Raw genomic sequence first — 144,179 nt, forward strand, 5'->3', positions numbered from 1 at the left:
ATTAAAAGATGAGACTGAGAAGGCTACTGCACAGCTAAAGGCAGTCATATGTCACATGCTGGGCTGGAAGGAAGAAACCTATTTTTATCAACTTGCGTGGGATTCACTTGCACGGGCCTAAGTGCTATCTCTGTGGATTACTTCCCCTCACGTTTAAATGTTTTTTGTTTTGTTTTGTTTTTTGTTTTTTCTAGCAGTAGTCAGTTCAGTGAACACTAGGGTAAAAATTGCTTTGGGGTTCCTTCTCCTATCTGACTTAAACACCTAAGTTCTTTTACTTGTTTTAGATATAATGCTAGTGAATATGAAGAATATTATTCATAGAAGAAAATGGCTCAAGGGTTTAAAAAGTACATAAGTACATTTATAAACATTAACTTAATCTTCAGAGAAATAAACATCTATTGACCACAAAATAGGTTGAGATGTCAGGATGAAGGCTCAGAGAGGTTAAAAAACTTGTTTTTTGGTTAAGAAATTTCATCAAGTCAAATGGAATATTCAACTAAAATTTGATCCTAGTTCATCTGTTTCCAAAGCCTACACTTTCGGACTAAATCACATTACCTCATACTTTAGCTAAGAAAGATTAAGTCACTTTGTCAAAACTTGACTGTAGTAGAGTAAGAAGAGTCAATTCATTTCTGAGTTAAAACATATGATAATAATAACAGCATTTTTGAGCATCTGAAATGTATCAAATACTTTTCAGCAAGATTTACATGTATTTTTAAAAGCGTAACACTCATGAAAATCCTGTGAGATAAATAATACTGTCTCCATTTTACAACTTGGGAAACTGAAGGATAGTATTTTAGTAGTTTGTCCAAGGGTGCACATATTCATTTATTTTTACACTTGCTATAGACTAGGGAAGGTCACACATTTAGATAGTGGCAGAGCCTGAATTCAAATATTAAAGTCTCATTACAGAATCCACGTTCCTAACCAGACTTCTCATGAGGCAAGGTCTAAGTAAATGAAGATTAAACCAATGAAGAGAAATTTGCCAAGGAGCTCTACAGCTACGAGTGAGCTCTCCACAGAAACAGATGCATTGGTACACAGCACCTTTGTGGTATAGAATATATCTTTTCTCTTCACAGTGCCGCTGGCAATCTTCTTTCGGATGGCCTGCCTGATGGCTTCTTCATTCAGGTACGAATAAGCTGAGTCAATATGGCAGTAGCCTACATCAGTTGCTACCAGGACCGCTTCTTCTACATTACTCATAGCAACCTGGAAGAGCATAAAGGGATAAAGATTTGTTTGACTCAGGAACAGATGATCAATTCTCTTAGCAGAGATATTCAAAAGAACCTTTTTTTCCCCTACTAAGGGCTAAGAGCTACAGGTGGCAAAGCTAAATGTTGAGTAAAAATCAATGGTAAATGTTTAACAACTAGCTCTGAGGAAGTATTTGCCAGTTTCTATAATGTAAATACTCCCCCCATGGATAAGTTCAAGCTTGCCAAATTGGGCAAAGATGCTCACAATACACTCTTTTGAGTCCTCATGAGCACATCACAGTCTTTAAACCTCTATCTATGTATTTATACTATGTATATGATCTATAGATTTGCACAATCTATAGATTTACATTCCTAACTGAATTTGCTCTATAAGAGATTATAAAATTGGTTTGATCCAATAATTTAATGCTAATAATTATCTATCCACGTAAAGATATAACTTTAGACACAATAAATTATTAATTTACCTATCTAAACTTGGAGAAACAAAGAACATTTGAGGAAGAACAAAAATAGGAATAGTTTTAAAGATTATTTTAAAAGAAAATTTTAAAAGAAATACCTTTTAAAAGAAAATAAGCTATTTTCTCAATAGTTTTAAAAAATTATTTTAAAAGAAAATTTTAAAAGAAGTAGCTTTTAAAAGAAAATAAGCTATTTTCTCAATAGTTTTAAAAAATTATTTTAAAAGAAAATTTTAAAAGAAATAGCTTTTAAAAGAAAATAAGCTATTTCTTTTAAAATATTTTAAAATAAATTATTTTGAAAGAAAAACTTTTTTCACTTAAAAAAAACTCATAATTAATTCTTTTGGTTGCTTTGCTGGTTGTTAGGCAACACTTTCTCCTTCACATCTTTCTTACATTTTTTTATTCTCCTGGCCCACCAGCCTGGACTCTTGAAGTCATCCATAATTTTTCTGTTTATATTAGCACCCCCTGCACCTCACTGAGTAATTATAATGCCTTTTGGGTATATTTGTTTCATTTCCAACTACCGTTGAGTCAACTGAGTCCGTAAAGATAAACTATCCCCAGGTTAAAGAGCCAAGGCATGGCAAAAGCAATACTTCATGAGAGTCTTCTTTGCAGTCCTCAAGGGTACACACTATGTTTCTCTCATGTTGGGAAACAATCCTACAACTTTTATAACATTCTTCACTAAGAACCACTGAGATGTGCCCTTGTAAGTTTGGAGTGTTTGATCCAGAAACATGCATGGAGCCAAAGAGAAGAGAATTTTCCAAGTACCACATAACTCTTTCATGGCATCATCTTACCAACCTGGCTTCTCAGAGACTGTGGCCACCTCAGACCACACAGCTACCTCCAAGCCTGTCTCTCTTTCCCCAAGTTCCATCGCCACAGAACTTTCTCTGGATACTCTTATTAGTGGTGAACAGGGAGGACTTGGGTACTAAAAATTACAGCACAACTTTAAAGTTTGCTGTGAAGTTTCTGGCACATGGTAATCATGTCAATAGGGTTTTATTTCCTCTAATATATTGTGAAAATGGCTATAACTGTACAACAAGAGAGAGTAACAGCAGCAGACTTACCCACCCCTGAATTCTGAACAATCGCATTCACACTTCCATCTCTCTTGATGGACTGCCACTCCAAGCGTGGTTTTGGACAAGCAGCATCAAAATCCCTTGGGAGCTTATTATAAATGTGAATTTTAGAGCCTCATCCAAAATCTACTCAATCAGAACCTTCAGGGATAGGGCCTCCAAATCTGCATTTTTAACAAGATCCTGAAGTGTTTATATCACTACTAAAACGTGAAAAGCCCTTACTTAATCCACAAAGTAACCTAACTTGGTGAGAAGTGTCTTACAAATGAGAAAAGTGAGGCCCACCTGAATTTCCCAAACTCACGTAGTGACTAATTCTGGTCAGGAACCACCTGCTACTCCTCCATCCGCAGTGCCATTATGGTTACCTTCCTAGCAGCGGAAGTGCCAAACCCCAGAATAGGCATGAAGTTTCCATCATTCAGTTTTACAGAAAGGAGTCTGTTAAAACTCATCTTCTTTTACTTTTCCTGTGAAGCAGAGGTTTTTTTTTCCCTTTATTAAGAGAAATCTGTAGAGAAAAGAAAATACAATGACTATTTTTATAACAACCTTTTTTTTTTCTTTTGAGACGGAGTCTCTCCCTGTTGCATTGACCTCTATATTGATCTTGTATCTTGTATTTATATTGATCTTATATCCCACAACTTGACTGAACTTCTTTATCACCTCTAATAGTATTCTAGTAGATTCTTTAAGATTTTTTCTTTTTTATTAAATAGAAATGGGGCCTCACTATGTTGACAAGGCTGGTCTCAAACACTTGGTCTCAAGCAGTCCTCCTACCTCAGCCTCCCAAAATATTAAGATCACAGATTTGAGCCACTGTGCCTAGCCCATCAGATTTTCTGCAGGCATGATTATGTAATCTGCAGGTAAAAATAGTTTTACTTCTTTTTTATAATGGCTTGACTGGTGTCCCTCTAAAATTCATGTTTACCTAGAACTTCAGAATATGATCTTTTATGGAAATAAAGTTTTTACAGATATAATTAGTTAACATGAGGTCATACTGGATTAAGGTGGGTTCTAAATCAATGACTAAAGTCTTTAGAATAAGAACAGAGAATACAAACACACATAGAAAAGAAGGCCATGTAACCATGAAGGCAGAGATTGAAGTGATTCAACTATAAGCCAAGGCATGCCAACTACTACTGGGAGCCACCAAAAGTTAGTCAAAGGCAAGGGGAGCATCTCCCCGAGAGCTTTCAGGGGGAGTGTGGCCCTATAAACAACTGGATTTTTGACTCAAGTCTCCAGAACTGGAAGAGAATACAATCCTCTTTTGTTGTTCTAAACCATCCAATTTGTGAATAATAGGTTATGGCAGCTCTAAATCTAAAACATTTTCCAATCTGGATGCTTTTCTTCCCTTGCCTAATTTTCCTAGCTAGAACCTCCAGTACAATGTTTAATAGCAGTGGCAAGAGTAGACATTCTTATGTTGTTCCTGATCTTAGCAGGAAAGCATTCAGTCTTTTACCAATAAGTATGAAGTTTGGGGTTTTTTTTTAATAGTTGCTCTTTATAAAATAAAATCTCTTTTATTCCTAGTTTTTTGAGTTTTTTTTTTTTTTAAATCATGAAAGGATGTTGGAGTTTTTAAAATGCTTTTTCTGAGTTTGTTGAGATGATCATGTAGTTTTGTTCTTCATTCTATTAGTACAATGTATTATATCGATTGATTTTTGTATGTTCAAACAATATTGCATTCCTGGAATAAGCTTCACTTGGTCATGGTATATAATGCTTTGATGTGCTACTGGGTTCAATTTGCTGGCATTTTATTTGTATTTTTATAGCTGTATTCATCAGGGATTTTGTTCTATAATTTTTTTTCTTGTGGTGTCTGTCTGGCTTTGGTATCGGGTAATACTGGTCTCTAAAAGTGAGTCCTTAAAAGTGTTCTTTCCTCCTCTATTTTTGGAAGAGTTTGAGAAAGGTTAGTGTTAATTTTTAAATGTTTGGTAGAATTCATCCATGATGCCAACTGTATCTGGGCTTTTCTTTGTGAATTTATAAAAATATATATTAGTATTTACATCGCTTTACTTGTTATGGGAGTATTTATATTATCCATTTTTTCAGTGTTAGTATTTTATATTTTTCTAAGAATTTGTCATTTCATCTGAGTTATCTTTAAAAGAGATTGCAATGTCTCCTCTTTCACTTTTGATTTTAATAATTTGCATCTTTTCTATTGTTTGCTTGATCAGTCTAACTAAAGGCTTATTGTACCAGACAAATCTCTAAGTGACCTTAAATTGACATTAATACAAATAGTAAGTTTTATCTCAACACCAGTAGCTAAATAACAGCAGATACAAAGCAGGCAGGAAAGGAAATAAAGGATAAATAGTTATAGAAGACTCTCATTAACTCTGTAGTTATGTGTTAACCATTTAAGCTCTGAATTTTTATTTTCAATTTGCCCATCAGTTTTAAAATATGCACAGGAATAGACCATACTATGTAATCAGCTGGATTCCTAGCAAACCTGGCATTCCTCTGAACTTCTGCGGGTGTTGCTACCCTTTCTTCCTTTCCTGCTCTAATGATCCCTCAGTAACCAGCCTTTTTGCAGAAACAGCACGTTTGCTCTCCTTATCACACTTTTAATATATTAGCTTCTTGCAATATGTGCTCAGGCTTTGTTTATGTTTTCTGAGCATCCTGGTACTCATGTGATGGCCCATAAAGCTTGAGCACTTGGGCAGCTCCACCCCACATACATGTTACCGGCCATCCCAGTATTTCCCCTGCAGATGCCCCTCCCTCACACATCATTTGGTATCTAGGATCCTGTTCATGACTCCAGTTGTGATGAGAAAAACTCAAAATTAGGTAGAAAAACCTTCCCCCAAACTGGGAGGGAGCTAAGAGGCCAAAGAATGACTGTAACAAGTCTAGCTTGGTGAGTAGATGAGTTTATTAAGACTTTACATGGGGCACTCCTGGATAGTGGCAGAACAGCTCCAGAGATCTGCGCCTCCTCCTGTCTCTAAGCTGCTTTTAAGCTAATTTTCTGGCACTTTGCCTGCTGTGTGCCTGTGATGGGGCTTTTTCTCTTGGTAGGTTCTCAGATCCGTTTGGGGATGTTTGTGTTCTCAGCAACACCTGCTCCTCAGCTGGACACCATGACCTTGGCTCACCACGTGGCCTTCAAGGTTTAAGCAGCAGACATTCACCCTTAAGTAACCTGGTGGGAGACCCATCACACATAGACACACACACACACACACACACACACATACACACACACGCATGCATTTGGTTTGCTGGAAGAACTGGGCCAGCTGTCTTGGCTGTCTGGAGAGGATATTCTAATATTGTGCATTCTGGATCTGTCTTATCGGTTCTTTTGTGGTGTTAGTTTCTCTATCTCTTTCTGTAAATAGATATTGGATTTCAAGACTTGATTCGATTCCACTTTTTAATTTTTTAAAAATTTTTGTGGGTACATAGTAGGTATATATATTTATGTTGTACATGAGATGTTTTGATACAGGCATGCAACATGTAATAATCACATAATGTAGAATGGGGTATCCATTCCCTCAAGCATTTATCGTTTGTGTTAAAACAATCCAATTATACTCTTTTAATTATTTAAAAATGTACAATGAAGTTATTATTGACTATAGTCACCCTGTTATGCTATCAAATATTTAGGTCTTATTTATTCTTTCTACTTTTTTTGTACCCATTAACAATCTCCACTTCCCTCCCCTCCAACCCCCCTCCCCAGCTACACTTCCCAGCCTCTGGTAACCATCCTTCCACTCTCTATGTCCATGAGTTCACTTGTTTAGATTTTTAGATTCCAAAAATAAGTGAGAATATGTGATGTTTGTCTTTATGTCCCTGGCTTACTTCACTTAACATAATGATCTCCAATTCCATCCATGTTCTTGCAAATGACAGGATCTCACTCTTTTTTACGGTTGAATAATACTCCATTGTGTATATGTACCATATTTTCTTTATCAGTTCATCTGTTGATGGACACTTAGGTTGCTTCCAAATCTTAGCTATTGTCAACGGTGCTGCAAGAAACACAGGAGGGCAGATATTTCTTCTATATACTGATTTCCTTTCTTTTGGGTACATACCCAGCAGTGGGGTTGATGAATTATATGGTAACTCTCTTTTCCGTTTTTTGATGAACCTCCAAACTGTTTTCCATAATGGTTGTACTAATTTACATTTTCACCACAGTGTACGAGGCTTCCCTTTTTCTCCACATCCTCTCCAGCATTTGCTCTTGCTTGTCTTTTGGATATAAGCCATTTTAACTAGGTTGAGATAATATCTCATTGCAGTTTTGATTTGCATTTCTCTGATGATCAGTGATGCTGAGCATCTTTTCATATATCTGTTTGGCATGGGTATGTCTTGTTTTAAGAAATATCTATTGGCTTAGAATTGACTTGGCAATGCAGGCTCTTTTTTGGTTCCATATGAACTTTAAAATAGTTTTTTTCCAATTCTGTGAAGAAAGTCATTGGTAGCTTGATGGGGATGGCATTGAATCTATAAATTACCTTGGGCAGTATGGACATTTTCACAATATTGATTCTTCCTACCCATGTGCGTGGAATGTTCTTCCATTTGTTTGTACCCTCTTTTATTTCATTGAGCAGTGGTTTGTAGTTCTCCTTGAAAAGGTCCTTCACATCCCTTGTAAGTTGGATTCCTAGGTATTTTATTCTCTTTGAAGCAATTGTGAATGGGAGTTCACTCATGATTTGGCTCTCTGTTTGTCTGTTATTGGTGTATAAGAATGCTTGTGATTTTTGCACATAGATTTTGTATCCTGAGACTTTGCTACAGTTGCCTATCAGCTTAAGGAGATTTTGGGCTGAGACGATGGGGTTTTCTGGATATACAATCATGTCATCTGCACACAGGGACAATTTGACTTCCTCTGTTCCTAATTGAATACCCTTTATTTCCTTCTCCTGCCTAACTGCCCTGGCCAGAACTTCCAACACTATGTTGAATAGGAGTGGTGAGAGAGGGCATCCCTGTCTTGTGCCAGTTTTCAAAGGGAATGCTTCCAGTTTTTGCCCATTCAGTATGATATTGGCTGTGGGTTTGTCATAGATAGCTCTTATTATTTTGAGATATGTCCCATCAATACCTAATTTATTGAGAGTTTTTAGCATGAAGGGCTGTTGAATTTTGTCAAAGGCCTTTTCTGCATCTATTGAGATAATCATGTGGTTTTTGTCATTGGTTCTGTTTAAATGCTGGATTATGTTTATTGATTTGCATATGTTGAACCAGCCTTGCATCCCAGGGATGAAGTCCACTTGATTATGGTGGATAAGTTTTTTGATGTGCTGCTAGATTTGGTTTTGCCCATATTTTATTGAGGATTTTTGCATCGATGTTCATCAGAGATATTGGCATCATGCTACCTGACTTCAAACTATACTACAAGGCTACAGTCACCAAAACAGCATGGTACTGGTACTAAAACAGAGATATAGACCAATGGAACAGAACAGAGCCCTCAGAAATAATGCCACATATCTGCAACTATCTGATCTTTGACACACCTGACAAAAACAAGAAATGGGGAAAGGATTCCCTATTTAATAAATGGTGCTGGGAAAACTGGCTAGCCATATGTAGAAAGCTGAAACTGGATCCTTTCCTTATACCTTATACAAAAATTAATTCAAGATGTATTAAAGACTTAAATGTTAGCCCTAAAACCATAAAAACCCTAGAAGAAAACCTAGGCAATACCATTCAGGACATAGGCATGGGCGAGGACTTCATGACCAAAACACCATAAGCAATGGCGACAAAAGCCAAAATAGACAAATGGGATCTAATTACACTAAAGAGCTTCTGCACAGCAAAAGAAACTATCATCAGAGTGAACAGGCAACCTACAGAATGGGAGAAAATTTTTGCAATCTACCCATCTGACAAAGGGCTAATATCCAGAATCTACAAAGAACTGAAACAAATTTACAAGAGAAAAACAACCCGATCAAAAAGTGGACAAAGGATACGAATGGACAATTCTCAAAAGAAGACATCTATGCAGCCAACAGACACATGAAAATATGCTCATCATTACTGGTCATTATAGAAATGCAAATCAAAACCACAGTGAGATACCATCTCATCCAGTTAGAATGTCAATCATTAAAAAGTCTGGAAGCAACAGATGCTGGAGAGGATGTGGAAAAATAGGAATGCTTTTACACTGTTGGTGGGAGTGTAAATTAGTTCAACCATTGTGGAAGACAGTGTGGCAGTTCCTCAAGGATCCAGAACTAGAATTACCATTTGACCCAGCAATCCCATTACTGGGTATATACCCAAAGGATTATAAATCATGCCACTGTAAAGACACATGCACACATATGTTTATTGCGGCACTATTCACAATAGCAAAGACTTGGAACCAACCCAAATGTCCATCAATGAGAGACTGGATTAAGAAAATGTGGCACATATACACCATGGAATACTATGTAGCCATAAAAAGGATGAATTCACATCCTTTGCAGGGACATGGATGAAGCTAGAAACCATCATTCTCAGCAAACTATCACAAGTACAGAAAACCAAACACCGCATGTTCTCACTCATAGGTGGGAATTGAACAATGAGAACACTTGGACACAGGGTGGGGAACATCACACACCTGGGCCTGTTGGTGGGTGGGTGGGGGGCTGGCGGAGGGATAGCATTAGGAGAAATACCTAATGTAAATGATGAGTTGATGGGTGCAGGAAACCAAGCTGGCACACGTATACCTATGTATCAAACCTGAAAGTATAATTTAAAAAAAAATTTGAGGTCAGATAATGTGATTCCTCCAGTTTTGTATTTTTTGCTTAGGATAGCTTGGGTTATTTTGGTTATATTAGGCTGATAACAACAGTGTTTGTATAAACAAACAAACTGGCAAAAATAAAACTAATAAAAACTTTACACCTTAAGTTCGTACTCGTACCCCAGCTTTTAAACTTTTTGTTGTTTCTATTTATATTATATTGTACTGTGTATGTCTTGAAAAGTTGTTATTATTTTGATTGGTTCATCATTTAGTTTATCTACTTAGGAGTAGAGTAGTTTAGACGCCACTGTACAGTCTTATAATATTCTGTGTTTTCCTGTGTACTTACTGTTACCAGTGAGTTCTGTACATTCAGATGATTTCTTATCTCTCATTAATGTCCTTTCCTTTCTGATTGAACTGCTCCCTTTAGCATTTCTTGTAGGACAGGCCTGGCATTGATGAAATCCCTCAGCTTTTGTTTATCTGGGAAAGTCTTTATTTTTCCTTCATGTTTGAAGGATATTTTCACTAGATGTGCTATTCCAGGCTAAAAGAGATTTTTCTTCAGCACTTTAAATACGTCATGCTACTCTCTCCTGGCCTGTAAAGTTTCTGTTGAAAAGTCTGCTGCCAGATGTATTGGAGCTCTATTCTATGTGTTTTTTTTTCTCTGTCTCTCTTTTGCTGCTTTTAGGATCCTTTCTTTATCTTCGATCTTTGAAAGTTTGGTTATTAAATGGCCTGAAGTACTCTTATTCGGGTTAAATCTCCTTGGTGTTCTATCACCTTCTTGTATTTGGATATTGATATCTTTCTCTGGGTTTGGGAAGTCCTCTGCCATCCCTTTGAATAAACTTTTTATCTCTTTCTTTCTCTACCTCATCTTTAAGCCCAGTAACTCTTAGATTTGCCTGCTGATTCCTTCCATTGATTTTACTTTTTTTTAGACAACTGTCTTAATCAAGTAACTATCAACATAGTAGAAAGTATTAGTGGCACATAACACCTCACATTCTAAAAAACAGCATATGTTAAATTCAAAAAATGATGTGAACTCATATCTTTAAAATAACATCTTCCAGGCTGGGTGTAGTGGCTCACGCCTGTAATCCCAGCACTTTGGCAGGCCAAGACAGGTGGATCATTTGAGGTCAGGAGTTCAAGACCAGCCTGGCCAATAACGTGAAACCTCATCTCCACTAAAAATAGAAATTAGCAAAGTGTGGTGACATGTGCCTGTAACCCCAGCTACTTGGGAGGCTAAGGCAGAAGGATCGCTTGAACCCAGGAGGCAGAGGTTGCACTGAGTCGAGATCTTGCCACTGTACTCCAGCCTGCTGACAGAGGGAGACTCTGTCCCAAAAACATAATAATAATAATAATAATAATAATAATAAACACATCTTCCAGCCCAGTAGTACTTTTACCCCACCAGTTTTTTTTTGTGTGTTGAGATGGAGTCTTGCCCTGTCACCCTGGCTAGAGTGCAGTGGCGTGATCTTGGCTCACCGCAACCTCCGCTTCCCAGGTTCAAGTGATTCTCCTGCCTCAGCCTCCGGAGTAGCTGGGATTACAGGCACGTGCCATCATGCCCAGCTAATTTTTGTGTTTTCAGTAGAGACGGGGTTTCACCATCTTGGCCAGGCTGGTCTCGAACTCCTGACCTCAGGATCCACCCGCCTCAGCCTCCCAAAGTGCTGGGATTACGGGCGTGAGCCACCACACCTGCCCCCCCACCAGTTATTTTCATGTGCAACACTAATGACCAAAATTTGTTTCATCTATTTCCCTCTAAAAGAATTCTGTCTTCTTGTAGTATAACTGTTTTTTGTCTTACAACAGACAAAATAAGGACAAATCAGAATCTTGTGTTATGTCCAGAAAGCAAGCTTGGTTTTGAAGGCTGCTAGCAATGATTCTGAAAGGGCAAAGCTGCTCACTGAAGGAATCCTATTAGACTCACTGTGACATTTAAAAATGAAAATAATGTTAACATTGTTATTTGGAAAAGTGGAGTCTATAAAAAGCCATGAATTAATAATTATGCTGAAAAAAGCAAATTCATATAAAGTTTGGAGAAGGTAGCTAGAATATAAAAAGAGGTGAACAAAATGTTTAATTTCTTACTGATTTTAATAAGTTAGGGAAGATTATATGTACGAGCACTTTTTTTTCTTTCATATGAGTTTCAGATTAGAGAATGAACAACATGTACTTCTTTCTGGTTTTGGAAGCAGAAACTTGAAAGCAAGCCAAGCAGTGTTGAAAGTGTGACAAGTACAAGAATAATCAGTTCAATCAGTCATCATACAAAATAATGGTTAAGCACTCCAGTGGAAAGTACCGGTTTTCAAACACCAATAAATGGAAACTCTAAAATGCGTATCAACTCAGGACACACAAGTCTGAGAAACTACTAAAGCTTATGAGAAAGTCAAAAGGCACAGACATTTCTTTAACTGTGTAGAAAGAAGTGCTTTTGTGTGAAAGAGAGCTCACTCGGCCTGATGATTGTGGCCTTGGGTTTGACTCATCCTGGGAGAGGGACTCACGCTTAGGACTGAAGGGGGGCCAGCCCCTCCACACCTGTGGGTATTTCGCTTCAGGTGGGAGGAGAGACTGAGAAAAGAAATAAGACACAGAGACAAAGTACAGAGAAAGAACTGTGGGCCCAGGGAACCGGCGCTCAGCATACGAAGGACCCGCACCGGCACCAGTCTCTGAGTTCCCTCAGTATGTACTGATCATTATTTTTACTATCTTAGCGAGGGGAGTGTAACAGGGCAACAGGTGGGGAGAAGGTCAGCAGGGCAACATGTGAGCAAAGGAATCTGTATCATGAATAAGTTCAAGGAAAGGTACTGTGCCCGGATGTGCACGTAGGCTAGATTTATGTTTCCCTTTACCCAAGCATCTCAGTGTAGCAAAGAGTAACAGAGCAGTTTTGCTGCCAGCATATCTCGACTCCTAGCCACAGGGCGGTTTTCTCCTATCTCAGAATAGAACGAATGGGAATGTTAGGCTTTACACCGAGACATTCCATTCCCAGGGATGAGCAGGAGACAGAAGCCTTCCTCTTATCTCAACTGCAAAGAGGCCTCCTCTTTCACTACTCCTCCTCAGCACAGACCCTTTATGGGTGTCGGGCTGGGGGACTGTCAGGTCTTTCCTTTCCCGTGAGGCCATGTCTCAGTCTGTCTCAGTGCGAGGAAACCTTGGACAATACCCAGGCTTTCTTGGGCAGAGGTCCCTGAGGCTTTCTGCAGTGCATGGTGTCCCTGGTTAATCGAGAATGGAGAATGGCGATGACTTTTACCAAGCATACTGCCTGCAAACATATTGTTAACAAGGCACATCCTGCACAGCCCTAAACCCGTTAAACTTTGATTCAATACAGCACATGTTTCTGTGAATACAGGGTTGGGGCTAAAGTTACAGGTTAACAGCATTTCAAAGCAGAATCAATTTTTCTTAGAACAGATCAAAATGGAGTTTCTTATGTCTTCCTTTTCTACATAAACACAGTAACAATCTGATCTCTCTTTCTTTTCCCCACATAGGACCTGCTGAGAAACAATATCAATTAATCAATTATCCAAGTTCAGCAATTTCAGCTGATCTTTTTGGGGATATTTCAATAAAGCTTTATTCATGAACACTGAAAGTTTTAATTCATATAATTTTACATGGCATGAAATAATATAAATCTCTTACATTTTCAATCACTAAAAAATATACAAACCATTTTTGGCTCATGGGCTATACAAAACTGGGCAGCACGTTAGACTTGTGGGCCATAGTTCTGTATAGTTAGTGGGTATTATTATATCTGTAGTTATTTTTCTATAAATTATTATTTTAAAATTATGATCACATACAAACAATGTAATGTTTATCATTGTAACTATTCATAAACATATAATCCAGTGGCATTAAATGCATTCACAATGTTGTGTGACCATCACCATTTCTATACCCAAAACATTTTTGTCATTCTTAGCAAAAACTCTGTACCTATTAAAAAATTTCCTTTTGAGTTGTTCGTTGTTGGTGTATGGAAACACAACTGATTTTTTTGTGTGTTGATCTTATACTCTGCAACTCTGCAGAATTTATTTATTAACTCTAGAAGATTTCTTATGAATTATTTGAGATTTTCTACATGTAGGGTCATATCGTCTGTGAATAGAGGATTCCTTTTACTTCTCTTTCTTGTCTGATAGCTCCAGCCAGAATATCCATTACAATGTTAAATAGTAGTGATGAAGGCAGGCATCCTTGTCTTGTTCCTCACCTTAAGGGGAACACTTCCAGTCTTTCACCTTTGAATTTTTGACATATGGCTTTTATGTGTGTTTTTTCCCTTTATTATATTAATTGGTTTATTACATTAATTGATTTTCTTCTTTGAACCATCCTTGTGTTCCTAAAGTCCCATTGGATCATGATGTGTAATCCTTTTAATATGTGATGGGATTGGATTTTCTAATATTTTACTGCACATTTTTGAATAAATATTCACAGGGAATAAAGGTCTACAGTTCTCTTGCAATAACTTTATCTGAGTTTTGTATCAGAGTAATGATAGCCTCATAGAATGAGTTTGGAAGTGTTCTTTTCAAGTTTTTGGAAGCATTTCAGGATAGGTGTTATTTCTCTTTAAATGTATGGTAGAATTCACCAGTGAAGCCATCTGGTCCAGAACTTTTCCCCATTGGGAGGTTCTGATTACTGATTAAATCTCTTTACTTGTTACAGTTCTGTTGAGATTTTCTATTTATTCTTCAATTAGTTTAAATAATTTGTGTATTTTAGGGAATTTGTCCATTTCTTCTAGGTTACCTTATTAATTGACATGCAATTGTGATAGCATTTTCCTATAATTCTTTTTATTTTATAAGGTAGCATTCTCACTTTCATTTATGATTTTAATTATTTGCATTCACTCTCTTTATATTTTTTGTCAGTCTAGCTAAAGCTTTGTCAATTTGCTGGTTTTTTCAAGTACAAACTTTTCTTTTCATGAATTTTCTGTATTGTTTCTCAAGTATCTATTTTATTGTTTTCCCTCTAATCTTTATTATTTCCTGCCATCTCCTAGCTTTGAATTTAGCTTGTTCTTTTTTTTTAGCTTCTTATGATGTAAAATTAAGTTATTGATATGAGATCTTTCTTCTTTTGAATGTACGTATTTACAACTATAAGTTTCCCTCTGAGCATTACTTTTACTGCATCTAATAGGTTTTGGAATGTTGTGATTTCATTTGTATTCCAAGTACTTTGTAATTTCCCTTGTAATTTCTTCTTTGACCTATTGATTGTTCAAGACTATTTCATCTAATTTCCATATAAGAGTGAATTTTCCAGTTTTCCTTCTGTTATTGACATCTACCTTATCTCATTGTGGTTAGAGAAGGTAGTTAATATAATAGCTATCTCTTAAAATCTATTGAGATGTGTTTTGTGACCCAGCATAGGGTTTATCCTAGAGAATGTTCCATGTGCAGTTGAGAAGAATGTGTATTCTGTGCTTGTTGGGCGGAGTGTTCTTTATATATTAATTAGGTGTAATTGGTTGGTTTATTGTATTGTTCAAGTTCTCTATTTCTTCATTTCTGTCTGGTTGCTCGATCATCTATTGATGGTGGGGTATTGAAGTCTCCAGTTATTATTGTAGAACTGTATATTTTTCCCTTCTATTTTGTCACTTTCTTGCTATATATATTTTGAGGGTTTATTATTAGATCTATAAATGTTTAGAATTATATATTCTTGCTGTAATCTTTTATTAAAATATAATTTATTCTTTGTTTCTTGTAAATTTGATTTAAAAGCAATTCTATCTGATATTAATATAGCCAGTCCATCTCTTTTGTGGTTATTATTTCTATGGAATATCTTTATGTTTTCACCTTCAAGCTATTTGTGTCTTTAGATCTAAAATGAGTCTCTTTTTTGGTATAATATAGTTGGGGTGGTTTCAATTTTTTATCCATCCTGCCAATCTCTGTCTTTTGATTGGAGTGTGTAGTCTATTTAAAGTTAATTATTAATAAGAAAGGGCTTACATCTGCCACTTTTCTCTGTTTCTTATATATCTTATGCTCTCTTCTTCCTCATTTCTTTTGTCCCTATGTTCCTTTGTGTGTAGTTAATTTTTTAATGAAACATTATGATTCCCTTCTCAATTCCTTTTGTGTAGCTTCTGTAGATACATTCTTTGTTACCATGGAAATTACATTTAGTCTCCTAAAGTTATAACAATCTAATATAAACTTATGCCAACAACTTCAAAAGCTTACAGAAGTTCTGCTCGTAACAGCTCCGTCCACTATTTTGTTAAAATATAATAGATTACATCTTTATACATTGTGTGCCCAATAACATACAAGTTATTTTAACAAATTTGTATTTTAAATCTAGTAGAAAATAAAAAGAAGATGCGCAAACCAAAATGAAAATAATAGTAGCTTTTATAATTGCCCATGTATTTATGTTTACTGGAGATTTGATTTCTTCAAGTGGCTTTAAGTTACTGTGTAGCTTCTCTTATTTCAACCTGAAGGACCCTTTTTTGTATTTCTTGCAGAGCAGGTTTAGAGGTAATGAGCTCCCTCAGCTTTTGTTTATCTGGAAATATCTTAATTTCTCCCTCATTTTTGAATGGCAGTTTTGTCAGATACAGAATCCTCAGTTGACTTTTTTTTTTCTTCTTCTCTACTTCTTTCAGTATTTTGAATATATCAAAATACTGCCTTCTGGCCTCCAAGGTTTCTGGTTGCTTCTGTCTTACTGCCTTTAAAGTTCTCTCTCTCTTTTTATTATTTTTAAATAATTTGATTATAATGTGTTTTGGTGTAAGTTTCTTTGAGTTTATCATAGTTGGAGTTCTTTATAATAGCCATACCCCTAGAAGGTTACAAAACTAATCTAGAAATAATCTTAAAAATTACGGTCTTTTAAAAAAGGATTAAGTGTCAATATAGTAACATATTTTACAATCACTGCATTTGTATGTTTTATCTGCAACCAGTTTTATCAGCTATGAACCCGCCTTTGCAAAAATTATAGCAGGAAACTATGACAGTGAAAGAGATCAGACCTAATTGATTCCATCTTGCTTCTAACCTTTAAGCTATCCTTGCTCATTTCTGGGCAAACTAACTTTGGGAAGGAATTCAGTTCATGGTTTGACTCTGAAACAAAATTGATAACAGTCCTTTCCTGAAAAGACCCCCTTTTTGCCTGGGGACCAGTCTGCCTTTCCAGGACTAACAAATTAGTTACAATATTAGAAGTTATGGTTTAGGGGTCATCCAGCCTCTGGCTCCAAGAGTCTGAACCTACCCAAATTGCTCCTGGGGATAACATCACTATTGTAAAACCGAAGATCAGCGCTTGAGATATTTTGCAGACTCTGTACTCCGTGGATCAGCTGACACCACCCAGACCAATAATCCAGCTGCTCAGCCAGTCTGCCATCCCACCCAGGGACAAAAGATATCAAGAAGACCACCCTTCAACCCCCTATGATTCCATCTCCAACCTGACCAATCAGCAGCACTCCCCACTTCCCCAGCCTCTATCTGCTAGATTATCTTTACAAACTCTGATCTAATAATAAACAATAAAACTCCAGTCCCCCACACAGTGGGCTCTGCGGGAATTACTCTTTCTCCATTGCAATTCTCCCGTCTTGATAAATAGGCTCTGTCTAGGGAGTGGGCAAGGTTAACCCACTGGGCAATTACAGGTATATAAAATTCTTGATTTCACCACAAACTGTTTAAGAAAACTTGATTTTTCAAAATTTTAATCAATGTGTAAATATTCAGGAAAAACTACTTTCTGTGTTTTAATTGGTAGGATACAGTCAATCAACTTGGTGTAAAACTAAGCAAAATTAATTGTAGATATTATTTCTCTCCAGGCACAAAAATGTGTTTTGAACCTACTCTAACCAACTGTCAAAAGGTTGTGTTAAGTGATTCTCTGACAAGGTAAGATCTAATGCTTGGTGTCTTTTTGAAGTTTTTCAAAATTGCCTCCAATATCAACCTTCCCTTCCCTTTCAGCATTCTGTTCCCTATCTTTCAGCTCATCTTTCTAGTTTTCCTATAGCAAGAAAACGTGTTCAGAGAGCAAGATAATTATATGTATTGATTCTATATGAGAAATATCACCTGTTCTGTCATTAGGGGCTTTAAATATGCCTACCTTATTAAAGAGCTACTTCTCTAGACACAACTGTGACTGAAGAATTAATTCACTCAAGATCCAGTATTACCCACAGCGACTCCTTCAATCTCAACCTCATACTGTGTCAAAACCAGGCTTCCTTCATGAACACTTACCTATACCAAGAGTGCAGACTTTCTTTTCCCTACAGTAATTCAAATTGGGTATTGTGTTGCTTTTCCCTACCATTTTTCTCTTCTGGGACTACTTATATTCACTGTAGTACATCTGTCTAATTTCAAATATTAAAGAGGCAGGTTCTCTAGTGACAAAGGACTATAGGGATTTAGTTTTATCTAAAGTTTAAAGCAGTGGTTTTCAAAGTTTGGTACCAGAACCTATGGGGTCCCTAGAATCATTTTGGGGGCATGATGTAAAAATTATTTTTATGGTAATACTAAGAACCTATTTTCTTTTTTACTCTCATTCTTTTGTGAACGTACAGTGGAGTTTCCCAGAGGCTTATGTGGTATTGATAGATGCAGAACACAGATAAGGTGGGGGTTGAGGGGGTCCCCAGAGAATCTCCAACCTACTCCACAAGTGTTTACATCAGATGCTTTCGTGCAGATGAGGGAACCTGCCCAGGGTATTGTCTGCACATGCTCACAATGGACTGGGGACCCGCCTGTGCACTGGGAGAATGAGGTGGAGCCACAGGAAGTTCATGGCCTGTGCAGCCAGGAGGAGCCTGGCCTCTTCTGGTGCTGTGTGTTGGCCTGGTACTCGATCTGTGAGGTGGTAGCATGTTAGCAGGAGTCCCTCTCAATTTACTGACAGTTTTTTTTTTCTCCTTTTTCCTTTTTGCCCATACATTCTGCTCTTTTCACCCTTCAATGTGTCCACATGCCTAATTTATCCTGGTCATGACACAAGAACCGGGATTTAGCTGAACTAAGAAGCAAAAATTCTGCATCATTTTGGTGGCCTATACGGCGACATAAGGAAGGGTGGGTAAGATGTGAACCAAAAAAATCATTTTCCCTTTTGTTTATAAGCCTTTTTGTACTGGAAACTGCGTACCACCCCACCCCCCACTCCAATGGCCGCAGGTGCTCCCTGCCCCACTTCACTCCTGACTTGGACGCATGGCCATAACTGCCACAGGTGTGTGTGGTGTCTAATGGCCATGCGGGGCAGAAATGAGCCACAGCCACTGCCTGGGCCCCAAAGTGGCCTCGGGGACCCAGGCCCCATGTGGCAAGCTGGCCAGTGTTCCCTGCCATGCATCTATGGAGTCTTCCCCACCCCTGGCCAAGGGGTCCAGCTCCATCAGACAGTAATTAACTTTCTCTCTCTGTTGTAGGAACCCATTTGCATAAGAATAAAACATCTTCCCACCCCTGCACTTTAAGCTTTTTTTTCTTTTCTCCACCAGGTCAGGAGTTAACTTTTAAGTGAGAGCTTTTTTCCCCCTTTTAGAAAACGTTTTACTAGGCCAGGACCCCAGCTGTCACTGTTTATGTTCTCTGTAAAGTTTTAATTATAAAAAAGGATTTGTGAGGTTGGTCGTAAGCTGCAGCCAGTCTGGTGTGCTCTGCATGTCTTTCTGTATGGTCAGTAGCAAACTTTGCTGCAGGCCTCATCTTGTTTTACATCCTTGGAAGTGTGACCAGTAACCACATGGTGGTGCTTTGTTTTAGCTTCTGCCATTTTGCAATGGCAGCCTACGTTCAGTCCTGGCTTAGGGAATGAGTCTTTTCTGGTTTGATATCTGTGTGACTTTTGCCATTTGTTGATTGTCTTCCATTCCACAAACTGCCTTGGATTTTCCTTTTCCTGAGCCTTTAGTAAAGTTTGAAAGCCAGAAATATTGGCTTCTTGGCACAGCTAAAGTGGGGTAACAGGGATATAAAGGGTTTTCTTAAAGAGCGCTCAGCTTAATTAAAAGTAAGTATCCAAGTCATAGGTATATTTAAAAGGCCTTTATGTTTTCTCTTCTTGGCTCTTGCTTTCCTGGAAAAAGGTTTTTTTCTCATTTGACTGAATTATTTTTCTCCATTTTGCCTTGCCACTCATAATATACTCATGAGTGGGCAGAGACCTCGGATTTCCTCATGCAGCCCCAGGAATTAGAGGTGGATGGAGCCCTCTCAAAATCTGTTTAGTCTTCCAGCCATACCTGTTTATTAGGCCCTAGAAAGTGCATGTTTTCCTAGCTTTGCTCTTAAGGCTTCCACTTACAGTGCAAACCAGTAAAAGGCCTCAGGATTTTTGAGCTCTTCTTATCCCACCCTGTTTTCTTTTGATACATGTTTTCTAATAACCCAGTTTGTCTCTTCTCACCTTCAGGCCAACAAACTCCAACCAGTCATGCAACCAGAGCCCTGGACAATGCCCTCTTCTACTGGGAACCCTTAGATCAACCTCTGAGGGAGATCTGACTGCTGTTTTCCCAAAACAGTGCCTCTTGTCAGCAGGACACACTTCAGATTTGTCTTCGCCTTATCCTTATCCTTACTCTAACAGCTCTGTTAGATGTATTTCTTTAGGTGGGGAATGATAGATGCAGGAGGCAGATGAGGGAGGGTCCCCAGAGAATCTCCAAGCCACCCCACGAGTGTTTACATCAGATGCTTTTGTGTAGATGAGGGAACTTGCCGAGGGTCTTGTCTGCACATGCCTACAACGGACTGGGGACTTGCCTGCCTGCTGGGAGAGTGGAGTGGACCCATGGAAGTTCATGCCATGTGCAAGGGGGAGAGGCCTGGCCTCTTCAGCTCCTGTGTGGTGGCCTGGTACTCGATCTGTGAGATACTAGCCTGTTAGCAGGACCCCCTCTCACTTTTTTTCTCTTTTTTCCTTTTTGTCCAAAAAATTCTGCTCTCTTCAGCCTTCAATTTGTCCATGTGCCTAAATTTTTCTGATCATAATACAAGAACCTGGATTTATCTGAGCTAAGGAGCAGAAATTCTGCATCCGTGTATGACATTGCAACAGATTAAGGCAGAAGCAGATTTGAGATTCTGGCTGTCCTCTATGAAGCTACTCATGAGATTTTCAAAAATATAAAACCACATCATTTTTCTCTCAATGATTTTTGTTTGGTGAAATATTGTATTTTGTTATAAAATGTATTATTTATGCTAATATGTAATAGGTTTATTTCTTAAATAAATATTTAAATTTTTTTTTAGTTTAAATTTCTAATTTGGTGCCTATCAATGGATGTAGCACATATAAACTAAAGCTTTGGGGGTCCTCAATAATTTTTAAGAGTATAAAGTGTTCCTAAGACCAAAATTTTCAAAAATATAGTTTCAAATTTATTTAAGGCACTTCAGGTTGTGGGAAAAGATATGGAAAACTCTATTTTATGAGGCTAGCATAACTTATAATAAACCTAAAAAATAACAAATGAAAAAATATAAGTATAGCTCAATTACACTGATGAGCCTAAATGCATAATTCTAAATAAAAATATTACTTAATAGAATCCAAGACTGTATAAAATAAAATAATATGCCAATTTGTAAGTTTTAATGTCAGTGTTATAATTATTTTTTATATCTGGAGATCTAGTAACATAATTTATTACATCAATAAATTTTAAAAGAATAAAAACAAATTTGTATCTATAGATGCTTAATGATATTTTAGGCAAATAAAACTATAACTAAAATATAAATTGAGTAATTATTTAAATGGAAATAAAAATAATTTACCAAAACACCCAGTAAATTTTCCTATTGCAAGATATTTAATTAAAATTTAAAAATAAAGAGATCACATCACCATTTTAATTTTTATTTAGTTTTTTTTTTTGAGAAAAGGTCTCATCTATCACCCAGACTGGAATGCAGTGGCGTGATCATGGCTTACTGCAGCCTCAATCTCCAGGACTCAAGTGATTCTCCAGCCTCAGCCTCCTCAGTAGCTGAGGCTACAGCTGCACACCAGCACACCCAGCTAATTTTTGTATTTTTTGTAGAGACAGTGTTTCACTATGTTTTCTAGGCTGGTCTTGAATTCCTGAGCTCAAGCAATCTGCCCACCTCAGCCTCCCAAAGTGCTGAGATTGCAGGTGTAAGCCATCGTGTCCAGCTTTAAAATTTTTATTGCCATTTTTATCAAGAACCAGACACTATTAATTACAGAGCATTATTTTGTGTACCTCTAAGAAAGAAAAATGCTAATTATTATTTTAAGGTGCCATGAATTAGACATGTTAAACTGTGAAAATATATATACTTTAGAATTGGCTAACTATAGTAAAATTGTCTTGGATGCTGCAAATACAGTATCAAAAGAGAACAACTGGTGAAATATTGGGTATTATTATAATACAACTAGAAAAGTTGAGAGATCCTAGTAAAAAACACTCAGTAGAATAAACTGGAAACTTTTGTAGTGACTGTATACAAAACTAATGCACAAAACTTGAGCCAAAGCATCTAGAATTGGAAATGAAAAAAAAGTTGCATTCACTCAGATAACAACTTCAAAATACTTAGGAATAAAGTTGACAGGACTACTAGAGCTTCCACAGAATAAAACTATATGATATCATTGAAGGCATATAATAAGTTCTGAACAAACAAAATGTAACATTTTTGGATGAGAAGACAATCTATTAAAATGTAAATCTCATAAAATTATATATATATATATATATATATATCTCTCTCCAAGAAATTCTATTTCAAATTCTAGCTGACTTGTTTTTAATTGGATACAATTTTCTTTAAGTGTATATAAAAATTAATGTGAGAGAGAAAATTTGTGAAAAGTAGAACAGTGAGGGAAACTTGCTTTAATGGAATTCACATCGTATTGCAAAGCCAATATATTCTAAGCAATAACAATCACATTGGTATAAGTTTACACAGAAATATCGGTTAGCTAGACTAGGAAATTCAGAATTAGTTTTTATTTATATAAGAATTTAAGATATGATTCAAAAGATAGTGCAATTCAGGGGAGATAATAAGTTATTTAATAAATAATGCCTGAAAAATGTTATTGACCTTACAAATAGAATTGTATACCTTCTGACATCATATATATCCAAAAAATTCCAGATATATGACACAAAGTATAAAAAAGGAGGAGAAAAAACTTACAAGGAATGTCCAACGTGCCATCTTGTGTGAGAGAAGACCTTGTTTGATAAACAACAACAGCAAAATCCTTGCAAGAGACAGAGATATTTCGTTATATAAAAAAATTAAACTTTTGCATGGCAAAATTTACTATTAACACAGTTAATAAGTAAATGGTAGATTTGGAAAACTTTTATAAATCAGGCGAACTGAGGGTGATATTAATAACCTGAGAGAGCTGTTAAAAATTGTCAAGAAAAGGACACATAATTTATAAAAGAGTGACTAAACTCTGAGATGTTTCAAGGAAAAGAGGTCCAAATGGTCACAAGCATAGTCAAAGATGTATAGTTTCACTAGTTATTTGAGAAAAGCAAATTAAAACAATAAGGAGATTTTTTTCACTATACAGCCATTTAATTGGCAAACATTTAAATGACTCATATTACCTATTGTGGGCAGAAGTGTGGATAAGAAAGTAATAATTTTTTTTAAAATGTACTCTCCTATGTTGCTGATAGAAATGTAAAACTGAATTTTAAAAGCAATCTGGTAACAGCTACTGAAAGTAAAATTTTACAGACCTTTTAAGCCATAAATCCTGATTGCACAGAAATGAAAGCTCCCATGTAGTGGCATGCATGCCAGCATATTTTACACAAACGTGTTTAGTGCTATCACTGTACCCACATGAACACTCACCCATGGGCAATCACTGAGTAACTGTGGTGCACCGACTCCAGTAACACTGGAGGCTAATTAATATAGCCTCCTATTTATTTTCCTAAAGAGAGTCTTGCAAGGTCTAGAGGAGTCCAAAAATGTGTCATCCCAGCCTTCCACACCCATTGCCATATTTATGGAGGGAGGGAAGAAAGAGAAAAAGAGAGTCAAGACTCTTCAGAGGATTCACTTCTCTCAGAGATCAGGAATGAAAAATTAACCAATAAAATAACACTGGTGCACTTAGAGGAATTTCTATGTGCTAGACCTCACAGGACGGTGTATTAGGATCCAGTTTTGTTAAGCCATGACCAAATACTTTCTGTATGTTGTATTTATACATACATATATATAATACATATTTTATATATGAAATATTTATATATTATAAAATTATATGTGAAATATGTAAATACTTCATATATAAATATATAATATGTAATTATATATTTGAGAAAAAATATATATAAATAATATATAAAATATATAAATATATAATATATAAATATGTAAAGTATATAATATCTAATATATATTATAAATTCACACAGGGACAGAAAACCAAATACCACATGTCTGCACTTATAAGTGGGAGCCATTTATAGATATAAAATATATAAATATTTTAGATATAAAATATGTTATATATATTTCATATATTTTTATATAAAATATGTATATATTATACATATAACTATTATATCATTATATTTATATACTAATATTACATAATTAAATATGTATAATTATATAGTATATAATTATATGTATACGTATATATATATACTATATAATTATACGTATACATATAATATACATATAATTATATATAAAAAATATATATATATATTTTTTGAGGTGGAAGTTCGCTCTTTTTTCCCAGGAGTGCAATGGTGTGATCTTGGCTCACTGCAACCTCCGCCTTTCAGGTTCAAGCAATTCTCCTACCTCAGCCTCCCGAGTAGCTGGGATCACAGGCATGCCCTGCCACCATGCCCGGCTAATTTTTTGTATTTTTAGTAGCGATGGGGTTTCTCCATGTTGGTCAGGCTGGTCTCGAACTCCTGGCCTCAGGTGATCTGCCTGCCTCAGCCTCCTAATGTGCTGGGATTACAGGTGTGAGCCACTGCACCCAGCCTACACATATATATTTTTTTTTTAAAGAAATAGTTCTGTATTATATAAGCATGGAGAAAATATGGAAGTACATATTAAGCTGTTAATAAATTATTGTGAGGAGCTGCTGAAAAGAGTGACATGGAAAGGAAAGGGCATAAGGAGATCTGAACAAAAAGAAAAAAGTTCAGCTACACAGCATGTATATATCCATGTGACTGAGGACAAATAATTGAAAGAAAAAGTAAAAAGCAGAACATGGTTGTATTTATGCATTTATTTAAAATTACATAATTATAATTTATATCCTTTATATACAAATAATTAAACAAGTTTAGCAAGTAATTTCAAATTACAAAGAAAGCCCTAAGAAAGCGCTCAATATAATCACTTAAAAGACCAAAAAGTATGCATGATAATTTACAGCTTAGTAACTGGGAATGGTCCCATATTGAGACAGGAATATTTCCTGACATCCAGAGAATTGCTTTCTATAAATAAAGATTTTGGTGCTTACCCCTAAGTGATGTCTAGGGCATGTCCAATCATGAATAGAAAAACACTAAACTTCACAGCGGGTGTAAAGGGAGAAACCATTGCCCTTTAGACATTGGAAAAGTTCTTATATTCTTGCTTGCCTTGTGATCTTTTATTGCGAAACTTGCAAAATAAATTGATCTTGGCTGTTACTTGCTCTTTTATATTTAACCCTCCCTCCGATGCTACAGTTAAAGTCACAGACCAAATTATTTATCATAATCAAAGCAGAAGTGGGTCAAGCACAGATTTAATAACTATTTAATAGAATTTAATATTGATTTAATAGATATTAAATTTAAATTTAATATCAATTTAATAGACTATTTAATAGAAAAATAATAACAATAACATATCCCTAAGGACCCTCAGGCAAACAGTAGCCCTTCCAGAAATGTGAGAACCTGGCCATGTGCTTGTCTTTCAGAAAAAGGTCTGAATCTGATATGAAAATTCAGAAGTTATTCATACAATATATTCACGTTGGAAAACTTGAACCATTTGGCCCAACAATCCCATTACTGGCTATACACCCAAAAGAATATAAATCATTCTGTTATAAAGATGTATGCATGTGTATGTTTATTGCAGCACATTCACAATAGCAAAGCCATAGAATCCACCTAAATGCCCGTGCATGACAGACTGGATAAAGAAAATCTGGTCCATGTACACCAAGAAATGCTGTGCAGCCATAAAAAAGAACAAGATCATGTCCTCTGCAGGGACATGGATGGAACTGGAGGCCGTTATCTTTAGAAAATTAACACAGGGACAGAAAACCAAGTACCGCATGTCCGCACTTATAAGTGGGAGCTAAATGATGAGAACACATGGACCCACAGAGGGGAGTAACACACACTGGGGCCTTTCGGAGGGTGGAGGATGGGAGGAGGGAGGGAATCAGGAAAAATAACTAATGAGTACTAGGCTTAATACCTGGGTGATGGAATAATCTGTACAACAAACCTCCATGACACAAGTTTACCTATGTAGCAAACCTGCACTTGTACCCGTGAACTTAAAATGAAAGTTAAAAAAAGAATTATCTTAATATAGATACAATAGGTTGTCATTTCTAGAATTAAAAACGTGTATCTTAATATGAATCAAGTGCATAAATGGTGGGAAAATGTTATTTTATTGGCTAATTTTTCATCCCTGACCTCTAAGAGGAGCGAGTCCTCTGAAGAGTGTTGACTCTCTTTTTCTCTTTCTTCCCTCCCTCCATAAATATGGCAATGGGTGTGGAAGGCTGGGATGAAGCATTGTCGGACTCCTCAGGCCTTGCAAGGCTGTCTTTAGGGAAATAGGTAGAGGACTTAGACTATTTTAGACTCCAGTGTTACTGGAGTTGGTGAACCACAGTTACTCAGTGATTGCCCATCAAGATTGTTCCATCAGTCTTGGATTCTATTAGGTAATATTTTTATTTAGAATTATGCATTTAGGTTCATCAGTGTAATTGAGCTATAGTTATAGTTTTCCTTTTTTATTTTTTAGGTTTATTATCAGTTATGCTAGCCTCATAAATTGAGAGTTTTCTGTATTTTTCCCACAGCCTGAAGTACCTTACATAAATTTGAAACTCTATTTTCTCAAAATGTTTAGTCTTAGGAACACTTTACACTCTTAAAAATTATTGAGGACCTCCAAAGCTTGAGTTTATATGTGCTACATCCATTGATATGCACCAAATTAGAAATTTAAACTAAAAAAATTTAAAATATTTATTCATCAATTTATTTAAAAATAAACCTATCACATATTAGCATAAATAATATATTTTATAACAAAATACAATATTTCACCAGACAAAAATCATTCAGAAAGAAAAATGATGTGGTTTTGTGTTTTTGAAAATCTCGTGAGTAGTGTCATAGAGGACAGTCAGAATTTCATTTCTGCTTCTGCATTCATCCGTTGCAATGTCATACACTGATGCTGAATTTTTGCCCCTTAGTTCAGCTAAATCCAGGTTGTTGTGTCGTGACCAGGAAAAACTAGGCACGTGGACGCATTGAAGGGTGGACAGGGCAGAATTTTTGGGACAAAAAGGAAAAAAGAGAAAAAAAGTGAGAGGGGGGCCCTGCTAACAGGCTACCACCTCACAGATTGAGTACCAGGCCACCACACAGGAGCTCAAGAGGCCAGGCCCCTCCCTCTTGCACATGGCATGAACTTCCATGGCTCCACTCCACTCTTCCAGCAGGTAGGCATGTCCCCAGTACGTTGTGGGCATGTGCAGACAGGACCCTGGGCAGGTTCCCTCATTTACACAAAAGCATCTGATGTAAACACTTGTGGGGTGGGTTGGAGATTCTCTGGGGCCCTCCCTCATCTGCTTCCTGCATCTATCATTCCCCCACTAAAGAAGTACATCTAACTGCCATTAAGAGTAAGGATAAGGATAAGGATGAAGACAACTTAAACAGTTTCTTGTTGATTCTGGATATTAGACCTTCATCAGATGCAGAGCGTGTAGGCATTTTCTTCCATTCTTTAGGTTGTCTGTTTATTCTGTTGATAGTGTCTTTTGTTATGTAGAAGCTGTTTAGTTTATTACGTCCCACTTGTCTTTCTGTTTTTGTTGCAATTGCTTTTGGTGCCTTCATCATGAAATCTTTACCAGGGTCTATTTCAGAATGGTATTTCCTAGGTTATCTTTAAGGGTTTTTCATAGTTTTAGGTTTAAAACTTAAGGTTTTAATATATTTTGAGTTGATTTTGTAATACGGTGTAAGGAAGGCTTTCCAGTTTCAATCTTCCGTACATGGCCAGCTAGTTATCACAGCATCACTCATTGAATGATTGCAGGTGTGCAGCATTATTTCTGGGACTTCTCTACTGTTCCCTTGGTCCATGGGCCTGCTTTTGTACTAGTACCCTCATGGATGACTTTGAGGAATTCAGGACTTCAGTGGAGAAAATAATTGCAGATGTAGTGGAAATAGTAAAAGAACTATAGTTAAAATTGGAGCTTGAATATTACTGAATGGTTGCAATCTCATAATTTTACCAAATGAGAAGCTACTTTTATGGATGAGCAAAGAATGTGGTTTGGTGAAATAGATTCCACTTCTGATGAAGATGCTGTAAACCTTCCTGAAATGACAGCAAAGGATTTAGAATATGACATAAACGTAGTTGGCGAGGCAATGACATTGAGAGAATTTTCTCTTCATGCTTTCATGTCCCCACAGTGACAGAGCTGCCTCACAGAGCCTTTCTCAGAAGATAGCCCAGGCATTACACGACACATGACTGTCATTAATGACAGGGAGTTACTTGTGCCATTTTCTTTTCCTTTATTATTATTTTTTTTTCCTGAGACAGAGACTCCCTCTGTTTTCCAGGCTGGATTGCAGTGGCGCAATCTTGGCTCGCTGCAACCTCTGCCTCCACGGCTTCTGCATAGTTGGGGTTACAGGCTTGTACCACCACACCTTGCTTAATTTTGTGTTTTTAGTAGAGATGGGATTTCACCAGGCTGGCCTTAAACTCCTGGCCTCAAGTGATCTGCCTGCCTCAGCCTCTCAAAGTGCTGGGATAACAGGTATGAGCCACTGCTCCTGGCTACTTGTGCCGTTTTCAATGTTTTACCACTCTCTATAGCTTTTTGTCCCTCATATTCACCATTACTATCATTTTGTAAGGTTGTGTGATTTTTTTTTAAATGACATTTGGATTCCCTTCTCATTTCCTGTTGAGTATATTCTCTGTGATTGCTGTGGGTATGACATATGATTTTATAAAATTATAACAATTTATTTTGAATCAATACCAATTTAACTTTAATTTTGTATTAAAACTCTCCCTTTCCCCAGGTTTTTACTCCACTTCACATTGTTTTGTCACTAATTACAGCTTTCTACATTCTGTACATATTAACTTAGAATTATATTTATTTCTATACATTTATATTTTAAATCTTGAAGAAAAATAGAGTACAATTCCAAAATTTCAAAAATACATGTTTTCATATTTTGCCACCTATTCACATTGACTAGACGTCTTTATAGGTCTAAATGGCTGTAAGTTACTATTTATTTCCTTTTATTCAACCTGAACAATTCCCTTCAGCATTTCTTGTAGAGAAAAAATAATGAAATCAGGGATTGGAGGTCCCTATACAATTTTCTTACATCCCAAGTGTTCCTGAAACCAAGTGTTGAGCTTTAAGAATTCTGAGTAAGTTTTTGTTTGTTTGTTTTTAACTAAAAATTTTGTGGAAATAGAGGGTGAAGAACTGGAATAAGCCTGTAGCAGATTTAGTATTTACAAATGACTGCCCTAATGATTATTTCACATCTGGAAAAACATGTTGTGCATGCTAAAGAAATTTGAAATTTAAAATATTTCTTAGGAACTACACACTTGACCTGTAAGTTTTAAGAAAATGTCACTCTTTTTTTAGTAATTACATCAATCAACCTTATGAGATGTGAAATAATTATTACTTAAAATAAGAAAGTTGAGGTGGAACAGGAGGCAGTTGTTTACATGGTTTGTTTGAGACATGCTAAGGGTGAATGTCCATTAGACACTAACACGGAGATGTAGAGCACACATTGTTATGTTCCGTCCTGGAGTTTGGAGGGAAAAGCTCAGTTAGAAATATTTTGGGAGTGTTTCTCAACCTAGAGGTGGTATGTAAAGCCAGAGATCATCAAGGGAATGACAGTAGACAGAAAACAGTCCAAGAAATAGGCCTAGGGCACTCCGAAGTTTATAGCCTCCCTCAATTTTAAGGAATAAATAGTTTAAGGAAAGATCGTGGGCTGCAAAATGTGCTGGGAGACCTGGCTTGAGAAAGCCTCTTTGATGGGGTTAAGGTGGCCGCCAGAGTAAGAACAATTGAGAGTGAAAGTGTTAGTGTGCCCAGGTCAAAAACCACTGTCGTCAAAATGCTTTCACCAGGGTATCCCAAGTTTTCAAAAGAGTTGCCTGAAATGAAAATTTATGTCCTCATGATTAACTGATTTACTTCATACCCCTAAAAACTGTGTAAAAGAATTACATGTCTTTGTAAGAGTTGTTCCTAACATTTACTAAAGTTTGAAAACATTGTGCAGTTTTGCAGATACTGTTTCCAAAAGATTTTTGGGATTTTGGAAAATTTGCTTTATTAGATGTATTATTTACCATTTTGATCTTACTTTGAGAGTAGTATGTAATGGCTTTAGAACATTTTGTCTTTTATACTTGTAAGCATGCCTTACAGCTCTCTTCCCACCGTAACCGCATGCCAAGAGCAAGGAAATTAACATGAGTGACCTAAACAGACCTTTTGCAGTAAAACACATGTTGATGAGATTACAATCCTGACCCCTAAAACCATCACTTATTTTATGTATGAAACATTTAAAAAGATCAAGTATCATAAATTAATAGTATATTTTGGAATCTAAGAACATTCTCTAAAGATGGGGTTGGTATTTAGGGGAATCTGATCAGTCAATGGTGTCCTCGATGTCCTTTCCCACCACAGCCCAGTAGGGTCAGTGCTGTAACTGGGCACACATCAGAGGTCCAGGCCTGACTCTCAGCTCTAGGGTTTCTTAAAACCTTGTGGAGAGAATTTCCTTTTGTGCACAACATATAATTATCCAAAAAATGGTGCCAGTGTGTTTTTCCCAGCATACATGTACTCAACCCCCTTCTTCTAAACCTCTTCAATATCTGACTGCTAATCATTTCTCCTGGGTGGGTGCCCTCCGTCTTCACTGAACACCCCTCCCACAGGGATGCCTCATTCCTAGGCTCTGGGAAGGAGCCTAGGAATCTGATCCCCGCACTGCTGGAGGAAGTCCATGGATTCCTGGTCATCCTGTCAATAGCCCTCACCCTCCAGACTCCATGCTGTGTGTGTTCTTGTTCCTCAAACAGCTAAAGATGCACTGATATATACCTGTCACCAGCTCCTTCTTCAGAAGCTGGAAATCACCCATGCCCACCTAAAAATGTCTATAAAATGGTTGTCATCATCTCCCACCCCCTGATCCTAACTTATAAGCAAATCACCATTTTTGAGCTAATGAGCCAGAAAGAAAGAAAACATACAAGTAATGGAGACCAAAGTAGGTAAAGAATCTTTGGAAGAGAGCACTCAATTTTTTCAAAGAGAAAGAAAAAAAAAATATCGTCTTTCCCTTCTGGCCTGTGCACTTACATTTGGCTGACTGAAGTCGCTAAGCAGGGTAGATTTAGCCAAAGGAGATGTGTCCAATCACCAGCATAAAGATGTCCTCTGTGTCACCATCCACACACAGGGCCTCTGATAGAACTCATACAAAGTCCTCCATGTTAATATTCATCTGAAAGTGGATAATCAGGGTGGCCAGCAAGACTGAAGAAGAAAGGATAATGCATGATAAGAACTGCAATGATTCCATTATTGGGCGGGGATAGCACAGTGATTTCTAGGAAGCTGCCATTAGTGTGGATGTTAAGAAGTTCATTTTCTGATTGCTGGAGTGTCTGCATTTTTTACTTTTATGAACACGACTTTATAGTATCTGTATTATCAAAATAATAAATTACTCAATTCTACTCCCCTGCCCGGAACTTAATACATAAAACACAAATTCCACCGGGCCCAGTGGCTCATGCCTGTAATCCCAGCACTTTGGGAGGTTGAGGTAGGTGGTTGTATCACCTGAAGTCAGGAGTTTGAGACCAGCCTGACCAACATGGTGAAACCTCGTCTCTACTAAAAAATACAAAAATTAGCCGGGTATGGTGGTGGGCACCTGTAATCGCAGCTATTTGGGAGGCCGAGGCAGGAGAATCATTTGAACGCAGGAGGAGGAGGTTGAAGTTAGCTGACACCATGCCATTGCACCCCAGCCTGGGCAACAAGAGTGAAACTCTGTCTCAAAACAAACAAACAAAACACACACAAAGTCAAATGTTCAAACATATTCCTGTACATCTGCCTACAGAGCAAAGAGTCATTCTATTTCAAATTCTCAATGGAAGTAGGAACTCTTTCTGCCCTACTTTGAAGAAGAAACAAGTTATACGCTCATCACTAATAAATAATTTTGAGTGTGAAAGGCTACTGGTAGCAGTTAGGCTTCTTTTATCACTTTATTTATTATTTACTGCTTGTCTACCATATACAACATATTTGGTTAGTTTCAGAAATGTAAATTGTTGTATATGATCCAGGGTCCAATATCCAAGAAAATACAATGCACTAAAAATGTCTGTGTAGACATAACACAAAAAATAAAGGGAAAATAAATGCCTGCTTATCATTAGATAAGCATTTATTTGTGGTAAATACTACCAATTCATTGGTGGTAAGAATTACAGATGCTTACTATTCTTCCTTTTATTTAATAATTTCCTTTTTTATTTTTTATTTTCCTCTATATTAATAAAATATCAACAATGGTAGCTACCAGTTTTTGAGTTCTTATGATATGCCATTGTGGTTATGTTTTTCACACATTATCGCATCATCTCTATTACTTCTTAAAATCTCCACTGCCAGCAGTTACATAACTTCTCTTTTCCCTCATTACATCAGTGACCATCCATGACTCCTAAAACCTTAAAGCATTTGAAAGGCAGTCTCCCGATAGATAGAAACACTTGGAATCGGTAAAGACAGTAGTTACATTGCCTCACTGTCCATCAATGCTGGATTGCAGTCTTTTTTTTATCTTTTGTTTTAGGTTCAGGGTACATGTGCAGGTTTGTAAATTGCATGTCATGGGGGTTTGGTGTAGAGATTATTTTGTCACCCAGGTACCAATCAGTTGAATAGAGAGTCCCTTCCCCAGTGCTTGTTTTTATTAATTGACAGAAATCAGATGATTGTAGTTGTGCAGCATTACTTCTGGGCTCTCTATTTTGTTCCATTGATCCATGTGTCTGTTTCTGTACAAGTCTCATGCTGTTTTGGTTACTGTCTCATGCTGTTTTGGTATACTGTTTCAATATAGTTTGAAGTTGGGTAATGTAATGCCTCCATATTTGTTCTGCCTTGACTGTTAGAGTCTTTTTGGTTCCTTGTAAATTTTAACAGAGTGTTTTTTTCTAGTTCTGTGAAGAATGTCATTGATAGTTTGATGGGAATAGCATTGAATCTGTAAATTGCTTTGGGCAGTATGGCCATTTTAACAATATTAATTCTTCTTATCCATGAGCATGGAATGTTTTTCCATTTGTTTTTCTCATCTCTGATTTCCTTTGAGCAGTGTTTTGTAATTGTAATTCTCATGGAAGTGATATTTCCCCTCTGTGGTTATCTTATTCCTAGATATGATGCTCATTTACCATTCCAGCAATCCTAGGGCATACACACGCACACACACACACACAGGTACACACACTTATATGGAGTCATGCACACAGGCACACACACGTGCACACACTTGCATACACATACAAACTAGCACACAAACACATATACACACAGGCACACACACATACACACAGGCACACATACACACAGGTGCACACACATACACACAGGCACACACACACAGACACTCTCATCTTCTCCAACTCTTCTTATTCTGTGTATTGATGTTATCTTCAGGGTGGGTGGAGGCTGCTGAAGCAATTTTTGAACTCACACTGCAGCAGGACAATAGCTACTTGCAGAAGAAAGGCCACCTTATTTTAAAAATTTCTTCCTAGAAGTGAGGAATCCTTCCTAGAAGCCCCTAGCATGGTCCCTCTTATGTGGCATTGGCTAGGACTGGATCACAGCAGCTCTCTTCCCACTGCAACCACATGCCAAGGGCAAGGAAGTTAACATGAGTGACCTAAACAGACCTTTTGCAGTAAATCACATGTTGATGAGATTACAATCCTGACCCCTAAAACCATAATATGAAATTGATGTTTTTCAAAAAAGTTAGACATTTCCAATATTGCCTTTATTTCCAAATTGCTTTGCAAGGTTTTAAAACAACTCAAAATAAAGTTTTAAATGTAAGAACTGAAACTATAAAGTGCTATAAGAAAATGTAAGAAAAATTCTAAATTCTTTGGGGAAAAAAATAATAACTAAATTTAGGGAAATAATTCAAGAGTATGACCTCAAGAACACAAACAAGAGAATAAAAACAGACGTATATGGCTTAATTAAACAAATAAGCTTCTGTAAATCAAAAGAAATAATCAAAATGGTGAACAGACAACCTACAAAATGGAAGAAAATATTTACAAACTGTAAATCCGAAAGAAAACTCATATCAAAAATTTATGGCCAGGCGTGGTGGCTCATGCCTGTAATCCCAACACTTTGGGAGGCTGATGTTTGTGGATCACCTGAGGTCAGGAGTTCAAGACCAACCTGGTCAACATGGCGAGATCCCATCGCTACTAAACATACAAAAATTAGCCAGGGGGGTGGCTCATGGCTATAATCCCAGGTACTTGGCAGCCTGAGGCAAGAGAATCGCTTGTACCTGGGACGTGGAGCCTGCAATGAGCTGAGATTGTGCCACTGCACTCCAGCCTGGGCGACAGAGCAAGACTCTGTCTCAAAAGGAAAAAAAAAATTCTAAAAAACTCAACAACAACAATAACCCAAATAACCTCTGTTAAACTGGGTGAAGAGCAGAGGTCTCCCAGCTTCATGCTTCGGCATATCTCTAGGAACTTGATATCTGCCCACTGAAACTTCTTCCTCCTGCTGGTGCTTGTGTCTGCCATTGTGTAACCTGTAGGTGGGCCTTCTACTTGGCTAAGCAGGAAGATTAGAGGGCTGTGCCTTCCACAGGTCAGATCAGTGTCTTACACAGATAGCTTCTCTCAGTTAACAAGGATCCCATATATACACCTCTGTATCAGCCATAGCCAGTTCTTTCCCATAGAACCACCTACTGGCCTGGAACTTGAATCACTCAACACAAAAAGACATCTGCTGATGCAAGCCCACTGCACTGGGGAATAAGATAAGCTCCCTGATAAGCTCGTCATCCAAACAAAAGCAAATGCAAAACATAACAGGGTAAAATAGTTTATGCAATTGAGAAAAAAACAGGAAATAACTCTGAAACTATGAAAAAACAGACGGTTTAACACCCTCAAAGGATCACACATTAACTCTCCAGCAATAGATCCTAACTTAAATGAAATTTTGAAATACCAGATAAATAATTCAAAATACTGAGTTATAGAAACTCAATGAGACCAAACAGAAAGCTTAAAACTAACACATGGAAATCAGAAAAAAAACAATTCAGAATATGAAAGAATATATTAACATCATTTAAAAAAGAATCAGAACTTCTGGAAATAAAAATATTCATTGAAGGAATTGTGAAATACAGTTGAAAGCTTTAACAATAGGCTAGACCAAGAGGAAGAAAGAATTTTAGAGCTGGAAGACAAGTCTTTGAAATTAACTCAGTCAGACATTAATATAGAAAAGTTAATTTTAAAAAATCCACAAAGTCTTTGAGAAATAGGGAATTTTATAAAGTGACCATCCCTCAGAAATGTAAGTATTCCAGAGTGAGAAGAAAAAGAAGTAAAAAGTATGGAAAATGTTTTGGAGGATATACTTCAGAAAACCTTCCCTGGTATCAGGAAACATTTAGACATTCAGATGCAAGAAGATCAGAGAATTCTTGGAAAATACATTTCAAGATGAACCTCACCACAGCATGTAGTCATCAGACTATTTGAAGTCAACATAAAGAAAAAAATTCTAAGAGTTGCAAGAGAGAAACACCTAATCACCTATAAAGGAAATCCCATCAGACTAAAATTGAATTCTCAGCAGAAACCCTACGGGCCAGAATATACTGCAGGCCTATATTCATCCTCCTTAAAGAACAAAAGGCAGCCCAGTATTTTATATGCTGCTAAGCTAAACTTCCAAAATGATACAGGAATAGTCTTTTCCAGACAAACAATTACTAAGGGAATTCATTACCATTAGCTCAGTCCTAGAAGAAATGCTGAAAGAAATTCTAAACATGGAAATTAGGGGACAATATATATCATCATAAAAGGGCACATTAGTACAAATCTCACAGATCCTACAAAGTAATTACATAATTGAAACTCAAAGACAACTAGGAAACAATACTATGACAGAAACGGAACCTCACATACCATGTTAACCTTAAATGTAAATGACCAAAATGCTCCACTGAAAGACGCAGAGTGCCAAACTGGATACAAAAAGCAAGATTCAACCATACACAGCCTAGGAGAAACCCACCGAGTGACTAAAGGCATCTACAGACTCAAAGCAGAGGGGTGCAAATGCATATATCACACAAATAGAAAAAAAATACCAAAAAGCAAGAACGAGCAGGAGTAGCCATTCCTGTATTAGATAAAACAGACCTTAAAAGAACAACAGTGAAAACAGACAAATAAAATGCATTTTATAATGATAAAAAGTTCAACACACAAAAAAGACCTAATTATTTAAAGTTGTATGTACCTAACACTGGAGCACCCAGATACATAAAACAAATACTACTAGACCAAAGAAAACAGATTTATAGCAGTACAATCCTAGTATAGCACTTCAACACCCACTGAGATTACCCAACAGAACATCAAGGCAGAAAATCAGCTAAGAAACTCTGGAAATAAACTAGACCACAGACCAAATGGACCTAATATTTGCAGAACATTCTATCTAACAACCACAGAGTAGAAATTCTTCTCATCTGCACTTGGAATATTCTCCAAAATTAAGTATATGCTTCACTGTAAAGCAAGTCTCAACAAATTGTAAAAAATCAAAATGATATCAATTATATTCTCAGACCATAGTGGAATAAAATCAATACCAAGAGGAACTTGGAAAATCAAACAAGTACATGGAGACAACACAACATGCCCCTCAATAACTTTTGAGCAAACAATCAAATCAATTGAATCAAACTAAGTGCCTATCAATGGATGATTGGATAAAGAAAATGTGTTCTGTGTAAAAACTGGAATACACTTCAGCAAAGAAGAGGGAAATCATGTTTTTTGCAGCAACAAGGATGAACTTCAGAAACAGAGCTCAAAAAGAGAATAATTGGTGACAAAAAATTGATCCCTTAAATTAGTCCCCTAAATTGTATTTTTAGAAAAAGTTTTGCAGAACTACCGTTTGACCTGGCAAGTCCATTACTGGGTATGTACCCAAAGGAATATAAATCATTCTATCATAAGGACACGTGCACACCTGTGTTCATTGCAGCACCATTCACAATAGCAAAGACATGGAATCAAAGTGCCCATCAATGGCAGACTGGATAAAGAAAACATCGTACATATAAACCATGGAATACTATGTAGCTGTGAGAAAGAATGATATCATAACCTTGTCAGGAACATGGATGGAGCTAGAGGGTAGAAAATCTTACCTTATGGTCAAAATGAATAAGATTAAGTAGATTTGTCTATAAGGTGTTACTAAGGATTGGGTTTAATGTTAGAAGTATACTAAGGAAAGTATATTAACGCAAAGGAAAATTTTTGCTTTCTTTGGACATATTTGTATAAATGTCCTATTGGTGTGTGTTCAAAAATTATGTGAAATTCCTATAATTCTGTTATGACTTAGTTTATATTACCAGTTATAATTATAATTGTTATGTAAAATTATTGTGTGCCACAGAGGTAACTAAATTTCCTTGCCAATTGTGTCTTTGACTGTGGCTGCCCTAAGACTTTTTGTCATCCACAAACAATTGTTGTCTTGTTTTGATCCTCTTTAAATGTGGTTTTATAATCAGCTCTAGGATTCTGTGCTCTTGAATGCAGGTTTGTGATGACTTTTAAGAAGGTGATGTTGAGATGGAGAGGAAAGAAATTCCAATACCCTCTTGGAAAACTAATGTGATAAATATTGAGCAAAACAGGAATTAATTGCATAAATTGAACAAATAAAAAACAAAATATATATTTTTTTACTTTTTGCTTAAAATGTTGCTGATCCTTTTTTTTCTTTTTCAGAATCAAGAAAACTTTTCTTTCAAGCTTATTTACAGCTTTTAACAATAGAGTAATGTACACTCCTGTAAAGAAATTTAGAGCATATTTGTTTCTCTCTACCTGATGTATTCAGAATTTGGAGACTATTTTTGAGTGTTCCTAACATAGGGGAATATGGTTATTTGCATAAGTGTGATAAGAATTCATTGTTTTTTCAACAGGACGCAATTGGAGAAACTGCTTATTTTACCAAGGTTTTGACTGGAATGATGTGCTTTCTTTTAAGGAATCAAACTTGACTTATAGAGCCAAAAATATCTTCTTTGGAAAACTGGCCTCATGCCTTGTCTACACAGTCCCTTTACACAGTTTGCGACCCAAGGAAAATAAAGAATGTCACTTTCTCACAGGCCCAGGAGCTTCAAATTGTCTTGGGACCTCAAGAGGAGAGGAATTTAGCCAAATCATGCAGGTATTTGATAGCACACACCCATGGCTGGGCTTACGGCTTGAAAAAGTCTTATCTGAGATTCCTTATGGAACAAAGTTTCATCAAAACCAATTTAAAAAGAGCCTAAATGGCAAATAATTATTCTTGCTGTGTATTATGCAGATAATCAAGCCAAGTATAATAAGACTAAAGCTTATTTTACAAAGAAATGAGTCCTATCATGATTTATTTGTAATAAAAATGAGGACTGTAGAGAGAAAAATGATGTTTCAGGAACTGTGGTACACCTGTTATTAGATTCTAGTCTCAACAGTAGTTTTTGTATTTTCATCTGCAATTTAGACTAACCCTGCCTATTCCATGAACCAACCAGTGATCTCTGGCTGCAGCTCAGAAGAAACTAGAGAGATGGACCTTCAAGCTCCAAATTATCCTCAATGAGGATACCATCTTCTAAATACTCAGGAGTCACCCTTCTATAGGAGACCACTAGGCTGCCCATCAGTGGAACACAAAAAAGGCAACATCCTATTCATGTTTCCCTTGGACCTAACTGGATAGCAATTTCACTAACCCACAGAGCCACTCTGCCCTGACAGTTATCAAGAGGCCAAAGCCCACAGAACAACTTTCACCACCCCTCTGTCAGTAGGAAGCAGTTATGGACGCCTGATCTTTGTCCATTTTCCCCAAGAACTGGGTCTTGGACTGTTGAGGGGGAATGTTAGAGTAGGTAGTTAGTCACACATGAGCAGGGCATGAGAGTGGCTCTCCCCAGGAATATCAGGTGACCATCAGGTGATGGTCAAGCAGTTGTTAACCTGTCTCTCTAAAATAATAATTGGTTGCAACGGGTGCCAGAGAAAGGCCGTCTCCCAGTACAAACATGTGAAATCGGTAAAGACAGGCTTACTGTCCATCAATACTGGATTGCAGTCTTTTTTAATCTTTTGTCTTAGGTTCAGGGTACATGTGCAGGTTTGTAAATTGCATGTCATGGGGGTTTGGTGTAGAGATTATTTTGTCACCCAGGTAGCAATCACTTGAATAGAGAGTCCCTTCCCCAGTGCTTGTTTTTATTAATTGTGAGAAATCAGATTATTGTAGTTGTGCAGCATTACTTCTGGGCTCTCTGTTCTGTTCCTTTGATCCATGTGTCTGTTTTTGTACAAGTGTCAGGCTGTTTTTGTTACTGTAGCTTTTCAATATAGTTTGAAGTTGGGTAATGTAATGCCTCCATATTTGTTCTGCCTTGGCTATTAGAGTCTTTTTTGGTTCCTTGTAAATTTTAACAGAGTGTTTTTTTCTAGTTCTGTGAAGAATGTCATTGATAGTTTGGTGGGAATAGCATTAAGTCTGTAAATTGCTTTGGGCAGTATGGCCATTTTAACAATGTTAATTCTTCTTATCCATGAGCATGGAATGGTTTTCCATTTGTTTTTCTTGTCTCTGATTTCCTTTGAGCAGTGTTTGTGATTCTCGTGGTAGAGATATTTCCCCTTCGTGGGTATCTGTATTCCTAGGTATGATGCTCATTTACCATTCCAACAATCCTAGGGCACACACACATGTACACACAGGTACACACATATACATGGAGGCATGCAGACACACACACAGGCACACACTTGCATACACATACACAGTAGCGCACACACACACATATACACACAGGCACACACACATACACATTACAGCATCTATTTTTGGCTAACAGTAATAAATGAGTCCATAACACCCAACCTTTCCAGTTTCCAACCAGCTGAGGCCTTCAGATCATTTACAATTATTTTTTCCTTCATTCCCAAGTACTTTTTCCACATTGATGCCACAGGCATTTATTGAGTGCCCCCCGTGTGCCTGACTTCTCAGCCTAGAAGTGACTAAAGTCAATGCGCTGGTGTCTCATGCAGGGGGTTATGCAAGGCTGTGCCCTGCTCAGCAGCAGCAGAACCTCTGTGGGAGGTCTGAGAGGGAGGAACACTGCAGCCAGATCCAAGACATATATCAGCGAGAGCAGCCGGGTGCAGAAGCAGAAGGCTGAGAGCCACTCCCACGCATGTGACCGGCTGGTTTCACCCACAGCACAGACCTTATCTCACCAAGCTGGCATTGCCTGTGGGCAAAGTTAGGACCACAGCAAGTGCACATTGTCCCTCAAATTTCAAAGAGGGAGTGGATTAATGACTCAATCTGAGAGTCTGTGCTTGTGAGCTTCCCAGAAAACAAACTTGCAGGACAAAAGAACCCACAGGGCACACTGGACCTGCCTGTTGCTGCAATGCCCCAGGTGGAAACACAGAGTGTTGAGGAGGTTTTTATTTCACTTCCCACCTTTTTTACTGTATGAACTTTAAGCACACATGTATTAATTTTATTTGTGTCAGCCAGGAAATTATGGGTCATTCTGTTCTGTTCTCTTTAGCTCTGTTCTGTAGTTAACAACAGTAATAAAAGGTGGACATAACATATGTGAGACTTATGCTTAACTTTTGCTTAAGTTTTCACAATGGATGAGATGGACAGTTATGTCATTGAAAAGAAGCTGGTTCTGTCTGACAGCTGTTATCTGGTGATCTGTCATGTCATAGTTCTACCAAGACTGAGCACACTGGTCTCTGTCATTTTTGGGGCAATCCCTCCCAAGCAATCCCAAAGCTGCTTTTACTTTACCGTCACCACAGTGCGCCACTTCAGGTTCCCTGCTGTGAACTGCAAATGGGCTGTAATGCATTTGGTGAGAAGCATGAAATAAATCAAACAATTTTACCCCAAATAGGGCTCCTTAGTATAATGGGTATTTTAATTTTAAAGCCCTCAGAGATCAACAACCAATGGAAGAGTCTATTTCCCCTATCCACATATAGCTAGAACCTGACCCATGAAGGAGAGTAAATGTTCTTGCTCCCCTCTTGTTATCTCATGACTCAGTACAGAAAAGAAGGTTAAGACTATAACTAGGCCTTAACAGAACCTTTCCAAAATAATGACTGGCTCCAAGGATCAGTAAATTCCAAAGAGAACTATTTACCAGTTAATTACCGTTGCCTGAAACAGTCATTCTCCCTAGTAATCATTTATTTTCTCCCCAAATAATTGCTCCTTTCCAACCTAAAACAAGCTGTTTTACCAGAATTCAGGCCCCCATTTTTCTCTGTAACCTCCAGATGGGATACAGGCTTCTGCAGCTCATTGGGAAGCTGACTCTTCATCCTGAAGGCTCCCGTGTATACACAATAAATTTGTGTGCCTGTTTCCCTATTACTCAATCTGCCTTACATCACCTGATTTTCAGTGAAACTTTAGGGGGACAAGAGCCTTGGACCCCACAAGCACAATTCAGTCTCCATTGTGACTTTATGCCTCCTAAGCCATCCTTCCTCATTATCTAATTTTTGGTATCACAGTGGCCTCTTACATGATAAAAGGTTTAGTTGGTTGATATTCTCTGGCAAATACTTCCAGCCCCAGCAATCTCACAGTAGAGGTGCCACCAAGTATTCATGTTGGTTTCCATTTACTTGCAGAACCTTGGCCATTCTCATATTTAACCAAGAGTTGAGCTGAGTGGCTCTGACCAGGGTGGAAGATGAGAGCAGCCTGAACTTATACTGTGGAAATGTAAGAAATACATAATAATAAGAGTACTTATATAGAAGAGTTGTTAAGAAATTAAATATTAAAACTATATAAAATGCTTAAAATACACAGAAAGCACTTGATATCTGTTAGGTAACAATAATAATAACAATAATACTAAATATAGTCTACCCACAAAATTATAGGCTCTGAATCCTCAGAGTCAGGAGCTTGTCATGTCACTTTCATGCAGAAAAAGATCTCTGTGACTTTGAGAGGGGCAAGTTACAGACAGAGAAATGGAAGCTCATATGAGCCCTTCCAGGCACCCACTGTCTACCAGGTGCAGGGCTCCTGCCTGCTGACCACCCTGCAAGGACAGCTGATCTAGGACCCTTCAGACCCCAGGATCCACTTGCATCTTCAGGAGCATAAGTGCCAAATCCCAGCACCCACACGAAGTGTCCACCATTCAGCCTCACGGGATGGCTGTGCTTCAGATCCGTCATCGGCCCCAGCTAATCTGACTGTCTTTCCTCCTTTTCCTCTGCGAGATTCCAGTAGAAGAAAAGGCTCCCGCGTTCTTTATTTCCACCAGCCTCAATATGTGAAGAGCTCATATTACAACTGTCAGTGATTCGGAATGAAGCTGGAATTGATATATTGCCATTTTTTCAGTTCCTTCCTATCTGTGCAGGTGTATCTTAGAGGAACATACAGAAATGGTATGCTGAGAGAGAAGTTTGAATGATCTTCTAGGCATTGTTCACTCTTGACACTTAAGTTGAAGTATTAAATATTCCAACCTGTCTTTGATAAGGATATAGGACTTACTTTACAAGATACAACATGATTATTAGATTGATCATTTCTAGACATTGATTCTATAAGAAGACCTTAGTTAAGTCTCACACCATCCATTTTATCACAAATCCCATCACAAACAGCTTATTGAGAATTCCCTGAACAAAGCTAGATGCCTGGTCCCAGGCACACATGTAATGAGATGCCTTGGGAGCACCCATTTCTACCTTCATTATAATGAAATTCTCCTGTATCAAGGCCTCATTTCATTTTGTGATTGTCTTTGCCTTGATTCTTTGAATCTTCTTGGCACAAAAAGTCTGGTCTGAGATCATGAGTACATCTCTGTGTTCTTGCTTTTTTCCAGCTATTTCCTCTTTCTAGGACAGCCTGCTCGGCTTGCATGTTGTTTCCAGCAGGTTTCTGATGTCTTACTTATCCTAAATACACCCGATCCAGCCTCACATGTTTCAGGAGTCCTTTTATGACCCCCTGGATAATGTTGGCCACCCTTTCCTGTGTGCCCTTCATTTTTATTGCTTCTACTATGCAGGTCAAAGAACAACATTAGTAAAAGTTCAGTCTCAAGTAATAAGGATCTTTGGCTGGATAAAATCACTAAGTGGTGTTTTGTTATCGTTATGCTGTGCTTTGCCCAACCTGTGTTTGGCCAAACATTGATAAGATGAATTGCCTTGTTGAAAATGCCCACATGGAGAGGAACTGAGTGTGGCTTATGGTCATCAGCCAGCTAGAAACTGAGGCCTTCACTCCAGTAACCCAGAAGGCACTCGATCCTGCCAATCACCCATGACCTTAGAAGTAGCTCATTCCCCACCGAGCCTTCAGGGAGATGCTGCTTTTGGATTATGCCTTCATTGCAGCCCATTGAGGATCCCAACAGAGGCACCAGCTGAGTTCTGCTTGGCTACACAAAAATTGCTACAACTTTTGCAGCTTGAAGCCAACACAAGGGGAGACTGCAGATGGCAATTATAATACATCATGGAACCCAAGGAGACAGAAGGCCACATGCAATCCTGGAAGATGGGGTAGAAGGAGTGTCAGAAAAGGTTTTGCAATGGCCTCTGAGTGGAGTATTCAAGAATTATATGAAAGTGTATTTCATTCAATAATAAATATTCTATAGGCACTAGAAACAAGCAGAAAAAAAAATCTAAGCCCTCATGCATCTCACTTTCCAGGAGAGAGAATCAGACAAAAAACTAATAAATACATAGAATGAAGATCATGTTGCATGATGAGAAGTACCGTGAAGGGGAAAAAAGCAAGGACAGGGATAGAGTACAAAAGCAGTGCAGGGACAAATGAAATTATGAATAGCATAAGCAGGGAATCTTCACTGAGACAGAGACAATTGAGAAAAGACCTGAAAGAGCAGAGGAAGTGAGCCTTGCTGACAGCTGAGGGAAGAGGGCTTCAGGCAGAGGGATCCTGAAGGGCACAGTCCCTGTGGCAAAGGCAGGCCAGGCGTGTTCTGGGAACAGAAGGATTAGGAGAGGTCAGAAAGGAACGGAGGGCCACGTTTATAAAGAGCCCTGTAGGCCATCTGCAAAGATTTGGCTTTTACTCTGGGACAGATGAGGAGACACTGGATGATACTGAGCTGCTGTGTAGAGAGTAAAATATAAATTGATGAAAAATAAATATGAAAAACTGGTTAGGAGGCTATTTTAACAACCAAGGCAAGGAATGGCATGACTTGGAACAAGATAGTTGTAGAACAGCTGATGAGAAATTATCAGATTCTGGATATATTTTTAAGGTGGACATGGCAGGGCTTGATCACAGATTTTATATTGGAGAGGAGAGTATTATTTAAAAAAAAAAAGCAAGAATGACTTGGCAAATGTTAGTATTTATGACTGGAAAATGGAGTTTTTGTCTTATTGAAATTGGGGAAATTGATGTGGGGCAGGATTGCAGGGTGGTTAAGGGTATTTTGCCTGGGATATCCTGAGCTTGAGATTCCTATTGGGCCCTGGAGTGGAGATGTTAAGTGGAAAATTTGATATTCCAGTCTGAGTTTCTAGGAAAAGAATTGAGCTGCAGTTATTAATTTGGGATTGTAAGCCTATTGATAATATTTAAAGCTGTTGGAATGTCTAGGATTATCAGAGGAGTCTGACTTCCTGAAGATAGGGAAGAATCTAAGAACTATGGGACACCCCAATAATTAAAAGTGACGAAATGAGCAGTCAGTGAAGAAGTCAGATGCGAAAAAGAAGGAGGAAAACAGAGAGTGTGATGTCATAGAAACCAACTTAAGAAAGTCATTTTAGAATGACAGGCCAGGCACAGTGGCTCACACTTTACTCCCAGCACTTTGAGAGGCCCAGGCAGGCAGATTACCTGATGTCAGGAGTCTGAGACAATCCTGGTCGACATGGTGAAACCCTGTCTCTACTAAAAACATAAAAATTAGCTGGGTGTGGTGGTGCATGCCTATAATCCAAGCTACTTGGATGGCTGAGGCATGAGCATCATTTGAACCTGGGAAGTGGAGGTTGTAGAGAGCTGAGGACGCACCACTGCACTCCAGCTCCAGCCCAGGTGATGAAGTGAAACTCTGTGTCCAAAGAAAAAAAGAAAAGAATGATAAAGGACCAATAGTGATAGATTGTTAGATGCTGCTGATAGATTAAACAAGTCAAGGACTGAGATTAACTCTTATTTTAGCAATGTGGTAGTCATTGGTGACTTTACTAAGAACATTTTTAGCAGGACAATGAGGGCAGAAAAAAAACCTCAGTGACATAAGTTTAAGAGATGGTGGGAAGGAGATGAATGATTAGAGCTTGGGTTGCAATATCTATGAGCGTATTGAAAACACCAGGAAGGACGGCAGAAGTAGGACTGCACAATGTAACTCAAACACGGGAATAAATCTCCAAGGAATCAGAGCAAGCGAGGTAGAAGGCAGGTGACTGCCACAAGGAAAGGTAGTTTGAAAAATGGGTGTTTCTAGGGAGCAGGAGGGGGACTGGATAGATGAGGCAGTGAGGAGAAAGGAGGATGCCTGCCCTCCCTCCATGCTCCCTAAGAGGACAGTGGGAGAGGACCCACACCTCCCCTTAGGAGCACTGCAGGAGAAACAGAATGCTCATGGAAACTAGAAGTTTGGGTTAGAAAAACAGGGGAGGGAACAGAAGCTGATAATATTAACAGAAAGTGAGAATTTTGAATTTTCTAATGGGAAGTTACAGGTTCTAGAAGGACCATCAGAAGGGTTTTAGGATTAAGGAAAGTGTGAGAAACAGTCAGAAAACTGGAGGTAAGAGCTCTAGGGAACAAGAGTTCAGTTCAGAACTGGAGTCCTGGGCTCTTTTGATGACTGAAATGAAAGTGGGAGAGAGCCTAAGGAAATTACCCTGGGGACATCATGGCTCCTTGTGGTGCTGAGGCTGTGAGCTTTGAAGTGGGCAGCTGAGGGCTTGGAGGCTTCTGAGAAACATTCAGACCTCCAGGACCCTCTCTTGAATTCTGACCCTGAAGAAGAGGTGTTCAAAGAGTGATGGACTCACCAAGACAGTGAAACTCCCTCTATTTAAGTCAGAGTCATCTGGAGAATGGATAGAATGGAGGACTTAGGCATCTCTTTCAATAAAGTATGTTTCTTCTAAGTATAACAGACATCATCATGCAAAGTAGGTTTAGGGTGAATGCCATGTCGCCTCTATTTTTCTCTTGCAAGCTGGATATATCAGAATGAAAGTTGACAGAAAGAAGCAAGAAGTCAGGAGCTCACGTTCTGTGTTCTTCCCCATGGAGACGAGGGCTCCTGATGAGTGATCAAATGCTAGAAGGGAGTGAAGGGTACCACATTATTACCAATGCCCAGGACAGACACCAAGCTGAGCAGTGATGGTGTGCAGAAAAGCCTCAGGGGAAAGACACAGGAGAAGGGGACAGAAAGGGGAGCATTTCTGTCTTTGATTCCACACCTGGGAAGGAAGCAGTCAGGATTAGTGAGCAATATTAAGAATTACGCTTAGTTGGATCCCTTTATGAAAGTTCTGAGAAACTGCTGGGTGGTGCTCAGGCTGAAAGATGTGCTGAGATCAGCAGCCTTCCCTTGAGCAAAGTAAAGGATTTTGTTGTTAACAAAACACATTTATTGTGTACACTGAGTGTTTCCCAGAGACTCTCATGACCTAGTGCTTACTATGGAGGAATGTTTTCATTCAGATGAAGGAAAGCTTTCCATCAATGCAAGCATTATGACAACGTTGATAGCCATTGCAACCCAGCTGTCCCTCAGAATGTGTTCACTGGAGGAGGTGACAACATCTTCATCAAATTAATGAAAGCAAATGTCTAGGTTTTTTAGCAAAAGCACAAACTCTGAAAGAAAGCATAGTTACACATTAACCAGCTTGCCCTGTAGCCCACTTCCATGTAACTTCTTACACTTTGGAATCATGTAGCCCGTATCACAAGGTCCTAACCTCATAGGTAACGTCCCCAACAGTAGGAAATCTCTCGTTTTCCACTCGAGATATTTTCTGCCTCATGCATTATAACAGTTCCACAGATGCCATCCAGTCTACAGGCCCCTCTGAGGAACTGACTCAGCCCCACAATGCAGTTACCACATTCTTAGGCCTTCATAGCCCACACCCTGGCCAGTCAGCACCCCGCCCTACTCCTCAGCCCCCTGCCTGCCAAAATTCCCTTGAAACCCCTGTCTAAAACTCCTCAGGGCAGTGAATTCGAAGTTTCCTCCTACCTCCTCATTTGTTTGCCTTCAAGTATTAAACCCCTTCTCTGCTGCAACAGCCACTATTTCTGTGTGTTGATCAGTTACCGCACAATGAGCACAAACACAGGGGTCTTGTACAGAGGCTCGTCCTGTCAGGTTTCCACAGGAAAGCTCCCATAAGCCCAAGGAGAAAGTGAGGCACGGACAGCATCTTCCTCAACTTCCTTCCAGAGGATCACAATACACACACAACAGCAGGCTCTCAGAAGTCTTAACATTTAAATACGTAGTAGATAAGTAAATAGACTTGCAGAAGGATAGGTTTTCCTCCCCTCAATTCTTAACATATTCACACTCACTCATGCACATTCTCACGTACAGTTTCCCAGTTACCTTCCCTAATCAGATGCTCTTACCAAACTGTGTCCTGTGTCCGGCTGTGTGCAGTTGGGGGTGAAGGGAAGGGAGGAAGGAAAGACAAGAGACTTGGCCCTGATGATCCTCAGTCATGGGGAGACCAATCTTAGGCCATGCACTATTCCTTCATTGCCATTGTCAGGGCCATGTTTGCTACTTCTAGGACTGGGTTTTATTACTTTCCTTCACCTTTTCTGGTTTGCATGGGAAATACAGATACCCACGTAGGCACAAAGGGCATTTTTTTCCCTCTCCCTTCTGAAGTTTTGATAATTTGAGTGTATAAAACAAACTGACAAGTGAAAGGTTAATATAAAAAGACATGCAAATTTATATATATGTACATGGACTTCAGATTCCTGCCAATAAGAGACTCCAGGGTGGTCCTGATGACAGAGGGTTTCATCACAACCTGAGGCTATGGAGAGAACAGGGGTTTGGGGTCTCTGGGGGAGGCGGAGTCTCAGGTAATGGGGGAGTGGAAGAGGCGCACATGGTGAGCCAAGGCTGTCCCTACATAGATGTGAGCCTCTCAGGGGCTCCCCAGGCTGCCCTCAGGAAGGTAGGTGGCGGCCTGTGGAGAAGCTTCTCAGTCAGAACTTTAAAGTGTCAGGATCTTAGTGTGTTTTTCCTGGAAGTTAATCGTTCCTTGATCCAATAAGGCACATAAAGGGGTCCTCAGAGAAAGGCTTTTACCCTCTGTTCACTTCACTGATGTGCATTTCCTCATCACTTACAAATCTCTGCGAGAGAAGAAAGCTTTTCAGGTCTATTTGTGTGTCAGCAGCCTCTCTGAATTGTGACCCCTCTGAATAGCCAGATAAAAATATGCCAAAAAAGTACATTTTGAGTGACACATTTTGCTTTCCTTCACCCTGTATAACACATCTTAGAAACGAGTGTACCATGAGGTCCACAGCCGGTGGCTCCACTCCTGCCTCCTGAACAAAAGCTTCAACAAAAGAGATAATTTTAAAATGAGCAGCTCTATTTCATGGGCCACTTTCCAACCACCTGGCACTAAAGTAAAAGACCGGTGCAACTCAGAACAGGTACAATGATACAGGCTTGTGACTGGCAGGTCTAGAATGCCATTGCAGTCCCCTAGTCACTGTGAGTCAGCAATATTTTCCAGAGAAGGAGGTTGGAGATAACACTATTGAATCTCTTTTAGAGGATCACGCCTGGTAGGTGTGAGTGCCTTAATGAGGGGTGGGATAGAGCAGACATGTCCGACACATGAAAGCAAATGGGCCTGCTCCACCCTTCACTGCAAACCGGCCGTCTGAAGCTGCTGTTATTTAATCATGAGGCAAACAGTCACTTGCTTCAATAGAAAACATTTTCAACTTACTATACTATCGCATAAAGCAAAGGTATACGGTTGAAACCACTTGTGCTTTTAACATTTCTGGACCCCTCCTATAACTGTGAATAAATTTAAATGACTTGCTTATTCCAAAATGAAATTCCTATGTTATTTAGAAAACATGTTGAGGAAAATACTGGACTGGAGAGAAAAACAACTCACAAAGAGTCCTGTACTCCTCCGGTGACCTACTTCGCATTTAGAAGTTTGGTTAGTTTTTTTGCCAATCAAAACATCCTGCCGTGTAACTAGGGATCATGTTCAGTAAAATCAAATGTTTTACCCACACAGACAATAAAAATGAACTTCAATGTTTTTTGCCTTGGTCTTCAAAAATGCACCCAAAGGAGAAACACTGCATTTCCCAAACAGGACAAAGTGATTTGGTGCCAATCTCTTAAGAATGAAGAATGAAGTATTTAGCTAGTTTGAGAGTCAAGAAAAATTGAGAAATGCAGAACTCAAGTTTCACACTAGAATATCATTGTAACAAGTAACAACAGGAAAGAAAAACCCATAGTCTTGGCATTACCCATCATTTTTTAGGGAATTTTCTATACCTTCTCTGTGTATTGATTTTTCAACCTTGGATGCCAAGGAGGTATAAAATCCCATGTCCAGGCATCAGTACAGACCCTCTTCTCTCAATGACAGAAAAATACCTAGGACTTGTGGGGATACAAGGAACCCTTTGGCCAAGTGATTAGTCTTTGTTCCTTAACACTCAGCCCCGTACATTTTGGGTTGGGAGACGGGGGTGGAAAAATGGGGAATATTAACCTCATGACTAAACAAACACTAACGTTCCTTAGTGGAAAAAAGGTTATCCTGTTGAACCAGCAAAATGGCTAGAGGTTTCTGCAAACGGCTAGAGGTTTCTGCAAACATTCTAGTTCATCAAAAAATTTTAATTAATTTTAATAATCTTAGCAAGGTGCTAAAAGAGGGACCCTAATGGGATGTGAGACAAACACAAAGAGATTTTAGTTTTATGAAAAGCAAACTCTATGACTTCACAAACTAGATTTTGTATTAAGGTTGCAATGTAGCCAAGTAATTCTGGGCATGACTGTTTAAAACAGGAATGTGAAACCAGAGCAAAGGCAGCCCTTCTTTGGCTGGGCGATGGCATAGCAGACCAGGAACTTTCCCCCACATGGTGCTCTATACAGGACAGGGGTGAATCAGCTCAGCTACACCATGTGCCTTAGGGACTCTGAACATGAGACATGTGGAAAAAGACCCTAAAAAATAATTACAGACCCTAAAAAATAATTACAGAATGCAGGAAAAATAGCCAGATGGCCAGGTGTGGTGGCTCATACCAGTAATTCCAGCACTTTGGGAGGCTGAGCCAGGAGGATCTCTTCAGCTTGGACCAATCTGGAAAACACCTTGAGAACTCGTCTCTGCTAAAAGGAAAATTTAAAAAAAAAATAGCTGGGTGTAGTGGCACCTGTCTGTAGTCTCAGCTACTTGGGAGGCTGAAGTAGGAGGATTGCTTGAACCCAAGAGGTCAAGGCTGCAGGGCACTGTGATCGCACCATTGCACTTAAATCTTGGCAAAATTTTTTACAGTGGCAACACAGGTTATGGGATGGAGAGAAGAGCAAGTCTGGATAGCAAAGGAGGTCTCGTTATTTAGATGAAATCTCCCAGGAAGCAGCCCTCAGAGAGAACAGCTGTGAAATGTTTTTCTTTAGACCTTTAAAGGTATCAGATTCTCAGTTAATCTTTCTTCTATCCAAGGGAGATTCTCAGAGAAAGCCCAGCTGTATCAATGCAAATTTTCTCTACAGATGCAAGTCTTTCCCACTAAAGACAGCTTTTCGTCCCTTCTAATATTTCCTGCTTTTCTGAATAGCTGTCTTGAAATGTGTCAAAGAAATATATTTTAGTGCAAAATGTTTTGGTTCCCTTGAAGCTCAACTTTGACTCCAACTAAGACAAGAGGGGATTTATAGCCATAGAGCATGGTGAGGTCAGAGGAGAAAAATTACTAAGAGAAAGCACCCAGAGATGAGGGTGGCAACAGCAAGGCAGAAATTCTGGAATACCAAATGATATGGTTTGGATCTGTGTCCCCATTGAAATATCATGTCAAATTGTAATTCCCAGTGTTGGAGGAGGGGCCTAGTGGGAGGAGATTGAATCATAGGGGCTGACTTTCCTCTTACTGTTGTCATAATAGAATTCTCATAAGATCTGGTTGTTTGAAAGTGTGTAGCACCTCCACCTTCTTTCTCTCTCTCTCTCTTCCTCTCTCTACCTCTCTCTCTCTCTACCTCCGCCTCTCCTGCCAGCCATGTGAAGACATGCTTGCTTCCCCTTCACCTTCCTCCATGATGGTAAGCTTCCTGAGGCCTCCCCTGCCATGCCTCCTGTACAGCCTGCAGAACTGTGAGTCAATTAAACCTCTTTTCTTTGTAAATTACCCAGTCTCAGGTAGTTCTTTATAGCAGTGGGAGAATAAACTAATACAGAAAATTGGTACTGAGTGGTGAGGCATTGATATAAAGATACCTGAAAATGTCAAAGCAACTTTGGAACTGGGTAGTAGGCAGAGACTGGAAGAGTTTGGAGGGCTCAGAAGAAGATGGAAAGATGCAAGAAGGTTTTAAACTTCCTAGAGAATTGGATACTTCTGAAGAAAATGCTGATAGTGATATGGACAATGAAGTTCAGGCTGAGGATTTCTCAGATGGAGATGAGAAACTTATTGGGAACTGGAGTAAAGGTCACTCTTCCTGTGCTTTAGCAAAAAGATTGGCATCGTCATGTCCCTACCCTAGAGATCTGTGGAACTTTGAACTACCCTAGAGATCTTGTGGAACTTTGGAACTTCCTCAGAAACTCATTTTCTGAGGAAGAATTCAAGCCAGCTGCAGAAATTTGCAAGATAAAGAAGAGCCAAATGTTAATAGCCAAGACAATGGGGAAAATGTCTCCAAGGTATTTCAGAGACCTTCATGGTCGCCCCTTCTATCACAGACCTGGAGGCATAGGAGAGAAAAATAATTTCATGGGCCAAGCCCAGGGCCCTACTGCTCTGTGAAGCCTTGGGATATGGCACCCTGCATACCAGCCACTTCAGCTCCAGCCATGGCTAAAAGGGCCTCAGATACGTCTTGAGCTATTGTTTTAGAGGATGCTAGCCCCAGTGTGTTGTGACTTCCGTGTAGTGTTAAGCCCGCGGGTTCTCAGAGTCCAAGAGTTAAGGCTTGGGAGCCTCTGCCTAGATTTCAAAGAACGTATAAAAATGCATGAACATCCAGGAAGAAGTCTACTGTGAAGGTGGAAACCTTATGAAGCACCTCTGCTAGGGCAATGTGGAAGGGAAATGTGGGGTTTGAGCTCCCACACAGAGTTCCCACTGGGGCACTGCCTAGTGCAGCTATGAGAAGAGGGCCACCATCCTCCAGACCCCAGAATGGTATATCCACTGAAGGCTTGTACTGTGTGCCTGGAAAAGCTGCAGACACTCAATGCCAGCCAGTGAAAGCAGCCATGGGGGCTTTACCCTGTATAGCCACAGGGGTAGAGCTGCCCAAGACCCTGGGAGCCCCCCTCTTGCATTAGTGTGGCCTTGATATGAGACATGGAGTCAAAAGAGATTATTTTGGAGCTTTGAAATTTATTGACTGCCTTTCCGGGTTTTGGGCTTCTATGGGGCCTGTAGCCCCTTTGTTTGGGCCAGTTTCTCCCTTTTGGAACAGAAGACAGAAGCATTTACTCAATACTCGTACCCATATTGTATCTAGGAAGTAACTAACTTAGTTTTGATTTTATGGCTTATAGTTGGAAGGGACCTGCCTTGTCTCAGATGAGACTTTAGAATTGGACTTTTGAGCTAATGTTGTAGTAAGTTAAGACTTTCAGGGACTGTTAGGAAGGCATAATTGTCTTTTGAAATGTGAGAAGAATGTGAGATTTGGAAGGTGCTGGGGCGGAGTGATATGGTTTGGCTCTGTGTCCCCACCCAAATTACATGTGAAATTGTAGTTCCCACTGTTGGAGGAGGGGCCTGGTGGGAGGTAACTGAATCATGGAGGCTGACTTCTCTCTTGCTGTTCTCATCATATGGTTCTCATGAGATCTAGTTGTTTGAAAGTGTGTATCACCTCCCGCTTCTCTATTTCTCTCCCTCCCTCTCTCTCTCTCTCCTGCCAGCAATGTGAATATGTGCTTGCTTCCCCTTTGCCTTCCTCCATGATTGTAAGTTTCCTGAGGCCTCCACAGCTATGCTTTCTGTACAGCCTGTGGAACTGTAAGTCAATTAAGCCTCTTTTCTTTGTAAATTACCCAGTCTCAGGTAATTCTTTATAGCAGTGTGAGAATGGGCTAATGCACAAGAATACAGTCACAGCAAAGTTTCCCTATTCTCATATTTCCTCGGTACTAATCAAATATGCCCATGCTCTGCTCTTGGCCCTCTATGGGAAGGTAGGGTTTTCAATGCCTTACATCATCTGGGGACCCAAGGCTGGAACTGCTCCCTCAGTGAATCACTGGGGGTGGGATTGAGATAGATAGGGGGTCCATATGCTTAGGACAGTGGATGTAATTGGGCTGTACCAGTGAGGAGTCTGTGTAAGGGAGGAAAGTTCTGTGTCTACCGAAAACAGGGGGAAGTTATGTTACTACAGGTAGAAATTATGAGCCCCTGGGGACATCCAATGTCAATCTTCTTTTACCTAATTTGGGACATAACTGTCAAGTATGTTTTCCTTTATACTGGAGAATAATGTTAAAAATGAAATCTCCTGCCAATCTCAAAAACTCCTCTATAAAAATGTAGAAAAGAAAGAAAATAATTTTCTTATTCAAAAGGCATTAAACCACACTGCAATGTGCACCACAGGTAATGTCTAATGAGATTAAAAGGCAGAAATGAATCTGACCTCTTTAAAAAGCCAAGGAGTACAGCCTTTACACACATCTTCTCATGATAAATGATAACTGGTCCTCACATAAGAAGGCCTAACAACACTGTTTTTTGATAACATTCTCTCATAGCTTCATCCCAAATTCACCTGGTAATTGGGTTAGCCATCTGTGCTAGTCAATCACCTGTATCACTAGGAAAAATGACATTTCTCCATGACAAGCAGGCAGTTGTAGCTTGGAGCAAGGGACCCAGGGAGATAGGAATTTTCCTTTTTTAATGTTTACATTTCCAAAGAGCTGGCTGTCTTACCCTTAACAAAACACTCACATGTTGCAATTCCGGTAAGAGGCTTAGTTGGCTTTTAAAAATATTTACATGAATATCAAAGGGACTGAGGTAGGATTTACAAATACAATTTTTTCTCAAGGAAATAATCTAAGAAATGGGCAGAGAAGAAAAGTCTCTATCCTTGTTGGCAATAGAAAAAACTCAGTTTTAACAATTGACCCTTACAGAAGTCTAGAAACTTGAACATCAGGCAAACATGATTTCTAAACAGAAGTCTTTAAGAAACATAATTGCAGTTACATGATCTCCTTTATGAAGTGGATGTTGACCTGATATTTTAATGATCAAATATAACTGTTTATTTTGACTTATGCCAGAGTTTGCTATGAAATTAATCATATTTTTAAACCTCTAATACTTAGCTTGCTGCTCAGTACTAGAAGCCAGAGGTAAGTGTCATATTAGTCAGCCTTCATTCTCACCTGACTGTAGATACTAACTATGAAAGCTAGAAAAAAATTCTGCTATTGCTAAAGTCAAAGATAAACAAAGTTGAACACTGGTTAAAATGCTGAGGATTGATTTTATTAGTAATCCAGTGTTGTAATAGGGAAGAGGTCCAGTATGGACTGAACTGAACTTTGATTCATACAAGGTGACTCAGCCTTTTAAGGGAGAATGGACGACAGGGAAAGGCTGAGCAGGGATTGAATGGAATCAGCAAAGTGGAAAATTTCAAAAAACAGAAGGGGGCTGGTTGGCCAATGTGATTATTCCCTCTGGGTTTGCAAACTAGATCTAATGGAAGTTAGGCTCCTGCCCTGACATGAGGATTTAAAGAATAGTGGCCTGTTTTCAGATCTTTAAACTATTTTACCATCTTTCAGTTAGAACCTTTTTGTCAGTGTTCAGGGAAATGAGAGGAAGTACCCTATTTTCAGACATCTATGTTGATACATAACCAAGAGGTTCAAGGAAATAAACTAATGGTGCAGCACTTGGAAAAAGTTTGTCCTGACTCCCAGGGAGAGAAAGAAAAGGAGCTAGAGAGTCAGCAGTTGTTAAATGTGCTTAACCCACTTGAAACTGGTGCCACATTACTTAGTCAAGAGGTGGAGGAACCACCACCCCTGGAGTATAAAGAGGCTGCAAACATAGTCTCTCCCTCCTGAACTAGGTAAGGCACTGATTTTGGCTGGAGATCTACCAAGCTGGGGCAGGGCAATTTCCCCTCTGACAATATCCCATGGGAATTAATCAGCAAGGGACTTCAGCTCGATATTATTGGGCATACAGGCCTTTTCCTACATCTGATGTACTGAATTGGAAAACTTCCAATCCTTTCTACAGGGAAGATCCTCAGAAGACAACTGAATTGTTTACCACTATTTTTGCCAGCTATCACCCTACTTAGGCTAATTTGCAAGCCCTCCTAAATATTATGCTTACTGCAGACAAGAGAAAGCAAGCATTAGGCAAAGGAAAGGAGGAAGCATGGTGTCTTCATGAAAAAAGCCCAGATGATACCCCAGAGCCTGATGAGATTCTACATGCTGACCAAAACTGGGTCCCAAGTGAGGAGGGTGGAGCTGGGACAAATCATCTGGAGTATTCTAAAGGGTGACAGGTCAGGGGTGCCGAGACCTAAAAGTCTGAAAAAAGTGCAGGAGCTTCAGCAGAAGCCTAACAAGGATTCCCTCAGAGTTCATGGATGTATCTGTCAAACATACAGAAAGCATACAGACTTAGACCTGCAGGACCCTGAGAATGTCAGAATGATAAACATGACTTTTATAGAGCAAAATGTCCCAGACATCACAAAGAAGTTACAAAAGCTGGAGGGGGGCTATTGGAATGAACACGTCTCAATTAATTGACATTATGTTCAAGGCCTTATAATAGCAGAGAAGCCAAGGAAACCAAGGCACTACTGAAGGCAGAGATACTCATAGCTCCCATGGGAGGAAACCTGAAGAGAAAGGAACCCCCAAGGTGGAAAGGGAAAGTAGAAAAAATCAATGGGCTTACTGTAGGGTGACAGTGCATTGGAAGAAAGACTGCCCCAAGCTGAGTCAGGGGGAGCCCAAGTCACTTATGGCTGTTAAGTTTGGAAAAAATCCGAGGAGGACCGAGGGTGCCCAAGGTTCCCAAAAGCTCCAACCCTATCCAGCATTAGGATTTCACCACAGGAGATTCGGGTAAAATTGACAGTAGGGAAACAAAAATTGGACTTCTTAATTGATACAGGTGCTACTGACATCCTAAAGTGTGGACTTTCTGACACCTCTGTCAATATGGTTGGGGTGAATGGAGAGCTAAAACTGGGGGCGGGGGTTGTGACCCTTACCCTGCAAGGTGGGCAATGAGGTATTGATAATAGCTAATCAATTGTTTTATGTGTGGGACTGCCCAACCTCCATGCTTGGTAAAGATCTCTTGTGTAAGTTAGAGGCATTAATTGTCTTTGAACCAGAGAAACATCCAATGTGCCTCCAGGTACCCCCAGAACTAAGATTGCAGCTACAGGCCCTCCTGATGAAATGAAAAACTTCACAGCTTGAAGTAGAGATGATTCCACTGGAAGTCCTCAATAAGGTAAAGCCGGAAGTATGGGCTTCTGACCAACTGGGGAGGACAATTAATGTGAATCCCATAAAAGTCAGGCTAAAGGAAGGTACCCGCCCTGATTAAAATAAACAGTACCCCTAAAGAAAGAAGCTCTAGAAGGCATACAGCCAGTACTCATTCGATTCTTTTGACATGACTTAATAAGACTTTGTCAGACCTTGTATAATACACCCATCCTGCCAGTAAAGAAGCCTCACTCACACAAGTACAGGTTTATGAAAGATCTAAGGGTGACCAATGATATTGTGGAAGACATCCACCCCACTGTGACCAATCCATACACTATGTTTACTTCCTTGCCCAGAGACCATGAATGGTCTCCAGTGTTAGATTTACAGGACACTTTCTTTTCTATACCAGTGGACCCAGAAAGTCAATTATTGTTCACTTCTGAGTGGACAGACCCTGAAACAGCTTGCACGATTTCAATACTGTTGGACAGTGCTTCCTCAAGGGTTTAAAAATTCCCCAACTGTATTTGGGGAGGCAGTGGCTCGGGACATAAGAGACTTACAGTTGGAAAATGGGACACTACTACAATATGTGGATGATCTGCTAATCTTAAGCCCCTCGAGGCAAGAGTGTCAAGATAACACTGTACAGACTCTAAACCATTTGGCAGCCTGTGGGTACAAAGTCTTGAGCAAAAAGGCACAGATATGCAAACAAACTGTAGAATACTTAAGATTTCTATTACAGAGAGGAACCAGAGCCCTGGCAGAGGAGAGGCCAAATGCAATTGCCTCTGCCACGATGCCCAGAACCAGAAAGTAGCGGAGGGCCTTCATGGGAATGGCAGGGTTCTGTGGAATTTGGATTCCCAATTAGGCACTGGCAGTAAAGCCACTATATGAACTGTTAAAAGGGGCCAACCACAACCACTTTGTATGAGAAGTAAAACATCAGACAGCATTTGAACAACTAAAGCATAAGTTAACATCTGCCCCAGCTTTGGGACTGCCAAATTATCGTAAACCCTTCCAACTTTATGTGCATGAGAGACTGGGTCTAGCACTTGGGGTCCTAATGCAAAAATTTGCAACCAGTGGCTTATTTTTCAAAACAGCTTGATTCAGTGACAAAGGTCTGGCCCCCTTGTCTCAGTGCAGTAGCTGCCACCTGCCTGTTGCTCAAGGAAGCTAAGAGGCTGACTTTAGGTCAGCCCATCACGATTTCTGTGCCCCACGAAGTCCTGGAGTTATTAGAGCAGAAGGATGGCTACTGGCTAATGGTGGGCAGATTAGGCAAGTATCAGGCTATCCTCCTTGATGTTCCTGAAGTAAACTACAGGCCACTGGAGCCTTAAACTCTGCCACTTAGTTGACACCTACTGGACAACCAAAGGAACTAGTACACAACTGCCTAGCAGTTGTAGATGAAGAGTCTTCCAGTTGACCAGATCTGAAGGACACAGCCCTCCAGGGTGGAGACTGGATGCTCTTTGTGGACAGAAGCAGCCTAGTCACCAAAAGAAGGAGGAATGCTGTCTAGGCTATAGTGTCTCTCTCAGAGGTAATAGCTGCAAGAGCTCTCCCAACAGGGACTTCTGTGCAAAAGGCTGAGTAAATTGCCCTTATGAGAGCCTTGCAACTGACCAAAGGGAAGAGAACCAATATCTAAACTGATTCCAAATATTCTTTCATGATAGTCCATGCACACAGAGCTATGTGCAAGGAACGGGAACTGCTAAAGGTGCGTAATACTAAAATTAAATATGCAAAGCCACATTGGAGCTATTGGAGGTGGTGACAACCCCAAGGGAAATAGCTGTTAGGCATTTTCCATGCCATCAGCACAGGAATTCCAATCTAGCTAGAGGGAACGCTTTCACTGACTGCACAGCCAGGCACACAATCAACAGCAGTGCTGAGGTCCAGGCACATTTAATTCCCCAAATAGATCTGACAGCTTTCAAATCCCAGTATCCTCTTGAGAATAAAAAGACTACCAAGGACAGAGGATGTATTCAAGATAAGAAAGGTTGAATAATAAATGATGAAGGCCTGGTTTGGGTGCCAACACACCTTGTTCAACCAATGCCAAAATATACTCATGATAGCATGCATTTTGGATGAGATACCTCATTAACTTTCTTGCAAAAATATATAAAAGGAAAAGGCCTGAAGGCTCACTTGGATAGTATAACACAACATTGAGACCTTTGTGCTGAAAATGAGCCCACTAACCATAGCAGAGGACACCCTGGATAATAGGAGAGAGGTTTTGCTTTGGAAAACTAAATTTCTAAATTGACTGGGGCATGTCTCAGATATTTGGGGCTCACAATACCTAAATAAATTAAAAGCAGAAACTAAAACATATTTTTGAAGCAATGTTATTATTCATGATAACCTTATTCATAATAATTCTGTTCACAATAATCAAAAGGTGAAAATGCAAGTGAGCATCAGCAAATGAAAGGATAAACAGAGTTTAGTGTCTACACACAAAGGGACATTATTTAGTTTTGAAAAGGAAGGAAATTCAGATATGTGCAATAATATGGTTGAACCTTGAGGACATTTTACTAAGCTACATAAGCCAGACACAAAAGGACAAATACTGTATGACTCCAACTATGTGAGGTGCCTAGAATAATTAAATGCAAAGACAGGAAGTAGAATGGTGGTTGCCAGAGGATGAAATAAGGGGGAAATGGGAAATTGTTGTTTAATCAGTAGAGTTTCAGGTTGGGCTGATTAAAATTGTAGTATATGTATACTGGTGATGCTTGCTCAATAAGGTGGATGGACTTAATGACAATAAACTATATGTTTCAAAATGGTTAAATGATGAATTGTATATTATATATATTTTACCACACTAAAGAAAAGGTTTAATGACAAATGACAAAGCCAGGATACATTGAAGATCTATACCCATTTCCTTCTTTCCTAGACCCTGGAGAAATGCAGAGATGCAGGTTTAACGAAGTCCATCAGGGTGTCCAGTTTCAATCACTAACTGCTGGAACTGATCCTCAGACAAGCCAGGACTCAAGTACAAGCCCACCTACAACCAGATGAGCCCTTAGGGCCACTGGGACCTTCTCTGACTTTGTGCTCTTCACACACTTCCTTACATTAGAATAATGTAATTGTTCAGTATGTTGTGCTTTAATTTTTAAAGAGAATGTCAAAGGCTAGCCATGACACTGTTATGTGTATTTCTTTTAATTTAACTTTTCCATAAATATTAAATAATGTAATTGTTCAGAATTAGTATCAGAATTGTTTCATAAATATTAAATAAGGTAATTGTTCAGAATTAGAATTAAATAATGTAATTTAGGTCTCCAAAACTTTTTTATTTTCAATATTTTTAACTTTTATTTTGAGTTCAGGGGTGCACGTGCAGGTTTTTTATACACGTAAACTCATGCCATAGGGGTTTGTTCTACAGATTATTTTGTTACCCAGGTATGAAGCCTAGTACTCATTAGTTATTTTTCAACATCCTCTCCCTTGTCCCAATTTTGATAAATTGGTAAAGGCAACAGCCTGAATAGAGGTGCATTCAAAAAAGTGTAGGAAGAGAAGAATTAGATACAGAAGTGTAGAAAGTATTCAAAGAATGGGTTATAAATACACCTGACTATTGAGAAGTCCATGGAGAAAATAATGGAGTCAAATGACAATTTTCTTTGAAATGGCAGAAAAAACAGCATGCCTATATGCTCTTAGGAAGAATCTAATCGAAAGAGAAAAATTGATGATGCAAGAGAGAGAGGATCAGAATTGCTGAATCATGTTTGCATTCATTTCCTATTTCTGCAGTAAAAAATTATCACAAATGTTGTGGCCTGAAGCACCATAATTAAATTTCTCACAGTTCTGGAGATCAGAATTCCAAAATCCGGTTCAACAAGCTAAAGTCAGGGTGTCCACAAGGTTGCATTTCTTCTTGAGGGTCTAGGGGAAAATGCTATTCCTGGCCATTTCCAGGTTCCAGAGAACGTGCTCCTAGGCTCATGGCACTTATCCTATCTTGAAAACCAACTGCATGGCATCTTAGGATCTCTGTCCTATGCGTCTTTCTTTACATGTCTTCTTTGATTGTGGTCCTCCTGGGTGCCACTTGTAAGGATTTTGAGATTACATTGCCTATCCAGATGATTCAGGAAAACCCTTCTATCTTATGATCCTTAACATAATCACATCTGCAAAGTTTGTTTTGCCATGTAAGGTAACATAGTCACAGGTTCCAAAGATAAAGGCATGAGTTATTGGCAGGGCAGGGGGAGGGAGCATTACTGAGCCTATACTAGCTTTGTGGAGAACTTGAAGCAAGTAAGTCTTAATTTTCGAGCCTTGATAATAGAAAGTACTATATCACCAGCCGCTAGTCCTGAAAAATCTAGATTTCATCTCAGACATAAAGAAATAAAAACCTGTTCCTTAGCTCTGATATCATTTATACCCTATCATATGTCCCCTTCTAGATATAGTCCCTTTATTCCCTTAGTTTACAATTTCTCCCAGGATTTGTGGATATCTTTTTTCACTGTACATGCAGAGAACTCCAGCACTGCTGTTCTTTACATTCTCAACAACTGAAAGTTTCTACTCATACCTAGATTATACTTCAGGCAACTACTTCCATGCTATAACTTATACAGACAAAGAAGTACTTATAACTGCTCTATGAACCTTTAACTTTAACACACTTCATACTAATGAAGCCTCTTACTCTTCGATTTTCACTACACATCAGTTCATCAAGTTCTTGATTCATTAAGGGTTGCAGTCATTGGGTCTCTCGTCTTTCCTCTTTCCATTCTTCCAATCTCCACACAAGTTTACATATTCAGATTTGCTTACATAATAAAGTAAACTGAAATCCTCAGACTACACTCATTCTCTCTAAATTTCTCCTTTAGGTTTTCTGCTGGTTGGGGTCTCTTGTCCTTGTACCTATTGATCTGTGCTTATAGCAAACAAACTGGATCAATGTGCGTACAGCCAAATCAAATTGCCCTGCTTGTGTTTTTGTAGACCACCTTGCCAAAAGCTAAAATCCTACACCAGAGATTCTTATTCATTTGATCTGTAGAAAAGTTTAGGTATCACTATGTTTCATTTATTTTATTTTTTGATTTGTATAAAATTAAAGTTTACAAGTACAGTTTGCTACATAGATATATTGCACAGTGGTGAGGTCTGGGCTTCTAGTGTAGCTATCACCTGAATAATGTCCATTGTATTTACCCAACAATTTCCCAGCCTCCCAGCCTTCTAAGTCTCCACCAGTGGAAGACAGAGGATCCAGTGGGCAGATATCAAGTGCCTATAGGTGTGCCTAGGCATGGAGTTGGGAAACCTCTGCGCTTTTGATGAATTTTAAAGAGGTTATTTGGGTTTTCTTGTTGTTATTGTTGTTGGGTTGAGTTCCTTATAAATTTTGGATATCAGTCCCCTGGTAGATTCACAATTTGCAATTATTTTCCCCCATTGAATAGGTCGTCTGTTCTCTGTTGGGTTTTTTTTTTTTTTTTTTTTTTTTTGCTTTAGAGAAGCTTATTGGTTTAATTAAGTCATATGCATCGCTTCCTATTCTCTCATTTGTGTTTTTGAAATCTTAGTCTGAGTTCCTTGCCAGGACCTACTTAAGAATTTTTTGTCCCAATAAGTTTTCCTTAGATTTTCTTCTAGCACTTGATAGTCTCAGGTCTTACATTTAAGACTGATTTATTTCCAGTTGTTTTAAAAGCTTGCAAAGCTATTTTGAGGTATAAGCAAGGTTGCAAATGTCTAACTTTTTGAAAATATCAACTTTTCATTATGGTTTAGGGGTTAGGATTGTATTATCACCAACATGCATTTTATGAGAAAAGCTTTGCTAAGGTCACTCATGTTTATTTCCTTGCCCTTGGCATGAGCTACAGTGGGAAGAGTGCTGCAACCCAGCCCTAGCCAACGCAGCGTGAGAGGGACTGTGCTGCAGGCTTCTGAGAAGGTTTCTCTCACATCTAGAAAGAAGCTTTTAAGATGCGGCAGCCCCTCTTCTTCAAGTGGCTCTTGTCCTGTTGCCCTAGGAGTTCTAAAATTGCTACAGCAGCCTCCACCCAGCCTGAGGATGACATCAATACACAGAGGAAGAAGAGTCAGGAAAAGATGAGAGAAGTTACAGACTCTCCTGGGTGACCCCCAGAGCTTACCATTCCTCGGACTTCTTGATATAGTGCTAACAGATTTGTATGTGAAATGAGACAGTTCCCTGATTCCCCTTGCAGGACTTGCGACAGGGTGTGGCTCACCTGTTCAAACTGCTTGAGGGAGGGGGAGAATGGAGATGGGCAGGTGCACAGGCCAGGGTGAGCGCTTTGGGCTCTGGCTCCATGGTAGTGTCTAGTGGTGGGTGCCTGCAACCACAGTGTTACAAAGCTCTTTCAGCTTTGCCATCTGCAGACGGCTTGAGTCTGCAGCTCCATGGACCCTCTGACTTATCTCAAAGGCAGAGGGCCAGTGTGACAGCTTTCTATATCCCAAGCTCTTGCCAGGCATCCCAGAAGAGTCAGATCACATGTGGGCTCAAAGGATGAGTGCAAGATCTTATTGAGTGGTGGAGGCAGCTCTCAGCAAGATGGATGGGGAGCCGGAATGGGGGAATGGAGTAGGAAGGTGATCTTCCCATGGAGTCAGGCTGCCCAGTGGCCGGACTCTTCTCCAGTCCTCCTAGGCCAAATTCCTTTCAGTGTCCAATGTCCCTCTTCTCTCTTTCTGTGTGTCATTGTTCTGCCGTCCATCTGGTTGCCTCCTTGTCTCCTCACCTGCTGGTCTGCCCAGGAACTTAGGTTTCGGGGGTTTTTATAGTGGCAGAATGGAGGTGTGGTGGGCCAAAAGGCAAATTTTGGGGGTGTGAAAACTGAAATGCCTGTTCTCATTTAGGGGCACAGGTATCCAGGCTTGAAGGTGGGGCCTTTGCTGGGAAACCACCCTCTTCTACCCAGTATTTCTCTGTCTCCTGTCCATATCACATGGAGTTTAAGCCATTCAGAAATAGGCTTTTGTCACCTAGTTTTATGCTAACCAAAACAACTATAAAATTAATAATTTTCTCTTTACAACCTCCCCTGCTTGTTGACCTATCCAGGAGTGGTCCGAAAGTGTGCAAGCTACTGAATCACCCTGACTGCATCAACCCAAGTAGATTGTAGGGGTGAACAATAGTATGGAGAAATAGTAAAATAGCAAACAGTGCAGACAAGGCAGGCATCTCAAAAAGTGCTCGGTGGAATTGTCACTTATCCAGAGTCAACATTGGTGACACAGTTGTTTCTTCAAACAGAGTTCACTCTATGAAAAAACTGAGCAAGGTGGAATTTACTTTAAATTTCATGGGTTGTGAAATTTCAACTAATGTCATAATTAAAACTTCCTACATATTGCTTTAGGCATCTCTGTCTTTTCCCCAAAATTTTCTCCAGGGCATCAGCAGTACCTCAGCCTCCTCCACAGCCTCTTGGCTCTTCCTTTTTCCTCCTGCACGGCTTTTGGCATCCCATCATTTTCCACAGCAATGCAGGCTAACTGTGAGCTTCCACAGCCTCTCACAGACATGACTTCACCCACATACCTCTGTGAGGCTCAAGTGTACCCCTTCTTCTTCACATAGAACCTCTTCACCGCAGAGAATTGAGTCAACCAAACAGGAAATCTCAGGACAAAGAGTGCTGGCAAACATCATTTTGTTTAAAGTATCATATCAATATATATTTGTTGAGAAAATATTCAGAGTTCTTTGCAAACTGTAACACTTGTTCAGAAAAAATAGTGAGAAGAAATTAGGGTCAATTATTTGCTTGAGGCACATGAGTGTTCTTTATGTATGACTCAAGGACATCCCACTTCTGTCCTCCCTGATCTTCCATCTTCCATCTGCTTTCCTCCCTCTTCCCATCTCCCTTTCCTCATGTTCCTCTCCCTCTCCCTCACCTGTAGGACTGAGAATTCCTGTGGTCCCCTGAGATCAGTTTCTTTCCACCAGATTGTATACAAGCTGTGGAAAGTTGTAGTTCTTGTCGACTCCATGACCCACACTAGTCAGGCAGAAGCCCCCGTGTACAAGGTACCCCTTGAACCTTGGCAAGGTGCACGACACACACTTGGTCGCTGGAGGAAATGAGTAGAGAGTGACAAACAGAGGAGGGGAGCTTTGAGCCTGAGTCCTCTGGGGCACAAGAGTGGTTGAGGGTTGGCACTTGCCACCTAGATTTCAGACAATGTGTCAGGAATCCTGGATGCCCAGAGAGAATCCTGTTCCGGGGCTGGAGCCCCAACATAGAGCTTTTATTTAGGCAATGTTGAGCAATAATATGTGTTTGGAGCTCTGCAGAGGATCCCCATGGGTGCACTGTGTAGCAAAGCTGTGGGACAAAGGCCTCACCCCTCAAAATCCCAGAATTATAAATCTATCAGCTGCTTGCAACTTCAGCCTGGAAAAGCCATGGGCATTAAACTCCAAGCTGTGAGAGCAGCCATGTAGGCTGCACCCTGCAAAGCCACAAGTACGGTGCTTCCCAAAGCCCCAGAAGCCTACCCCTGTCACCAGTGTGCCCAGAATGAAGAATATAGAGTCAAGGAAGATGATTTTGCAGCTTTAAGACTTAATTTCTGCCCTGTCAGCATTATGACTTGCATGAAGCCTCTTCCTCTTCTCTTTAAGCTGACATTTCCCTTTTGAAATGAGATTGTTCAACCACTGCCTATAAAACCATTGTAATTTAGAAGGAAATAACTTGTTTTTGATTTTACAGGCTCATAGGTGGTAGAAATTTTTCTTGGATCTCAGATAAATCTTTGCATTTTAGACATTTAATTTGATTCTAAACCTAATAAGGCTTTAGAGACTCTTGAGATAAACTGATTGGATTTTGTATGTAAGAAAGACCTGAAGTTTATGTCTTCAGCTTTTTGTCCTTTATGTTCTCAACTAACAATATTTTGGGGTTTCTATGATTCTTTGCTAAAATTTGGATTCCGGATTCAATTTCTCTTGTGCATAATCTGTAATTATTTTATTTGTATTTACCATTGGAATGACATACTGCATCCTATAGTTATACCATCCACTTTGAAATCAATGTGAATTTAACCTCGATTCCATACAAAAACTTCTTTTCCACAGGTACGTTTCCACTTCACATTATTGACGTCACTAATTACAACTTTACACATGGTGTACATGTTAACAGAAATGTATTCTTATTCGCACACATTTGTAATGTAAATCTTGAAGAAAATAAGAGTAAAAATCAAATTTCACAAGTACATGTTTCCACGTTTTTCATACACCTACCTTTATGAGAGGTCTTTATACCTCTGTATGACTTCATGTTGCTGTCTAAAATTCCTTCATTTCAAAGTGAATTACTCTCTTCAGCATTTCTTGTAGAGCAGTTCTAATGGCAATGAACTCCTGCAGCTTTTACATCACATAGTCTTAATAACTTTCTAATTTTTAAGAAATAATTTGGCTGGGTGCAGTGGCTAATGCCTGTAATCCCAGAACATTGGGAGGCCGAGGTGGGAGGATCACAAGGTCAAGAAATAGAGACTATCCTGGCTACCATGGTGAAACCACGTCTCTACTAAAAATACAAAAATCAGCTGGGCATGGCTGTGCACACCTGTAGTCCAAGCTACTCAGGAGGCTGAGGCAGGAGAATTGCTTGAACCGGGGAGGCAGAGGTTGCAATGAGCCGAGATCGCACCACTGCACTCCAGTCTAGTGACAGAGCAAAACCCTGTCTCAAAAAAAAAGAAAAAAGAAAGAAAGAAAGAATTCTTTTTGCCAAATATGGAATTATGGGCTGTAATTTTTTTTTATTGATCACGTTAAATGTATCACCTACTATATCCTCCAAAGACTCTCATAAGTAATCTGTGGATCACCTTGTCCAGGATCCCTTGTACTCCACGAGTCATGCTTCTCTTCCTACTTTTTGTTTTTTTGTTTTGTTTTGTTATTTATTTATTTATTTTTATTTTATTATTATTATACTTTAAGTTTTAGGGTACATGTGCACAACGTGCAGGTTTGTTACATATGTATACATGTGCCATGTTGGTGTGCTGCGCCCATTAACTCATCATTTAGCATTAGGTATATCTCCTAATGCTATCCCTCCCCCCTCCCCCCACCCAACAGCAGTCCCCGATGTGTGATGTTCCCCTTCCTGTGTCCATGTGTTCTCATTGTTCAATTCCCACCTATGAGTGAGAACATGCGGTTTTTTGGTTTTTTTGTCCTTGTGATAGTTTGCTGAGAATAATGGTTTCCAATTTCATTCATGTCCCTACAAAGGACATGAACTCATCATTTTTTATGGCTGCATAGTATTCCATGGTGTATATGTGCCACATTTCTTAATCCAGTCTATCGTTGTTGCACATTTGGGTTGGTTCCAAGTCTTTGCTATTGTGAATAGTGCTGCAATAAACATACGTGTGCATGTGTCTTTATAGCAGCATGATTTATAATCCTTTGGGTATATACCCAGTAATGGGATGGCTGGGTCAAATGGTATTTCTAGTTCTAGATATCTGAGGAATCGTCACACTGACTTCCACAATGGTTGAACTAGTTTACAGTCCCACCAACAGTGTAAAAGTGTTCCTATTTCTCCACATCCTCTCCAGCACCTGTTGTTTCTTGACTTTTTAATGATCGTCATTCTAACTGGTGTGAGATGGTTTTTTTTTTTTAGGGAATTGAGTTTTGCTCTTGTTGCCCAAGCTGGAGTGCAATGGTGCAATCTCGACTCACTGCAACCTCCACCTCCTGGGTTCAAGCTATTTTCCTGGATTAGCCTCCTGAGTAGCTGGAATTACAGGTGTGTGCCCCCATGCCTGGCTAATTTTTTCTATTTTTAGTAGAAATAGGGTTTCACCATGTTAGCCAGGCTCGTCTCAAACTCCTAACCTCAGGTGATCCACCTGCCTCGGCTTCCCAAAATCTGTTGCTATTTAAAGATTATCTCTTTGTCTGGCTTTTAGAGTTGGATGATAACACATATAGGTCTGGGTCTCTTCGAGTTTATCCTATTTGCAGTTCTTTAAGTTGCCTGAATTTGTAGATTGTTGTCTTTAAACCAATTTGAAAAAGTTTTGATGATTTTATTCTCCAAATAATCTCTCTACCACCATGGGTTTGCACTTCTCCTTCTGGGAATCCAATACTGTCATACTGGTTGGCTTGAAGGTGTCCCATAAGTCCCTTAGGATCTGTTCACATTTCTTTATTCTTGTTTCGTGTCCTTAGACTCAGGAACTTCAAATGCGCTATCCCTATGTGTATTGATTATATCTTCATCATGCTCAAATTTGCTGTTGAAACACCCTCTGGTGAGTTTTTCATTCAGGTATATTTTTTTGCTCCAATTTTTTCCTTTTCTTTTTTATAATTTCTATACTACTACTGTATCATGATTTTCTTATTGTTTTCAGATTTTCTGTAATTCTTAGTCCATATTTTTCATTAGCAATTTTAGCATATTTAAGCAGCTGTTTAAATGCTTCTCTACTAATTTTAATGCCTGTCATTCTTCAGGAAAGATTTCTACTAATTTATTTTCTTTCTCATAATGAACTGTGATTTCTTGTTTCTTTGTAAGCCTTGTCATTTTATTTTATATTTTTGAGCCTGAGTCCTGCTCTGTCACCAGGCTGGAGTACAGTGGTGCCATCTCGGCTCACTGCAACCTCTGCCTCCTGGGTTCAAGTGATTCCCCTGCTTTAGCCTCCCGAATAGCTGGGACTACAGGCGTCTGTCACCACGTCCGACTATTTTTGTTGTTGTTGTTGTTGTTGTTATTTTAGTAGAGACAGGATTTCACCATGTTGACCAGGATGGTCTCCATCTCCTGACCTCGTGTTCTGCCCGCCTCGGCCTCCCAAAGTGCGGGGATTACCACTGCTCCAGGCCTGTATGGCTTTTATTTTATTTAACTGGGCATTTGAAAAAATAAACATCTTTTTTACTGTATACAGATTTGTTCTATGTCATGACAGTCATTCACTTATATGTGTGACAGGTTCTCAGTCAAGGCATCAGCCCTACATAAAACCTCAAGTCCTTCTTAGTTTGTTTCTGAACATGCACCTACGTGGACGGTGTTTGCCCTTTTATTTTTCCCCAAATAACCAATGACTTTTGAATAGCTTACTATTACAAAATTTCACATCCCAGTTTCTCCTCAATGGCTTAGATGGACTATTGCATGTCTCTTCCCCTAGCCTTTTGCCTATAACATCTATATGTGTACAGTCACCCTGAATCTCTACTGAGCCACTCCATAAATAAATAAGTTTATTTCAGTCAATTTTAGATGTTTTCTGATGTTTCCATGAGTCAAATGGGAGTCTTATAATCTACCATCTTGTTGAAATTACTCTCTGTGAAAAATTTCAATATCCTTATAATATTACATTTATGTCAATGTATAACAATTTACCAATTTTTCAATTTGTTTGTTTTATGAAAAAGCCAATAGAAGCAATCAGGGCACTGCAAGTTGTGGCTACTCCAAGATGTGAATCTTGGATCATGCAAATTACAATCATGTTTTAACCTGACCTCCAAAGGGAGAATAAAGTAAAAATTATCCCATGCGAGGATTATTCACCAGTTTATATGTCATTAGTTACCAGTTTTTCTTTATGAATCATGTTTAACAATATTATAAAGTATATCTAAGAGTTATCATGTTTTGGCTTGTTACTTTTTGGTAGTAACTCATAAAACTGGCTGGAAAAGACAAATAAGGCACTGTTTGCATGTTACAAATTATACCCAAAGTCCAAAAGCTGTTAATAAGAAATCCTCCAATAAAGCCACATCATATTTTCTTTTTTATTTACACTGACATCAGGATTACAACTTTATCAGGACTGCACCTTGATCAGGAAGGGATGTTTCTCTTACAAGACTAATAAGAAAGAAACAATAAATTTGCTGATGAAAAAGTAACGCATTTAAAAATTTTAACTTTAGGCCGGGCGTGTGACCTCATGCCTGTAATCCCGGCACTTTGGGAGGCCAAGGCAGGCAGATCACGAGGTGAGGAGATCGAGACCATCCTGGCTAACACGGTGAGACCCTGTCTCTACTAAAAATACAAAAAAATTAGCCAGGCGTGATGGCGGGCGCCTGTAGTGCCAGCTACTCAGGAGGCTGAGGCAGGAGAATGGCATGAACCTGGGAGGCGGAGCTTGCAGTGAGCCGAGATTGCGCCACTGTACTCCAGCCTGGGCTACAGAGCAAGACTCCGTCTCGAAAAAAAAAATTAACTTTAATTTTTAATTGAGGGCAGTATTTTAAAGAAATGTTCATTAGTCATTCCTTTAAATTGTGTGCGTGAGAGAGAGAAAAATGAAAATCAGTCATTTCAAATGCTGCAAGATACAGAAGGAACATCATCATGGCACAAACAAAAAAGAGCTTTGTAGCTAGAGGTTTCTATAGTTTTATGTAAAGTCACAATTTGTTCTACAAATCTCTTTGAATAATTTATGTCTCATATATAGAGATTTGGAATAGCAAAAATACTTCAGAGAGAAATTAATGAGTGTATCATGACTACATAATAAATTACTTATGAATTTTCTTAGATAAGAAATGGTTGAACTGGATTCAATTTTTATCACAGCTTGTGTAAGACTGCCTCTGTCCCTCCTCTCACATGTCATTGGTTAACCAGCAGACAGTGTGTCGTTGCCAGCTCATTGCTCTTATAGCCTGTGAAGGAGGAAGAAAGAAACATTTGCCAGCCAGGCCAGTGACAGAAATGGATTCGAAATATCAGTGTGTGAAGCTGAATGATAGTCACTTCATGCCTGTCCTGGGATTTGGCACCTATGCGCCTCCAGAGGTAACAATAATGTTTTTAGTGTTGAGAGTTGAAAGGAGCAAAGCTAGAGTAAGTGGAAGCTGACCAGGTTGTCAGGCTTGTGTTCCTATGTTACTCTGCGTGACTCCCATTTAAACGTCAGTCTTTGTTCTGCAATGCCGTCTTGTCACAGGGTCATCTGTTGTTTATTTGGGGCACTGTTTTGTCTTCTGTTTATGTTTATTTCACAGCTTGTCAGAATCTATAAAACTCGCAGAAAGAACATGGCCTGCCTGCTCCCTCTCATGAAGATTGATTGCAATGGGAGTGGTTTCTGTTTCTTTGTATAGTTGAACAGATATTTACTTCTTCCAAGAAGATACAATTCAGAGAAATCTTTATGGCAAAAGTTAGTGGAGACAGGGTGCATGAAATCTTTTGGGAGAGTATCACTGTTCTGATTTGTGGCCTTGAGCACCACACTGTAATACTACACCTGGACTAAAGAGAATTCCCCATGTACTATTCTCACCTCTGGGAAAATTACCTGAAATAATAAAATATCCTCATTTTAAGAAAAAAAATACTAGAACCTAACAAGGAAAATTTAAATTCTTTGTCTTTGTTTATATGGGTCAGATTCGTATCAAAATATTGTAACAGAGAAATTTCTTGTTTCTCTGACAAGAAAAGTAATGGAATAGATTTTATTTTCTAGACTTAGCTATTTCTACACTGGAAGAAAACTTGTATCTCAAGACTGTCTTGGGAATACAATGTGTGTGAATAAGCACTAGTTACATAAAATTTGAGTTTCACTTTTCTGATCTATACAATATAAGGATTTACAAAGGGACATTTTGAAGACCATTGACAGGAGTGGTTTACTTTGTAATATAAATTGGCATGGAGAGGAAGTAAAGATGAGGATACCACTGAAGCTCCAGCTTTGGTAAGCCTTTGAGTACTCCTACAGCAAAGAAATGATCAAGGATGGTATGAGGAGAGGGCTGTGAGACCCAGTATCTAGTTCCTTGTAATTCCATGGGAAAAAGAAAGCCTCTGAAATACTTTCAAGATAGGAAAACAGTTTGCTTTGTTTCTGTTTTTGTCATTTAAAAGATATACTTTCAAATCTGTATCCAAATTTGTTACGTAAGTCAATAATTGTAAATTTCACTGCAGTCATATGTTTCCTAAAAGAGTTGCCTTGAATTTATGGAGCTGAACCCCATTTTGCTAATCACTTACTCCTTGAAGTCTATTTCTTATACAAATCAATATCCTTAGAGTATACATCTTTACAACTACTATTTAGTTTAGACAGAATGGCTAATGGCTGTGTAGAAAAGACTTGACTTAATAGACTGCTATCCATAGACAGGCCTGTTTCCCATATAAACCTGCTGGTATCTGATATGGTGGATTTCTCACCATTTCCTAACTGATAAGAATGGTGGCTGTAAGTAACTGCTTGTGCAAACTGCGGGGTTTCTGTGCACCTGCTTTCCTTTTGGAGACTTTTGGAAGTTTTGTGTCTGCGAAGCAGAGTGAGTCAATGTAACCAGTCGCAGACAAAATCTTAGTAATGGAGTACGTAGAGAGCATCTCTTGTAGACAACAGTTCACATACATTGACAAACTATGATTCTGGGTAAAGTCAGTGCGTTCTGTGCAACATGGTGGGAGAGGAATCACAGGAGCTTACACTGCATTCCTTCATAATTCCTTCCATGTGGCTATTTCCTCATGTTAATTTCTTTTTTTGTTTGTTCGTTTTGTTTTGTTTTTCTGAGACGGAGTCTCACTTTGTCATCCAGGCTGGAGTGCAGTGGTGCGATCTCAGCTCACTGCAAGTTCCGCCTCCCGGGTTCACGTCATTCTCCTGCCTCAGCCTCCCGAGTAGCTGGGACTACAGGTGCCTGCCACCACGCCCAGCTAATTTTTTCTATTTTTAGTAGAGATGGGGTTGTTAACCAGGATGGCCTCGATCTCCTGACCTCATGATCCGCCCAGCTCGTCCTCCCAAAGTGCTGGGATTACAGGTGTGAGCCACCGCACCTGGCCACTCCTCGTCGTGTTAATTTTATCATACTGAAAATAATTAAGATTATATCTATAACTATAGGTTGCATCCTGTTAATTTTTCCAAAAAAATGACTGAACGTGAAATTGTTTTGGGGACACTTCCAAACTAGTGGTCAAGCAGTGATTTTTCTGGGACCACAGAAGTTCCTGCTGTGCCCAACATTTATGACTAACTGGGAAAGACCCAGTCAGACTGGGATGGGCTTATTATTCTACATACAGAACTCATCTGGGAAAGGAGGAAAAGCTGATTTTTGTGAACGTCGCTGCTTGTGCCTGAACTAACTCTCAGGCACATTAGTCAGAAAATACTACCTTTGGTTACTCCCCCAGGTTCCTAAAACTAAAGCTTTAGAGGCCACCAAATTGGCAATAGAAGCCGGGTTCCGCCATATTGATTCTGCTCATTTATACAATAATGAGGAGCAGGTTGGACTGGCCATCCGAAGCAAGATTGCAGATGGCAGTGTGAAGAGAGAAGACATATTCTACACTTCAAAGGTACTGTGCCTATGATGAGCTTGTGTGCACATGTATTTATTGTGATTGTGTGGAGGTGGCAATTCTATGACTGGATCCATAGTTGAGGGTGAATTGTGCTTATTTATTTAAATTTATTCACAGTTATTCATGTATTAAAACTAATATCAAAGGCAGGAAGTGAAGATGGCTTTCTCATCTTTGCAGTGTTCCAAATCATGACTTCAAAGTGCCTTTACTTTTTGAGCTCAGCACAGATCAATATGGTTTAACATAGACTATAGAATCAGACAAAATCCTAATCATATTATATTATTTCTTATCTCCTGGGCGAGTTTCTTACATTTGTTATGATTCTCAGTTTCCATCATTATGTTGATCATAGAGAGAGAGAAAGCAATATAAGCAAGCTCTGTAAGTATTAAAGAATAACGCCTATATTATCTCAAATTGTGTCCAGCCCAAGTTGACATATTAAAAACTGTGTTTCCTTCCTCAGTTTCTAAACCACAAAGATACTTAGTCTTGCCCATTGGGATGAATAGATGAAATAATTACACTACTAACATGAGTTGTAAAACATACCAAAGATAATTCAGATAATGGGTATGCTTATGATTTGATAACAACTTTTACCTTTTGAGTAATTTCACTCTTTCATTCAATATATGTACTAACTATATATCCAACATATTACAAAGTTCATCAGTATATGGCAGAACAAAAGGCATCACAAGAAGAGAGAGAATAATTTTGCCTGTGGTCATTAGTTTTAAAGTAGTAGAAAATGTCTAAATATTAGGTGGAGCAAACTAGTAAAATTGGCCCAAGTTTTCATTACACAACTTCCTTTCTCTAACCTCTGCAGCTTTGGTGCAATTCCCATCGACCAGAGTTGGTCCGACCAGCCTTGGAAAGGTCACTGAAAAATCTTCAATTGGATTATGTTGACCTCTATCTTATTCATTTTCCAGTGTCTGTAAAGGTAGGCAGCTTGTGTGATCAAATTAATTTCACTTTGTTGTCAGCATAAATATTGTTTTTATGGATATTTGAACTAAGAATTTTCTTAGGAGGACATAGGGATTATAACATGGAAGAAGAACCCTAAACCTAACTCCTAATTCCTTTCTACGGGATACATTTTGAATCCGTAGTTCCGTGATTGCATGTCTACAAGAAAAGAGAGTGCAGAATCCTCAAAGCCTCTGCCTCAAAAACTTGAGAAATGACAGTCATCTCCTTGAAGGCACAAGGTCTTAGTTATGACTCCTGAGTTCACCTCTTGGGATGTTCACAGACACAGAGTTTCATGAAGCTGTGGTGTCCAGAAAAGCTGCTGCACATAGGGTGCACAATGAGTTTCCATCTTCTTGCCTCTTTTCAAGGGGCGAGAACTCAGTCCAGAAGTGTCTTAAACTACAAACCTTCATGGGAAACCTTGTTCTTCTGCTTCCTCTCTTTTCACACTGGAGTTTTTATTTTTGCTTAGCCATGAATTCTTGTGTCATTCATAACTTTTGTCTTAAGGTACTGAAAACTAGTCAGGCTAGTTAATGCAAAAGGGTGTATTAGATATGATAATGGGAAATCAAAGCCAGGGCTACATTAAGAATTTGATAAAAACTCGAAAAATATATGCTTTCTCCATCCTTATCTCTGCTTTATTACAAAAGGCTTTTTAAATATTTGTTCCAACCTTTTTCATTGGTGACATTTATGGCTTTGGAGCACTTTCAGGCCCATGTTCATTACTGTGAGCGCCTGTGCATCTCCCAACTTCCAGACTGGCCTTGAAAACACCTCCATTGACCATGATTGCTTCATGGTCCTGTTCATGGAACATCACATGTTCAGGGAGATAAAGAACTCTGATAGCGGCATCTGGGTCAAAAGTACAATCCTTTATTCGGGGATATCAAGGTCTTTTGCAGTTGAAGAGAGCTATTGCCACAGAGAAAATTATAGGAGCAGAAGAAAGTCAATGAAAGTCAATGATCACACTCCATTAGGAACCAGAAAGATGGTATTTATTTATACATATAATAGTTGTAAGAGATTAGAGGAAGCCTGTCTCCTGAAGACATTCCTTATACCTTCATATGTAGTACACTTTGTACATATCACTCTCTGGAGCATTGCATCACCTACCTCACGGAGGATTAGTGTCCTTAAATGTACCTCAGAGCATGGCTATGTGTGGAGAAATTGACTTGTGACATCACTAAACTGACTGCTTCTACTTCAGCCAGGTGAGGAGGTGATCCCAAAAGATGAAAATGGAAAAATACTATTTGACACAGTGGATCTCTGTGCCACGTGGGAGGTGAGTGTTTGGAGGTGAGAGAACAGATAAGAAAGATGAGATAGGATACATCTGTTTCCTATCTTCCTAGTACAAGTATGGAAAATGCACCATTGGATGAAAAACTTAGGAGCTTTACAAAGGTAGTTTTTGTGAGCAGTGAGGAAAAAGAAATGACAGGCATACAAAAGAGAGAAGTGGAGGAGATGAATTGGGGGAGGACTGGGATTCCCTTCCTTGCTTGTGCATTAATCTCTCCAGTTTCCTAAGGAGGAAACAAATTCTTACTCTTGCAATCACTATCTTCTTCCCCAATTTTCTGTTTTATTTTTTCCCTTTTAATAACCACAGCTAGCTAGTTTTATTGTCATATCTTGAAAGTTGTTGCTTTCACAGCTCTGTGTCACATTTATCTTGGTCTTCCACACCTCACAATTCCTTTTTCCCAGGCCATGGAGAAGTGTAAAGATGCAGGATTGGCCAAGTCCATCGGGGTGTCCAACTTCAACCGCAGGCAGCTGGAGATGATCCTCAACAAGCCAGGGCTCAAGTACAAGCCTGTCTGCAACCAGGTGAGCGCCCTCAGCCTCCTCTCCTTTCTGTTCTTCATGACCCTCTTTCTGTCCTATTGCCACGTATCCATTCATTTAGTCCCACTTATCTTTGTAAAAGAGAAGATTCTAGAGAGCAAAGCCTCTGTCTCGAAGGGCATAGAGGGATCTTACTTGTACCCGGCTTAGAAAAGTCTTAGAAAAGATGTTGTAACTTTGATGCTGAATTGTGTGTTATATTTATGGGAGGTCAATTCAATCAAGGAGGCCAAGGATTGCCAATTAGACTCAGGGAAAGGTGGACTTACCCCTAAGCTATGAAAGATGACCAGAGAGTGGATGGGTGAAGGTGATTTGGAGGGAACTGTGCATAGATATGAAGCCATGAAGAGATGGAATGAGCAGTACGTAAGGAGAGAGTGAGAGCAAGAGAAGAGAAATACTAGGGATTCACATGGGCTTCGGATGTCTCAGTGCCTCTTGGTATCTCTGCTTTCACACTTCTTGACCAAGGGCATGGATACACTAAAAATTATCTGCAGACAATGAAGGTCATCCATGGTAGAAAGAGAAAATGACCTTTTTATGGAGATATCTGTTCACAGTGGATGAAATCCACACTGAGGAAGGTTCAGCAGAACATGGAGCTGACCTATGACTGCCCCTGCTCCTAGTCGGCTGCTCTTCTTTGGAGTCTGTCATGCAATCAGCTGCTTTAACACATCTATTCTCTGTGTGTTTCTTTCATAGCCTAGGGATAATTCCATCTTTTCCTTGAGTCCTGACTGGTGATTCCAGGCCTCCTTGATCAAATTGACTGCCCCCAAATGTTACACACATTTCTGCATTAAAGTTACTACACCTTTCCCAGTAACTTACATTTTTTTGTTTTATTTTATTTTTTAAAACTTAGAGTCAATCAGTAAAGATCTACAGTGGAAATACATATGTATAAAATTAGTGAATTTGGTATAATGATATGATGCTGTGATAATTTAATAAAAGCATTGAGAAATTAATGTGGTTTTAATACTAGTAGTTCCCCAATTTTTTAATATGGCAATTTTCAAACTTTCCAAAAATTTGATAAAAATAATACTGGAGACCCATGTTACCATTTATATTCAAAATTACTAACATTTTGCAATGTTATATAGGGATATATTTGCATAAATATATATAATGTTTCTAGAACCTTTTCAAGGTAAATTGTAAAGATGACAGTTGACCCCTGGAGACCTCTCAAAGCATGTCACAGGAATGAAGATATTCTCCCAGTTCCAGTGTCATTACTGTATCTAAGAACATCATCTAAAGTGCCCTCATGTCATTTGGTATCCAGTCCATATTTGAATTTTTCATTGTTTAATCAAAATGTCTTTTGTAGCTCTTCTTTTTTAACCAGAATTCAATTGTTTTTATATTGTTGTATTTTGATATCAGTTAACTTGTCTTTCCCAGTTGTTGAAGGTTTCTGTAAATTAGAAGTTAGATGAGAGTGTTTTATTACATTGACTTAAACGTTTGGGGCAAGAAAATATTTTCATCATGTCGTGTTTTTCAAATTGCACCACACTAGACTACATACAATCACAGAATGCCCCACTAGTGGTGAAGCCAGTTTTAAAAACTTGGTTAAGCTAACAATGGTCAGATCTGTTGTTTTTAACTCATGTTTTCTCTTTAACAATTACTAGTAATCTGCTGGGGGATAATTCTGAACAGAAGAAGTCATATATTCCCATGACAAATTTTCACATATGATTGAGTATACATCAGTGATTTGAACTTTTTTGTATTGTATTTCTGTTTTCTAATTTGTTATTTCCTCGGGGTTTTTACAAAAAATTTTCAATTTTAACCACTTTTTTAACTATTCTTACCTGAAATTTTACTAAAAGTAATTTCTCACCAAGTAAAAATAATAAACTATTATTTCTCTAAGTCAAGGTAAAAGTTAACGTCTTCCTTCATTTAGCAATGTACGGAGAATGTAATTACTATAATGACTACCATCAGAGTAGACAAATATTTTTGTTCTTTTTCTCATTCTCTCACTAATCACTATAGACTCATGGATTTTTGTCCTGTGATTTTTAATTCATTTTACTTACTTTTTAATGCTCATATCTACTCAGTAACTATATACATACATACATATATATATGTATATATGAAAGAAGAATTTGGTCAAAGACTCCTGAAGGTAGGTCTAAAAGACAAAAGCACTTGTTTCATAGGAAACCCACTGGTGACATTTGAGATGTCACGATACAAATCCATCATACAAAAAGGAAAAGTAATGAAAAACTATTAAAATTATCAGTATTTATATGTATATGTATGTTTTCTAGTTCATCCATTATATATGGATATATATGTATCTCATAGATGGCATATATGATATATATAATATGTTAGATGAATTAGAAAACATACATTTATATGTATACATTTTGGTTATTAATTTAGTTCTTCTGTCTTTCAGACCTGCCCTCGTGAGTCTTTGACCAAATTCTTGATTTGTGGCACGATTTGATGCCCAAAGCTGAAAGAATCTTACCTCAACCCAGCTCTGAAATTGGCCATGTCTCCTTCTAGTAGTCAGAGTTATTGAGAAACCAGGATAGGGTTCATAGAGTTGCTTGTGCTGAAAACAGCATTTCTATTTTCTTAGGAGAGAGGGGCATAAAATTTATTTTTATGAAAAAGATCATTTCTTGACAATAATATTCTCAGTTCAAATTTTTTTTTTTTTTTTTTAAGATGGAGTCTTGCTCTGTCACCCAGGCTGGAGTGCAGTGGCACAATCTCAGCTCACTGAAAGCTCCGCCTCCCAGGTTCATGCCATTCTCCTGCCTCAGCTTCCGGAGTAGCTGGGACTAGAGGCGCCCGCCACCACGCCCGGCTAATTTTTTGTATTTTTAGTAGAGACGGGGTTTCACCGTGTTAGCCAGGATGGTCTCGATCTCCTGACCTCGTGATCGCCCGCCTTGGCCTCCCAAAGTGCTGGGATTACAGGCGTGAGCCACCGCGCCCGGCCCCTCAGTTCAAATTTAACGCTCTACATTATTCAGCTACTTTTACTTTGGTGATTTTAATATTAATGTAACTTTTGGATTATCTGATGCTTTTCCATCTTGCTCATCTGCAGGTGGAATGTCATCCTTACTTCAACCAGAGAAAACTGCTGGATTTCTGCAAATCAAAAGACATTGTTCTGGTTGCCTATAGTGCTCTGGGATCCCATCGAGAAGAAAAATGGTAATAAGAGATACAGGAAGTTTACCTAAAACACCGGTTTGATAAAAAAAAACAAAAAAATTTAATCAGATCATGCTGTTTCCTGGAGTTCACTCACAGCTGACTTGGGGTGAGGGAAGAATTTGCATTTCTGACAAGATCCCAGGCGATGTTGAGGCTGCTGTTCAGGGGCCTCACTTGAGAAGCTCTGGTGCAGAGTGGACGCCTTAGTCTGTTTAGGGAGCCGCCTAACAAACTATCCCCAGCCTCAGGGCTTCAGCATTTCTGCCTTTCCTTCCAGGGTGGACCCGAACTCCCCGGTTCTCTTGGAGGACCCAGTCCTTTGTGCCTTGGCAAAAAAGCACAAGCGAACCCCAGCCCTGATTGCCCTGCGCTACCAGCTTCAGCGTGGGGTTGTGGTCCTGGCCAAGAGCTACAATGAGCAGCGGATCAGACAGAACATGCAGGTGAGGAGCGGGGCTGTGGGCCTCAGGTCTCCTGCACAGTGTCCTTCACATGTGTGCTTCTTGTAAGGCTCTCAGGACAGCCTTGGGCCAGCTCCATTTCCCTGTATTTCCTATGCATGAACTCTTTGTGTACATCATAAGGGTTTCTTCTACTCTACCACAGGAGAGGCAGCAGAGGTGACGAGAAATAGGATGGGATCAAAACTAGAGATTTGGGTTAGCGTTAAGTCAGTGATATCCATATCCCTCTGCTAGGGATATGTCCTTTTCTTTATTTTCTATAATGAAGCATTGATTAGATGTTCTTTAGTCTCCAAATCATGGTGGATTTTTCTTCTTGTATGTTTATGTAGTATAAATTCCTTATATTTATTCTCTTAGAAATTTATCTTTGCAAAGTGCTTGTTTAACTCTGCCTTTTTTTTTGTTTGTTTTTTGCGATGTGGTTGTGTGTCTTTATTTTTATGTGTAGGAGACCATATTTATACCAATACCTTAGGATATAACGCAAAACCACTTAATATAGAGGCTTAATGCAAAAGCATTTACTGAGCTCAAGATTCCATGGTTAGAAAATTAGCCTGGGCTCAGCCTAAACTCAGTCCATTCCTTCTGTTTGTTCCTGGCCGGGCTCTCATGTGTGTGCAGGGCAGTGAGGCAGCTCTGCTTTGTCCCTGGGGCATCTGTGTGAGCGCTCCCCCCTCCCATGCAGTTCTTTATCCTCCAGCCATCCAGCCCAGGGTTCACCTCAGCACAGGGCACGACCCCAAGGCAGTGAGTGGAAACATGCAAAGCCTTTTCAGGTCTAGGCTCAGAGCTGCCAAACTTTGCTTCTGGGAAATTCTATCACCTAATGCAAGTTACAGGACAGGTCAGACTCAAGGGGTGGGGAAACACACACCACAAAAAACCAAACACCGCATATTCTCACTCATAGGTGGGAATTGAACAATGAGAACACATGGACACAGGAAGGGGAACATCACACTCTGGGGACTGTTGTGGGGTGGGGGGAGGGGGGAGGGATAGCATTGGGAGATATACCTAATGCTAGATGACGAGTTGGTGGGTGCAGCGCACCAGCATGGCACATGTATACATATGTAACTTACCTGCACATTGCGCACATGTACCATAGAGCCTAAAGTATAATAATAATAATAATAATAAGAAGAAGAAGAAGAAGAAGAAGAAGAAAAAAAAATAAAAAATAATAATAAATAAAAAAAAATTTTTTTTCAAAATTTTTTTTCAAAAAAAAAAAAAAAAGAAGGAGCTGGAAATTCATATAGCCAAGCAAGTGGATACAGGGACATGTGATTGTTAGAGGGCATGTTCCTAATTAATCTATCACTTATATGATATGTGTAAAATAACATATTAATAGTTATATGTATGAGTGTGAATATATATAAATTGATATATTATTTCATACATTCTGAAGAATACATCCAACTCTAAAGAATTAATATCCAGAATACATGCATATATATGTATGTTTTCTAATGAGTTATATATAGATACATGAAATATACATCATATATGATATATATTATAAAACCTATGTCATATGTGACATATATCATGTGTATGTATATATGTCACTGTTTGCTAAAACGTTAAGTAAAATCAGTGTAGAAATCCATAGGATACTCTGAAATAATGATACAGAGAATGACAAAGAAAGTAAAAAATGACAATGAAACAGTTGGTGAATCTAGGCAATGGCCTTTACTATATTATTTTTAAAATATTTTTAGACATTAGAAAACCCACAAAACTAAAAGGAAATGTTATGAAAGACTGTGGAAATTATCAGTATTTATACATATGTATATGTTCTCTAACTCATCTAGTATATATAGATATATATGATATGTGACATGTGTTATATTATATATATGTTTAGATTAATTAGAAACCATACATATATATGTATTTATTCTGGATATTAATTCTTTAGAGACTTGAATGTATTCTTGAAATAACATCTCCCAAATTTTACCTGTGTTGTCATATTCTCTGTGGTTACGTTTTCACAAACAAAAGTTTCTATCCTTCATGTAGACTAATTTTTCATGCCTCTTTCTTGTGCTTGGTGAGTGTTGTGTCTTATCCTACATTGGGAATATCACAATATTTTACTGTGTTATCTTACAAAATTGTTAATATTCTTTCCTTATAAATTTGGTTAATTCTAATGGGATTGACTTTTTAAATATTATGTGAAATAAGAATCCAAATATGCATATCTAATTTTTGAATTTTTAGCAAAATCTCCCACCAACATTTATTGAAAAGTTCATATTTGCTCACATAACTTGAATTTTTTTACCTGTAACATATATGAAATGTCCATGAGGAATTATCTGGCCTCTCTTCCATCTTCAGTTAACTTATTCACTTTTCTGTACTATGATGTTAAAAAGTAAGTTTCACTTCTAATATGGTACAAATATTTTTCTAACTTCTTCATTTATTTAATAATACCTTAGCTATTCTTGACTAATGTGTTATTTAAAATTTTGAACCATCTTATTAACTTCCACAAGCAAGTAAATGTTTAGTCTCTTGTTGACATTGTAATAAGCCTGCAGATCAATGTGGAGAGAACTAAATCTTTGACAATATTGAGATTTCCAATCCACAATCATAATATGAATTTCCCACTTATTAATAAATGGTCTTTTAATAAATATATAATTAATTTCATATCTTTCTGTTACTGATGATTTTAATAGTTGTTGATAACTTTTCATTTTTGTTTTATGGATTTTCTAATATATAGAAATATTAAAAGAATAATGCAACAAATCCTCTTACCTAGATTCATCAAGTGTTATATTGCTGTCATTTTTTACTCTCTTTCTCTCATTTTCTGTGACACTCCTTCACTTTCCCTATGGATTTCTACACTTATTTGATTTAATGTATTAGAAAGAGTGACATCTTTTTGATATTTACAGTCTCTCAAATTTACACAGTGAGTACCCACGCCTTTTGCATGTGAAATCATTAGTATTTAGACAATTATTGGCTTGAGTTATGTTGAAAACTAATTTTTCCTATTATACCTGTTCACTGGAGAGATAGATATTCAATGTTATTCATCAAACCTCCTAAATTATGCTTGACATTACAAAATTTGCCTCTAGATTCTTGTGGGTCTTCTAGGTACATGACCCTATCATGTGGGCACAAAGTAAGCTCTGTTTCTTCTTCAGCTTCTTTTGAGATATTCCCTTTGTCTGAAGTGTTGTGCAGTTTCAAAATATTTCATCTGGGAATGGATTTCTGCTTATTTTTTGACTGGTTTTCATTGACCACTTGAGTGTTTAGAGAGGTCTTTCATAAATTTTGGAAACGTATCAATCTTTTAAGTATTGTCTCTGCACCCTACTGTCTGATGAACTTGGTTGTTTCCAATTGGCAATGATGTAATCTAAAAATAATTAAAGTTTTCTATTACTTTGATAGGTGTTTGACTTCCAGTTGACTTCAGAGGACATGAAAACCATAGATGGCCTAAACAGAAATATGCGATATTTGACCCTTGATATGTAAGTAATTTTGGTGATGGATGTCCTAATTTATTTTCAGAGGAGGAATGTAGGATGGGTGTTGAGAGTGACCTCCACACCGGGGGCACAGAGGCCAGTGTGAGACAGAGGTGAGACAGAGGTGAGACAGGAGCTTTCTGGAAGTCTCCTCCTGGATTCACTCCAGAGCTCTGTTCTCTGGCAGGGAGAGTGGCCTGGGGTGAGCGTGGGTCAACCTGTGCCTCTGCTCTCGTGACGCCAGGGAACTTTCCAGAGCAGCCAAGATCATTGCTGAATCTGCACCTTCCACGTAGGCCTGCCGTTTGTACTACTGTCTAGTGTACACACTTTGGATATTGCCCATGTGGTCACATTAGATGTTTCCAAATCTGTGCTTATATCTTGTTCTTCCCAACCTGCTCAATGTCTTACCAGATCAAAGGCAGTTCTGTCAATCTTGTGTGCCAGGTTCCAATTCCCACCTCCTTCACATGGAATTGCTTGCTGGATCCTGTCAATTTAGCATTTTTTATCATTTCAAACCTTTCTCGTGCCTTTCTTTGCATGTTTGCCCATGAGCCAAACACTGCATTTGCCTCCAGAAAGTCTGTCTCAGTGGAGCGAATAGGAGCACTTGGCCTTGGTGTTCTGCAATATGGAGATCTCAGTGCAGAGAATGAAGAAGTGTTAAAATCAAATGCAGAGTGTAGATGCAAAAGCACCATTGTTGGAGATAATTTATAGCCAGTAACAGACGTTTACTATTCCTCTATGTTCTAAGGTTCTAGGATTCATAGAAGGTCATTCATATAATGAGGGAAAAAGAAGTTATGTAACTGATGGCAGTGGAGATTTTAACAAGTAATAGAGATGATGAGATAATGTGTGAAAAAAACAAGCACAATGGCACATCATAAGTACCCAAAATTTGGTAGATATTATTAGTAGTATTTTATTCATTTAGAGGAAAATACAAAATCAAAGTGGAAATGATAAAAAGAAAAGGAAAAGTGGCAAGCATTAGAAATGTTTACAACTGATTAATGTTTTTTATGATCATGAAATCAATCACTAGTGTTATTTTGTAGAACTCAAATATGGTCTGGAGTAAACCACTTGCGAGCTTCCAAGTGTTTGCTCTTGGTGTAATCACAAAGGATAGGCTCAATTCCCTAATTAAGAAGTTATAACCATATATGTGAGCAGTCATTTATCTGTGTCTTTACATTTTGGATTATGTCTACCTATAAAATGGTTTATGCATTGTAGCTCTTTGAATATTGGGCCCTATATCATAAACAACAATTTGCATTTCTGAATCTAACCAAGTGTGTTGCATATGATAGGCAGGTAGTAAGTAATATGTAAAGTAATACAATAAAGTACAATTACTACCAGTATAATCATCACACTCAAAATTGTTTATTAGTGATGAGCATATATCTTCCTTATTCCTCTTCAATGTAAGGCAGAAGGAGTTCCTGTTTTTAGTGAGAATTTGAAATAGAAAAGGTCAGAATATCTCTTTGCTTTGTTGACAGATGTGAGATCTGTTGCTGAGAGATGTAGAGAAACAGGTTTGAACATTTCACTTTGTGTGTTTTATGTGTTAAGTTCCAGGCAGGGGAATAGAATTAAATGATTCTTTATTTTGAAAACACAGATATGATAAAGTCACATTCATTAAACAAAGAAACACAGATTCTAGAGCAGTCAGAAAATGAACTTCTTAACATCTACACTAGTGGCAGCTTCCTAGAAATCACTGTGCTACCTGCTAGTAATGGAGTCATTGCCATTCAGAGTGTACACTTTTTTTCTCTTTCCAGTTTTGCTGGCCCCCCTAATTATCCATTTTCTGATGAATATTAACATGGAGGGCATTGCATGAGGTCTACCAGAAAGCCCTGCATGTGGATGGTGACACATGAGGTCTACCAGAAAGCCCTGCATGTGGATGGTGACACAGAGGATGTCTCTATGCTGGTGACTGGACACATCGCCTCTGGTTAAATCTCTCCTGCTTGGCAACTTCAGTAAGCTACAGCTAAGCCCACCAGCCAGAAAAGAAATACAATAATTTTGTTTTTCATTTTGAAAAAATTAAATGCTCTCTCCTAAAAATTCTTCACCTACTTTGGTCTCCATAACTTCTATGTTTTCTCTCCTTCTGACACACTAGTGCCCCCAAATTGTGATTTGCCTATATGTTTAGGGCCGGGGTTGGAAGATGATAACAACCATTTAAGATTCATTTCTGCAGTGGGAGTGGGTGGAGTTTCAACCTCTGGGAAAGGGGCAGGTGACAGGTATTTATCAGTCAGTGCCTCTCTAGCTCTTGCAGGAAGAAGCACACGCAGCATGGGGTCTAGAGGGTGAACAATATTGACCAGCAATTCATGGGCTCCCTCCAGCAGTGCGAGGGTCAGAGTTTCTGGAACCTTGGGAGGAGGCATCCCTGTGACAGGGGGGTTATGGAGATGGGAGGGCACCCACCAGGAAAAGTGATTAGAAGTCAGGTATGAGGAGGTTAAATAGGAGAGAGTCGAGTACATCTCTGCTTGGAAAAACATATCAACACCCTTTTTTTTGATCATTATATCTTGTCCATAAAAGGAAACTTTCCACATTGTTTTAACAAACCCCACAGCTGAGAGTAAGGCCTGAATGTTTGATGTGTGCCCAGTCACAGTGTTGACCCTATTGGTTTGTGGTGGGGCAGGACATCGAAGATATCATTGACTAATCACATTCCCCTGAATAGCTCATATTTAGAAAATATTCTTAGATTGTAAAAATGTACTATTCATTTGTGATATTCAATCTTTTAAATGTTTTATACATTAAACATGGCATAGTTACAAGTATAAAACAAAAATATCCCGAAGCCTTTATGTATTGCACTCAAGATTAAAATGGGAAATAATACATCTAATAAATCAAATGTTCCAAGACTTCAAACGTCTTTTGGAAACAGGCTATGTAAAACAGCACACTGCTTTCAAACTTTGGTAAATTTTAAGAACAACTTTTACAAAGGCATTTAATTCTTATACATAATTTTCAGGGGACCTAAATAAATCAGCTAATCATGAAGACATGATTTTCATTTTAGAAAACACTTTTGAAAACTTGGGATAATCTCATGCCTTAATGATCAAAGCATTATGAGAAGGACAGTGGTTTTTAACCTGGGCACACGTTCTAACACATTTACTCTCCACTATTCTTACTCTGGTAGCCACGTTAACCCCATCAGAGATTCCTTCTGAAGCCATATCTCAGAGCTGATAGGCATCCCAGCAAGTGTTGCAGTTCATAATTTTTTCCATAAATTACTTACTCTATAAAATTGGAGGAGGCCATAAACTTTGGAGGGCGCTAGACCAATTTTTTGGATTATTTTTCGTCTTCTGTCATTCTGCTGATCTTAGATATTCTCTGCATTAAATATTAAATATCACTTCTAGGCTGAAAAATCCCCCTAAAAATATTTCTAGCTCAGCTTTTTCCTCCAAATTCTGCAATAGAAGATCACAATGTGAACTTTGCATCTCCACGTTAACGTCTAATGGACATTCACTTAGCATGACTCAAAGAAATCCCATGTAAACCACGGCCATCCTGTTCTACCTTAACTTTCTGAGTCTATGGAATGATAATTTCACATCTCATAAACTTGACTGATGTAAGTGTCAAGAAAAGATTGACATTTTGTTAAAATTTAGTAGTCAAGTGTGTAATTCTTAAGCAAACTTTCATATTTCAAATCTCTTTAGCATGTGTAACTCTCTTTTCAAGATGTGAAATAATCATTAGGTCAGTCATTTGTAAATACTAAAGCTGCTATGGGCTTTTTCCAGTTCTTCACCATCCATTTTTATAAAACTCTTATTGTTAAAAACAAAAAAAAAAGTTACTCAGAATTTCATAAAGCCAAACACCTGATTTCAGGAACACTTGAGATGTAAGAAAATTTTATAGGGACCTCCAATCACTAATTTTACTATTTTTTCTCTCAAAGAAATGCTGAAGGGAGGAATTCAGGTTGGATGAAAGGAAATAGTAACTTACAGCCATATAGAGTTAGAAAGACTTCTTGTAAATGTGAATATATGGTAAAATATAAAAACATGTATTTTTGAAATTTTGGATTCTACTCATTATTTTACTTCAAGATTTAAGATATAAATGTATAGAAATAAGTGTAATTCTAAGCTAATATGTATGCAATGTAGGAAGCTGTAATTACTGACCAAAACTATGTGAAGTGGAGAAAACCTGGGGAAGTGGATGGTTTTATATGAAATTAAAGTTAAATTCATATTGATTTAAAGTAAATTGTTATAACTTTATAAAGTTTTTCATCATCACCACAGCAATCACAAAGAGAATAATTATAGAATATATGCAAGAGGAAATGAAAAGGGAATCCAAATGTCATTAAAAAAAATCATGCCACCTCACAAAATGGTAACAGTGGATATGAAGGATAGAAAGCTATAAACCTGGTAGGAAAACATTGAAAATGGCACAAGTGACTCCTTCCCTGTCACCAATGACAGTCATGTGTTGCATAACGCCTGGGCTATCTTCTGAGAATGGCTTTGTTGGGCAACTGTGTCATTATGGGGACATGATAGCATTAGAGAGAATTCTCTCAAACACTGTCATGGCCTTATCAACTATGCTTCTGTAATATTCTGAATCCTTTGCTGCCATTCCAACAATGTCTACAACATTTTCCTAAGAAATGGAATCCATTTCACCAAACCACTTTTCTTGCTCATCCATAAGAAACACTTCTCATTTGTTAAAATTACATCATGAGAGTGCAAGCATTCAGTAACATGCAAGCTCCAATTTGAATTCTAGTTCTCTTGCTATTTCCAGCACATCTGCAATTACTTTCTCTACTGAAATCTTGCATTCCTCCAAGTCATCCAGGAGGGTTGAATTCACTTCTTTCAAACTCCTGTTCAAGTAAATGTTTTGCCCTCCTGTCACGAATCATGAATGTTTGTAATGGCATCTAGAATAGTAAATCTTTTTTGAAGGTTTTCAACTTTCTTTGCCCAGGTTCTGACAAGTCACCATGGTAGCCGTAGACTTATGAAATGTATTTCTTGAACCATAAAACAAGAACATCAAAATTACTCTATGATCCATGGGAAACAGAATGCATTGTTGTGTTAGCAGGCATGGAAAGAACAGTAATCTCTTTCAACCTCTCTGTAAGAGAGCTCTTGGTTGATTAGGTACCTTGTCGATAGGCAGTTCTAATTTCAAAAAACTGTTTTTCTTTTGCTGAGCAGTAAGTCTTAACAGTGGGCTTAAAATATTCAGTAAACCATTATTTAAGGAGATGTGGCTTAAATGTCTAGGCTTTCTTGCTTTATTTATAGAACACTTGAAGAGTAGATATAGATTAAATCTTAAGGACCCTAGGATTGTTGGAATAGTAAATGAACATCATATGTTGTAATATAGTTAGCCAGGGAGGGGAAAGATCTCTATAAGAAATAATTTTAAAAACTACTCAAAGAAATCAGAGATAACACAAATGACAAAACAAGTACAGGGGCAGCAAAAGGTAACAGATGTCAACTATGAGATCTCATCAAGAACTAAGAAAATGGAGAAAAGTACCAGATGGCAGATAGGAGGCAGTGTGAGCATGCCTCTCCCACTTGGAGATTAGTGTGTAGGGATTTACATTGTGAATTTCTTTTCAAGAACCAATGCAGAGACTTAACAGAAATATGAAAAAATTTCACATACACTTTGAAGAAGTCGCAGGCGCAACCCTACTCCATGAAATAAGAAAAAACCATCACATCCCCAGATTCTGAGGGGAGAGAGTTCACTCCAGAGTATACATCCCCACTGGGGATCTGGAAATTCAGGCCACAAGACAAGGCTTTAATCCTATGCAGAGTAGGAATGGATTTAGAGAGCCAGAGAAATATACAAATAGAAGCAGCATCAGAAAGTGCCTTGCAGGCATTCCCAGTCTTCAGTGTGGACTCAGGGAAGCCATTCCTGACTACATGTCACAGGGGCCCTTGGCGAAGTCAGCTAATGAGCTCAGAGAGGGGTCATAGGGTAAAAGAAGCTCCCAACTGAATTTTGTGATATAATCTCAAGTGAGGACAAGTGCCTTGAGCAGAACCCACAGGGGAGAGTTGGAAGTGCATTGCAGATATGAGCACAGAAGCTGGGTGTCCAGCCTTGTGGGCAGACTGGGAGGGATGTGGCCTCAAAGCCATGGTTATTATCTCTGCCCGGAAGCTGATGATCTGAGGCTGGTCTGAGTTCTGTGCGCAGACTGCCTGGATGTTTATAAACCTGGCACTGTTAGCAGAGCACTGCATGAATGAAAGGAATGAAAATAGCTTTGCCAACTGCATAGGTGCTGGGTGAGGCTCACTGTGGGGGGCGCACGGCAAGCTATTCAACCTTATGTACATGGCATTTGAGGTCGGGGCATGGAAAAATACTGAGGCACTGTGTGTATGTTATTTGTGCTGAGAATGAAACTCCTTGACCTTGAAAACAGGACAGGGAGTGGTGTGTGTGGTGTGATAAGGAATGCTGAAAACGGCCTCCTGAGAATGCGGTTTGAGTGCTCTTACAAGGCCACAGGTGCCTCACGACCTGACCTCATAAAGCCATCTAGTGGATGTTTGTGGTTTAACAAGCCCTTTCAATAAGTACTTGGCGGAGGGTTGCTGGGGGGACCTTCTTAGAAGAGCTGTGCCCCACCCCCGTCCCCGGCCCGCTCAGCTACAATTGTCTGAGAACTCGCTGCAAGCTGTAAGCGGCGCACTACTTCCCACTCCCTTTTTTGAACTCTTCTGTGCAGCAGAGACAGTTAAACTCTCCTCTGGAACATTACCCCAGCAGCCTGAGAACCACCCCTTGGCCCTCACAGGGGCTGCAGCCTGCCTCATCCAAGGACAGTTAGAGTGCAGACCCACATAACCCTGGACCCATCCACCCATATGGGTACCATAACCCTGGTACCCATCCACCCATCCTGGTAGCTTAACACAAAGATACACTTTTAGGAGCTTCATACCCCCCCATCCCTTATTGCCTGAGAAACCACTTTCCCCGGGCAACTTAGGGCAAGCTGAAATCCCACTGCTACCATCACAGCTGGTGCTCTTTTGCACGTGCCACCTCCTAGCTGGAGACCAACCAACACAGTCCACACAGCACCTCAAGGAAGAATAAATAGAACTATTCCCAGGAAGGAGAAAATGCCTGCATGACCTCAGCTATTATCACTGGGTACCACACCCTGACCAGTCAGAGGTCTTGAGTCGGTCCACATGACAAGTTCACTGCTCACATAACCAGCATTCAAGAAAGCCAGCACACTAAGCCTATCTACAGCCAGGGAGTCTCAGAGTCTACGTCACTCCCCTGCCACCTCAATCAGAGCTGGTGCTGGTATCCACTGCTGGGAGACGTGCTGAGGTGAAGCCTGGGCTGGATGGCTGGAGGATGAAGAACTGCACGGAGGAGACGGAGGCACCCGGACAGATGCCCCATGGACATCCTGAAGCAGAGCTGCCTCACTGCCCTGCACACACATGAGAGCCCAGCCAGGAACAGGACTGGGCAACATTCAGGCTGAGCCCAGGCCAATTTTCTAAACATGGAATATGAGTTAAATAAATGGCTTTGTATTAAAGCCTGTATGTCAAGAGGGTTTGCTTTATATCCCGAAGTATTAGTATAATCATGATCTCCTATGCATAAAAACAGGACAAACCACCCAATAAGAGTCAGAGAGTTAACAAGCACTTCACAAAGATAAAACTCTAAGAGAATATTAGAAGTATATACTACGTGAGTATATATGGAAAAGAAAGAAATTCACAATGATTTGAAGACTAAAGAACACATAATTAAACTCCTTGTTTTTGAAAATGAAGAAAAGGAGATGTCCCGGGCAGGGGGATACAAAGTAAATTGTCAACTCAATGCTGAAACCCAAATCTCTTGTTTTGGTCCCATCCTAATTCTCTCCACCCATGCTGTCTTTCCTGTGGTAGAGTGGAAAACCCTTATGATGAACACAAAACATTTGTGCATAGAATATGCCAGGGAAAAGGAGATGGCCCAAGGGTGTCCTCAGAACCTTACAAGAAGCACATGTTTGAAGGACACTGTGCAGGAGCCCTGAGGCCCACAGCCCCGCTCCTCACCTGCATGTTCTCTCTGATTCGCTGCTCATTGTAGCTCTTGGCCAGGACCAAGAAAGGAGAGGAGGCTGATGGCATTCACCTGGAGAGTGCTTCTCCTGTGGGGGTGCAATCATCATGAATTGTTCCAGGAAGGCTCTCTATAGGTGCATCCACTCTGCGATCCTGTGGGATAAGCCCCAGCTGTGTCTACAATGGTGCACCAGCGGGGAACAAGGACTGCTTCTCCAGGACCTTTCTCAGTCACAGAAGCTGCCTGCCTGTTGGGGCAGAGGTGCAGGCTTTTCCTACTGCACCCAATTCTGCAGTTGTTTGTCTGCTGTAAGAAACTTCCCAACAGTGGAAAGAGCTGGGATTCAAGGGCTGCCGTTCAGGTTTTTCTGTCCCACTGGTGTTCCCTTATGTGGTACTCTTTTCCCTACCCTCGAAATGGGACTTCCAGAGAGCTGGACTACAGTGATTGCTACTGCTCTTCTGGGCCTAGCCGCCCAGTGGGGCTCCCAGACTCCAGGCTCGTGCTGGATTTGTTTGCAAAGAATCCAGTGATGTGACCTGTCCTCAACTCTCCCAGCAGTGGATACCAGCACCAGCTCTGATTGAGGTGGCGGGAAGCAACGTAGACTCGGAGATTCCTTGGATGTAGGTAGGCTTAGTGTGCTGGCTTTCTTGAATGCTGGTTATATGAGCAGTGAACTTGTCATGTGGACCGACTCAAGACCTCTGATTGGACAGGATGTGGTACGCAGCGGTAATAGCTGAGGTCATGCAGGCATTTTCTCCTTCCTGGGAACAGTTCTATTTATTCTTCCTTGAGGTGCTGTGTGGACTGTGTTGGTTGGTCTCCAGCTAGGAGGTGGCACTTGCAAAAGAGCACCAGCTGTGGTGGTAGCAGTGGGATTTGAGCTTGCCCTAAGTTGCCCGGGGAAAGTGGTTTCTCAGGCAATGGGGGAAGGGGGAGTATGAAGCTCCTAAAAGTGTATCTTTGTGTTAAGCTACCAGGATGGGTGGATGGGTACCACCAGTGGGTCCAGGATTAGGTGGGTCGGCACTCTAACTGTCCTTGGATGAGGCAGGCTGCAGCCCCTGTGAGGGCCAAGGGGTGGTTCTCAGGCTGCTTGGGTAATGTTCCAGAAGAGAGTTTAACTGCCTCTGCTGCACAGAAGAGTTCACAAAGGGAGTGGGAAGTAGTGGGCGGCAGCGAGCTTCACCCAGCACGCATGGAGTTGGCAAGGCAGTTTTCATTCCTTTCATTCCTGTAATGCTCTGCTAGCAGTGCCAGGTTTACATCCAGGCAATCTGTGCACAGAACTCAGACCAGCCCCAGGTCATCAGCTTTCCCACATAGAGAATAACCATGGCTTTCAGGCCACGTCCCTCCCGGTCTGCCCACAAGGCTGGACACCCAGCTTCTGCGCTCTTGTCTGCAATGCACTTCCAGCTCTCCCCTGTGGGTTCCGCTCAAGGGCACGTGTCCTCACTTGAGATTATATCACAAAAATTCAGCTGGGAGCTTCTTTTACCCTGTGACCCCTCTCTGAGATCATTAGCTGACTTCGCCAAGGGCCCCTGTGACATGTAGTCAGAAATGGCTTCCCTGAGTTCACACTCCTGCTGCTTCTATTTGTATATTTCACTGGCTCACTAAATCCATTCCCACTCTGCATAGGATTAAAGCCTTCTCTTGTGGCCTGAATTTCCGGATTCCCAGTGGGGATGTGTGCTCTGGAGTGGACTATCTCCCCTCACAATGTGGGGATGTGACATTTTTTGCTTGTTTCATGGAGTAGGCTGGTGCCTGCTTCTTCAAAGTGTATGTGGATTTTTATTCTTTTTTTGGTTTTTCTGTTAAGTTCCTGCATTGGTTCTTGAAAAAAAATTCACAGTGTAAATCTCTACATACTAATTTGTCCTTCCAGGTAGGAGAGGCATGCTAACAGTGCCTCCCATCTGCCATCCAGTACTTTTCTCCATTTTCTTAGTTCTTGATGAGATCTCATAGTTGACATCTGTTACCTTTTGCTGCCCCGTACTTGTTTTGTCATTTGTGTTATCTCTGATTTCTTTGAGTAGTTTTTAAATTTTTTCTTGTAGAGATCTTTCCCCTCCCTGGCTATCTATATTCCTAAGTATGATGTTCATTTACTATTCCAACAATCCTAGGGTCCTTAAGATTTAAGCTACATCTACAATGCAAGTGTTCTATAAATAAGCAAGAAAGCCTAGATATTTAAGCCACATCTCCTTAAATAATGGTTTACTGAATATTTTAAGCCCACTGTTAAGGAGTCCTGCTCAGCAAAAGAAAACCAATTTTTTGAAAATAGTACTATGCCGAGACCAGCTCGGTCGGGGAGACCGTAACCCAGCGGCACTAGAGGAATTAAAGACACACACACAGAAATATAGAGGTGTGAAGTGGGAAATCAGGGGTCTTACAGCCTTCAGAGCCGAGAGCCCTGAACAGAGATTTACTGACATATTTATTAACAGCAAGCCAGTCATTAGCATTGTTTCTATAGATATTTAATTAACTAAAAGTATCCCTTATGGGAAACCAAAGGATGGGCCAAATTAAAGGAATAGGCTGGGCTAGTTAACTGCAGCAGGAGCATGTCCTTAAGGCACAGATCGCTCATGCTATTGTTTGTGGCTTAAGAATGCCTTTAAGCGGTTTTCTGCCCTGGGTGGGCCAGGTGCTCCTTGCCCTCATTCCCCTAAACCCACAACCTTCCAGCGTGGGCGTTATGGCCATCACTAACATGTCACAGTGCTGCAGAGGTTTTGTTTATGGCCAGTTTTGGGGCCAATTTATGGCCAGATTTTGGGGGCTTTTTCCCAACAGGACTGCGTTTTGGCAATGTACCTAATCAACCAATAGCTTTCTTATAGAGAGGCTGAAAGAGATTACTGCTGTTTCCATGCCTGCTAATACAACATGCATTCGTCTCCCATGGGTCAGAGAATAATTTTGATGTTCTTGTTTTATGGTTCAGGAAATACATTTCATAAATATATGGCTACCATAGTGATTGGTCTGAAGAATCTGGGCAAAGAAAATTGAAAACCTTCTGAAAAATATTTGCTATTCTAGATCCATTAAAAATATTCATGATTCGTGACAGGAGGGCAAAACATTTACTTGAACAGGAGTTTGGAAGGAGTGAATTCAACCCTCCTGGATGACTTGGAGGAATGCAAGATTTCAGTAGAGAAAGTAATTGCAGATGTGGTGGAAATAGCAAGAGAACTAGAATTCAAACTGGAGCTTGCATGTTACTGAATGCTTGCACTCTCATGATGTAATTTTAACAAATGACAAGTGTTTCTTATGGATGAGCAAGAAAAGTGGTTTGGTGAAATGGATTCCATTTCTTAGGAAAATGTAGACATTGTTGGAATGGCAGCAAAGGATTTAGAATATTACAGAAGCATAGTTGATAAGGCCATGACAGTGTTTGAGAGAATTCTCTCTAATGCTGTCATGTCCCCACAGTGACACAGTTGCCCAACAAAGCCATTCTCAGAAGATAGCCCAGGCGTTATGCAACACATGACTGTCATTGGTGACAGGGAAGGAGTCACTTGTGCCATTTTCAGTGTTCTCCTACCAGGTTTATAGCTTTCTATCCTTCATATCCACTGTTACCATTTTGTGAGGTGGCATGATTTTTTTTAATGAAATTTGGATTCCCTTCTCATTTCCTCTTACATATATTCTATAATTATTCTCTTTGTGATTGCTGTGGTGATGATGAAAAACTTTATAAAGTTATAACAATTTACTTTAAATCAATATGAATTAACTTTAATTTCGTATAAAACCATCCACTTCCCCAGGTTTTCTCCACTTCACATAGTTTTGGTCAGTAATTACAGCTTCCTACATTGCATATATATTAGCTTAGAATTATACTTATTTCTATACATTTATATCTTAAATCTTGAAGTAAAATAATGAGTAGAATCCAAAATTTCAAAAATACATGTTTTTATATTTTACCATATATTCACATTTACAAGAAGTCTTTCTAACTCTATATGGCTGTAAGTTACTATTTCCTTTCATTCAACCTGAATTCCTCCCTTCAGCATTTCTTTGAGAGAAAAAATAGTAAAATTAGTGATTGGAGGTCCCTATAAAATTTTCTTACATCTCAAGTGTTCCTGAAATCAGGTGTTTGTCTTTAAGAAATTCTGAGTAACTTTTTTTGTTTTTAACAATAAGAGTTTTATAAAAATGGACGGTGAAGAACTGGAAAAAGCCCATAGCAGCTTTAGTATTTACAAATGACTGATCTAATGATTATTTCACATCTTGAACAAAGAGTTACACGTGCTAAAGAGGTTTGAAATATGAAAATTTGCTTAAGTGTTACACACTTGACTACGAAGTTTAAACAAAAATGTCAATCTTTTCTTGACACTTACATCAGTCAAGTTTATGAGATGTGAAATTATCATTCCATAGACTCAGAAAGTTAAGGTAGAACAGGATGGCAGTGGTTTACATGAGGTTTCTTTGAGACATGCTAAGTGTGAATGTCCATTAAACTTTAACGTGGAGATGCAGAGTTCACATTATGATCTTCCATTGAAGATTTGGAGGAAAAAGCTGAGCTAGAAATATTTTTGGGGGATTTCTCAGCCTAGAGGTGATATTTAATGCAGAGAATATCTAAGATCATCAACGGAATGAGAGTAGACCAGAAATAATCCAAAAAATTGGTCCAGGGCCCTCTAAATTTTATGGCCTCTTCCAATTTTATAGAATAAGTAATTTATGGAAAAATTGTGAGCTGTGAAACTTGCTGGGATGCCTATCAGCTCTGAGACATGGCTTGAGAAGGAATCTCTGATTGGGTTAATGTGGCTACCAGAGTAAGAATAGTGGAGAGTAAATGTGTTAGAAAGTGTGCCCAAGTTAAAAACCACTGTCCTTCTCAAAATTCTTTGATCATTAAGACATGAGATTATCCCAAGTTTTCAAAAGTGTTTTCTAAAATGAAAATCATGTCTTCATGATTAGCTGATTTGATTACTTACTGTGAAAATTATGTATAAGAATTAAATGCCTTTGTAAGAGTTCTTCTTAAAATTTACCAAAGTTTGAAACCAGTGTGCTGTTTTACATACCCTGTTTCCAAAAGACGTTTGAAGTCTTGGAACATTTGATTTATTAGATGTATTATTTCCCATTTTAATCTTGAGTGCAATACATAATGGCTTTGGGATATTTTTTTGTTTTATACTTGTAACTATACCTTGTTTAAAGTATAAAACATTTAAAAGATTGAATATAACAAACGAACAGTACATTTTAACAATCTAAGAATATTTTCTAAATATGAGGTATTCAGGGGAATGTGATTAGTCAATGATATCTTCGATGTCCTGCCCCACCACAAACCAATAAGGTCAACGCTGTGACTGGGTACAGATCAAAGATTCAGGCCTTACTCTCAGCTGTGGGATTTGTTAAAATAATGTGGAAAGTTTCCTTTTATGAACAAGATATAATGATCAAAAAAAGGGTGTTGATATGTTTTTCCAATCAGAGATGTACTCGACTCTCTCCTATTTAACCTCCTCATACCTGACTTCTAATCACTTTTCTTGGTGCCCTCCCATCTCCCTAACCCCCCTGTCACAGGGATGCCTCCTCCCAAGGCTCCAGAAACTCTGACCCTCGCACTGCTGGAGGGAGCCCATGAATTGCTGGTCAATATCGTTCACCCTCTAGACTCCATGCTGCGTGTGCTTCTTCCTGCAAGAGCTAGAGAGGCACTGACTGATAAATACCTGTCACCTGCCCCTTTCCCAGAGGGTGAAACTCCACCCACTCCCACTGCAGAAATGAATCTTAAATGGTTGTTATCATCTTCCAACCCCGGCCCTAAACATATAGGCAAATCACAATTTGGGGGCACTAGTGTGTCTGAAGGAGAGAAAACATAGAAGTTATGGAGACCAAAGTAGGTGAAGAATTTTTAGGAGAGAGCATTTAATTTTTTCAAAATGAAAAACAAAATTATTGTATTTCTTTTCTGGCCGATGGGCTTAGCTGTAGCTTACTGAAGTCACCAAGCAGGAGAGATTTAACCAGAGGCGATGTGTCCAGTCACCAGCATAGAGACATCCTCTGTGTCACCATCCACACGCAGGGCCTTCTGGTAGACCTCATGCAATGCCCTCCATGTTAATATTCATCAGAAAATGGATAATTAGGGGGGCCAGCAAAACTGGAAAGAGGAAAAAAAATGCACACTCTGAATGGCAATGACTCCATTACTAGCAGGTAGCACAGTGATTTCTAGGAAGCTGCCACTAGTGTAGATGTTAAGAAGTGCATTTTCTGACTGCTCTAGAATCTGTGTTTGTTTAATGAATCTGACTTTCTCATATCTGTATTTTCAAAATAAAGAATCATTTAATTCTATTCCCCTGCCTGGAACTTAACACATAAAACACACAAAGTGAAATGTTCAAACCTGTTTCTCTACATCTCTCAGCAACAGATCTCACATCTGTCAACAAAGCAAAGAGATATTCTGACCTTTTCTATTTCAAATTCTCACTAAAAACAGGAACTCCTTCTGCCTTACATTGAAGAGGAATAAGGAAGATATATGCTCATCACTAATAAACAATTTTGAGTGTGATGATTATACTGGTAGTAATTGTACTTTATTGTATTACTTTACATATTACTTACTACCTGCCTATCATATGCAACACACTTGGTTAGATTCAGAAATGCAAATTGTTGTTTATGATATAGGGCCCAATATTCAAAGAGCTACAATGCATAAACCATTTTATAGGTAGACATAATCCAAAATGTAAAGACACAGATAAATGGCTGCTCACATATACAGTTATAACTTGTTAATTAGGGAATTGAGCCTATCCTTTGTGATTACAGCAAGAGCAAACACTTGGAAGCTCGCAAGTGGTTACTCCAGACCATATTTGAGTTCTACAAAATAACACTAGTGACTGATTTCATGATCATAAAAAACATTAATCAGTTGTAAACATTTCTAATGCTTGCCACTTTTCCTTTTCTTTTTATCATTTCCATTTTCATTTTGTATTTTCCTCTAAATGAATAAAACACTACTAATAATATCTACCAAATTTTGGGTACTTATGATGTACCATTGTGCTTGTTTTTTTCACACATTATCTCATCATCTCTATTACTTGTTAAAATCTCCACTGCCATCAGTTACATAACTTCTTTTTCCCTCATTATATGAATGACCTTCTATGAATCCTAGAACCTTAGAACATAGAGGAATAGTAAATGTCTGTTACTGGCTATAAATTATCTCCAGCAATGGTGCTTTTGCATCTACACTCTGCATTTGATTTTAACACTTCTTCATTCTCTGCACTGAGATCTCCATATTGCAGAACACCAAGGCCAAGTGCTCCTATTCGCTCCACTGAGACAGACTTTCTGGAGGCAAATGCAGTGTTTGGCTCATGGGCAAACATGCAAAGAAAGGCACGAGAAAGGTTTGAAATGATAAAAAATGCTAAATTGACAGGATCCAGCAAGCAATTCCATGTGAAGGAGGTGGGAATTGGAACCTGGCACACAAGATTGACGGAACTGCCTTTGATCTGGTAAGACATTGAGCAGGTTGGGAAGAACAAGATATAAGCACAGATTTGGAAACATCTAATGTGACCACATGGGCAATATCCACAGTGTGTACACTAGACAGTAGTACAAACGGCAGGCCTACGTGGAAGGTGCAGATTCAGCAATGATCTTGGCTGCTCTGGAAAGTTCCCTGGCATCACGAGAGCAGAGGCACAGGTTGACCCACGCTCACCCCAGGCCACTCTCCCTGCCAGAGAACAGAGCTCTGGAGTGAATCCAGGAGGAGACTTCCAGAAAGCTCCTGTCTCACCTCTGTCTCACATGGGCCTCTGTGCCCCCGGTGTGGAGGTCACTCTCAGCACCCATCCTACATTCCTCCTCTGAAAATAAATTAGGACATCCATCACCAAAATTACTTACATATCAAGGGTCAAATATCGCATATTTCTGTTTAGGCCATCTATGGTTTTCATGTCCTCTGAAGTCAACTGGAAGTCAAACACCTATCAAAGTAATAGAAAACTTTAATTATTTTTAGATTACATCATTGCCAATTGGGAACAACCAAGTTCATCAGACAGTAGGGTGCAGAGACAATACTTAAAAGATTGATACGTTTCCAAAATTATGAAAGACCTCTCTAAACACTCAAGTGGTCAATGAAAACCAGTCAAAAAATAAGCAGAAATCCATTCCCAGATGAAATATTTTGAAACTGCACAACACTGCAGACAAAGAGAATATCTCAAAAGAAGCTGAAGAAGAAACAGAGCTTACTTTGTGCCCACATGATAGGGTCATGTACCTAGAAGACCCACAAGAATCTAGAGGTAAATTTTGTAATGTCAAGCATAATTTAGGAGGTTTGATGAATAACATTGAATATCTATCTCTCCAGTGAACAGGTATAATAGGAAAAATTAGTTTTCAACATAACTCAAGCCAATAATTGTCTAAATACTAATGATTTCACATTCAAAAGGTGTGAGTACTCACTATGTAAATTTAGGAGACTCTAAATATCAAAAAGATGTCACTCTTTCTAATACATTAAATCAAATAAGTGTATAAATCCATAGGGAAACTGAAGGAGTGTTACAGAAAATGAGAGAGAGTAAAAAATGACAGCAATATAACACTTGATGAATCTAGGTAAGAGGATTTGTTGCATTATTCTTTTAATATTTCTATATATTAGAAAATCCACAAAACGAAAATGAAAAGTTATCGAAAACTATTAAAATTATCGGTAATTGCCGGGCATGGTGGCTCACACCTGTATTCCTAGCACTTTGAGAGGCCAACACAGGAGGATTTCCTGAGTTCAGGAGTTAGAGAACAGCCTGGGCAACACAGTGAAACCCGTCTCTACTAAAATACAAAAAATTAGCTGGGCATGGTGGCATGCACCTGCAGTCCCAGCTACTCAGGAGGCTGAGGCAAGAGAACTGCTTGAATCTGGGAGGCAGAGGTTGCAGTGAGCCGAGATTGTGCCACTGCACTCCACCCTGGGTGACAGAGCGAGACTCTGTCTCAAAAAGAAAATTATCAGTAATGGAGAAATTTATGAAATTAATGACATTTATTAAAAGAGGATTTATTAATAAGTAGTGGGATATTCATATTATGATCATGGATTGGAAATCTCAATATTGTCAAAGATTCAGTTCTCTCCACATTGATCTGCAGGCTTATTACAATGTCAACGAGAGACTAAAACATTTACTTGCTTGTGGAAGTTAATAAGATGATTCAAAATTTTAAATAACACATTAGTCAAGAATAGCTAAGATATTATTAAATAAATGAAGAAATTAGAAAAGTATTTGTACCATACTGGAAGTGAAACTTACTTTTTAACATCATAGTACAGAAAAGTGAATAAGTTAACTGAAGACGGAAGAGAGACCAGATAATTGCTGATGGACATTTCATATATGTTACAGGTAAAAAAATTCAAGTTATGTGAGCAAATATGAACTTTTCAATAAATGGTGGTAAATTTTGCTAAAAATTCAAAAATTAGATATGCATATTTGGATCCTTATTTCACATAATATTTTAAAAGTCAATCCCATTAGAATTAACCAAATTTATAAGGAAAGAATATTAACAATTTTGTAAGATAACACAGTAAAATATTGTGATATTCCCAATATAGGATAAGACAACACTCAACAACCACAAGAAAGAGGCATGAAAAATTAGTCTACATGAAGGATAGAAACTTTTGTTTGTGAAAACATAACCACAGAGAATATGACAACACAGGTAAAATTTGGGAGATGTTATTTCAAGAATACATTCAAGTCTCTAAAGAATTAATGTCCAGAATAAATACATATATATGTATGGTTTCTAGTTAATCTAACATATATATTATATAACACATATGTCATATATCATATATATCTATATATACTAGATGAATTAGAGAACATACACATATGTATAAATACTGATAATTTCCACAGTCTTTCATAACTTTTCATTTTTTTGTGAATTTTCTAATGTCCAAAAATATTTTTAAAATAATTTAATGAATGCCATTACCTAGATTCATCAATTGTTTCATTATTGTCATTTTTTACTCTCTCTTATTCTCTGTATCACTATTTCAGAGTATCCTATGGATTTCTTCACTTATTTTACTTAATGTTTTAGCAAATAGTGATGTATATACATATACATGATATATGTCATATATATGACATAGGTTTTATAATATATATCATACATGATGTATATTTTAGGTATCTATATGAGTAATTAGAAAACATACATACATGTATGTATTCTGGATGTTAATTCTTTAGAGACTTGTATGAATTCTTGAGAATAGATGAAATAATATATCAATTTATATATATTCATATTCATACATATAACTATTGATATATTATTTCACACATATCGTATAAATGATAGATTAATTAGGAACATGCCCTCTAACAATCACATGTCCCTGTATCCACTTGCTTGGCTATATGAATTTCCAGCTCCTTCCAATAAGAGGTGGTGTGTGTTTCCCCACCCCTTGAGTCTGACCTGTCCTGTAACTTGCATTAGGTGATAGAATTTCCTAGAAGCACTGGTTGGCAGCTCTGAGCCTAGACCTGAAAAGGCTTTGCACATGTCTATTCACTATGTTGGGGTCGTGCCCTGTGCTGAGGTGAACCCTGGGCTGGATGCTGGAGGATAAAGAACTGCATGGGAGAGGGGGGCGCTCACACAGATGCCCCAGGGACATCTGAAGCAGAGCTGCCTCACTGCCCTGAACACACATGAGAGCCCAGCCAGGAAGAGAAGGAATGGACTGAGTTTAGGCTGAGCCCAGGCTAATTTTCTAACCGTGGAATCTTGAGCTCAATAAATGCTTTTGCATTAAGCCTCTATATTAAGTTGGTTTGCCTTATATCCTAAGGTATTGGTATAAATATGGTCTCCTACGCATAAAAATAAAGACAACCACCTCGCCAAAAAAAAAAAAAAAAAAAAGGCAGAGTTAAACAAGCACTTTGCAAAGATAAAATTCTAAGAGAATAAATATAAGGAATTTATACTACATAAATATACAAGAAGAAAAATCCACCATGAGTTGGAGACTAAAAAATATCTAATCAAATACCTCATTATAGAAAATAAAGAAAAGGACATATCCCTAGCAGAGGGATATGGATATCACTGACTTAACGCTAATTCAAATCTCTAGTTTTGATCCCATCCTATTTCTCTCCACCTGTGCTGCCTCTCCTGTGCTAGAGTAGAAGAAATCCTTATGACGTACACAAAGAGTTCATGCATAGGAAATACAGAGAAATGGAGCTGGCCCAAGGGTGTCCTGAGAGCCTTACAAGAAGCACACGTGTGAAGGACACTGTGCAGGCACCCTGAGGCCCATAGCCCCGCTCCTCACCTGGACATTCTCTCTGATCCGCTGCTCATTGTAGCTCTTGGCCAGGACCACAACCCCACGCTGAAGCTGGTAGCGCAGGGCAATCAGGGCTGGGGTTCGCTTGTGCTTTTTTGCCAAGGCACAAAGGACTGGGTCCTCCAAGAGAACCGGGGAGTTCGGGTCCACCCTGGAAGGAAAGGCAGAAATGCTGAAGCCCTGAGGCTGGGGATAGTTTGTTAGGCGGCTCCCTAAACAGACTAAGGCGTCCACTCTGCACCAGAGCTTCTCAAGTGAGGCCCCTGAACAGCAGCCTCAACATCACCTGGGATCTTGTCAGAAATGCAAATTCTTCCCTCACCCCAAGTCAGCTGTGAGTGAACTCCCGGAAACAGCATGATCTGATTATTTTTATTTTTATCAAACCGGTGTTTTAGGTAAACTTCCTGTATCTCTTATTACCATTGTTCTTCTCGGTGGGATCCCAGAGCACTATAAGCAACCAGAACAATGTCTTTTGACTTGCAGAAATCCAGCAGTTTTCTCTGGTTGAAGTAAGGATGACATTCCACCTGCAGATGAGCAAGATGGAAAAGCATCAGATAATCCAAAAGTTATATTAATATTAAAATCACCAAAGTAAAAGAAGCTGAATAATGTAGAGCATTAAATTTGAACTGAGAATATTATTGTCAAAAAATGATCTTTTTCATAAAAATTAATTTTATATCCCTCTCTCCTAAGAAAATAGAAATGCTATTTCTGAGCACAAGCAACTTCATGAACCCTGTCCTGGTCTCAATAACTCTGACCACTAGAAGCAGACATGGCCAATTTCAGAGCTGGGATAAGTTAAGATTATTTGAGCCTTGGGCATCAAATTGTGCCAGAAATCAAGAATTTGGTCAAAGACTCATGAGGGCAGGTCTAAAAGACAAAAGAACTAGTTTCCTAATTAATACCAAAAATGCATACATGTATATGTATGTTTTCTAATTTATCTGACATATAATATATATCATACATGCCATCTATGATATATATCTATATATAATAGATGAACTAGAAAATATACATATAAACATAAATACTGATAATTTCACAGTCTTTCATTACTTTTCCTTTTTGTATGATGAATTTGTATGTTGATATCTCAAATGTCACCAGTGGGTACCCTATGAAACAAGTGCTTTTGTCTTTTACACTTGCCCTCGTGAGTCTTTGACCAAATTCTTCTTTCATATATATATATATATGTAATATATATATCTATGTAATATATATATATGTAATATATATATGTAATATATATATATGTAATATATATATGTAATATATATGTAATATATATGTAATATATATATATGCTGAGTAGATGTGAGCATTAAAAAATAAGTAAAATAAATTAAAAATCATAACACAAAAATCCATGAGTCTGTAGTAATTAGTGTGACAATGAGAAAAAGAACAATAATATTTGTCTACTCTGATGGTGGTCATTACAGTAATTACATTCACAGTACATTGCTAATTGAAGGAAGAAGTTTACCTTTACCCTCACTTAGAGGAATAGTAGTTTATTATTTTTACTTGGTGAGAAATTATTTTTAGTTAAATGTCAGGTAAGAATAGTTAAACAAGTGGTTAAAATTGTAAATGATTATGTAAAAACCCCGAGGAAATAACAAATAAGAAATAACGAAGAAGAAAATAGAAATGCAGTATAAAAAAGTTCAAATCACTGATGTATACTCAAGCATATGTGAAAATTTGTCATGGGAATATGACTTCTTCTGTTCAGAATTATCCCCCAGCAGATTACTAGTAATTGTTAAAGAGAAAACATGTGTTAAAACCAACAGATCTGACCATCATTAGCTTAACCAAGTTTTTAAAACTACCTTCACCGCTAGCGGGACATTCTGTGATTGTATGTAGTCTAGTGTGGTGCAATTTGAAAAACACGACATGATGAAAATATTTTCTGGCCCCAAAGGTTTAAGCCAATGTAATAAAATACTCACATCTAACTTTTAACTTACAGAAACCTTCAACAACTGGGAAAAACAAGTTAACTGATATCAAAATACAACAGTATAAAGACAATTGAATTCTGGTTAAAAAAGAAGAGCTACAAAAGATATTTTGATTAAGCAATGAAAAATTCAAATATGGACTGGATACCAAATGACATGAGGGCACTATAGATGACGTTCTTAGATACAGCAATGACACTGGAACTGGGAGAATATCTTCATTCCTGTGACATGCTTTGAGAGTTCTCTAGGGGTCAATTGTCATCTTTACTATTTACCTTGAAGAGGTTCTAGAAACATTATATGTATTTATACAGATATACCCCATATAACATTGCAAAATGTTAGTAATTTTGAATGTAGATGGTAACATGGGTCTCCAGTATTATTTTTATCAAATTTTTGGAAAGTTTGAAAATTGCCATATTAAAAAATTGGGGAACTACTAGTATTAAAACCACATTAATTTCTCAATGCTTTTATTAAATTATCACAGCGCCGTATCATTATACCAAATTCACTAATTTTATACATTATATATTTCCACTGTTTATCTTTACTCATTGACTCTAAGTTTTAAAAAATAAAATAAAAAAATGTAAGTTACTGGGAAATGTGTAGTGATTTTAATGCAGAAATGTGTGTAACATTTGGGGGCAGTCAATTTGATCAAGGAGGCCTGGAATCACCAGTCAGGACTAAAGGAAATGATGGAATTATCTCTAGGCTATGAAAGAACCATGCATAGAATAGATGTGTTTAAGCAGCTGATTGCATGACAGACTCCAAAGAAGAGCAGCCGACTAGGAGCGGGGGCAGTCACAGGTCAGCTCCATGTTCTGCTGAACCTTCCTCAGTGTGGATTTCATCCACTGTGAACAGATATCTCCATAAACAGGTCATTTTCTCTTTCTACCATGGATGACCTTCATTGTCTGCAGATAATTTTTAGTGTATCTATGCCCTTGGTCAAGAAGCGTGAAAGCAGAGATACCAAGAGGCACTGAGACATCCGAAGCCCATGTGAATCCCTAGTATTTCTCTTCTCTTGCTCTCACTCTCTCCTTACGTACTGCTCATTCCATCTCTTCATGGCTTCATATCTATGCACAGTTCCCTCCAAATCACCTTCACCCATCCACTCTCTGGTCATCTTTCATAGCTTAGGGGTAAGTCCACCTTTCCCTGAGTCTAATTGGCAATCCTTGGCCTCCTTGATTGAATTGACCTCCCATAAATATAACACACAATTCAGCATCAAAGTTACAACATCTTTTCTAAGACTTTTCTAAGCCGGGTACAAGTAAGATCCCTCTATGCCCTTCGAGACAGAGGCTTTGCTCTCTAGAATCTTCTCTTTTACAAAGATAAGTGGGACTAAATGAATGGATACGTGGCAATAGGACAGAAAGAGGGTCATGAAGAACAGAAAGGAGAGGAGGCTGAGGGAGCTCACCTGGTTGCAGACAGGCTTGTACTTGAGCCCTGGCTTGTTGAGGATCATCTCCAGCTGCCTGCGGTTGAAGTTGGACACCCCGATGGACTTGGCCAATCCTGCATCTTTACACTTCTCCATGGCCTGGGAAAAAGGAATTGTGAGGTGTGGAAGACCAAGATAAATGTGACACAGAGCTGTGAAAGCAACAACTGTCAAGATATGACAATAAAACTAGCTAGCTGTGGTTATTAAAAGGGAAAAAATAAAACAGAAAATTGGGGAAGAAGATAGTGATTGCAAGAGTAAGAATTTGTTTCCTCCTTAGGAAACTGGAGAGATTAATGCACAAGCAAGGAAGGGAATCCCAGTCCTCCCCCAATTCATCTCCTCCACTTCTCTCTTTTGTATGCCTGTCATTTCTTTTTCCTCACTGCTCACAAAAACTACCTTTGTAAAGCTCCTAAGTTTTTCATCCAATGGTGCATTTTCCATACTTGTACTAGGAAGATAGGAAACAGATGTATCCTATCTCATCTTTCTTATCTGTTCTCTCACCTCCAAACACTCACCTCCCACGTGGCACAGAGATCCACTGTGTCAAATAGTATTTTTCCATTTTCATCTTTTGGGATCACCTCCTCACCTGGCTGAAGTAGAAGCAGTCAGTTTAGTGATGTCACAAGTCAATTTCTCCACACATAGCCATGCTCTGAGGTACATTTAAGGACACTAATCCTCCGTGAGGTAGGTGATGCAATGCTCCAGAGAGTGATATGTACAAAGTGTACTACATATGAAGGTATAAGGAATGTCTTCAGGAGACAGGCTTCCTCTAATCTCTTACAACTATTATATGTATAAATAAATACCATCTTTCTGGTTCCTAATGGAGTGTGATCATTGACTTTCATTGACTTTCTTCTGCTCCTATAATTTTCTCTGTGGCAATAGCTCTCTTCAACTGCAAAAGACCTTGATATCCCCGAATAAAGGATTGTACTTTTGACCCAGATGCCGCTATCAGAGTTCTTTATCTCCCTGAACATGTGATGTTCCATGAACAAGACCATGAAGCAATCATGGTCAATGGAGGTGTTTTCAAGGCCAGTCTGGGAGTTGGGAGATGCACAGGAGCTCACGGTAATGAACATGGGCCTGAAAGTGCTCCAAAGCCATAAATGCCACCAATGAAAAAGGTTGGAACAAATATTTAAAAAGCCTTTTGTAATAAAGCAGAGATAAGGATGGAGAAAGCATATATTTTTCGAGTTTTTATCAAATTCTTAATGTAGCCCTGGCTTTGATTTCCCATTATCATATCTAATACACCCTTTTGCATTAACTAGCCTGACTAGTTTTCAGTACCTTAAGACAAAAGGTATGAATGACACAAGAATTCATGGCTAAGCAAAAATAAAAACTCCAGTATGAAAAGAGAGGAAGCAGAAGCAACAAGGTTTCCCATGAAGGTTTGTAGTTTAAGACACTCCCGGACTGAGTTCTCACCCCTTGAAAAGAGGCAAGAAGATGGAAACTCATTGTGCACCCTATGTGCAGCAGCTTTTCTGGACACCACAGCTTCATGAAACTCTGTGTCTGTGAACATCCCAAGAGGTGAACTCAGGAGTCATAACTAAGACCTTGTGCCTTCAAGGAGATGATTGTCATTTCCTCAAGTTTTTGAGGCAGAGGCTTTGAGGATTCTGCACTCTCTTTTCTTGTAGACATGAATCACAGAAGTACAGATTCAAAAGTTCCTTTCTATTCCATAGAAAGGAATTAGGAGTTACGTTTAGGGCTCTTCTTCTATGTTATAATCCCTATGTCCTCCTAAGAAAAAGCTTAGTTCGAATATCCATGAAAACAATATTTATGCTGACAACAAAGTGAAATTAATTTGATCACACAAGCTGCCTACCTTTACAGACACTGGAAAATGAATAAGATAGAGGTCAACATAGTCCAGTTGAAGATTTTTCAGTGACCTTTCCAAGGCTGGTCGGACCAATTCTGGTCGATGGGAATTGCTCCAAAGCTGCAGAGGTTAGAGAAAGGAAGTTGTGTAATGAAAACTTGAGCCAATTTTACTAGTTTGCTCCACCTAATATTTAGACATTTTCTACTACTTTAAAACTAATGACCACAGGCAAAATTATTCTCTCTCTTCTTGTGACGCCTTTTGTTCTGCCATATCCTGATGAACTTTATAATATGTTGGATATATAGTTAGTACATATATTGAATGAAAGAATGAAATTACTCAAAAGGTAAAAGTTGTTATCACATCGTAAGCATACTCATTATCTGAATTATCTTTGGTATGTTTTACAACTCATGTTAGTAGTGTAATTATTTCATCTATTCATCCCAATGGGCAAGACTAAGTATCTTTGTGGTTTAGAAACTGAGGAGTCAAACACAGTTTTTAATATGTTAACTTGGGCTGGATGCAATTTAAAACAATATAGGTATCATTGTTTTATACTCACAGAGCTCTCTTATATTGCTTTCTCTCTCTCTGATCAAGATGATAATGGAAACTCAGAATCATAACAAATGTAAGAAACTCACCCAGGAGGTAAGAAATAACATAATATGATTAAGATTATCTCTCATTCTATAGTCTATGTTAAACCATATTGATCTATGCTGAGCTCAAAGAGTAAAGGGCCTTTGAAGTCATGAATTGGAACACTGCAAAGATGAGAAAGCCATCTTCACTTTCTGCCTTTGATATTAGTTTTAATACATGAATAATTGTGAATAAATTGAAATAAATAAGCACAATTCACCCTCAACTATGGATCCAGTCATAGAATTGCCACCTCCACACAATCACAATAAATACATGTGCACACAAGCTCATCCCAGACACAGTACCTTTGAAGTGTAGAATATGTCTTCTCTCTTCACACTGCCATCTGCAATCTTGCTTCGGATGGCCAGTCCAACCTGCTCCTCATTATTGTAAACATGTGCAGAATCAATATGGCGGAACCCGGCTTCTATTGCCAATTTGGTGGCCTCTAAAGCTTTAGTTTTAGGAACCTGGGGGAGTAACCAAAGGTAGTATTTTCTGACTAATGTGCCTGAGAGTTAGTTCAGGCACAAGCAGCGACATTCACAAAAATCAGCTTTTCCTCCTTTTGTTGGGTGAGCTCTGTATGTAGAATAATAAGCCCATCCCAGTCTGACTGGGTCTTTCCCAGTTAGTAATAAAGGTTGGGCACAGCAGGAACTTCTGCAGTCCCAGAAAAATCACTGCTTGACCACTAACTTGGAAGTGTCCCCAAAACAATTTCACGTTCAGTGATTTTTTGGAAAAATTAACAGGACGCAACCTATAGTTATAGACATAATCTTAATTATTTTTAGTATGGTGAAATTAACATGAGGAAATAGCCACATGGAAGGAATTATGAAGGAATGCAGTGTAAGCTCCTGTGATTCCTCTCCCACCGTGTTGCACAGAACGCACTGACTTTATCCAGCATCATATTTGGTCAATGTATGTGAACTGTTGTCTACAAGAGATGCTCTCTATATACTCCATTACTAAGATTTTGTCTGGGACTGGATACATTGACTCACTCTGCCTAGCAGACACAAAACTTCCAGTCTCCAAAAGGAAAGCAGGTGCACAGAAACCCCGCAGTTTACACAGTTATGTAGAGCCACCATTCTTATCAGCTAGGAAATAGGGAGAAATCCACTTTCTCAGATACCAGCAGGTTTATATTGGAAATAGGCACATCTATGGATAGCAGTCTATTATGTTAGATCTTTTCTACCCAGGCTTTGGCCATTCTGTCTGCATAACAGAACCAAATACTAGGAGTAAAGATGTATACTCTAAGGTTATTGATTTGTGTATATAAGAAAGAGACTGCAGGGAGTAAGTGATTAGCAAAATGGGGTTCAGCTCCATAAATTCAAGGCAACTCTTTTAGGAAACATGTGATTGCAGTGAAATTTACAATTATTGACTTATGTAACAAATTTGGATACAGATTTGAAAGCATATCTTTTAAATGACAAAAACAGAAACAAAGCAAACTATTTTCCCATCTTGAAAATATTTCAGAGGCTTTCTTTTTCCCATGAAATTACAAGGAACTAGATACTGGGTCTCACAGCCCTCTCCTCATACCATCCTTGATCTTCTCTTCACTGTGCGAGCAATCAAAGGCTTACCAAGGCCGGAGCTTCAGTAGTATCCTCATCTTTACTTCCTCTCCATGCCAATTTATATTACAAAGTAAACCACTCCTGTCAATGGTCTTCAAAATGTCCCTTTGTAACTCCTTATATCTTATAGATGAGAAATGTGAGACTCAAATTTTATATAACTAGTCCCTATTCACACACATTGTATTCCCAAGACAGTCTTGAGATACAAGTTTTCTTCCAGCGTAGAAATAGCTAAATCTAGAAAATAAAATATATTCCATTAATTTTCTTGTCAGAGAAACAAGAAATTTTTCTGTTACAATATTTTGATACAAATCTGACCCATATTAACAAAGACAAAGAATTTGTCTTTCCTTGTTTGGTTCTAGTTTTTTTTTTTTTTTTTTCTTAAAATGAGGATATTTTATCGTTTCAGGTAATTTTCCCAGAGGTGAGAATAGTATATGGGAAATTCTCTTTAAGCCAGGTCTAGTATTACAGTGTGGTGCTCAAGGCCGCCCATCAGAACAGTGATACTCTCCCAACAGATTACATGCACCCCGTCTCCACTAACTTTTGCCAGAAAGATTACTCTGAATTGTGTCTTTTTGGAAGAAGTAAATATCTGTTCAACTATACAAAGAAACAGAGAAACCACTCCCATTGCAATCAATCTTCAAGAGAGGGAGCAGGCAGGCCGTGTTCTTTCTGCTTAGTTTTATAGACTCTGACAAGCTGTGAAATAAACAGAAACAGAAGACAAAAAAGTGCCCCAAATAAACAATAGATGACCCTGTGACAAGACGGCATTGCAGAACAAAGACTGACGTTTAAAGGGGAGTCGTGCAGAGCAACATAGGAACACAAGCCTGACAACCCGGTCAGCTTCCACTTACTCTAGCTCCTTTGAACTCTCAACACTAAAAATATTATTATTACCTCTGCGGGCGCATAGGTGCCAAATCCCAGGACAGGCATGAAGTGACTATCATTCAGCTTCACACACTGGTATTTCGAATCCATTTCTGTCACTGGCCTGGTTAGCAAATGTTTCTTCCTCCCTCACAGGCTATAACAGCAATGAGCTGGCAACGCCCCTGAGCACACTGTCTGCTGGTTAACCAATGACATGTGAGAGGAGGGACAGAGACAGTCTTACACAAGCTGTGATAAAAATTGAATCCAGTTCAACCATCTTATCTAAGAAAATTCATAAGTAAATTATTATGTGGTCATGATACACTCATTAATTTCTCTCTGAAGTATTTTTGCTATTCCAAATCTCTATAAATATGACATAAATTATTCAAAGAGATTTGTAGAACAAATTGTGACTTTACATAAGAATATAGAAACCTCTAGCTACACAGCTCTTTTTTGTTTGTGCCATGATGATGTTCCTTCTGTATCTTGCAGCATTTGAAATGACAAATTTTCATTTTTCTCTCTTTAACGCACACAATTTAAAGGAATGACTAATGAGCATTTCTTTTATTTTTTTTGGCCTCCAAATGTTATTTATTTATTTATTTATTTATTTTATTATTATTATACTTTAAGTTTTAGGGTACATGTGCACAATGTGCAGGTTAGTTACATATGTATACATGTGCCATGCCGGTGTGCTGCACCCATTAACTCATCATTTAGCATTAGGTATATCTCCTAATGCTATCCCTCCCCCCTCCCCCCACCCCACAACAGTCCCCAGAGTGTGATGTTCCCCTTCCTGTGTCCATGTGTTCTCATTGTTCAATTCCCATCTATGAGTGAGAACATGCGGTGTTTGGTTTTTTATCCTTGCGATAGTTTACTGAGAATGATGATTTCCAATTTCATCCATGTCCCTACAAAGGACATGAACTCATCATTTTTTACGGCTGCATAGTATTCCATGGTGTATATGTGCCACATTTTTTTAATCCAGTCTATCATTGTTGGACATTTGGGTTGGTTCCAAGTCTTTGCTATTGTGAATAGTGCCGCAATAAACATACGTGTGCATGTGTCTTTATAGCAGCATGATTTATAGTCCTTTGGGTATATACCCAGTAATGGGATGGCTGGGTCAAATGGTATTTCTAGTTCTAGATCCCTGAGGAATCGCCACACTGACTTCCACAACAGTTGAACTAGTTTACAGTCCCACCAACAGTGTAAAAGTGTTCCTATTTCTCCACATCCTCTCCAGCACCTGTTGTTTCCTGACTTTTTAATGATTGCCATTCTAACTGGTGTGAGATGGTATCTCATTGTGGTTTTGATTTGCATTTCTCTGATGGCCAGTGATGATGAGCATTTTTTCATGTGTGTTTTGGCTGCATAAATGTCTTCTTTTGAGAAGTGTCTGTTCATATCCTTTGCCCACTTTTTGATGGGGTTGTTTGTTTTTTCCTTGTAAATTTGTTGGAGTTCATTGTAGATTCTAGATATTAGCCCTTTGTCAGATGAGTAGGTTGTGAAAATTTTCTCCCATTTTGTAGGTTGCCTGTTCACTCTGATGGTAGTTTCTTTTGCTGTGCAGAAGCTCTTTAGTTTAATTAGATCCCATTTGTCTATTTTGGCTTTTATTGCCATTGCTTTTGGTGTTTTAGACATGAAGTCCTTGCCAATGCCTATGACCTGAATGGTAATGCCTAGGTTTTCTTCTAGGGTTTTTATGGTTTTAGGTCTAACGTTTAAGTCTTTAATCCATCTTGAATTAATTTTTGTATAAGGTGTAAGGAAGGGATCCAGTTTCAGCTTTCTACATATGGCTAGCCAGTTTTCCCAGCACCATTTATTAAATATGGAATCCTTTCCCCATTTCTTGTTTTTTTCAGGTTTGTCAAAGATCAGATAGTTGTAGATTTGCAGCATTATTTCTGAGGGCTCTGTTCTGTTCCATTGATCTATATCTCTGTTTTGGTACCAGTACCATGCTGTTTTGGTTACTGTAGCCTTGTAGTATAGTTTGAAGTCAGGTAGCGTGATGCCTCCAGCTTTGTTCTTTTGGCTTAGTATTGGCAGGGCACAGACAAACAAAAAGACAGCAGTAACCTTTGCAGACTTAAATGTCCCTGTCTGACAGCTTTGAGGAGAGCAGTGGTTCTCCCAGCATGCAGCTGGAGATCTGAGAACGGGCAGACTGCCTCCTCAAGTGGGTCCCTGACCCCTGATCCCCGAGCAGCCTAACTGGGAGGCACCCCCCAGTAGGGGCAGACTGACACCTCACACGGCCGGGTACCCCTCTGAGACAAAACTTCCAGAGGAACGATCAGACAGCAGCATTCGCAGATCACGAAAATCCGCGGTTCTGCAGACCCCACTGCTGATACCCAGGCAAACAGGGTCTGGAGTGGACCTCTAGCAAACTCCAACAGACCTGCAGCTGAGGGTCCTGTCTGTTAGACGGAAAACTAACAAACAGAAATGACATCCACACCAAAAACCCATCTGTACATCACCACCATCAAAGACCAAAACTAGATAAAACCACAAAGATGGGCAAAAAACAGAGCAGAAAAACTGGAAACTCTAAAAAGCAGAGCGCCTCTCCTCCTCCAAAGGAACGCAGTTCCTCACCATCAACGGAAGAAAGCTAGATGGAGAATGACTTTGACGAGTGGAGAGAAGAAGGCTTCAGACGATCACACTACTCCAAGCTACAGGAGGAAATTCAAACCAAAGGCAAAGAAGTTGAAAACTTTGAAAAAAATTTAGATGAATGTATAACTAGAATAACCAATACAGAGAAGTGCTTAAAGGAGCTGATGGAGCTGAAAGCCAAGGCTCGAGAACTACATGAAGAATGCAGAAGCCTCAGGAGCCGATGCGATCAACTGGAAGAAAGGGTATCAGTGATGGAAGATGAAATGAATGAAATGAAGCGAGAATGGAAGTTTACAGAAAAAAGAATAAAAAGAAACAAAGCCTCCAAGAAATATGGGACTATGTGAAAAGACCAAATCTGTGTCTGATTGGTGTACCTGAAAGTGACAGGGAGAATGGAATCAAATTGGAAAACACTCTGCAGGATATTATCCAGGAGAATTTCCCCAATCTAGCAATGCAGGCCAACATTCAGATTCAGGACATACAGAGAACGCCACAAAGATACTCCTCGAGAAGAGCAACTCCAAGACACATAATTCTCAGTTTCACCAAAGTTGAAATGAAGGAAAATATATTAAGGGCAGCCAGAGAGAAAGGTCGGGTTACCCACAAAGGGAAGCCCATCAGACTAACAGCAGATCTGTCGGCAGAAACTCTACAAGCCAGAAGAGAGTGGGGGCCAATATTCAACATTCTTAAAGAAAAGAATTTTCAACCCAGAATTTCATATCCAGCCAAACTAAGCTTCATAAGTGAAGGAGAAATAAAATACTTTACAGACAAGCAAATGCTGAGAGATTTTGTCACCACCAGGCCTGACCTAAAAGAGCTCCTGAGGAAGCACTAAACATGGAAAGGCACAACTGGTACCAGCTGCTGCAAAATCATGCCAAAATGTAAAGACCATCGAGACTAGGAAGAAACTGCATCAACTAACGAGCAAAATAACCAGCTAACATCATAATGACAGGATCAAATTCACACATAACAATATTAACTTTAAATGTAAATGGACTAAATGCTCCAATTAAAAGACACAGACTGGCAAATTGAATAAAGACTCAAGACCCATCAGTGTGCTGTATTCAGGAAACCCATCTCACGTGCAGAGACACACATAGGCTCAAAATAAAAGGATGGAGGAAGATCTACCAAGCAAATGGAAAACAAAAAAAGGCAGGGGTTGCAATCCTAGTCTCTGATAAAACAGACTTTAAACCAACAAAGATCAAAAGAGACAAAGAAGGCCATTACATAATGGTAAAGGGATCAATTCAACAAGAAGAGCTAACTATCCTAAATATATATACACCCAATACAGGAGCACCCACATTCATAAAGCAAGTCCTGAGTGACCTACTAAGAGACTTAGACTCCCACACAATAATAATGGGAGACTTTAACACCACACCCCACTGTCAACATTAGACAGATCAATGAGACAGAAAGTTAACAAGGATACCCAGGAATTGAACTCAGCTCTGCACCAAGTGGGCCTAATAGACATCTACAGAACTCTCCACCCCAAATCAACAGAATATACATTTTTTTCAGCACTGCACCACACCTATTCCAAAATTGACCACATAGTTGGAAGTAAAGCTCTCCTCAGCAAATGTAAAAGAACAGAAATTATAACAAACTGTCTCTCAGACCACAGTGCAATTTCAAACTAGAACTCAGGATTAAGAAACTCATTCAAAACCGCACGACTACATGGAAACTGAACAACCTGCTCCTGAATGACTACTGGGTGCATAATGAAATGAAGGCAGAAATAAAGATGTTCTTTGAAACCAATGAGAACAAAGACACAACATACCAGAATCTCTGGGACACATTCAAAGCAGTGTGTAGAGGGAAATTTATAGCACTAAATGCCCACAAGAGAAAGCAGGAAAGATCCAAAATTGACACCCTAACATCACAATTAAAAGAACTAGAAAAGCAAGAGCAAACACATTCAAAAGCTAGCAGAAGGCAAGAAATAACTAAAATCAGAGCAGAACTGAAGGAAATAGAGACACAAAAAACCCTTCAAACAATTAATGAATCCAGGAGCTGGTTTTTTGAAAGGATCAACAAAATTGATAGACCGCTAGCAAGACTAATAAAGAAAAAAAGAGAGAAGAATCAAATAGATTCAATAAAAAATGATAAAGGGGATATCACCACTGATCCCACAGAAATACAAACTACCATCAGAGAATACTACAAACACCTCTACGCAAATAAACTAGAAAATCTAGAAGAAATGGATAAATTCCTCGACACATACACTCTCCCAAGACTAAACCAGGAAGAAGTTGAATCTCTGAATAGACCAATAACAGGAGCTGAAATTGTGGCAATAATCAATAGCTTACCCACCAAAAAGAGTCCAGGACCAGATGTATTCACAGCCGAATTCTACCAGAGGTACAAGGAGGAACTGGTACCATTCCTTCTGAAACTATTCCAATCAATAGAAAAAGAGGGAATCTCCCTAACTCATTTTATGAGGCCAGCATCATCCTGTTACCAAAGCCAGGCAGAGACACAACCAAAAAAGAGAATTTTAGACCAATACCCTTGATGAACATTGATGCAAAAATCCTCAATAAAATACTGGCAAACCGAATCCAGCAGCACATCAAAAAGCTTATCCACCATGATCAAGTGGGCTTCATCCCTGGGATGCAAGGCTGGTTCAACATATGCAAATCAATAAATGTAATCCAGCATATAAACAGAACCAAAGACAAAAACCACACGATTATCTCAATAGATGCAGAAAAGGCCTTTGACAAAATTCAACAACCCTTCATGCTAAAAACTCTCAATAAATTAGGTATTGATGGGACGTATCTCAAAATAATAAGAGCTATCTATGACAAACCCACAGCCAATATCATACTGAATGGGCAAAAACTGGAAGCATTCTCTTTGAAAACTGGCACAAGACAGGGATGCCCTCTCTCACCACTCCTATTCAACACAGTGTTGGAAGTTCTGGCCAGGGCAATTAGGCAGGAGAAGGAAATAAAGGGTATTCAATTAGGAAAAGAGGAAGTCAAATTGTCCCTGTTTGCAGATGACATGATTGTATATCTAGAAAACCCCATTGTCTCAGCCCAAAATCTCCTTAAGCTGATAAGCAACTTCAGCAAAATTGCAGGATACAAAATCAATGTACAAAAATCACAAGCATTCTTATACACCAATAACAGACAAACAGAGAGCCAAATCATGAGTGAACTCCCATTCACAATTGCTTCATAGAGAATAAAATACTTAGGAATCCAACTTACAAGGGACATGAAGGACCTCTTCAAGGAGAACTACAAACCACTGCTCAATGAAATAAAGAGGATACAAACAAATGGAAGAACATTCCATGCTCGTGGGTAGGAAGAATCAATATCGTGAAAATGGCCATACTGCCCAAGGTAATTTATAGATTCAATGCCATCCCCATCAAGCTACCAATGGCTTTCTTCACAGAATTGGAGCATTTCTTTAAACTATTGCCCTCAATTAAGAATTAAAGTTAAAATTTTTAAATGCGTTACTTTTTCATCAGCAAATTTATTGTTTCTTTCTTATTAGTCTTGTAAGAGAAACATCCCTTCCTGATCAAGGTGCAGTCCTGATAAAGTTGTAATCCTGATGTCAGTGTAAATAAAAAAGAAAATATGATGTGGCTTTATTGGAGGATTTCTTATTAACAGCTTTTGGACTTTGGGTGTAATTTGTAACATGCAAACAGTGCCTTATTTGTCTTTTCCAGCCAGTTTTATGAGTTGCTAACAAAAAGTAACAAGCCAAAACATGATAACTCTTAGATATACCTTATAATATTGTTAAACATGATTCATAAAGAAAAACTGGTAACTAATGACATGTAAACTGGTGAATAATCCTCGCATGGGATAATTTTTACTTTATTCTCCCTTTGGAGGTCAGGTTAAAACATGATTGTAATTTGCATGATCCAAAATTCACATCTTTAAGTATTCACAATTTGCAGTGCCCTGATTGCTTCTATTTGCTTTTTCATAAAACAAACAGAAATTGAAAAATAGGTAAATTGCTATACATTGACATAAATGTAATATCATAAAGATATTGAAATTTTTCACAGAGAGTAATTTCAACAAGATGGTGGATTATAAGACTCCCATATGACTCATGGAAACATCAGAAAATACCTAAAATTGACTGAAATAAACTTATTTATTTATGGAGTGGCTCAGTAGAGATTCAGGGTGACTGTACACATACAGATGTTATAGGCAAAAGGCTAGGGGAAGAGACATGCAATAGTCCATCTAAGCCATTGAGGAGAAACTGGGATGCGAAATTTTCTAATAGTAAGTTATTCAAAAGCCATTGGTTATTTGGGGAAAAATAAAAGGGCAAACACAGTCCACATAGGTGCATGTTCAAAAATAAACTAAGAAGGACTTGAGGTTTTATGTAGGGCTGATGCCTTGACTGAGAACCTGCCACACATATAAGTTAATGACTGTCATGACATAGAACAAATCTATATAAAGTAAAAAAGATGTTTATTTTTTAAAATGCCCGGTTAAATAAAATAACAAGACATACAGGCCAGGCACGGTGGTTCACACCTGTAATCTCAAAACTTTGGGAGGCTGAGGTGGGCAGATCACGAGGTTAGGAGATGGAAACCATCCTGGCCAACGTGGTGAAACCCCGTCTCTACTAAAATCCAAAAAAAAAAAAAAAAAAATAGCCGGACGTGGTGGTGAGCACCTGTAGTCCCAGCTACTCGGTAGCCTAAAGCAGGGGAATCACTTGAACCCAGGAGGCAGAGGTTGCAGTGAGCCGAGATGGCACCACTGCACTCCATTCTGGTGACAGAGCAAGACTCCAGCTCAAAAAAATAAAATAAAATGACAAGGCATACAAAGAAACAAGAAATCACAGTCCATTATGAGGAAGAAGTAAATCAGTAGAAATCATTCCTGAAGAATCACAGGCATTAGAATTAGTAGAGAAGCATTTAAACAGTTGTCTTAAATATGCTAAAATTGCTAATGAAAAATATGGATTAAGATCTACAGAAAATCTGAAAAAATAAGAAAATCACAATATAGTAGTAATACAGAAATTATAAAAAGAAAAGGAAACAAATTGGAGCTAAAAAATATACCTGAATGAAAAACTCACCAGAGGGTGTTTCAATAGCAAATTTGAGTAGGATGAAAATATATTCAATACACGTAGGGATAGCATACTTGAAATTCCTGAATCTAAGGACACGAGAAAAGAATAAAGAAATGTGAACAGGTCCTAAGGGACTTATGGGACACCTTCAAGCCAACCAGTATGACAGTATTGGATTCCCAGAAGGAGAAGTGCAAACCCATGGTGGTAGAGAGATTATTAGGAGAATAAAGTCATCAAAATTTTTCGAATTGGTTAAAGACAAGAATCTACAAATTCAAGTAACTTAAAGAACTGCATATAGCATAAACTCAGAGAGACTCAGACCTATATGCGTTATCGTCCAACTCTAAAAGCCAGACAAAGATATAATATTTAAATAACAAGAGATTTTGGGAAGCCGAGGTGGGTGGCTCACCTGAGGTCAGGAGTTTGAGACCAGCCTGGCTAACATGGTGAAACCCTATTTCTATTAAAAATACAAAAAATTAGCCGGGCATAGGGGCGCACACCTGTAATTCCAGCTACTCGGGAGGCTAAGCCAGGAAAATAGCTTGAACTTGGGAAGCTGAGGTTGCAGTGAGTTGGGATTGCACCATCACACTCCAGCTTGGGTAACAAAAGCAAAACTCTCCCTAAAACAACAACAACAAAAATAAAAAGTACGAAGAGAAACATGACTCATGGGGTACAAGGGATCCTGGACAAGGTGATCCACAGATTTCTTATGAGAGTCTTTGGAGGATATAGTAGGTGATATATTTAATGTGATCAATAAAAAAATAATTTCAACAAGTAATTCCATATTTGGCAAAAAAATTATTTCAGCCTTTTTTTTTCAGAGTTTTGTTCTGTCACCAGGCTGGAGTGCAGTGGTACATCTCAGCTCACTAGTGAGCAATCTCTTTCTCCCAGTTCAAGCAATTCTCCTGCCTCAGCCTCCTGAGTAGCTGGGACTATAGGCGTGCACAACCACGCCCAGCTAATTTTGGTATTTTTAGTAGAGACAGGGTTTCACCATGGTAGCCAGGATGGTCTCAATCTCTTGACCTTGTGATCCGCACACATCGGCCTCCCAGTGTGCTGGGATTACAGGCATTCACCTGGCCACATTATTTCTTAAAAATTGGAAAGTTATTAAGACTATGTGATGCAAAAGCTGCAGGAGTTCATTGCCATTAGAACTGCTCTACAAGAAATGCTGAAGAGAGTAATTCACTTTGAAATGAAAGAATTTTAGACAGCAACATGAAGTCATATAGAGGTATAAAGACCTCTCATAAAGGTAGGTGTAGGAAAAATGTGGAAACATGTATTTGTGAAATTTGCTTTTTACTCCCATTTTCTTCAAGATTTACATTACAAATGTGTACAAATAAGAATACATTTATGTTAACATGTACACCATGTATAAATTTGTTATTAGTGACGTCAATAATGTGAAGTGGAAACGTACCTGTGGAAAAGAAGAGCTTTTGTATGGAATCAAAGTTAAATTCACATTGATTTCAAAGTGGATAGTATAACTATAGGATGCAGTATGTCATTTCAATGGTAACTACAAAGAAAATAATTACAGATTATGCACAAGAGAAATTAAAAAGGGAATACAAATTTCAGCAAGAAAATCATAGAAAACCCAAAATATTGTTAGTTGAGGATATAAAGGACAAAAAGCTAAAGACATAAATTTCAGATCTTTCTTACACACAAAATCCAATCAGTTAATCTCAAGAGTCTCTAAAGCCTTATCAGGTTTAGAACCAACTTAATTGTCTAAAATGCAAAGATTTATCTGAAATCCAAGACACATTTCTGCCAGCTATGAGCCTGTAAAATCAAAAACAAGGTATTTCCTTCCAAATTACAATGGTTTTATAGGTAGTGGTTGAACAATCTCATTTCAAAAGGGGAATGTCAGCTTAAAGAGAAGAGGAAGAGGCTTCATGCAAGTCATAAAGCCGACAGGGCAGAAATTAAATCTTAAAGCTGCAAAATCATCTTCCTTGACTCTATATTCTTCATTCTGGGCAAACTGGTGACAGGGGTAGGCTTCTGGGGCTTTGGGCAGCACTGTACCTGTGGCTTTGCAGGGTGCAGCCCACATGGCTGCTCTCACAGTTTGGAGTTTAATGCCCATGGCTTTTCCAGGCTGAAGTTGCAAGCGGCAGGTAGATGTATAATTCTGGAATTTTGAGGGATGAGGCCTTTCTCCCACAGCTTTGCTACACAGTGCACCCATGGGGACCCTCTGCAGAGCTCCAACCACATATTATTGCTCAACATTGCCTAAATAAATGCTCGATGTTGGGGCTCCAGACCCGGAACAGGATTCTCTCTGGGCATCCAGGATTCCTGACACATTGTCTGAAATCTAGGTGGCAAGTGCCAAGCCTCAACCACTCTTGTGCCCCAGAGGACTCAGGTTCAAATCTGCCCTCCTCTGTTTGTCACTCTCTACTCATTTCCTCCAGCGACCAAGTGTGTGTCATGCACCTTGCCAAGGCTCAAGGGGTACCTTGTACACGGGGGCTTCTGCCTGACTAGTGTGGGTCATGGAGTCGACAAGAACTACAACTTTCCACAGCTTGTATACAATCTGGTGGAAAGAAACTGATCTCAGGGGACCACAGGAATTCTCAGTCCTACAGGTGAGGGAGAGGGAGAGGAACATGAGGAAAGGGAGATGGGAAGAGGGAAGAAAGCAGATGGAAGATGGAAGATCAGGGAGGACAGAAGTGGGATGTCCTTGAGTCATCCTTAAGGAACACTCATGTGCTTCAAGCAAATAACTGATCTCAATTTCTTGTCACTATTTTTTCTGAACAAGTGTTACAGTTTGCAAAGAACTCCGAATATTTTTCTCAGCAAATATATATTGATATGATACTTTAAACAAAATGATGTTTGCCAGCACTCTTTGTCCTGAGATTTCCTATTTGATTGACTCAATTATCTGGGGTGAAGAGGTTCTATGTGAACAAAAAGGGGTAGGATTGGGCCTCACAGATGTTTGTGGGTGAAGTCATGTCTGTGAGAGGCTGTGGAAGCTCAGTTAGCCTGCATTGCTGTGGAAAATGGTGGGACGCCAAAAGCCATGCAGGAGGAGAAAGGAAGAGCCAAGAGGCTGTGGAGGAGGCTGAGGTACTGCTGATGCACTGGAGAAAATTTGGGGGAAAAGACAGAGATGTCTAAAGCAATATGTAGGAAGTTTTAATTATGACATTAGTTGAAATTTCACGACCCATGAAATTTAAAGTAAATTCCACTTTGCTCAGTTTTTTCATAGAGTGAACTCCGTTTGAAGAAACAACTGTGTCACCAATGTTGACTCTGGATAAGTGACAATTCCACCGAGCACTTTTTGAGACACCTGCCTTGTGTGCACTGTTTGTTATTTTACTATTGCTTAATACTATTTTTCACCCCTCAAGCTACAGGGGTTGATGCAGTCAGGGTGACTCGGCAGCTTGCACACCTTCAGACCACTCCTGGATAGGTCAACAAGCAGGGGAGGTTGTAAAGAGAAAATTATTAATTTAGAGTTGTTTTGGTTAGCATAAAACCAGGTGAGAAAAACCTATTTCTGAATGGTTTAAACTCCATGTGATATGGACAGGAGACAGGTAAATACTGGGTAGAAGAGGGTGGTTTCCCAGCAAAGGCCCCACCTTCAAGCCTGGATACCCGTGCCCCTAAATGAGAACAGGCATTTCAGTTTTCACACCCCCAAAATTTGCCTTTTGGCCCACCACACCTCCATTATGCCCTTATATAAACCCCCAAAGCCTAAGATCCAGGGCAGACCAGCAGGTGAGGAGACAAGGAGGCAACCAGATGGACGGCAGAACAGTGACACAGAGTAAGAGAAGAGGAGGGACACTGGACGCTCAAAGGAGTTTGGCCTGGGGGGATTGGAGAAGAGTCCAGCCACTGGGCAGCCTAACTCCATGAGAAGTTCACCTTCCTACTCCATTCCCCCATTCCAGCTCCCCATCTATCTTGCTGAGAGCTGCCTCCACCACTCAATAAAACCTTGCACTCTTCCTTTGAGCCCACATGTGATCTGACTCTTCTGGGATGCCTGGCAAGAGCTTGGGATATAGAAAGCTGTCACACTGGCCCTCTGCCTTTGAGATAAGTCAGAGGGTCCATGGAGCTGCAGACTCAAGCCGTCTGCAGATGGCAAAGCTGAAAGAGCTTTGTAACACTGTGGTTGCAGGCACCCACCACTAGACACTACCATGGAGCCAGGGCCCAAAGCACTCGCCCTGGCCTGTGCACATGCCCATCTCCATTCTCCCCCTCCCTCAAGCAGTTTGAACAGGTGAGCCACACCCGTCGCAAGTCCTGCAAGGGGAATCAGGGAACTGTCTCATTTCACATACAAATCTGTTAGCACCATATCAAGAAGTCTGAGGAATGGTAAGCTCTGGGGGTCACCCAGGAGAGTCTGTAACTTCTCTCATCTTTTCCTGACTCTTCTTCCTCTGTGTATTGTTGTCATCCTCAGGCTGGGTGGAGGCTGCTGCAGCAATTTTAGAACTCCCAGGGCAACAGGACAAGAGCCACTTGAAGAAGAGGGGCTGCCGCATTTTAAAAGCTTCTTTCTAGATGTGAGAGAAACCTTCTCAGAAGCCTGCAGCACAGTCCCTCTCATGCGGCGTTGGTTAGGGCTGGGTTGCAGCACTCTTCCCACTATAGCTCATGCCAAGGGCAAGGGAATAAACATGAGTGACTTTAGCAAAGCTTTTATAGCAAAATGCATGTTGATGATAATGCAATCCTAACCCCTAAAACCGTAATGAAAAATTGATATTTTCAAAAAGTTCGACGTGCAACCTTGCTTATACCTCAAAGTAGCTTTGCAAGCTTTTAAAACAACTGGAAATAAATCAAAGTCTTAAATATAAGACCTGAGACTATCAAGTGCTAGAAGAAAATCTAAGGAAAACTTATTGGGGCAAAAAATTCCTAAGTAGGTCCCAGCAAGGAACACAGACTAAGATTTCAAAAACAAAAATGAGAGAATAGGAAGAGACACATATGACTTAATTAGACCAATAAGCTTCTGTAAAGCAAAAAAAAAAAAAAAAAAAAAAAAAAAAAATCAACAGAGAACAGAAGACCTATGCAATTGGGGAAAATAATTGCAAATTGTGAATCTACCAGAGGACTGATATCCAAAATTTATAAGGAACTCAACCCAACAACAATAATAACAAGAAAACCCAAATAACCTCTTTAAAATTCATCAAAAGAGCAGAGTTTTCCCAACTCCATGCCTAGGCACCCCTACAGGCACTTGATATCCGCCGACAGGATCCTCTGTCTCCCACTGGTGGAGACTCAGAAGGCTGGGAGGCTGGGAAATTATTGGGTAAATACAATGGACATTATTCAGGTGATAGCTACACTAAAAGCCCAGACCTCACCACTGTGCAATATATCTATGTAGCAAACTGCACTTGAAACTTTAATTTTATACAAATCCAAAAATAAAATAAATAAAACATAGTAATACCTAGACTTCACTACAGATCAAATGAATAAGAATCTCTGGTGTAGGATTTTAGCTCTTGGCAAGGTGGTCTACAAAAACACAAGCAGGGCAATTTGATTTGGCTGTACGCACATTGATCCAGTTTGTTTGCTATAAGCACAGATCAATAGGTACAAGGACAAGAGACCCCAACCAGCAGAAAACCTAAAGGAGAAATTTAGAGAGAATGAGTGTAGTCTGAGGATTTCAATTTACTTTATTATGTAAGCAAATCTGAATATGTAAACTTGTGTGGAGATTGGAAGAATGGAAAGAGGAAAGACGAGAGACCCAATGACTGCAACCCTTAATGAATCAAGAACTTGATGAACTGATGTGTAGTGAAAATCGAAGAGTAAGAGGCTTCATTAGTATGAAGTGTGTTAAAGTTAAAGGTTCATAGAGCATTTATAAGTACTTCTTTGTCTGTATAAGTTATAGCATGGAAGTAGTTGCCTGAAGTATAATCTAGGTATGAGTAGAAACTTTCAGTTGTTGAGAATGTAAAGAACAGCAGTGCTGGAGTTCTCTGCACGTACAGTGAAAAAAGGTATCCACAAATCCTGGGAGAAATTGTAAACTAAGGGAATAAAGGGACTATATCTAGAAGGGGACATATGATAGGGTATAAATGATATCAGAGCTAAGGAACAGGTTTTTATTTCTTTATGTCTGAGAAGAAATCTAGCGGTTTCAGGATCTAGTGGCTGGTGATATAGTACTCTCTATTATCAAGGCTCGAAAATTAAGACTTACTTGCTTCAAGTTCTCCACAAAGCTAGTAGAGTAGGCTCAGTAATGCTCCCTCCCCCTGCCCTGCCAATAACTCATGCCTTTATCTTTGGAACCTGTGACTATGTTACCTTACATGGCAAAACAAACTTTGCAGATGTGATTATGTTAAGGATCATAAGATAGAAGGGTTTTCCTGAATCATCTGGATAGGCAATGTAATCTCAAAATCCTTACAAGTGGCACCCAGGAGGGCCACAATCAAAGAAGACATGTAAATAAAGACACATAGGACAGAGATCCTAAGATGCCATGCAGTTGGCTTTCAAGATAGGATAAGTGCCATGAGCCTAGGAGCACGTTCTCTGGAACCTGGAAATGGCCAGGAATAGCATTTTCCCCTAGACCCTCAAGAAGAAATGCAACCTTGTGGACACCCTGACTTTAGCCTGTTGAACCAGATTTTGGAATTCTGATCTCCAGAACTGTGAGAAATTTAATTATGGTGCTTCAGGCCACAACATTTGTGATAATTTTTTACTGCAGAAATAGGAAATGAATGCAAACATGATTCAGCAATTCTGATCCTCTCTCTCCTGCATCATCAATTTTTCTCTTTCTACTAGATTCTTCCTAAGAGCATATAGGCATGCTGTTTTTTCTGCCATCTCAAAGAAAATTGTCATTTGACTCCATTGTTTTCTCCATGGACTTCTCAATAGTCAGGTGTATTTATAACCCATTCTTTGAATATTTTCTACCCTTCTGTATCTAATTCTTCTCTTCCTACACTTTTTTGAATGCACCTCTATTCAGGCTGTTGTGTTTACCAATTTATCAAAATTGGGACAAGGGAGAGGATTTTGAAAAATAACTAATGAGTACTAGGCTTCATACCTGGGTAACAAAATAATCTGTAGAACAAACCACCATGGCATGAGTTTACCTGTATAAAAAACCTGCACGCGCACCCCTGAACTTAAAATAAAAGTTAAAAATATTGAAAATAAAAAAGTTTTGGGGACCTAAATTACATTATTTAATTCTAATTCTGAACAATTACCTTATCTAATATTTATGAAACAATTCTGATTCTAATTCTGAACAATTACATTATTTAATATTTATGAAAAAATTAAATTAAAAGAAATACACATAACAGTGTCATGGCTAGCCTTTGACATTCTCTTAAAAAATTAAAGCACAACATTCTGAACAATTACATTATTCTAATGTAAGGAAGTGTGTGAAAAGCACAAAGTCAGAGAAGTCCCCAGTGGCCCTAAGGGCTCATCTGGTTGCAGTGGGCTTGTTCTTGGGTCCTGGCTTGTCTGAGGATCATTTCCAGCAGTTAGTGATTGAAACTGGACACCCTGATGGACTTCGTTAAACCTGCATCTCTGCATTTCTCCAGGGCCTGGGAAAGAAGGAAATGGGTGTAGATCTTCAATGTATCCTGGCTTTGTTATTTGTCATTAAACCTTTTCTTTAGTGTGGTAAAATACATATAACATACAATTCATCATTTAACCATTTTAAAACATATAGTTTATTGGCATTAAGTCCATCCACCTTATTGGCAAGCATCACCAGTATACACATACTACAATTTTAATCATCCCAACCTAAAACTCTGCTCATTAAACAACTACTTCCCATTTCCCCTTATTTCATCCTCTGGCAACCACCATTCTACTTCCTGTCTTTGCATTTAATTATTCTAGGCACCTCACATAGTTGGAGTCATACAGTATTTGTCCTTTTGTGTCTGGTTTATTTGGCTTAGTAAAATGTCCTCAAGGTTCAAATTATTATTGCACATATCTGAATTTCCTTCCTTTTTAAAACTAAATAATGTCCCTTTGTGTGTAGACACTAAACTCTGTTTATCCTTTCATTTGCTGATGCTCACTTGCATTTTCACCTTTTGATTATTGTAAATAGGATTATTATGAATAAGGTTATTGTGAATAATAACATTGCTTCAAAAATATCTATTTTAGTTTCTGGTTTTAATTTATTTAGGTATTGTGAGCCCCAAATACCTGAGACATGCCCCAGTCAATTTAGAAATTTATTTTTCCAAAGCAAAACCTCCCTCCTATTGTCCAGGCTGTCCTCTGCTATGGTTACTGGGCTCATTTTCAGCATAAATGTCGCAGTGTTGTGTTATCCTTTCCAAGTGAGCCTTCAGGCCTTTTCCTTTTATATATTTTTGCATGAAAGTTAATGAGGCATCTCATCCAAAATGCATGCTATCATGAGTATATTTTGGCACTGGGTGAACAAGGTGTGTTGGCACACAAACCAGGCCTTCATCTTTTACTTTTCAACCTTTATCTTGAATACATCTTCTGTCCTTGGTAGCCTTTTTATCCTCAAGAGGATACTGGGATTTGAAAGCTGTCAGATCTATTTGGGGAATTAAAGGTGCCTGGACCTCAGCGCTGCTGTCAGTTGTGTGCCTGGCTGTGCAGTCAGTGAAAGCGTTCCCTCTAGCTAGATTGGAATTCCTGTGCTGGTGGCATGGACAATGCCTAACAGCTATTTCCCTTGGGGTTGCCAATACCTCCAATAGCTCCAACATGGCTTTGCGTATTTAATTTTAGTATTATCCGCCTTTAGCAGTCCCCGTTCCTTGCAAATAGCTCTGTGTGCATGGACTATCATGAAAGAATATTTGGAATCAGTTTAGATATTTGTTCTCTTCCCTTTGGACAGATGCAAGGCTCTCATAAGGGCGATTTACTCAGCCTTTTGCACAGAAGTCCCTGTTGGGAGAGTTCTTGCAGCTATTACCTCCAAGAGAGTCACTATAGCCTAGACAGCATTCCTCCTTCTTTTGGTGACTAGGCTGCTTCTGTCCACAAAGAGCATCCAGTCTCCACCCTGGAGGGCTGTGTCCTTCAGATCTGGTTGACTGGAAGACTCTTGATCTATAACCACTAGGCAGTTGTGTACTAGTTCCTTTGGTTGCCCAGTAGGTGTCAACAAAGTGGCAGGGTCTAAGGCTCCAGTGGCCTGTAGTTTCATTAGACATTACCTATGGTGCACATTGCAGTGTGGTTTAATGCCTCTTGAATAAGAAACTTATTTTCTTTCTTTTCTACATTTTTATAGAGGAGTTTTGTAGATAGGCAGGAGATATCATTTCTAACATTATTCTCCAGTATAAAGGAAAACATACTTGACAGTTATGTCCCAAATTAGGTAAAAGAAGATTGACGTTGGATGTCCCCAGGGGCTCATAATTTCTACCTGTAGTAGCATAAATTCCTTCTGTCTTCTGTAGACACAGAACTACCCTCCCTTACACAGACTCCTCATTGGTACAGCCCAATCACATCCACTGTCCTAAGCATATGGACCCCCTATCTCTGTCAATCCCACCCCCAGTGATTCACTGAGGGAGCAGTTCCAGCCCTGGGTCCCCAGACGATGTAAGATGTTGAAAACCCCACCTTCCCATAGACGGCCAAGAGCAGAGCATGGGCATATTTAATTAGTACCGAGGAAATGTGAGAATAGGGAAACTTTGCTGTGACTGTATTCTTGTGCATTAGCCCATTCTCACACTGCTATAAAGAACTAAAGAACTACCTGAGACTGGGTAATTTACAAAGAAAAGAGGTTTAATTGACTCACAGTTCCACAGGCTGTACAGAAAGCATGGCTGTAGAGGCCTCAGGAAACTTACAATCACGGAGGAAGGCAAAGGGGAAGCAAGCACATATTCACATTGCTGGCAGGAGAGAGAGAGAGAGAGAGAGAAAGAAGGTGGAGGTGCTATACACTTTCAAACAACTAGATCTCATGAGAACCATATGATGAGAGCAGCAAGAGAGAAGTCAGCCTCCATGATTCAATCACCTCCCACCAGGCCCCTTCCCCAACAGTGAGAACTACAATTTCACATGTAATTTGGGTGGGGACACAGAGCCAAACCATATCACTCCGCCCAAGCACCTTCCAAATCTCACATTCTTTTCACATTTCCAAAGACAATTATGCCTTCCTAACAGTCCCCCAAAGTCTTAACTTATTACAGCATTAGCTCAAAAGTCCAATTCTAAAGTCTCATCTGAGACAAGGCAAGTCCCTTCCAACTATGAGTCATAAAATCAAAAATAAGTTAGTTACTTTCTAGATACAATGGGGGTAGGGGTATTGAGTAAATGCTTCTGTTCCAAAATGGAGAAATTGGCCCAAACAAAGGGGCTACAGGCCCCATACAAGTCCAAAACCCAGAAAGGCAGTCAATAAATTTCAAAGCTCTGAAATAATCTCTATTGACTCCGTGTCTCATATCAAGGCCACATTAATGCAAGAGGTGGGCTCCCAGGGTCTTGGGCAGCTCTACCCCTGTGCCTATATAGGGTAAAGCCCCCATAGCTGCTTTCACTGGCTGGCATTGAGTGTCTGCAGCTTTTCCAGGCACACAGTACAAGCTTTCAGTGGATATACCATTCTGGGGTCTGGAGGATGGTGGCCCTCTTCTCATAGCTCCACTAGGCAGTGCCCCAGTGGAAACTTTGTGTGGGAGCTCAAACCCCACATTCCACCTCCACACTGCCCTAGAAGAAGTTCTCCATGAGTGTTCCACCCTCGCAGCAGGCTTCTGCCTGGACATCCATGCATTTTTATACATTCTCTGAAATCTAGGCAGAGGTCTCTGAGCAGCCACAGGCTTAAAACTACATGGAAGTCACCACACATTGGGGCTAGCATCCTCTAAAACAATAGCTCAGGATGTATCTGAGGCCCTTTTAGCCATGGCTGGGGCTGAAGTAGCTGGTATGCAGGGTGCCATGTCCCAAGACTTCACAGAACAGTAGGGCCCTGGGCTTGGCCCATGAAATTATTTTTCTCTCCTAAACCTCCAGGTATGTGATAGAAGGGGCTACCATGAAGTTCTCTGAAATACCTTAGAGACATTTTCCCCATTGTCTTGGCTATTAACATTTGGCTCTTCTTTACTCATGCAAATTTCTGCATCTGGCTTGAATTCTTCCTCAGAAAATAAGATTTTCTTTTTTGCTACATGGCCAGGCTCAAGTTATTCAAATATTTATCTTCTGCTTCCCTTTTAAATATGAGTTCCAGTTTCAGATAATCTCTTTGGGCATGCATATGAGAATATGCTGTTAGAGGCAGCCAGGCCACATCTTGCTTGCTTTGATGCTTAGAAATTTCTTCCATCAGATACCCTAAATCATCTTGCTCAAGGTCAAAGTGACACAGATCTCTAGGGTAGGAACACGATGATGCCAATCTTTTTGCTAAAGCATAGGAAGAGTGACCTTTACTCCAGTTCCCAATAAGTTTCTCATCTCCATCTGAGAACTCCTCAGCCTGGACTTCATTGTTCATATCCCTATCAGCATTTTCTTCACAACCATTCAAGTCTCTAGGAAGTCAAAACCCTCCTTCATCTTTCCATCTTCTTCTGAGCCCTCTAAACTCTTCCAATCTCACCTACTACCCAGTTCCAAAGTTGCTTTGACATTTTCAGGTATCTTTATGTCAATGCCTCACTATTTGGTACCAATTTTCTGTATTAGTTTTTTCTCCCACTGCTATAAAGAACTACCTGAGACTGGGTAATTTACAAAGAAAAGAGGTTTAATTGACTCACAGTTCTGCAGGCTGTACAGGAGGCATGGCAGGGGAGGCCTCAGGAAGCTTACCATCATGGAGGAAGGTGAAGGGGAAGCAAGCATGTCTTCACATGGCTGGCAGGAGAGGGAGAGTGAGAGAGAGAGAAAAAGAGAGAGAGAGAGAGAGAGAAGGTGGAGGTGCTACACACTTTCAAACAACCCGATCTCATGAGAATTCTATTATGAGAAGAGTAAAAGGAAAGTCGGCCCTCATGATTCAATCTCCTCCCACTAGGCCCCTCCTTCAACACCAGGAATTACAATTTGACATGATATTTCAGTGGGGACACAGAACCAAACCATATCATTTGGTATTCCAGAATTTCTGCCTTGCTGTTGCCACCCTCACCTCTGGTGCTTCCTCTTAATAATTTTTTTTCCTCTGACTCCACCCTGCTCTATGGTTATAAATCCCCTCTTGTCTTAGTTGGAGTCAGAGTTGAGCTTCAAGGGAACCAAAACATTTTGTACTAAAATAAATTTCTTTGACACATTTCAAGACAGCTATTCGGAAGGGCAGGAAATATGAGAAGAGCCAAAAAGCTGTCTTTAGTGGGAAAGACTTGCATCTGTAGAGAAAATTTGCATTGATACAGCTGGGCTTCCTCTGAGACTCTCCCTTGGATAGAAGAAAGATTAACTGAGAATCTGATACCTTTAAAGGTCTAAAGAAAAACATTTCACAGCTGTTCTCTCTGAGGGCTTCTTCCTGGGAGATTTCATCTAAATAACAAGACATCCTTTGCTAGCCAGGCTTCTTGTTCTCTCCATCCCATAACCTGTGTTCCACTATAATCATTTTTGCCAAGATTTAAGTGCAATGGTGCAATCACAGTGCCCTGCAGCCTTGACCTCCTGGGTTCAAGCAATCCTTCTACTTCAGCCTCCCAAGTAGCTGAGACTATAGACAGGTGCTACTATATCCAGCTAATTTTTAAAATTTTTTGTTTTAGCAGAGACACGTTCTTGTGGTGTGTTCCAGGTTGGTTTGAGCCGAAGAGATCCTCCTGGCTCAGCCTCACAAAATGATGGAATTACTGGTATGAGCCACCACGCCTGGCCATCTGGCTATTTTTCCTGCATTGTGCCTGTAATTATTTTTTAGGGTCTTTTTCCACATATCTCATGTTCAGAGTCTCTAAGGCATTTGGTATAGCTGAGCTGATTCACCCCTGTCCTGTATAGAGCACCATGTGGAGGAAAGTTCCTGGCCTGCTATGCCATCGCCCAGCCAAAGGAGGGCTGCCTTTGCTCTGGTTTCACATTCCTGTTTTAAACAGTCATGCCCAGAATTACTTGGCTATGTTGTGACCTTAATGGAATATCTAGTTTGTGAAGTCACAGAATTTGCTTTTCATAAAACTAGAATCTCTTTGAGTTTGGGAGTCTCACATCCTATTAGGGTCCCTCTTTTAGCACCTCACTAAGATTATTAAAATTAATTAAAATTTTTGGATGAACTAGAATGTTTGTAGAAACCTCTAGCCATTTTGCTGGTTCAACAGGATAACCTTTTTTCCACTAAAGAATATTAGTGTTAGTTTAGTGATGAGGTTAATATTCCCCATTTTTCCACCTCCCCTCTCCCAACCCAAAATGTATTGGACTGAGTGTTAAAGACCAAAGACTAATCACTTGGACAAAGGGTTCCTTGTATCCCCACAAGTCCTAGGTATTTTTCTCTCATTGAGAGAAGAGGGCCTGTATTGATGCCTGGATGTGGGATTTTATACCTTCTTGGCATCCAGGATTATACAATCAATAAACAGAGATGGTATAGAAAAATTCCTTAAAAATGATGGGTCATGCCAAGACTACAGGTTTTTCTTTCCTCCTGTCACCTGTTACAATGATTTTCAAGTGGAAACTTGAGTTCTGCATTTCTCTGTTTTTCTTGACTCTCAAACTAGCTAAACACTTCATTCTTCATTCTTAAGAGATTGGCACCAAATCACTTTGTCCTGTTTGGGAAATGCAGTGTTTCTCCTTTGGGTGCATTTTTGAAGACCAAGCCAAAAACATTAAAGTTCATTTTTATTGTCTGTGTGGGTAAAACATTTGATTTTACTGAACATGCTCCATAGTTACATGGCAGGATGTTTTGATTGGCATAAAAACTAACTGAACTTCCAAATGCGAAGTAGGTCGCCGGAAGAGTACAGGACTCTTTGTGAGTTGTTTTTCTCTCCAGTCCAGTATTTTCCTCAACATGTTTTCTAAATAACACAGGAATTTCATTTTGGAATAAGCAAGTCATTTAAATTTATTCATAGGTATAGGAGGGGTCCAGAAATGTTAAGAACATACATAGTTTCAACCGTATACCTTTGCTTTATGGGATAATGTAGTCAGTTGAAAATGTTTTCTGTTGAAGCAGGTGACTGTTTGCCTCATTATTAAATAAGAGAAGAGCAGCTTGAGATGGCTGGTTTGCAATGAAGTGTGGAGCAGGCCCATTTGCTTTCATGTATCAGACATGCCTGCTCTACCCCACCCCTCATTAAGGCATTCACATTCACCAGGCATGATCATCCAAAAGTGATTTGATAGTGTTATCTCCAACCTCCTTCTCTGGAAAATATTGCTGACTCACAGTGACTAGGGGACTTGGGTGGCATTTTAGACCTGCCAATCACCAGCCTGGATCATTGCACCTGTTCTGAGTTGCACCGGTCTTTTACTTTAGTGCCAGGTGGTTGGAAAGTGGCCCATGAAATAGAGCTGCTCATTTTTAAATTATCCCTTTTGTTGAAGCTTTTGTTCAGGAGGCAGGAGTGGGGCCACCGGCTGAGGAACTCATTTGTTTTAAAGATGTGTTACACAGGGTGAAGGAAAGCAAAATGTGCCACTCAAAATGTACTTTTTTGGCATATTTTTATCTGGCTATTCAGAGGGGTCACAATTCAGAGAGGCAGCCGACACACAGAAAGACCTGAAAAGCTTTCTTCTCTCACAGAGATTTGTAAGTGCTGAGGAAATATGCATTAGTGAAGTGAATAGAGGGTAAAAGCCTTTCTCTGAGGACCCCTTTATATGTCTTATTGGATCAAGGAACGATTAACTTCCAGGAAAAACAGACTAAGATCCTGACACTTTAAAGGTCTGACTGAGAAGCTTCTCCACAGGCCGCCACCTACCTTCCTGAGGGCAGCTTGAGGAGCCCCTGAGAGGCTCACATCTATGTGGGGACAGCCTTGGCTCGCCATGCACATCTCTTCCACTTCCCCATTACCTGAGACTCCACCTCCCCCAGAGACCCCAAACCCCTGTTCTCTCCATAGCCTCAGGATGTGATGAAACCCTCCATCAACAGGAACGCCCTGGAGTCTCTTATTTGCAGGAATGTGATGTCCATGTACATGTATACACATTTGCATGCCTTTTTATATTAACCTTTCTCCTGTCAGTTTGTTTTATACACTCTAATTATCAAAACTTCAGAAGAGAGAGGGAAGAAAATGCCCTTTGTGCCTACGTGGGTATCTGCATTTCCCATGCAAACCAGAAAAGGTGAAGGAAAGTAATAAAACCCAGTCCTAGAAGTAGCAAACGTGGCCCTGACAATGGCAATGAAGGAATAGTGCATGGCCTAAGATTGGTCTCCCCATGACTGAGGATCATCAGGGCCAAGTCTCTTGTCTTTCCTTCCTCCCTTTTCTTCAGCCCCAACTGCACACAGCCGGACACAGAACACATTTTGGTAAGAGCATCTGATTAGAGAGGGTAACTGGGAAACTGTACATGAAAATGTACATGAGTGAGTGTGAATATGTTAAGAATTGAGGGGAGGAAAACCTATCCTTCTGCAAGTCTATTTACCTATCTACTACGTTTTTGTATGTTAAGACTTCTGAGAGCCTGCTGTTGGGTGTGTAGTGTGATCCTCTGGAAGGAAGTTGAGGAAGACGCTGTCCGTGCCTCACTTTCTCCTTGGCGTTACAGGAGCTTTCTCATAGACACCTGACAGGGGGATCTTCTGTATAGGACCCGCATATTTGTGCCCATTGTGCAGTAACTGATCAACACACAGAAATAGCAGCTGTTGTAGCAGAAAAGGGGTTTAATAATTGAATGGCAGACAAACGAGGAAGTAGGAGGAAACTTCTAATTCACTGCCCCGAGGAGTTTTAGACTGGGATTTTCAAGGGAATTTTGGTAGGCAGCGGGCTGAGGAGCAGGGCGGGGTGCTGACTGGCCAGGGTGTGGGCTATGAAAGCCTAAGGATGTGGTAACTGCATTGTGGAGCTGAGTCAGTTCCTCGGAGAGGCCTGTAGACTGGATGGAATCTGTGGAACTGTTATAATGCATGAGGCAGAAAATATCTAGAGTGGAAAACAAGAGATTTCCTACTGTTGGAGGTGTTACCTATGAGGTTAGGACCTTGTGATATGGGCTACATGACTCCAAAGAGTAAGCAGTTATATGGAAGTGGGCTACAGGGCAAGTTGGTTAATACATGCTATGCTTTCTTTCAGAGCTTATGCTTTTGCTAAAAACCTAGACATTTACTTTCATTAATTTGATGAGGGTGCTGTCACTTCCTCCAGTGAACACACTCATTCTGAGGGACAGCTGGGTTGCAATAGCCTTCAATCAACATTGTCACAATGCTTGCATTGATGGAAAGCTCTCCTTCATCTGAATGAAAACATTCCTCCATAGTAAGCACTAGGTCATGAGAGTCTCTGGGAAATACTCACTGTACACAAGAAACACATTTTGTGGTTAACAACAAAATCCTTTACCTTACTCAAGGGAAGGCTATTGATCTCAGCACATCTTTCAGCCTTGGCACCACCCAGCAGTTTCTTAGAACTTACATAAAGGCATCCAACTAAGCATAATTCTGAATATCGCTCAATAATCCTGATTCTGCTTCCTTCACAGCTATGAAATCAATAACAGAAATGCTCCTGTTTCACTAATTTTTGTATTTTGTTTTTAGTAGAGATGGGGTTTCACCATATTGCATAGGCTAGTCTTGAACTCCTGACCTCAGGTGATCCACCCACCTCGGCCTCCCAAAGTGTTGGGATTACAGGCATGAGCCACCACGCCCAGCATGAAATACACTTTCATATAATTCTTGAATATTCCACTTAAAGGCCATTGCAAAACCTTTCCTGACACTCCTTCTTCCCCATCTTCCAGGATTGCATGTGTCCTGTTTCCCTGGGTGCCATGCTGTATTATAATTGCCATTTGCAGTCTCACCTTCTGTTGGCTCCAAGCTGCAAAAATTGTAGTGATTTTTGTGTAGACAGGCAGAACTTAGCTAGTGTCTCAGCTTGGATCCTCAGTGGGCAGCAATGAAGGCATAATCCAAAAGCAAGGTCTCCCGGAAGCCTCAGTGGGGAATGACCTGCTTCCAAGGTCATGGGTGACTGGCAGAATCCAGTGCCTTCTGGGCTACTGGAGTGAAGGCCTCAATTTCTAGCTGGCTGATGGCCATAAGCCACACTCAGTTCCTCTCAAAGTGGGCATGTCCACAAAGCAATTCATCTTATCAATGTTTGGCCAAATACAGGTTGGGCAGAACACGATAACAATAACAAAACACCACTTAGTGATCTTAATAAGCAGAAGTTCCTTATTACTTGAGACTGAACTTTTACTAATGTTGTTCTTTGACCTGCATAGTAGAAGCAATAAAAATGAAGGGCACACAGGAAAGGGTGGCCAACATTATCCAGGGGTCATAAAAGGACTCCTGAAACATGTGAGGCTGGATCGGGTGTATTTAGGATAAGTAAGAGATCAGAAACCTGCTGGAAACAACATGCAAGCTGAGCAGGCTGTCCTAGAAAGAGGAAATAGCTGGAAAAAACAAGAACACAGAGATGTACTCATGATCTCAGACCAGGCTTTTTGTGCCAAGAAGATTCAAGGAATCAAGAGCAAAGACAGTCACAAAGTGAAATGAGGCCTAGATACAGGAGAATTTCATTATAATGAAGGTAGAAATGGGTGCTTCCAAGGAATCTCATTACATGTGTGCCTGGGACCCGGCATCTAGCTTTGTTCAAGGAATCCTCAATAAGCCATTTCTGATGGGATTTGTGATAAAATGGATGGTGTGAGACTTAACTGAGGTCTTCTTGTAGAATCAATGTGTAGAAATGACCAATCTAATGATCATTTTGTATCTTTTTAAAGTAAGTCCTATATCCCTATCAAAGACAGATTGGAATGTTTAATACTTCAACTTAAGTGTCAAGAGTGAACAATGCCTAGAAGAACATCCAAACTCCTCTCTCAGCATACCATTTCTGTATGTTCCTGTAAGATACACCTGCACAGATAGGAAGGAATTGAAAAAAAAAGGCAATAGATTAATTCCAGCTTAATTTGGAATCACTGGCAGTTGTAATATGAGCTCTTCCTACATTGAAGTTGGTGGAAATAAAGAACATGGGAGCCTTGTCTTCTACTGGGATCTCACAGAGGAAAAGGAGGAAAGACAGATTAGCTGAGGCCGATGACAGATCTGAAGCACAGCCATCCCGTGAGGCTGAATGGTGGACGCTTCATGCGGGTGCTGGGATTTGGCACTTATGCTCCTGAAAATGCAAGTGGACCCCGGGGTCTGAAGGATCTTAGATCAGCTGTCCTTGCAGGGTGGTCAGCAGGCAGGAGCCCTGCACCTGGTTGACAGTGGATACTTGGAAGGGCTCGTCTGAGCTTCCATTTCACTGTCTCTAGCTTGCCTCTCTCTAGGTCACAGAGATCTTTTTTCACATGAAAGTGACGTGACAAGCATATGACTATGAGGATTCAGAGGTTGATAATTTTGCGGGTAGATTATATTTAGTATTATTGTTATTATTATTATTAATGTTACCTAACTGATATCAAGTGCTTTCTGTGTATTTTAAGTGTTTTGCATAGTTTTAAAATTTAATCTCTTCACAACTCTTCTGTATATGTACTTTTATTATAACATATTTCTTACATTTTCACAGTATAAGTTCAGGCTGCTCTCATCTTCCACCCTGGTCAGAGCCACTCAACTCAACTCTTGGTTAAATATGAGAATGGCAAAGATTCTGCAAGTAAATGGAAGCCAACATGAATACTTGGTGGCACCTTTACTGTGAGATTGTTGGGGCTGGAAGTATTTGCCAGAGAATATCAACCAACTAAACCTTTTCTCATGTAAGAGGCTACTGTGATACCAAAAATTAGATAATGAGGAAGGACAGCTTAGGAGGCATAAAGGCACAACAGAGACTGGATTGTGCTTGTGTGGTCCAAGGCTCTTGGCCCCCTAAAGAATCACTGAAAATCAATGACGGATGTCGCTTTGGAGAGATTGCACCCAAAATGACAGAGACCAGTCTTGGTAGAACTATGACATGACAGATCACCAGATAACAGCTGTCAGACAGAACCAGCTTCTTTTCAATGACATAATTGTCCATCTCATCCATCGTGAAAACTTAAGCATAAGTGAAGCATAAGTCTTACATACCTTATGTCCACCTTTTATTACTGTTGTTAACTACAAAACAGAGCTAAAAAGAACAGAACAGAAAGTCCCATAATTTCCTGGCTGACAAAAATAAAATTAATACATGTGTGCTTAAAGTTCATACAGTACAAAAGGTGGGAAGTGAAATAAAAACCTCTGCAACACTCTGCATTTTCACTTGGGACATTGCAGGAACAGGAAGCAAGTCCAGTGTGCACTGTGGGTTCTTTTGTCCTGCAAGTTTGTTTTCTGGGAAGCTCACAAGCACAGACTCTCAGATTGAGTCATCAATCCACTCCCTGTTTGAAATTTGAGGGACAGTATTTGAAATTTGCTGTGGTCCTAACTTTGCCCACAGGCAATGCCAGCTTGGTGAGATAAGGTCTGTGCTGTGGGTGAAACCAGCTGGTCACATGTGTGGGAGCGGCTCTCGGGCTTCTGCTTCTGCACCCGGCTGCTCTCGCTGTGATATGTCCTGGATCTGGCTGCAGTGTTCCTCCCTCTCAGACCTCCCACAGCGGTTCTGCTGCTGCTGAGCAGGGCACAGCCTTGCATAACCCCCTGCATGAGACACCAGCGCATTGACTTTCGTCGCTTCTAGGCTGAGAAGTCAGGCACACAGGGGGCACTCAATAAATGCCTGTGGCATCGATGTGAAAAAAAGCACTTGAGAATGAAGGATAAAAAGAATCATAAATGATCTGCAGGCCTCAGCTGGTTGGAAACTGGAAGGTTGGGTGTTATGGACCCATTTATTATTGTTAGCCAAAAATAGATGCTGTAATGTGTATGAGTGTGTGCCTGTGTGTGTGTGTGTGTGTGTGTACTAGTGTGTATGCATATGCAAGTGTGTGACTGTGTGTGTGTATGGGTGTGTGCCTGTGTGCATGCCTCCATGTACATGTGTGTACCTGTGTGTATGTGTGTGTGTGCCCTAGGATTGTTGGAATGGTAAATGAGCATCATACCTGGGACTACAGATAACCATGGAGGGGAAATATCTCTACCATGACAATTACAAAACACTGCTCAAAGGAAATCAGAGATGACACAAACAAATGGAAAACCATTCCATGCTCATGGATAAGAAGAATTAATATTGTTAAAACGGCCATACTGCCCAAAGCAATTTACAGACTTAATGCTATTCCCATCAAACTATCAATGACGTTCTTCACAGAACTACAAAAAAAACTATGTTAAAATTTACATGGAACCAAAAAAGACTCTTAACAGCCAAGGCAGAACAAATGTGGAGGCATTAAATTACCCAAATTCAAACTATATTGAAAAGCTACAGTAATGAAAACAGCATGACACTTGTATAAAAACAGACACATGGATCAATGGAACAGAATAGAGAGCCCAGAAGTAATGCTGCACAACTACAATCATCTGATTTCTGACAATTAATAAAAATAAGCACTGGGGAGGGGACTGTCTATTCAAGTGATTGGTACCTGGGTGACAAAATAATCTCTACACCAAACCCCCATGACATGCAATTTACAAACCTGCACATGAACCCTGAACCTAAGACAAAAGATAAAAAAAGACTGCAATCCAGTATTGATGGACAGTAAGGCAAAGTAACTACTGTCTTTAGCGATTTCAGGTGTTTCTATCTATTGGGAGACTGCCTTTCTCTGGCACCCATTGCAACCAATTATTATTTTAGAGAGACAGGTTAACGACTGCTTGACCGTCACCTGATAGTCACCTGATATTCCTGGGGAGGGCCACTCTCATGCCCTGCTCATGTCTGACTAACTACCTACTCTAACATTCCCCCTCAATAGTCCAAGACTCAGTTCTTGGGGAAAATGGACAAAGGTCAGGCGTCTATAACTGCTTCCTACTGACAGTGGGATGGTGAAAGTTGTTCTGTGGGCTTTGGCCTCTTGATAACTGTCAGGGCAGAGTGGCTCTGTGGGCTGGTGAAATTGCTATCCAGGTAGGTCCAAGGGAGACACGAACAGGATTTTCCCTTTGTTGTGTTCTACTGATGGTCTTCTATAGAAGGGTGACTCCCGAGTATTTTGAAGATGATATCCTCACTGAGGATAATTTGGAGCTTGAAGGTCCATCTCTCTAGTTTCTTCTGAGCTGCAGCCAGAGATCACTGGTTGATTTAAGGAATAAGCAGGGTTAGTCTAAATTGCCGATGAAAATACAAAAACTACTGTTGAGACTAGAATCTAATAACAGATGTATCACAGTTCCTGAAACATCGTTTTTCTCTCTATAGTCCTCATTTTTATTACAAATAAATCATGATGGGACTCATTTGTTTGCAAAATAAGCTTTAGCCTTATTATACTTGGCTTGATTATCTGCATAACACACAGCAAGAATAACTATTTGCCATTTAGGCTCCTTTTTAAATTGGCTTTGATGAAACTTTGTTCCATAAGGAACCTCAGATAAGACTTTTTCAAGCCTTAAGCCCAGCCATGGGTGTGTGCTATCAAATACCTGCATAATTTGGTTAAATTCCTCTCCTCTTGAGGTCCCAAGACAATTTGAAGCTCCTAGTTCTGTGAGAAAGTGACATTCTTTATTTTCCTTGGGTCACAAACTGTGTAAAGGGACTGTGTAGACAAGGCATGAGGCCAGTTTTCCGAAGAAGCTATTTTTGGCTCTATAAGTCAAGTTTGATTCCTTAAAGGAAAGCACATCATTCCAGTCAAAACCTTGGTAAAATAAGCAGTTTCTCCAATTGTGTCCTGTTGAAAAAAAAACAAATTCTTATCACACTTATGCAAATAACCATATTCCCCTATGTTAGGAACACTCAAAAATAGTCTCCAAATTCTGAATAAATCAGGTAGAGAGAAACAAATATGCTCTAAATTTCTTTACAGGAGTGTACATTACTCTATTGTTAAAAGCTGTAAATAAGCTTGAAAGAAAAGTTTTCTTGATTCTGAAAAAGAAAAAAAAGGATCAGCAACATTTTAAGCAAAAAGTAAAAAACATATTTTTTGGTCCTTTACTAGTTCAATTTATGCAATTAATTCCTGTTTTGCTCAATATTTATTATCACATTAGTTTTCCAAGAGGGTCTTGGAAGTTCTTTCTTCTCCATCTTAACATCAAAATCGTAAAAGCTATTACAAAACTGCATTCAAGAGCACAGAATCCTAGAGCTGATTATAAAACCATATTTAATGAGGATCAAAACAAGAAAACAATTGTTTGTGGATGACAAAAAGTCTTAGGGCAGCCACAGTCAAAGACACAATTGGCAAGGAAATTTACTTACCTCTGTGGCACACAATAATTTTACATAACAATTATAATTACAACTGGTAATATAAACTAAGTCATAATAGAATTATAGGAATTTCACATAATTTTTGAACACACACCAATAGGACATTTATACAAATATGTCCAAAGAAAGCAAAAAGTTTCCTTTGCATTAATATACTTTTAATGTTAAACCCAATCCTTAATAACATCTTACAGACAAATCTACTTGATCTTACTCATTTTGAGCATAAGGTAAGATTCTCTAGCCTCTGGCTCCATCTATGTTCCCGACAAGGTTATGATATCATTCTTTCTTACAGCTACATAGTATTCCATGTTGCATATGTATAATATTTTCTTTATCCAGTCTGCCATTGATGGGCACTTAGATTGATTCCATGTCTTTGCTGTTGTGAATGGTTCTGCAGTGAACACAAGTGTGCATGTGTCCTTGTGATAGAATGATTTATATTCCTTTGGGTACATACACAGTAATGGACTTGCCAGGTTAACTGGTAGTTCTGCAAAACTTTTTCTAAAAATAAAACTTAGGGGACTAATTTAAGGGATCAATTTTTTGTCAACAATTATTCTCTTTTTGATTTCTGTTTCTGAAGTTCATCCATGTTGCTGCAGAAAAACATGATTTCAGTCTTTTTTGGCTGAATTATATTCCAGTTTTCCATACACCACATTTTCTTTATCCAATCATCCATTGATAGACACTTAGTTTGATTCAATTGATTTGATTATTTACTCAAAAGTTATTGAGGGGCATGTCGTTTCGTCTCCATGTACTTGTGTAATTTTTTCAGTTCCTCTTGGTATTTATTTTATTCCACTATGGTCTGAGAAGATAATTAATATCATTTTGATTTTTTAAAATTTATTGGCCGGGCACGGTGGCTCACACCTGTAATCCCAGCACTTTGGGAGGCTGAGGCAGGTGGATCACAAAGTCAGGAGATCGAGACCATCCTGGCTAACACGGTGAAACCCCGTCTCTACTAAAAATACAAAAAATTAGCCGGGTATGATGGTGGGTGCCTGTGGTCCTGACTACTCGGGAGGCTGAGGCAGGAGAATGGCGTGAATCCGGGGGGTGGAGCTTGCAGTGAGCTGAGATCGCGCCACTGCACTCCAGCCTGGGTGACAAAGCAAGACTCCGTCTCAAAAAAAAAAACAACATTTTTTTGAGACTTGCTTTGTGGTGAAGTATACAGTTAAATTTGGAGAATATTCCATATGCAGATAACAAGAATGTATACTCTGTGGTTGCTGGATAGAATGTTCTGCAAATATTAGGTCCATTTGGTCTGTGGTCTAGTTTATGTCCAGAGATTCTTAGCTGATTTTCTGCCTTGATGTTCTATCAGGTAATATCAGTGGGTGTTGAAGTGCTGTACTATGATTGTACTGCTATAAATCTGTTTTCTTTGGTCTAGTAGTATTTGTTTTATGTATCTGGGTGCTCCAGTGTTAGGTACATACAACTTTAAATAATTAGTTCTTTTTTTGTGTTGAACC

The 144,179-nt window shown here is 39.2% G+C and overlaps 3 protein-coding genes across 5 annotated transcripts in view; 1 reads left to right on the forward strand and 2 right to left on the reverse strand.

Annotated features, from left to right (window-relative positions):
- The window catches only part of LOC134762023 (putative aldo-keto reductase family 1 member C8), a 4,351-nt gene extending 1,018 nt beyond the window's left edge, over nucleotides 1-3,333 (reverse strand). The window contains exons 1-2 of the mRNA XM_063727456.1: nucleotides 3,198-3,333; nucleotides 1,065-1,239 (exon numbers count right to left, since the gene is read on the reverse strand). Coding sequence (XP_063583526.1) covers nucleotides 1,065-1,239; nucleotides 3,198-3,284 — 262 coding nt within the window. The 5' untranslated portion in view covers nucleotides 3,285-3,333. The remainder of the gene's footprint in view (nucleotides 1-1,064; nucleotides 1,240-3,197) is intronic.
- A 48,467-nt stretch (nucleotides 3,334-51,800) lies between these two features.
- On the forward strand, nucleotides 51,801-88,189 carry AKR1C1 (aldo-keto reductase family 1, member C1 (dihydrodiol dehydrogenase 1; 20-alpha (3-alpha)-hydroxysteroid dehydrogenase)). Of its 3 annotated transcripts, none has more exons than XM_054521373.2 (11): nucleotides 51,801-51,957; nucleotides 68,624-68,706; nucleotides 71,061-71,231; nucleotides 73,611-73,778; nucleotides 74,626-74,742; nucleotides 76,006-76,083; nucleotides 76,512-76,634; nucleotides 79,768-79,877; nucleotides 80,158-80,323; nucleotides 83,801-83,883; nucleotides 85,692-85,997. In XM_054521373.2, the coding sequence occupies exons 1-11, from the start codon at nucleotides 51,873-51,875 to the stop codon at nucleotides 85,732-85,734; spliced, it is 1,227 nt and encodes a 408-aa protein (XP_054377348.1). In that variant the 5' UTR covers nucleotides 51,801-51,872; the 3' UTR covers nucleotides 85,735-85,997.
- Nucleotides 88,190-98,051: 9,862 nt separating this feature from the next.
- Nucleotides 98,052-112,338, reverse strand: LOC100189776 (aldo-keto reductase family 1 member C1). Its single transcript, XM_024253758.3, has 9 exons — nucleotides 112,166-112,338; nucleotides 109,937-110,104; nucleotides 108,975-109,091; nucleotides 107,626-107,703; nucleotides 107,075-107,197; nucleotides 104,045-104,154; nucleotides 103,607-103,772; nucleotides 100,111-100,193; nucleotides 98,052-98,317 (listed from the first exon to the last, which is right to left on the reverse strand). Exons 1-9 carry the CDS (start codon nucleotides 112,247-112,249, stop codon nucleotides 98,275-98,277), a joined length of 972 nt encoding a protein of 323 aa, XP_024109526.1. The 5' UTR covers nucleotides 112,250-112,338; the 3' UTR covers nucleotides 98,052-98,274.
- Between the last annotated feature and the right edge of the window lie 31,841 nt (nucleotides 112,339-144,179).

The sequence above is a fragment of the Pongo abelii genome, chromosome 8, assembly GCF_028885655.2.
Source record: "Pongo abelii isolate AG06213 chromosome 8, NHGRI_mPonAbe1-v2.0_pri, whole genome shotgun sequence".
Classification (NCBI taxonomy): domain Eukaryota; kingdom Metazoa; phylum Chordata; class Mammalia; order Primates; family Hominidae; genus Pongo; species Pongo abelii.

Bases quoted from the DNA above. Each gene is read 5' to 3' on its own strand.
- AKR1C1 (XM_054521373.2), top strand. From the start codon at position 51,873: ATGCTTGCTTCCCCTTCACCTTCCTCCATGATGGTAAGCTTCCTGAGG. The intron at 73,779-74,625 runs GTACTGTGCCTA...TAACCTCTGCAG, and splicing joins ACATATTCTACACTTCAAAG to CTTTGGTGCAATTCCCATCG. The intron at 79,878-80,157 runs GTAATAAGAGAT...CTTTCCTTCCAG, and splicing joins TCCCATCGAGAAGAAAAATG to GGTGGACCCGAACTCCCCGG.
- LOC100189776 (XM_024253758.3), bottom strand. From the start codon at position 112,249: ATGGATTCGAAATACCAGTGTGTGAAGCTGAATGATAGTCACTTCATG. The intron at 110,105-112,165 runs GTAATAATAATA...TTACTCCCCCAG, and splicing joins GCACCTATGCGCCCGCAGAG to GTTCCTAAAACTAAAGCTTT. The intron at 98,318-100,110 runs GTAAGTAATTTT...TCCTCTTTCCAG, and splicing joins CGATATTTGACCCTTGATAT to TTTTGCTGGCCCCCCTAATT.